The 138,469-nt window shown below is 46.2% G+C and overlaps 4 protein-coding genes across 8 annotated transcripts; 2 read left to right on the plus strand and 2 right to left on the minus strand.

The window, feature by feature from the left end:
• Nucleotides 1–22,220: 22,220 nt before the first annotated feature.
• On the plus strand, nucleotides 22,221–24,629 carry Dynll1 (dynein light chain LC8-type 1). Its single transcript, XM_057763905.1, has 3 exons — nucleotides 22,221–22,353; nucleotides 22,510–22,647; nucleotides 24,206–24,629. The coding sequence occupies exons 2-3, from the start codon at nucleotides 22,516–22,518 to the stop codon at nucleotides 24,341–24,343; spliced, it is 270 nt and encodes an 89-aa protein (XP_057619888.1). The 5' UTR covers nucleotides 22,221–22,353; nucleotides 22,510–22,515; the 3' UTR covers nucleotides 24,344–24,629.
• Nucleotides 24,630–26,336: 1,707 nt separating this feature from the next.
• On the minus strand, nucleotides 26,337–46,787 carry Coq5 (coenzyme Q5, methyltransferase). The gene is made up of 7 exons (XM_057763891.1): nucleotides 46,582–46,787; nucleotides 42,718–42,867; nucleotides 39,534–39,755; nucleotides 34,429–34,535; nucleotides 29,080–29,168; nucleotides 27,628–27,739; nucleotides 26,337–27,547 (listed from the first exon to the last, which is right to left on the minus strand). The coding sequence occupies exons 1-7, from the start codon at nucleotides 46,781–46,783 to the stop codon at nucleotides 27,446–27,448; spliced, it is 984 nt and encodes a 327-aa protein (XP_057619874.1). The 5' UTR covers nucleotides 46,784–46,787; the 3' UTR covers nucleotides 26,337–27,445.
• A 5,091-nt stretch (nucleotides 46,788–51,878) lies between these two features.
• Rnf10 (ring finger protein 10) lies at nucleotides 51,879–92,610 on the plus strand. Of its 4 annotated transcripts, none has more exons than XM_057763867.1 (17): nucleotides 51,879–52,168; nucleotides 70,205–70,401; nucleotides 74,282–74,481; nucleotides 76,857–76,947; nucleotides 78,974–79,158; nucleotides 79,243–79,379; nucleotides 80,821–80,981; nucleotides 81,440–81,565; nucleotides 81,797–82,055; nucleotides 82,261–82,394; nucleotides 84,325–84,442; nucleotides 84,621–84,722; nucleotides 85,798–85,953; nucleotides 88,025–88,125; nucleotides 91,688–91,745; nucleotides 91,830–91,991; nucleotides 92,310–92,610. In XM_057763867.1, the coding sequence occupies exons 1-17, from the start codon at nucleotides 52,012–52,014 to the stop codon at nucleotides 92,384–92,386; spliced, it is 2,421 nt and encodes an 806-aa protein (XP_057619850.1). In that variant the 5' UTR covers nucleotides 51,879–52,011; the 3' UTR covers nucleotides 92,387–92,610. The 4 variants fall into 4 exon arrangements, with proteins under 4 accessions (XP_057619850.1, XP_057619852.1, XP_057619851.1 ...); XM_057763869.1 differs by having other exon boundaries at nucleotides 92,313–92,610; XM_057763868.1 differs by having other exon boundaries at nucleotides 81,800–82,055.
• Nucleotides 92,611–93,324: 714 nt separating this feature from the next.
• On the minus strand, nucleotides 93,325–96,159 carry Pop5 (POP5 homolog, ribonuclease P/MRP subunit). Of its 2 annotated transcripts, XM_057763899.1 has the most exons (5): nucleotides 96,112–96,159; nucleotides 95,893–96,035; nucleotides 94,857–95,006; nucleotides 94,594–94,677; nucleotides 93,325–94,511 (listed from the first exon to the last, which is right to left on the minus strand). In XM_057763899.1, the coding sequence occupies exons 1-5, from the start codon at nucleotides 96,129–96,131 to the stop codon at nucleotides 94,399–94,401; spliced, it is 510 nt and encodes a 169-aa protein (XP_057619882.1). In that variant the 5' UTR covers nucleotides 96,132–96,159; the 3' UTR covers nucleotides 93,325–94,398. The 2 variants fall into 2 exon arrangements, with proteins under 2 accessions (XP_057619882.1, XP_057619883.1); XM_057763900.1 differs by lacking the exon at nucleotides 94,594–94,677.
• Nucleotides 96,160–138,469: the final 42,310 nt, after the last annotated feature.

The following is a 138,469-nucleotide window of genomic DNA, read 5'->3' on the forward strand; positions in this document are numbered from 1 at the left end:
GAAGGAATCTGTTAACCACTTATCTATGAAAAATACAGCACTGGAAACGTCATTTTAGATGTCATTCATCTCTAGCTTAGCAGTAGAGTGACTGCATACCACACCTGAGGCCCCAGGTTCATTCTCCAGCACTGCCAGGACAAATGACAAATAGAGTACAAAATACACTTGGTAAAACCATTTCTGTAGAATTGGAGATTATTACAATATTATTTCTTTTCATATACTGAATAAATAAAAATGGATGTAATTTTCCAGTTCTGTGTATATGCATTCATATAATTAATATATATATATACATATACATATATGTGTGTGTGTGTGTGTGTGTGTGTATCCAAAAAAAGTGTAGAAACTTTTCAAGAGAATGTAATGCCACTTGCCTACCTGTGTTCCTAACACTGGGGATGTGGGTAGCAGAAGGGTTATCCTCAGCACTTTAATGAGTTGGAGGCCAACCTAGGCTACATCAGAACCCTGACTCAAACAACAACAACATAGCCCTAATTAAACACTGAAATTTAAGAGTTAAAGAAAACCTTCCAAATGTCTGTGGCACTACCCCTGGTGTTTTCTTTTCCTATATTTGTACAGACATCTGTTAATGGCAATGATTTCTCTATTTTTATACTTCCCTGTGTTTATCAAACTGTAATTAGCCTGTACTAGGTTTTTTTTTTTTTTTTTTTGGTTTTTCGAGACAGGGTTTCTCTATGGTTTTGGAGCCTGTCCTGGAACTAGCTCTTGTAGACCAGGCTGGTCTCGAACTCACAGAGATCCACCTGCCTCTGCCTCCCGAGTGCTGGGATTAAAGGCGTGCGCCACCACCGCCCGGCCCTGTACTAGTTTTATAAGTGGAATAAAACCTAATAAATGGTTTCTCAAATAAAAGTGCATTTGTGTCTGGAATATGCTCTTGTCAGGCCCAGAAGGTAAGCAGGAAAGATTCTTGGCCAGATAGGATCTTGAATTTTTAAGGGCTTCCCCAGGGCACCATGGTAAAAAGCCCAAATGGCTTCTTATTTTCAGGGGTGTACTTAAATGTATTAATATGCTTCTTGCCCAGTGGTGATGGCACACGCCTTTAATCCCAGTACTCAGAGGGCAGAGGCAGGTGGATCTCTGTGAGTTCGAGGCCAGCCTAGTGTACAGAGTGAGTTCCAGGACAGCCAGGGATGCACAGAGAAACCTTGTCTCGAAAAAAAAAATGAATTAAAAAATAACGAAAAGCTCTGGGCTGGAGACTTGTGGGTGGGGAGCTCGCTGCCAAGTCTGACGACCTGAGATGGTGGAAGGAGAGAACCAGCTCCCACCAGCTGTCTCCTGACCTGCACATGTGCACCAAGGCAAGCACACATCCACATCCACGCATATAAACACACTAAAAGAAATTAAAAGTGGAAGAAGCAAACTGTCCTAAAGCTGTTTCCAGGAGGGAACCCTCGCCGTAGGCCTGAAGGACTGGAAGGAGTGAGCCAGGAAGTTCAGCAAGTCAGAGGAAAGAGCAGCTGGTCCATAGGCCAATGGGGTTCAGAATTGGGGATCTGCCAAGGGTATTGACGTTAAAAGGGTGTGTGCATGTGTGCACACATGGAGAGCAAGGTTGAAGTTGGGTGTCTTTTTCAGTCTGCATCTGTCTTGTGTTTTGAACCTGGAGCTCATTGATTTGACCACAGTCGCTAGCCAGTGAGCTCTAGGGATTGGTTTCTCTCCACCCTCGTCTCCCATTGCTGGGAACCAAACCCAGGTCCTCTGGAAGAGCAGCCAGTGCTCTTAACCACTGAGCCATCTCTCCAGCCCCAGAGGTTTTGTTTTGTTTTTTAATACTAGGGATTAGACCTAGGGCCTTGTACATGCGAGACAGGAGTTTGGCCATTGTAGTATACGCATGACTGTATTTTTATTACAAGTGTTTATTTGTGGTGAGTGGGGAACGTATATGAAGGGCACACATGTGGAGGTCAGAGGACAACTCCAGGCAGTTATTAGGTCCCAAAGATCAAACTCAGGTCATCAGGCTTGGCAGCCAGCACCTTTGCCCACTGTGAAACACTTTTCTGGACCCCTGGCCATCATTTAGTTTTTATTTGGAGACAGTGTCTCACTAAGTTGCTCAGGCTACCGTTGAACGTGGGATTCCTCCCAAGAAGCTGGAAGATGACCCTTGATACCACAACTGGATAAGAAATCTCAAGGACAAGAAATCATAGGACTTCAAAATGCCCAGGGATGAGGGCTGATGGAGGAAAAGTTCGGGTTGACACTCAGGTCAGGTTCCTGGCTTAGGGAAGTTGTTGGGCAGTGGTGTCATTGCAAGATAGAATTGATCTGCAGAAAAAGGAGCTGATCCGAGAGGCATGGGTGATGTTACTTCAGAAACATGGAGGACACAAGAATGGAAAGATAAAGAAGAGCAGAAGGGTTATAGGTAATGTGTGCCCTCTAGCTGAAAACAGGATGATACATACAGGACCCAATGGCACTTCAAACAGACTGTCCTTCATGCAGGGGATTTATGGAAGCATTGGGTATGGTGGCACAAGCCTGTAATTCCAGCACTTAGGATGCTAAGGCAAGAAGATCTCTAGTTTGAGGCCAACTTAGATACATAGCCAGTTCCAGGCCAGTGAGACCTGGTCTGGGGGAAAGAAAAAAAAAGGTGGGTGGGGAATGTAACTCCGTTGGTTGGTAAGGCACTTGCCTGGCATGCAGGAACCAGGTTCAGTCCCTATAACCGCATAATCTAGGTGTAGTAGCACACTCCTGCAGCCCCAGCATGTGGCAGGATCAGAGTTTTAAAGTTATGCTCAGTTAATTAGCTAGCTGGAGCCCAGCTCAGGATACATGAGATCCTGTCTCCAAGCAAACAAGCAAACAGAGCTGGGGAGGCCACTCAAATGAGTAAAGTGCTTGCTACAAAAGCCTGACTTTAGATCCCCAGGACCCATGTACAAGCCAGGTAGGAGATATGTCCCAGCGCAGAATCCCTGGGGCTTGCTGAGTTGCCAGTCTTAACCAATTGATGAGCTCTTGTCTCAAAAACTGATGGAGGATCTTGGGAGGTAGCTGAGATGGCACAGTGCTTATCAGCATACACAAGATCCTGAGTTTAAGCCCCAGCACCAGAGAAACCAGGTGTGGTGTCTCAAAAAATGTAATCGCTGGAGATGGGGACAGGATGATCATTCGCGATTATATGGGGAGCCCAAGACCAGGCTGGCCCCTGGGATACCCTGGAGCGAGAAGCACAGGTGCACGCACACACGCACACATACAACACACATTAGATACCAATAGGCTTGTCCTCAGACTGAGGCATTTCTTGGCCTTCAGAGACTGTTAGGAGTTGAATGTACTGAGTTGGGCATAACGGTGAGCGCCTGTGATCCCAGTACTTAGGAAGCTGAGGCAAGAGGAGCTTGAGTCTGAAGCCAGCCTGAGTACACGCGGAGATCCTACCTTAACGAGCAGAGGAGAGCCCTTCCCACAGCAAGCCATTTTCTTTCAGAAAGTAGGGCAGTGTCCAATTAAATAAAACAAAACAAAAAAGACGTGTCTTCAAACCTGTTCTTCTGGTTTTCTCCCTTTCCCTGTGACGTCAGTCCCCTCTGGCATCTCAGTGAAATGTCTCCTTCGATGTGAAGCTCAGTCATGAACTTCTCTCAGCAGGCAGAAGGGGGAGCGAGAAGGAGACAGCCAGTAGGAAAAATGAGTCATCTTGGAGAAATGGGTCTTGGCTGGCATGAAGGTTGTGGGCTGGGTCACTGGAATGTGCTATTGGCTATGGCAGCCTGGGGCTCGCTGTCTGTCATAGCCCAGTATATTTGTGAGAGGCGTCTGGGACCATAGCTCTGTTCTAGAGCACTTGCCCAGTGTACAGGAAACACCGGGGTTGATGAAGGAAGGAGAGAAGGACGGATTGAAGGGTTGATTTCTGGAGAACTACATACTAATGAGCCACGAGCCACGCAGAGGGGGTGCTGGGAAGAACCAGCAGCTAAATTAGGAGGTTTAGAATCGGGGAGCAGAGAGTTTGAGGAATGTAAGTGCCAAGTGTGGGAGGGTGAGAAGACAGAAGGGAAAGAAAATTCAAGAAGGTTTGCAGTCTGTTGTGAACATAATTCTCTGGTGTTTTCTAAAGAGACAGCAGAAAAAAAAATTAACATGGTTTCAATTATTATGGGATAATGAAGGACCTGCTGTTTCTTTAAATGTGGCCGAACAGGTGGGAAGAGGAGAGCCTGGTTTTCTATGAGGTTATTTAAAGCAAGGAGCGTACTGAATTTGTAGCAGCTGTTGCCTTGTTTTTGCTAGCTTGTTATAAGTAGATAGAATCCTCAATTATTTATTATTTATTTAATTTGAGACAGGGTCTCACTATGTAGCCTTGGCTGGCCTGGAATTTGTCATGTAGACCAAACTGGCTTGTAACTCACAGAAACCTGCTGGCCTCTGCCTCTGGAGTGCAAGGGCCACCACACCTGACTTTTATTTACTTTTTAGACAGAGACCCACTATGTAACTCTGGCTGACCTGGAACTCATTACATAGATCAGACATAGACAATATGTAACCGTGGCCTCACTTACAGAGAGATTCATCTGACTCCCAAGTACTGGGGTTTAAAGGCATGTGCCACCATGCCTGGTCTTTTATTTTAAATTGTATTTGTTATTTAAATAATAAACACACGTGGCAGTCAGAGGACAACTTTATGCAGTTGGTTCTCTCGTTCCGCCTTTATGTGGGTTCCGAGGATTGAACTCATGTCCCCATGTCTGTGCTTCTGTGCAGTGGGAACCTTTGGAGACCTCATCTGCTGAGCCAGTGCACTGGCTCGAGTATTTATTTCTGATGCAGGTTCTCTTGTAACCCGGTCTGGCCTCCAACACCATAGGCAGTTGAGGTTGAATTTGAACTCCTGATCCCTGGCTCCACAGCTCTCAAGTGCTGGGATTACAGGCAAGCCGCCACCGTGCCTGGTTTATGCCGTGCTGGAGCTTGCCCCCAGGGTTGAAGACCTTAGTTCATGTAACCACAGCTCCTGTGTGGCATCCTGGGGAGTTGCAGATGGGAGGATCCCTAGGACTTATCTGTCAGCCAGTTCAGCCTAATCAGTGAGCTCCAACAGGAGAGCCCCTGCTTCAAAAACTCAAGTGGAGAATGACTGAGGAAGGCATCTGAAGTCAACCATTAGCCTCCGCATGCATGCACGCTCACACACATGTGTGCACACACAAAGTGTGGCTACTGGTATTGAGAAACTGAGTTTTTATATTATGCCTAATTGTACTTAACTAATTTGAGGTTTTATTTTATAATTGTGTGTGTGTATGTGTTTTGTCTGCGTGTATGCTTGTGCCAGTGTCAAGGTCAGAGGGCATTCAGGTCCCCTGGAGTCACAGATGTTTGTGAGTTGCCACATGGATACTGGGAACGGAACCGGGTCCTCTGAAGAGCAACCGGTGTTCTTCATTGCGGTCATCTCCCCAGCATGTTTTCTTTTCTTTTCTTTTTTTTTTTTTTTTCTTTTTTCGAGACAGGGTTTCCCTGTGGTTTTGGAGCCTGTCCTGGAACTAGCTCTTTGTAGACCAGGCTGGTCTCGAACTCACAGAGATCCGCCTGCCTCTGTGGCGGCGCAAATGAATGTGGACAGATTATATAGATATATACAGCTTTAATAAGGAAATAGACTTATAGGACCACAGGTTCCCGCGGAGCACAGCGGAGCAAAAGAAAAGGGCTGTTGGGCTGTAGAGATGGCTCAGCGGTTAAGAGCATTGCCTGCTCTTCCAAAGGTCCTGAGTTCAATTCCCAGCAACCACATGGTGGCTCACAACCATCTGTAATGAGGTCTGGTGCCCTCTTCTGGACTTCAGGCATACACGCAGAAAGAATATTGTATACATAATAAATAAATATTAAAAAAAAAAAAAAAAAAAAGAAAAGGGCTGTTGGGCTCACGCCCGGCAGATTTATCTGTAAATATTAGCCCGAGGCGAACACGCCCCCAATGGGTGGGGCTATATCCCTACATCTCCCCCTTTTGTCTAAATAAGATAGAACTAAACCAAATATAACTATATACAATAATAAAAAATAATAAATATAACAAACAATATTGAGAACAAAACTTTTGTTAAACATTTTATCTCAAGGAGTTTAAATAACATAGAGAGTAACTACAATTATATAATCTTTAACTTTGTCAAAGATTTGAGAAGGGAATAAATATTACTTAACAATTGAGAGATATCCAAAATGTGTAACAATTGACAGAGACAAATGACTATCTGGGCAATCACCCAAAGTCTCGTTTGTAATGTTGAGTCAACCAACTTTGGCTAAGGCCTAACATAACTGGCATACCATTATTAAAGGCAAGGAACTTTTTTAGGACTATCTTACCCTGTCTTGGCAAGATAAGACAATCCTGTTTTATCCACTTAGGGATATTTTGTATCTTTGTCAGAAGTTGAGGTATGGGCTTTTTTTAACCCAAAGGCCAGTTTTGCCAAGAAGACAAGCTCCCAGTGGAGTGTCTTTGGTGTTTAACGTTTTCTTGGGAGTAGAGTGGTGTTGTCAGGAATAATTGTGTCTCTTTGGCACAGAAATTTTAGGTTAGATTAAAGGCCATTTTTACAGCTCTTTGAAGAGGCTGAAGATTATACTATTTATACTAAATATAATCTCTATGTAACTAAAAGACCTGATTAACTTAAAAATAAATATGACAAACATATAATTTTTAATACCTATTTAACTTTGAAGACTAAAAGAATAAACAACTGTGTAATATATGAAGACAATGATCTTTAACTGTAAACAATGTCATAGTATCAGAGGTAGAAATGTACAATGTAATATGGTAGATATATCAATATAATATAGACAAAGTTATAAGCATACTTACACAAAAATAGAGGTAAGAACACTCACATTTAATATTTAACATATCAATATACAAGAAACAGTACCAGTACAATTTTTTATAAACAGTAATTTACAAATACCAATCATCCCAAAAAACCAGTTCATGCCTCTGCCTCCCAAGTGCTGGGATTAAAGGCGTGCGCCACCACCGCCCGGCCTCCCAGCATGTTTACGTGTTTTTTGTTTAGTTTTTTGAGACAGAGCTCACTTTGTAGCTCCACCTGACTTGAAACTAGATCATTAACCTAGGCTGGCTTTGAATTTTCTGTAGAGCTGAGAATGACCTTGAACTTCTGACCCTTCTTCCTTTACCTCCCAAGTTCTAGGGATTCAGCCTGGGCCACCGTACCTGTTTTATTCTGTGCTGGGATCGAAGTTGGGACTTTGTGGAGGAATGTTCCACCTGTGTCCCCGGCTGCTCTGAAGACTGTTTTAAACGTACATTTTTGCTGCACAATGCTGGTGGTGGTGGTGGCAGCGGCTGCAGTGCACGCCTTTAATCCCAGCACTCAGGCAGAGGCAGGTGGATCTATAAGTTCAAAGCCAATCTGGTCTACAGAGTAAGTTCCAGAACAGCCAGGACTACACAAAGAAACCCTGTCTTGAAAAGAATAATAATAAAATAGTAACAGCCGGGCGATGGTGGCGCACGCCTTTAATCCCAGCACTCGGGAGGCAGAGGCAGGCGGATCTCTGTGAGTTCGAGACCAGCCTGGTCTACAAGAGCTAGTTCCAGGACAGGCTCCAAAGCCACAGAGAAACCCTGTCTCGAAAAACCAAAAAAAATAAAAAATAAAAAAAAAATAAAATAGTAACAAACAATAGTATAAAATTACATTCTTTAAAAATCAATTTATCGTGTGTGTTCATCTCTGGGCATGACATGGCTTGAATGGGGAGGTCAGAGGACAACTTGTGGGAATGGGGTCCCTCCCACTACTATGTGGGTGCCAGGGATCAAACTCACATGCTCAGGCTTGGTGGCAGGTTGCTTTACTAACTGGGATAACTTGCTGGCCCCTCTTTTAAGATTTTTTTTTTAAACTTTATTTAACTTTATTTCATGAGCATTGGTATAACGATGTCAGATTCTCTGAAACTGGAGCTACAGACAACTGCGAGCTGCCATGTGGGTGCTGGGAATTGAACCCGGGTCCTCTGGAGGAGCAGTCAGTGCTCTTAACCACTGAGCCATCTCTCCAGCCCAAGATATTTTTTTTTTTTAAGAAAAAAGTTAACCCAAAATCAAGCTTTTAGGATACACACATGCGTGTACCTGAACTTAACATGGACGAACACACACATACACACACACAGAGGTGGCAGGGGTCGGAGGGCAGGAACATATGAATAGTGGCTGAACTGGCTTGTGTGTAGCTGAGACTAACTGGCTAACTTGCCTCTTCCACAGGCACATGACATGTGTGCAGGGCTTCTGTGATTGTCTTCACTGGAATTAGGTAGCTAGGGACCTAGGTTTTTTTATTGTTATTCTGTCCTCTGTGGTTTCAGATTTCTCTTGCTATGGCAACATTACTCCTCGAAGGTGTGGCAAACGCAGGAGAAATTTCTCCGGTAGCATGCTGTGGCCCCAGCTCCAAGAGGCCAAGGTATGATTATGGCATCTGGGACATGAGTGGCTCTTCCACCCTTGCCCGTTCAACGCTCACGCGACATTTATTGAGCCCCAGCGTCACGCCTGGCCGGGTGCTGCATGCTGGGGATACAGCAGTGGCTAAGGCCCAATGTCTGTCCTCACCCCGTTCACAGACAACTAGAAAGTCAATTAGAGCAAATAGTCATGACAAGAAACGCAGTATATAGGTCTTCACCCTGGCTGCAGGGAAGTGACAGGGAAGAAAGGCTTCTTGGAGGGAGTGGCTTCTCCTGGAGGCCAGAACAACCAGATGGTGTTAGGCAGGAAATGAGGGCAGAGGGGAAGCTTTCCAGATAGAAAGAAAATGTTCGTGAAGAAAGCTGAGACACGGGGGATACCCTGATGCTCGAGGACGCTAAATGGTTCCTAAAGTGGAGGGGGGTAATCAGTCTTACTTAGAGACACATGTGTTTTATGGTGAACTCCCTAATGCAAATGAGAACCCAGCTGGGGTAGATTATATGTATAAGTCTTAAGTATTTCAGCTACTCAGTAGAAGTCAGCGTGAGTTGCCTTTACCATACAAATGTTTATTGTGTATCTCTGAATAGGGTGATTGTAAAGGGGACTTGAGGCCTAGGCTGGAGGTGTGGGGGTGGAAGAGGTCTGACTGGAGTCTGGTCTCAGAGTCTGCAAAGGGAGCAGTGAATAGCAAAAGGGGACTTGTTTAGAAGAAGCCAGAGGAGAGCAAAATCAAACTGACCAAAAGTCTAGGGCGGCGGGAGCTCAATGCTATTAATGATGCGTATTAAGAACTGTGATCCACCCCAAACTGGAAGAAATCTTAGCGTCCATCTAGAGAGGACCCTGAGGACCCTTGGTAAATGGGAATGTGTGGACCTCAGAAAGACCATGGCCATATATGCATATGTGAAAAGATGTCCAATATATTTATGGAAGTCTCTTTGCACTGCTAGATGCTAGGGACCCAGCAGAGGAGAGGGAGTGCCTGTTCCCTGGAGAGGACCCCATCGATCTCCACATGCTTACCTTAGCATTCTTAAGTGTCCTCCAGCAGCTTTTCCCCATTGCCTGCCCCTCCCTTCCAGCTTCTCTGAGTGACTGTGCTGGATGCATCTCTGCAGCAGCTGCTTTCCCACTCTGCACCTCTACCTCCCCAGTACTTGCGCGACCAAGCTCTCTTTGGTCTTTAGGTCCTGGACCTAGTGGCCAGACCTGTACGGCCACTCTGAAAGCTGTCCTCCAAGTCTGCATCTCTGAAGGTCTTGTTCCTTTATTATCCTGAGCGCTTCTGCCCGTGGATTTCTCTAACACAGTCATCTTACCCAGTTCTCTGTGGCATTTTGTTGATATTAAATGATATTAAACATATAAATTGGGAGTTGGGCACAGTGGTGAAGGGCAGTAAGCCCATCACTTTAGAGGCTATGACAGGACAATCATGAGTTCTAGGAAAAACCCTGTTTCTAAACACAAAACAAAAGCCAGAAATCTGGGTGTAGAGACATAAGCTTGTAATCCCAGCACTTTGGAGGCCAGAGGATCAGGATTTTGAAGCCAGCCTTGATTGTGTGACCTGGGCTAGGTGAGAACCTATGTTAAATTAGAGCAGGAGACATAGCTCAGCATAGAGGGTTTGCTCAGCACTCCAAAAGCCATGGGTTCAATACCCAACACAGCAGAAACTAATAAGCACTCTGAATTATAGGCTGCTAAGATGACTCAGTCAGTACCTCCCAGGATCTCCAGAACCAGGTTAAAAACAAACCAGAAGAGCTGAATGGTGATGGGTCGCACCTTTAATCCCAGCACTTGGGAGGCAGAGGCAGGCGGATCTCTGTGAGTTCGAAGTCAGCCTGGTCTACCAAGGCTACACAAAGAAACCCTGTCTTTAAAAACAAACAGAATCTCTGTGAGTTCGAGACCAGCCTGGTCTACAGAGCTAGTTCCAGGACAGGCTCCAAAACCACAGAGAAACCCTGTCTCGAAAAGCCAAAAAAATAAAAAAAAAACAAACAGAAAAGCCAGATGATAAGGCTAGAGAGATGACTCAGTGGTAAAGTACACCTGCTGCTTTCCCAGAGGATCTGAGCTCAATTTCTAGCACCCACATCAGGAGTTCTCAACTGCCTCCAAGGCCAGTGGATCCAATGCCTCTGGCCTCCATGATAGCCTGCACTCACAGCTACAAAACACATAGTTACAAATAAACTATAGACTTTAAAAAGCCAGGTGCTATAGCTTTTGCTGTAATCCCTGCCTGAGGAGAGAAGACAGATGAGACCCTGATGCTCACTGGCCAGCCCAGCCTGCTTGTGGAAGGTCCAAGCTACTGGGAAACTTTCTTCAAAAGGTTGGAGAGCCTGAGAACAGCACCCAAGATCGTCCTCTGACCTCCACACACTAGGTGCACACAGGTACCCACACACATGAACCCTGATGTGCACACATTCATGCACACACGCAAAACCTGAAATTTGAGACTGAAATTTTTTTAAAAGATTTATATATTTATTATGTACAGTGTTCTGCCTGAATGCGTACCTGCACCCCAGAAGAGGGCACCAGATCTCATTATAGATGGCTGTGAGCCACCATGTGGTTGCTGGGAATTGAACTCAGGACCCCTGGAAGAACAGTCAGTGCTTTTAACCGCTGAGCCATCTCTCCAGCCCCCAAGATTGAAATTTTTCTTTGCAACATTTGGCCCTGTGTACTTGGTACTATGTGCCATTTTGTTCTCAAAAGAAAAAATTTATAACAATTTAAGTTTTTAAAAAAAATGTTGTTTTATGTATATGAGTGTTTTGCCTGCATGTATGTCTGTGTTGTGTGTGTATATCTAGTGCCACAGAGGGCGTAATTCCCTGGAACTAGAGTTATGGATAGATCTGAGCCACTCTGTGGGTGCTGGGCACTGAACCCCAGTCCTGTGCAAGAGCAGTAAGAGCTGTTAACTGCGGAGCCATCTCTCCAGTCTTTTTATTTTATGTGTCTGAGTGTTTTGTCTGAAAATATGTCTCTGCACCATGTACAATTCCTGGTGCCTGGGGGGGGGGGCAGAAGAGGGCATCAGGTCCCTTGGAACTGGAGTTTCAGACAGCTGTGAGCTGCCACGTAGGTGCTGGGAATCGAACCCACATCCTCTGCAAGAATGTCCAGTACTTTCAACCACTGACCCAGCTCTCCAGCACCGACTTTCGTAATTTTTAATAAAAAAAAAAATATATTTCAGGAAAGAAAACTGGTTAAAACCCCAATAAATATTCCATATATAGAACAGTCATGACATTGAATCTGAGAATGACCCAGTTGGCTGCACTGATCACATTATTTTGCTTTATGGCCTGCCGGTGGAGGGGCTGTAACCTGGGAGGCTGATTTATATCGACCCAGCTAGAACGGGGTCACAGAGGTTCTGTTCAGAAGTCCTTGGCACCTGCTAAGGAAGAAATACTGCATCTTCGCCTCTTCAGCGGAGTAAGCAGTACAGTAAGAGTGGTTCAGTCTGGCCGGGTGACAAGTTTGAGGGGCCAGGAGTTCTACTCTTGCCCAAGAACCTCATGCACCCTTTGCTTGCCTTCGGAGAGAACTGGGACTCAACACACAGATGTTTAAAATGGAGGATGTAGCCAGGCGGTGGTGGCGCACGCCTTTAATCCCAGCACTCGGGAGGCAGAGGCAGGCGGATCTCTGTGAGTTCGAGTCCAGCCTGGTCTACAAAAGCTAGTTCCAGGACAGGAACCAAAAGCTACGGAGAAACCCTGTCTCGAAAATCCAAAAAATAAATAAAAATGGAGGATGTAGCTGGGCATGGTAGCATGAGTTTGTAGTCTCAGCATGTGGGAGGCTAAAGCAGAAGAACCTCAAGTGGGAGGAGATGCGAGCAAAGGCCAGCTTGCCCCACGCAGGGAACCGAAGCGAGAACACCACTACAGTCAGCTTGGAGACCGACTGCGTTTTCTTGGGGTTACTTAAAGCAGCACGGGTGAGGGTCGTTCACAGGAGCAGAAACGACGTACAGACAGCTGCATCACCAACATCCTCTGAGCAGGGGTGAGATCGCTCATCAAAGCCGGGGACCTGGTATGTGCGCAGCCTGCTAGCAGCTTGGCACGTTGGGCTACCTTCTTCCAGCTTGTTCTACACAGCTCAGCTCCTCCAAGAATACCTTTCAGCGGTCCTCACAGCTTCTGTACGCTCAGGAGGAAGGGACCCAGTGAGTCTTGTCAGTCTCAAGGACTTCCTGAAGCTTTGAGTTGTTTCTTGCCAAGTTTAAGGGGTTCCCTGTAGGATGGAGTATTCCACCTCCCATTAGGAATCCTGTCTTAAAGACCTAATTGCTAGCCGGGCGGTGGTGGTGCATGCCTTTAATCCCAGCACTTGGGAGGCAGAGGCAGGTGAATCTCTGTGAGTTCGAGACCAGTCTGGTCTACAAGAGCTAGTTCCAGGACAGGCTCCAAAAACCACAGAGAAACCCTGTCGCGAAAAACAAAAAAAACAAAACAAACAAACAAACAAAAAGACCTAATTGCTACCCAGTATTAGGGGAGCCTGGGCCTTAGCAAGACTGTTTAAAATTTTTTAAGTAAAAGCCAGGCGGTGGTGGCATACGCCTTTTATCCCAGCACTCCGGAGGCAGAGGCAGACCAGGTCTACAAGAGCTAATTCAAGGAAAGGCTCCAAAGCTGCAGAGAAACCTTGTCTCAAAAAACCAAAACTGGCCGGGCGGTGGTGGCGCACGCCTTTAATCCCAGCACTTGGGAGGCAGAGGCAGGCGGATCTCTGTGAGTTCGAGACCAGCCTGGTCTACAAGAGCTAGTTCCAGGACAGGCTCCAAAACCACAGAGAAACCCTGTCTCGAAAAACCAAAAAAAAAAAAACAAAACTAACTAACTAACTAGATAAATAAATAAATAATTAAATAAATAAATAGGAATATAATCAGGGAACTGAGAATGAGACAAGAGCCTCTGTAGCATACTGGCTGCCCTCTTGGGCTCTGGTGGCCCACTCTCTTCTGAATTGCTCATGTAGCCTTTTAGAATCATTGGTAGTTGAAGATGGAGACCACATATCTTATTCAGACTCCCAAGACCCCGAAGTGTCACTGATGTCCATCCCTCTGTCCTCATCTCTCCCACACCACACACACAATGGGAGTTACTGTTGTTTATTCAGCCATCCCTTCCTTTCACCTTCAGGCCTTTGGATATGCTGTTCCATCCAGAAGGTTCTTTTTTTTTTTTTAATATTTATTTATTTATTATGTATACAATATTCTGTCTGTGTCTATGCCTGCAGGCCAGAAGAGGGCACCAGACCTCATTACAGATGGTTGTGAGCCACCATGTGGTTGCTGGGAATTGAACTCAGGACCTTTGGAAGAGCAGGCAATGCTCTTAACCTCTGAGCCATCTCTCCAGCCCCCCAGAAGGTTCTTGTACTACCCCTCAGCCTGGTTCCCTGCTCTGATTGCTTCTCTAGAAAGACTTCTGTTGGGGGCTGCAGACCCCTGCCTGGCCCCTTGACTTTCTTTGCCTGCCTCAGACCCTTTGCCTGCTGGAGTGAGTGGAGTAAACAGCTTGTTTCCCTGTGCCTGCAGCTGCTCTGACGAGACCCTCATGTCATCCTGATGGCAGGGGAGTGGTTTCTGGTGGCTTCAGTTAAGGATCCCTATATAAGCTTCCCTGGAGCACAATAAAGTTGGCACTCTTGTATCAAGGATGACCCGTGTCCCCGTGTCTCGTCTGTGTGTCTTGCTCATGTACTGTCCTGTAGTGCAGGCGCTGCAGACTTCCTAGGACAGCTTTCCTTGCCTCCCACGGTAGAGCACACTGTTGGCCTCCACACTAGCCTGTCCTCTCCTTCATTGTCTCTGCCAGTGACAGCCACATGCACTGCACACCCGGGTTCGGTTGCTGCTCCCTCCCCAGGAAGGGACTGTTCGGTCTTGTCCTTTCACGCTCTGAATGCCTCAGTGGGAAGCATATACCTGGTAGGTGCTTAAGAGATGTTGAAAAGAATTAATAAAGCTGGGTGTGGTGTCCCATACATGTAATTGCAGCAGTTAGGAGGTGGAGGCAGGAAGATAAAGGGTTGGAGGCGTGGCTGAGGAGATGACTCCACTGTAAAGGTACTTGTTATCAGGTCTGATGACGAGTTTCATCCCCAGGTTCCACGTGGTGGAAAGAACCACATCACCCAAGCTGTCTAACCTCTAGATGTGCACTGTCCACACCCATACTGTGTGTCTGGACACACACACACACACACAAAGTGCACAAACACACACATGCACCCAATCATCACGCTTTTTTAAAAAAAAAAAAAAAAAAAAAGAGTTCATCTGGGTGTACTGAAACATGCCTTTAATCCTAGCACTCAGGAGGCAGAGGCAGGAGAATCTCTGTGAGTTTGAGGCCAGCCTTGTCCACACAGTTCCAGACCAGCCAGAGCTACCTAGTACAACTCTGTCTCAAAAAACCAAAAAAGCCGGGCGGTGGTGGCGCACGCCTTTAATCCCAGCACTTGGGAGGCAGAGGCAGGTGAATCTCTGTGAGTTCAAGACCAGCTTGGTCTACAAGAGCTAGCTCAGGACAGGCTCCAAAGCCACAGAGAAATCCTGTCTCGAAAAACAAAACAAAACAAAACAAAACAAAAAAAACAAAATAAGGAGCTGGAGAAATGGCCTGTGGTTAAGAGCACTGGCTGCTCTTCCAGAGGACCATGGGATTAATTCCCACCTCCACACCTGCCTGTAACTCCAGTCCCAGAGGATCTGACGCCCTTACACAGACACACATGCAGGCAAAACATCAATAAATAAAAATAATTTTAAAAAGACAAGATAAATAATAAAATTAAAGAGTTAAAGGCCAGTGTCAGCTATATAGAGGATTCACAGAGTTCAGGCCAATTTGAGTTATTTGGGATCATATTTCAAACAAACAAAAAACCAAAGCAAACAAAGCAAAAATAAAGCACGAAGGGATGAGACTAGACCCCGTCGTTCAACACTTGCCTGCCGTGCAGGAGGCCTTGAGTTCAGTGTGCAGCACCACCCAAAATTAAAGGGGTGGACGGACTAAGTGGCTGGGTAAACACTGGAGGCCCATCGACTAAATACGGTAGGCACTTAGGCAGGGGAAACAAATCACAACGTAATGGAGTTTGTTTTGGACAGGGGCCAAATGAAGTTCAGTTGTATCCTGCACTTGCTCCATCTACACAGACGCCTCCCTTAGAGGTGACCTCATCCAGACCCATGGCTTTAGATGTCTACAATAAGCTGGTGACTCCCCAGATTACAGCTCTGGTCTGGACCTCTCCCCAGAACTCACACATCCAGCTGCACACTGGTACTTCCTGTGGAGGTCTATGAAGCATCTCCAGCTATACACCATAAAACAGAACTTGCTTCCTCTGCCAGCCCTCCTCACCTCAGTTCCTTCTTATTGTTCAAGCCACGTAGCTGAAGCTATATTTATTTAGGGTCTCACCATGGAACCCATGCTAGTCTCAATCTCCTCGTGGGCACAAGCGATCCCGTGCTCTCCGCAGCAGCAGCTGGGACACAGGTGTGCCCCACATGCCCAGCTGGCGTCATCTCTGAGGGCCCTGTCTCCCTTATGCACACCCTACAGCTCATCAGCAAATCAGCTCCACCCTCAGGTACAGCCAGAATCTATCCTCCTCTCCTCCTCTCATCCCACCCGTCACTGCTGGCCTGGTCCAAGCCACCAAGGTGTCACTTAGCTCAGGCTGGCCCCCAAAGCTGTGACCCTGATCTCCTGCCTCCACTTCTTGAAAGCTAGAATTACAAACATAAGCATGCCCCTCACAGTGAGTTTTCACTTTTTCTACTTTGTTTTTATTCATTATATTCACTCGTTTGTTTACTTTTAAAGGGTTTTAAAATTATATATGTATGGTCAGGCAGTGGTGGTATACACCTTTAATCCCAGCACTCAGGAGGCAGAGGCAGGTGGATCTCTGAGCTTGAGGCCAGCCTGGTCTACAGAGCAAGTTCCAGGACAGGCTCCAAAGCTATACAGAAAAACCCTGTCTCAAAGAACCAACATATATACATATACATATATGTGTGTGTGTGTTCGTGTGTGTGTGTTTGGGTTGGGGGGTATGTCATGTACAGGTACCTACAGATGTCCCAGGAGGGTATCAGATCCCCTGGAGTTGGGAGATACAGGCAATTGTGAGCTGCCTGGTGTGCTGGGAATGACTCTCAGACTCTCTGCAAGAGGGACATGTGCTTTTAACCCCAAGCCATCTCTCCAGCACTGATTCTGTATATTTTTAGTTTTATCTTCTTCTGCTTTAATACAAGTTGGAGGAAAGAAATTTTCGCTTCCCAGGGCCTCACACATAAGCTCTGCCATGGTAATACGCTCTGGCCTTAGATTTCTTTCTCTTTTGTTGTCTTGAGGGTCTTCCTCTGTAGCCCAAGCTTATCTTGAATTTATGGTTACTCTTTCTGCCCCAGCTTGCCAGGTGCTGTGTTAAAGGCACAAGCCACTGTGTTCAGCAGTTCTCTTGATTTCTGCAGCACAGAGAAGAGTACGCCTGGTACCAAGTCCCTTTAGACACCTCCTAGGCATCCTGATTTAAGGTTTTAGGAACTACTCTAGAATCAGATTTTCTCCCAGTGAATCAGAATAGAGATGCCAGAATCAGAGTTCAAGTACCTATTCCTTTGTTTAGAATCCTAGAATAATTAGGTTGACTGAGGATCACTTTGCATATAATTAGAGAGTAATGCTGAGGTCACCTATTAAATCATCTGGGCCCCTAGGCTCCTACTGTAGACTACAGGTTCTTCCCATAGTCAGTGCTGGGGTGAATGTGATCTGTGGGCATTGTCTTAACTGAAGTGAAAAGACTCAGCCTATTCTGGACAACACAACACCATTCTCTACACAGGGGTTCTAAGCTGAAGTGGAGGGATTAAGTTGAACACAGCTACCCAAGCAAGCATGCACACTCCTCTCTGCTCTGGACTGTAGGTATGATGTGGCCACTCCACCTTCTGACTTGACTTCCCTGGAGCTGTGCAGCGAAGAAACCCTTTTCCTGATAACTAGTTACTTATCACAGCAACAGAAAGGAAACTAGAGCCGTCTGCCTGCTCTGTGACCTGTGCATGAGGACAGAGGGTGTGAGATCTGAGACAGTCTGGAACGTGCAGACTCAGTCCACGTCTGTGAAGCGAGTTTTATTTTGAGACAAGGTTCACATAACCCAGGCTGACTTTGAACTCCTGATCTTCCTGTCTCCACTGCTTCAGTGCTAACTAACATTCCAGTCATGCTGCCACCAAACCTGGCTTTAAGACCTTTCTTCCAGCCACACATAGTGGAGCATACCTTTAATCACAGTACCCAATACCCAGATGGCAGAGGCATGCAGGGCTTTGTGAGTTCAAGACCAACCTTGGCGTATATAGTTCAGAACAGCCAGAGGTGCACAGTGAGGCCCTGTCTCAAAGGGGGAAATCCATTTTTCCCTTTTTCTTTTTGTGTATGCTTGTATTCACATAGGTCAGAGGACAGTTTGCAGGAGCTGCTTTTTTTTTTTTTTTTTTTTTTTTTTGAGACAGGGTTGCTCTGTATAGCCCTGGAGCTCACTTTGTAAACCAGGCTAGCCTCCAACTCAGAGATTCATCTGCCTCTGCCTCTGCCTCCCAAGTGCTGTTCCCAAAGCAAGTACTTTCACCCTTGAGCCATCTTGCTGGTCCCTCTTAAATCCCCTGATCTTTTAAGGTGGAGGGGGGCATAAGACCTAGTGGTTTTAAAATTTCAGTCATATTTACTAAGCACGTTCTCTTTCCTGGAACAGAGGAAAACCTATGGCCTTGCTTATGCTAAGCAATGACTCTACCACTGAAGCTGCGTCCCTGACCCTAGGTAGTGACTTGATGCTGAAGATGGAACAGGGAACCAAAGAGGGAGGAACACAGAGGCATTAAGTAAGAAGGGCAATACATAAGCTAATAATCCCTCTGGAGGAATACACGAGGCAGTTATCATAAAGGGAATCTAAGTGTCACAGAACTTAATGGTATGACGGCGACAGAGGCAAACAGAGTTCAGGGGAAGGAGACACTTGAGCTGATATCCAACGAGACAGGGCTGGGGCGATGGCTCAACTGGTAGAGTGCTCATCTAGCATGCACAAGGCCCTGGCTTGAACTCCTTGTATCCCATAAAACTGGGTATGGTGAGTTCGAGGCCAGCCTGGTCTACAGAGCAAGTTCCAGGACAGGCTTCAAAGCTAGACAGAGAAATCCTGTCTTAAAAAACAAAACAAAACAAACAAAATAACAACAAAAACTGGGTATGATGGCACATGACTAAAATCCAAGCACTTGAGATGTGGAAACAGGAAGATCACAAATTCAAGGTCATCCTTAGCTATGTAGCTTTGCTAAATGGATAAATAAAGAGGGTCCCCTTGGGGCTGGAAAGATGGCTCAGCAGTGAAGAGCACTAGCTGTTTTCCTGAGAACCCAGGTTCAGCTCTCAGCACCCACACAGCAGTTTACAACTGTCTAATTTCAGACCCAGGGGATCCAATGCCCACTTCTGGCCTCAGTGGGCACGAGGCACAAATGTGATGTACAGATACACAAACACCCGTAAACATTTTAAAGAGAGAAAGAGAAAGGAGCAGGAGAGGGTCTCAAACACAGCAGCATGAGGGGTACTGAGCACCCACTCACTGCTGCTCTTATTCCCACCTCCTCTACTTTGTTTATTTATTGGGGGTGTATTGAGACAGGGTCCATCTAGCCCAAGCTGGCCCTGGAACCATCTATCCAAAATTGACCTTGAATTTTTGATCCTCCTGACCGACCCCATCTCCCAAGCGCCTGACTCCCTTCCCTTAGCCTGCTAGGAATCAATTATATGGCCTCTGGCCTAACTCATACTAGGCAAGTGCTGTAGCAATAACCCGTTCTCTGTTATTTATTTGCTTTGCAGTGGTCAAGACTGAAGATAAGGGCTCATGCATACTAGGCAAACACTGCCACTACCTACTCCCCCGCACCCCGTCCTCCTCCCCCCAGTCCTACCTACTTTGTCTGCTTTAGATACTCAGCTCTTTAGTGTAAACAAAATCAGCCATAGAGCCGGGCGGTGGTGGCGCACGCCTTTAATCCCAGCACTTGGGAGGCAGAGGCAGGCGGATCTCTGTGAGTTCGAGACCAGCCTGGTCTACAAGAGCTAGTTCCAGGACAGGCTCCAAAACCACAGAGAAACCCTGTCTCGAAAAACCCAAAAAAAAAAAAAAAAAAAAGAAATCAGCCATAGAACCGAGAAAAGCATGAATGTATCGGCAGAGCAGCTCAGGTTCCAGGGTTGTCAGTAATGCCACAGTGCAGTGGGAGGGCAAAGGCAGAAAGTACCCTGGCCAGTCTCATTTCACAAACCTGTCAAATATTCTGTCTCTACATTAGCTCCTCCAGTCCTGCCTTTAGAAACACACACGGAGCTGGAGTGACTCCATGGCCTGTTAGCTAAGATCAAGGAGGAGCTGGAAAAGCTTTTGACTGATACACAAACGTGTTAGGTAAGGAAGTCTCCATTACTCTCATCTTTTTGTCTTTGGAGCGGTGTGCCTCTGGACAGTTTAGTGTAAAAGGGTTCTAGGTTAGCCCTGTGTGGTGGTGAATGCCCTTAATCCCAGCACTCTGGAGACAGAGACAGTGGATCTGTGGTTTGAGGCTCAGAGCTACAGGACAGAAAGACGCTCTCTAAACGAAACGAAACAAAGGCTCTAGGTTAATGAGAGTGAGTGATGAGAAAAATGCAGGAACGGAAGCAGAAAACTTGAAATTCTACAACCCGAAAATTATTTAAGGAGTTTGAAAGATATGCTACAGGCATTTAAGGTTTGATGGTTCAACACTAGTAACCAGTAAGATTCATTTAGCACTATAAGCCATACATAACTGTGCGGAGATTCTACAAGCATTCGTCATCTAGTGCTCCCACGTATCTATCAAGAGGTTTCCCTTTATATTTAGTCCCCATGGCAAATAAAAAGAAAACAGGTATAAATAGTGCGGGGATGACTCCACTCCCTAACACCTTGCTTTTGACTACCTTTTTGTTTCATTCTGAGGCACTGGGTATCAAAATCAGGATATGGTGCATGTTAGGTAAGAGATCTGCCATCAGCCTATTAGAGAGACTTTCTTATCTATTTATTTATCAATTTACTTATTTAGTCATAAATGTACCTATGCCAGAGAAAATATCTTTGAGGATCACTTTCTTGTCTATTAAGATAGTTCTTTTCTCTTCTCTTCTCTTCTCTTCTCTTCTCTTCTCTTCTCTTCTCTTCTCTTCTCTTCTCTCTCTTCTCTTCTCTTCTCTTCTCTTCTCTTCTCTTCTCTTCTCTTTTCTTTTCTTTTCTTGGTGGTTTTTCGAGAGGAGATTTCTTTGTAGCTTTGGAGCCTATCCTGGAACGAGCTCTTGTAGACCAGGCTGGCCTCGAATTCGATCTGCCTGCCTCTGCCTCCCGAGTGCTGGGATTAATGGTGTGTGCCACCACCGCCCAGCTAGTTCTTCCCTTCTAGAAATAAATCTTAAATTAAGAAGTTTTCCCCAAAATGGACAACATATCTTGAGAAAAAGCCTCACCTGTACACACCCCACAGTCACCCACATTCCAACTCCTGAGATCTGCACTGGCTGGCACACAGACTGGACCTGCTGGGGATGATTCCCTTCCCGAAATGCTCCTACACAGGGACTACAGTATGAAATAAACATGTAGTGCTATGTTATAAAATTAGGAATTTACAGCCAGGCTATGGTGGCGCATGCCTTTAATCCCAGCACTCTGGAGGCAGAGGCCGGCAGATCTTTTTGAGTTCGAGGCCAGGCTGGTCTACAAGAGTTAGTTCCAGGGCAGCCAGGGCTACACAGAGAAACCCAGTATCGGAAAAAAAAAAAAATTAGGAATTTACGCTGGTGTGATAATGCATGGGGAGACCTAGACAGAACCGCTGCGAATTTCAGGCCAGCCTGAGCTACCTAGGGAAACCATGCTATGGTGGGGGTGGGGAGGACACGAACAGAAAAACAGGGTTCTGTGGGAGATCGTCGCACTTGCTCTCAAGCCGGCCTCCTCAGGCACGCACGCACGCACAAACTTAAAGAATGAGACAGCAGAGCCACGACCCTTAGTGCAACTAAATCGGTGGCTCGCCCGTGCTTGGGAGAATCTCTCGAGGTCAGAGGCCACTTGTGTGGCCGTAAAGTGTGCTGACCCCGGGTGGTGTGGAAGTTGAGAGCACCTGGGGTGGCGACTCCCCGTCTTCTAGAAACTGCGGTTCGAGAACTCGCCCTAGGCTACCCTCGGTGGGCAGGGCTGCCCTCGCACCCTTCCAGACAGCTGGGTGGTCCGAGCTGGCCTCTACCCGGGCTCCGCCTTCAGGGTGTGTGGGCCTGCCCGCGTGCGGCGCATCGCCTGGGCAACCGACGCTGTGCGCGGTGCATTGTGGTCTGCAACAAAATGCGGGGGAAAGATCCTGAAGGAACCATTGAATGCATGAGCCAATAGGAGGAGGCCGTTGGCTGCGCTCAGCCAATAGCGGCGTGTATCGGGGGCGGGGCCGCGGGCACCGGGCGGGGCTAGGGATTAGGCGGCGGCGGCTGGCGTGGGGCTCCTTAGATGCGCCACGGCTTCGGTAGCGACCGGTTCTTCCTTGCTGCCTGAGCGGCGCCAGCACCTTCCTCAGGAGCTCGCAGCAGCCGGCTGGCCCCTGCTCCACGGTGAGTGAGGGCTCGGGGTCCTCCGGCCCCGGGGCCCGCGGTGTGGGCCGTGGGAGCTACACCTTGGAAGCGGGTGGGGGCGTCGTCCTCAGCGGCCGGCCCGGAGGGCAGCGCGGCCTGCACCGACCCTTACCTCTCCCGCGCCTCGTTCCACAGGCAACCATGTGCGACCGGAAGGCGGTGATCAAAAATGCAGACATGTCGGAAGAGATGCAACAGGACTCGGTGGAGTGCGCTACTCAGGCGTTGGAGAAGTACAACATAGAAAAGGATATTGCGGCCCATATCAAGAAGGTGAGGACCTGGCACCGCACAGTTCCTTCTCCCCTGTTCCGCGTTCCCTGGGCGCTTGGCAGAGTTTTTCCTGTGGCACGCAGGGCGGCTCGGTATAGACAGTTCTAGAAAGGACGTAAATGGATTTTTGCGTTTCTCTTGGGAAGACCAGACCCTCAACGCCCGAAGTTGTTTTTTTTTTTTTTTTTTTTCTAAATCCCAGCTCCTTGGGGGAAAGCGCCACCTAGCAACGGTTTCCAAGACTAGGGAGCAGCGAGCAGTTCCCCCTACTTAGGATTCCTGCTCCGAGGATCCATCTGGGTGTTGGGGGGGGAGGGTCCGCTGCGTGGGTGTTTCCAGCCGGGCTAGGAGGAGATTTTGCCAGCCTTCCAGCCGGGAGTTAGTCGGCAGTTCAGGGAAAGTGGGTGGCAGTGGTGGTTGGGGGCATGAGTGGAGGCTTGGTAAATGGCAGTTTGTAGAAAGCTGGCAAGACTGCCAACTTCTCAAGCTGTGTTTGCTGGAAGGAAAGGAAACTGGAACCGAAGCCGTGGGAGGGTTCCAGTGGGAATGGGAAGATGAAAGGCTTCATATGGAACAGAAATGAATACCTTTTCTGACAGACGCATCTAGATTGTAAGAAAGGCATTCGGCTTAACAGACGAGGTTTTCATACTGCATGCAGAATGAGATATGAGGAGCCTTGAAGAATTTTACATCGTCTTTGGCCCTGGTTTGATCTAACTAGTGAAGAAATTAACGTTTCCAGTTCTAGTGCCCGATGGGATGGGGGAAGCGGGGAGCAGATGCTCTCTAACTTGCTAATCTTTAAGACCTGGTAATAGCTGCAGAGAGGAGAGCAATTTTAAAGGCTAGAGTCTGGCCTAGCTAGCTGCCAGATTATGTTGCTAGCATTTTTATTTTTCAGTCCAGCTCGATTTAGATAATCGAGGCTTTGTCCTTTGGTCTTTCTACAAGTGTCATTAAGGTCTTTCTGGTGGTCCTGGATTTCGGGTAGATGGTAGGATAGTTATCAGGAATAACCTGATACACTACAAGCGCTGATGTCATCTACCGCCATTGAATATGTGAAGTCATCTGCACTAGGCATGGTGGTACACGCCTTTAATCCCAGCAGAGGCAGGCAGATCTCTTTGACTTAGAGGCCAAATTGGTCCACATGTGGGGTTCCAGGACAGTCAGGGCTATGTACAAAGGACCCCCCCCCCCAGAAGTCAGGTGCAATCACTGACAGAAATGTCTTGGAAAATGACCCTTCTGCCTTTGATCTCAGATCCCATTCCATCTTACCTCAGACTGCAAGCATGTTTGCAGTCCTGTTCTCTGTAGGTGACTTAGAGTCGGGGAACATTCTTTACCCTAGGAATTTGCTAGGGTTGTGGGTATAGCTCAGTGGTAGGGTGCTTTCTTCCCTAGCATGCCCAAGGCCCTGGATTCAGTCCCAAGTGTGAAAACAATTGAAGATGCCAGCGTTTGCCCTTTCTGGTCCTACAGGCTTTGCTTTTTCTAGAAAGTGAATTCTCCAGGTACACCACTAAAATTCTGTTTTATTCTTTCTCAGGAATTTGACAAGAAGTACAACCCCACCTGGCACTGCATTGTGGGGCGGAACTTCGGTAGTTATGTGACACATGAAACCAAACACTTCATCTACTTCTACCTGGGTCAGGTGGCCATTCTTCTGTTCAAATCTGGTTAAAAGCATGGACTGTGCCAAACACCCAGTGATCCATCCAAAAACAAGGACTGCATCCTAAATTCCAAATACCAGAGACTGACTCTTTAGCTTTGCTAAGGGAACACCTCGTTTGAATCTGTTGTTTTGTGCGGAGCATCATCCTCTGTACGAGTTTGTGGTTATAAAATAATTAGTAAAACAGCTTACATTTGTATTTATTTTCTAGGCCATACTTCTGTACCCTTCCCCCTTTTTTTTCCCTCCCTTAGGCCATTCCTTTAAAAATAAATCTGTTTGAGATGTATGTGTGTGTGTTAGTTTGTTCAGGTAAGATAGGGTTGGAGCAGCTTACTGGGACTGCAGGGTTGAGGACTTGCTGTGTGGGATTAGACATTTTAGTGCTCTTGGAATGTAATGCTTGACTGGCCACACTGGTTTCTCCAGATTATTTGGGCTATTAGGACCCATCCCTGTCACCCCAGCACTCAGGAGGCTAAAGCAGCACTGTAGATTCCTGGTGCGCCTAGATCGGAGGGACAGTGCCGTGGGACTTAGCTCACTGGGCTGTGCTCGGAAATCAATTAGTAAAGGAATCAGTTTCACAGAACAACCTGATCAAAGCTTGGTCACCAAGAGCTCCCTGTTGACAGTTTCAGAGAAAGCATATGTGAGACTCCTTACAGGCTGAGAACCAACCCACACTCACTTTATGGACGTACAAGGGTCCCAGCAGGGCTGCCTGTTGACCATTTTCACAGAGTAGAATGCAGACTTGACCTGACCACGATCGTATGGGTAGCATCAGGTCAGGTACAGCTATAAACACTTTCTGCACCTGAAGTTGTTAGAGGCTGCGAGACTGCTTTACTGTTGATGTATGCCTGTGGAGGGCAGCTGGGCAGTAGGTTTACCGTGTGGCTGCCAAGACTCAGACTCAACAGCAAGTCTATCCCATAATCCATCTTGCAGGCCTGTTGGCTTTTTGTGACTATCTTATGAAGCCCAGACTGACTTCACTTGCTCTGTAGCTGAGGATAACCTTGAGCTAATCTTTAACCACTTGCCAAGCCCTGGGGTTGCAGATGTACACCATCTCTAGGTCGTTTTACCGTCTTGTGATAGTTGGCATGAAAAGATGTAGGAGCCTACAGTTAGGGTATTTCAGATTTGTATCTATTTGGACAGGTAGAAATGTTTCCATAAATTGAGTCCCTTTCCCTCTTTATGACCAGCTGTATATTATTTGAAACCCAACTGGAATTGACCATCAGTCTCCAACACTCCTTAGACTGGACATTGAGGGTTTTGATGTATTTGATCTGGCCCATGCTTTCTGTCAATAGACTGGTAGCTTTTTAACTTTTTCAGGTTCAGGTGCGAGAAAACATGTTGCTTATAGAAATAAAATTGGCTGGATGGTTTATGGATTATCAGTGCCTGCTCCTTCCTGTTAATGCAAAAGCCAGTAGTCTCCAGCTGGCTGAGAAAAATAATGTAGTTTAGCATGTCAGCTGCTCTTTCCTGCTGTTCTGAGACATCTGCAGTTGGCTGTCTGGGAGCCATTTGGAGACAGACAAGGTCTTATGTGATCTGTTAGTGACTCCTAGTGTGCTGTAGCCCTATTTATTTTGTTGTCTTGCTTTTGTTTTTAAGAGACAGGGTTTCTCTGTGTAGCCTGGCTGTCCTGGAACTCTGAAAACCAGGCCTTGAACTCACAGAGATCCAACTACCTCTGCCTCCCAAGTGCTGGGATTAAAGGAATGCACTACCACCGCCCAGCTTCTGCAGTTTCTTAACAAGACTTGATACTAAATGTCCTGTTCAAAATACACGTGAAGCCTCTTAGCATCACACTGGACTGTACAGTACATGCTCTGCCTAGACCCATAAGGAATACCGAAGGGGCAGCCTGTAGTAATGGTCTGTTGTTGTTTAAGCTTTCTGAGGTCAGTATGAGCTCGGTGCGCAGCCGCAGCTGGCCTGGAGCGTGCTGTGCAGACTCGGCCTCAGCCTGCAGCCGTCCTCCTGCCACCTGGGTGCTGAGGCTGCAGTTTGTGCCATCATTCAAGGCTCATAAGTACATGTATTCTTTAGATTTATATCTGTTTTACTGTTTATGTGTATCACTGTTTGCATGTATGTGTGTGCACAGTGCCCATAGAGGTCAAAAGAGGTATTGGGTCCCCTAGCATAAGCTACAGATGGTTGTGAACCACCACGTGGGTGCTGGGAACCAAACTTCAATTTGCAAGCATAGTGAGTGCACTTACCCACTGAGTCATCTCCCAACCCTGTTATAAATTATTTCCTTCCCCACTCTCTCTTCTTTCTTTTTACATGTATAAATGTATTCTGACAAGCCCTGTTTACTAAGACTGCTTTCCTGATAATGGACACGAGAATGGTGCCTGCTGACAAGACTGACAGAAGGGTGCTGACATGCACTACCTTTGTTTCACCTCCCCCAAGAAAAAGGGACAAATAGCACCCACAATGTAAACTTTACTGCTTTACAAAACCCTACTTTTGTTTGTTTGCTTCTGGTGATGAGAACCAAACCCAAGCCCTCAACAGGCTAAGCATGTGCTCTCCCACTGAACCGCACCTTCAGCCCCTGGTTAGTCTAAAATGTGCTCACCGATGAGCACCTCACCAGCCCAGGGTTCTAATATTGCCAGTGTTCTGACGTGGACCTGGGCTTTTGGCCCCAGATTCAACACTAGTCTGAAGGGCTGGTTCAAACCATCCTTGGGGTCCAGTGATTCATTATCCCTCTGGAAGGCGTCTGTGACAGACGAGCTATGAGGAAGTTTCAGCACTGTGTGAGTGCTGGTTTTACCTGACTCCACACTGCACAGCCAAGTGTTAGCAGGAGTTCAGCAAAACCAGACCAGACACTTCTGGGAGAAGGCCCTGGTGGCCCGGGCAGCTACTAATGAGAGCTGCAAAAACCAGCAGGGGTTTGTTTCTTCCTTTTTGAGACTGGTCAATGCAGAACATGAACCTAAGGTTTGATGGCCTTCAAGAGAAGAGCGATGCTCAGCTACTGTCTCATCGGGGAGATTATCTTCCAGCTCCAGACCTCCGCTCAAATGACCGGTTTGTGCTGCACACAGAAAGGAGCTAAAGTTTGAAGCCAGAATGAATGGCCACGATTCCTGTTGTCAGGTTTTCATAGGTCACCTTCTGAAAGCCTGCATCCTCAATCATCTCCTTGAACTCTTCCTGAAACACAAGAGAAGCACATTCAGGATGCTTGGGTTTCGATCTCAGGGTGTTGGCTGTAAATTACAAAAGCTCTGTACCTGATTTGGGAACTTCCGAATACTTTCCACAAGGTACTGATAGGACTTCCAGTCTCCTGCAATGACCTCCCCAATGACAGGGATCACCTGGAAACTGTACAGATCATAAAGCCTAAAAAAACAACGAAGGCAAAGATTAAGATTAGAGTGGATTCTGGGTGTATTCCCTGTACCAATAACATAAGAAAAGTGTGGGGCTAGGGGAGATAGCCCAGCGGTTAAGAATGTTCTCTGTAGCAGGCATGGTAGTGCACACACTTAATCTCAGCACTTGGGAGGCAGAGGCAGGTGGATCTCTTTGAGTTTAAAGCCAGACTGGTCTATATAGAGAGTTCCATGACAGACAGCCAGGGCTACATAGTGAGACCCTGTCTCAAAACAAACAAACAAATCTTTACAAAAATGTGCTTGGATCAATCCCTTAATATTAAGTGGGGAGCCAGGCGGTGGTGGCGCACGCCTTTAATCCCAGCACTCGGGAGGCAGAGGCAGGCGGATCTCTGTGAGTTCGAGACCAGCCTGGTCTACAAGAGCTAGTTCCAGGACAGGCTCCAAAGCCACAGAGAAGCCCTGTTGCGGGGGCGGGGGGAGAGTAAGTGGGACAGTGTAAGCCAGGAGTCACTGACTCAGATGTCTACAGGGGTCAAGCAAGTGACTGAAACAAGGCAAGTAGGCCAAGAGCAAGGCCAAGAGGCACACAGGGAGTGACGGCTGCTTAAAACTGGAGGAAAAGCAGTTAACTCTGCCTCTGATGCCTGCGTGGAGGAGTTCGCCCTACCAAGCAGTGACACATCTGATTTTTCCAGTGAAGCTGGAAATCCAGGTTTCATGTTAATTTCCTGATTTTACATTTTTAGCTGGCTGGTGGGTTTGAGATAGTCTTATTCATTCTGTAGACTAGTCTGGCCTGAACTCATTTTACAGACCCAAGCAAGGGTTGAACTTGAAGTGATCCTCCTGCCTCAGCTTCCTGAGTGCTAGAATTACAGGTATAAGCCACCACACCTAGGTTTAAATTTCTTAAAATACCATATGAGTCAAACAAAATGAACCGTGTGGGCTAGGATGGCCTCTGGGTGTTTGCTGAGGCTCTTCTGGCCCAAGCATTTTCACTAAGAACTCACTGACCTCTTCAAGAATCCCTGCTCCAGGCCGGGCGGTGGTGGCGCATGCCTTTAATCCCAGCACTTGGGAGGCAGAGTCAGGCGGATCTCTGTGAGTTCGAGACCAGCCTGGTCTACAAGAGCTAGTTCCAGGACAGGCTCCAAAACCACAGAGAAACCCTGTCTCGAAAAACCAAAAAAAAAAAAAAAAAAAAAAAGAATCCCTGCTCCTTGGGGCCTCTGAACTTACAAAGTCAGATGCCTGTCTGTAGCTTACTGGCTATTTTCTATTTTGGGGTGGGGAACTTTTTGCTAGTCAAGTTTATAAAGCTCTGTTATCAATGCTAACCTGGATATGAGGGGATCATTCACTTGGCTAAACTCCAGACAGAGAAACCGTCCTCCTGGCTTTAGGACCCGATGGGCTTCCTGGAGTGCCTGAGAGAAAGAGCGAGAAGAAAATCCTCAGCAGACCTCTCCACAATTCCAAGGGTGAGAGGCTGGTTTAGTTTCTATGTGCACTGAATGAAACATTCCCCATAAATCCCCTTTTACATCCTTAGGATTTATAATGCAGAAATTACCCCATGTTCAGGCACTTGCTGCCCTGTGACTAGAGAAAGTTGCTGATGCAGGCAGACAGGCACAGCTCCATGAAGATGAAGCTTAGAATCATGCATTAGAGCTACAGTGCGTGTGCATCTGTGCACCACTTGTGTGCCGGTGCTTGCAGAGGCCAGAAGAGGGCATCATATCCTCAGGAACTAAAGTTAGACACAGGTGTGAGCTGCCATGTGGATGCTGGAATGGAACCTGGGTCCTCTGGGAGAGCAGCCATTGAGCTATCTCTCCAGACACCAACATAACAATTTTAATTAAAGGAATATGACAGAAAATGACACATATGTGGATCATTCATTTTATATGGCACAGAATGCAGCACAAGCCTGGTGAACATCATGGGAAATCTGCACAAATACAACCTACTTAGCTATTGTCAAAGGAGGAACTAAGAGTTTTATTTGATAACATGGAGAAAAATCACCACATAAGCCCAACCAATGGCTCAGGCCTATAACCCCAGCTACTAGGGAGACCACACAAGGCCAGCCTAGGCTATAGGGTGACTCTAAGACCAGCTTAACTTAATGAGACTATTAATGAGTATCTATAAAAAGCTCTTAAGCAACACAGACACATACAAAATCACTGATTTATGTGTGCGTGTGTGTACTTGTGTGCACCTGTGTTTCTTTAGAATGCTGAAGACTGAACTCAGGGCCTTGCACATGCTAGACAAATTCTCTTCCACTTAACTGCAACCCCAGTACACACCTGGCCTTTTCCCTGGAACTTGCTCTATGGACCAGGCTGGTCTCGAAATCAGGGATCCGCCTGCCTCTGCCTCCTGAGTGCAGACTGAAAACGTGTGCCCCACAGTTAGCTCCTCCTGCTTGTGTAGCCAGCACTTTACTGGGTGAGCCATCTCCCCAGTCCTTCCTAAGCACTGGGGTTATAGGCATTGCCAGCACACCGACTTTGACAGACACACTTAAAAGGCACAAAACATCTGTACAAATATACACAAGGAATTGGAGACTGTGTGGGAGAAGAGGCACCAAATGCTGGGAGGTGAGTGTGAGGTTATCACTGACACAATCTTCAACTTTGATCTTATTCAAAAGTATTTCATTTTAATCTTACTTTTTTGTTTTTGTGAGATACAGTTGTTACTGGGTCTGGCTACAGGACAAGAACTCATCACATAAGACTCCTGTGGCCTTAAACTTGCAATGATGATCCTGCTTCTGCCTGCTGAGTGCCATATCACAGGTGTGAGCCACAACAACAGGCAAAACACGTTTCAGTCAGAGCATATAATAAACCTTTTACAGAGAAAGGGATGGCCATAAAAACCAAGCTACAGAGTGGGTGCTGGCTGCCTAGCACCACTACAAACTGCACAGAGCAGCAGAGAGAAGGGCTCGTTCTCGCTTACAATCTGATAGGTTCCAGGCTGGGACAGGGTAGACCTTTGCCTACAGACTATGGTGAAGAGACACAGTATGGTAAACTGCTTACCTTCACCTTGAAGTCAAGAAGCAACAAAGAAGTGATGTGGGAAGTCCTTCTGTATATGTTTTGTGTTTATTGGTTAATGAATAAAGAAGCTGGTTGGGCAAAGGCAGGGTAGTATAGAGCTAGGCAGGAAAACTAAGCTGGGAGAAAGTAGGCAGCATCAGAGAGAAGCCATGTAGCTGCAGGAGAAAGATTCCCTCCAGAGCCTGGCGGAACTTTGCCAGTAGGCTGCGACTAATGGGGAACCTTGTTAGCCAACCATCTTTAAGAGGTGGGTCTCAGTTAAGGCGTGGCTTCGCTGGGACCCAGGGTAAAAGGTGTGCACCTCTGTGTGCATGCTCCCTGCACCTTTTCCCACAGGACTGTGCTTGGATTTCTCATTTCCTATTTCGTTAGTTTCCCCCTTATAATAAATAAAATATAATTGTTTTATCCTTAGCTAGCCTGGTCATTTCTACACACGACCTCATGGTGATACATAGATTAATAAAGATGGGTTAATTTAAGATGTAAGAGCTAGCTATCAATACGCCTAAGTGATTGGGCAAGCAGTGTTTTAATTAATACAGTTCCTGTGTGATTATTTTGGGTCTGGGCAGCCTCCAACTACAAATAAGTTCAGTTTTTGTTTTATTTTTTGAGACAAACTCTCATACAAGAGGCAGTAATACCTGGCCTTGGTTGTTTTAAATAGGATCTATCAGGCCAGGAGACATGTGCCTTTTTTAATCCTAGTACGCTACAACCAGAAGCATATATAATGAGTCTAAGGCCAGCCAGGGTAACAACATGAGACCTTTTCTCCAAAACAGACAAAACAAGCCCACAAAAACCAAAACAATGACAACAAAGATAGGCTCTAGCTATACAGCCAAGATAGGCCTGCAACTCTAGCTCGGCCTCCCAGGTCCTGTGATTGCTGTATATGTTGACATGCTTGGCTTAGGAAACTGCATTCTAGCAAGTTATCAAATCCAGAGAGAGGGTGGCAAAGACCCTCTGGCCTGTAGCCAGGGAGAAATTAAATCTGAACGGAGTACAGTTTAGTGGACTGAACCCTTAGCTTGGAGGAATCTATGGACGTTCCAGTAGCTAGTATCCTAACTAATTGGAGGGCAATCATGTGGCCGTTTGCAGAGGCTTATGTGCCACGCCTGGTGTCACAAATAGTGCAGAATGTGGAAAAGAGAAAAATTTCCCTTCATAGTAGCAAAGTAATTATTTACAGGATTAATTTGTCTCTTCAGAGAGAGTTTTTTTTTTTTTTTTAATTTATTTAACTTCATGTGCATTAGTGTGAAGGTGTTAGATCCCCTGGAACTGGAGTTACATACAATTGTGAGCTGCCATGTGGGTGCTGGGAATTGAACCCAGGTCCTCTGGAAGAGCAGCCAGTGCTCTTGATCATTGAGCCATCTCTCCAGCTCCCTATGTTTACATTTCTTTTCTTTTCTCTTTTAAAGATGTATTTATTATGAGTACAGTGTTTTGAGCACCAGATCTCATTACAGATGGGTGTGAGCCACCATGTGGTTGCTGGGAATTGAACTCAAGACCTCTGGAAGAGAAGCCAGTGCTTTTAACCTCTGAGTCATCTCTCCAGCCCGAGAGAGGATTTTTTGTTTATTTTATTTTTGTTTTTAAGCTGGATGTAGTAGCTTATGTCTGTAGTTCTAGAATTTGGGAAACTGGGGCAGGACTGCTGCAAGTTCAAAGCCAGCCTGGACTACACTGTGAGTTCTAGGTCAGCCTGGCTATTGAGTGAGACCCTGCTTCAAAAGAACAAAATGAGGATTTGTTTTTTCAAGACATGATATTGTTACATGGGTCTTGCTGGCCTGGAATTCACAATGTAGAACAGGCCTCAAACTTAAAGCAATCCTCCTGCCTTTGCAGGAGTGTTGAGAATATAGCCATATGCTACCACACCTGCCTACAAAGTGCTTTTTTTTTTAAATTAAAAGATATAGCTGGGTGTGGTGATACATACCTTTAATCCCAACACTTGGGAGGCAGAGGAAGGTGAAGCTCTAAATTCAAGGGCAGCCTGGTCTACACATGAAGTCACAGACAGTAAGTTCTATGTCAGGACTACATATGGAAACCTTGTCTCAAAAACAAATCACACACACACACACACACACACACACACACACTCTATATCTATATATCTATACCTACACCTATATATCTAGCGTGTGTGTGCATGTGTATATGCGCACATGAGCACACACGTGGAGAACAACTTGCAGGAGCTGATTCTTCCACCGTGTATTTCCTGGACTGAACTCAACCCATTAGGTCTGGTAGCAAGTGCATTTACCTGGCACTTTTGATCTTGGTTTCCAAGTAATAAAATAGAGAAAGGGATAGAGGTGGCAGAGAGAGGGGGAAGTAAGGGAGAGAGAGAAAAATAAAAACAGGACAGGGAGAGAAGGGCAGGGAAGGAAGAAGACTTAGAGAAATGCTAGAGAGCTCAAGGCCCCTAACCGCCAGGAGGCATGACCACTCAACTGACCTACGGGGTTTCCACAAGGCCCCATCTAAAGGTCCACAGCACCTTTCAACAGCGTTACCCTCAGGTCTCTTGGAGAGTACTATTCAGACCAGAGCAATCCCTACAAAGAAAGTCTTGCCTAGAAATATAGGAGTCAGACAGTGGGGGCCCACAACACAGAAAAGAAGCCAGTTTCTTGCATATGGTCTTTAAATGTTTGACAGAATGTTCAGGAGGAAATGAAGAGTTGAATCCTATTGAGCTATGAGCACTCTCTTCCCGCTGTACTGGAACCATGATGTTCCCTTCTGCCTGTACAGCATCCAAGTGCCTCTTTCTGTGTCTGACCACGCCTCTAACCTGCAAACTCACACAGCTTCACAAAAGGAAACAGGAAATGCCACGGTCCAACCATGAAGAGAATGTAAGTGCCAACCCAAGCAACCAAGAACTGGTTCTAGCTTAACATTGTGGCAACTAAGAAACAAAAAAGCTCTGGGTGGGGCTGGAGAGATGGCTCAGTGGTTAAGAGCACTTACTACTCACACAGAGGACCCAGGTTACAGTTTGCAGTACCCATATCAGGTGGCTTCTAACGTCCTGTAACTCCAGCTCCAGAAGATCCAACATTCTCTGGTCTCCAAGAGCACTTGCATGACACAGTGCATAAAGACTCACATAGGTACATACATATATACATCAATAATATATATATACATACACACATATATATGTATGTGTGTGTGTGTGTATATATATATATATATATATATATATATTTTTTTTTTTTTTTTTAAGAGAAGAGCTATGGAGATAGCTCAGTGGGTAAGAGCACTTGCTGTAGAAGGAAGAGAACCTAAGTTTAAATCCTCAGCACCCGTGTAAAAGCCATGCTTCTCAGGGCCAGTATACCAGCATACACACACCATACACACACACACACACACACATACACACAAAGATGAGAAAGAGGAGGAAGAAACCTCTAAGTTTAAATGGTCACTCCTCTTAACTACTGGGCCCAGAAAAGAATCTTCCCTGTCTTCACCTGGGATAGGTCCACTCCAGGGGAACTGCTATCCTGAAAATCACATGCATCCCGAGGATGCATCTATTTCATACCCGGTCAATGTGTGTGACATTCCGGATCCCAAAAGCAATGGTGTAAACATCAAATTTGTCATCATCAAAGGGCAGTTCTTCAGCATCTCCCAGTACCCATGCAAGTCCTGGAAGACAAAACCAGTTCTGGGTATAAGTCTAGGTCTAGGTAGCTATTTCCCATCACGCCACAGAAGTAGTGAATCTGAGGAATCTGTAGGAAGCCAAATAAAAGTGTAAGTGCCCTAGGCATCAATGTGTGTGGCCTTGTGGTGGGGGTGGGGGTCCAGCGGCACAGAGCCCATGATGCAAAGTCTGGGTAATGCCAGAGTTGAAGTGAGAGAATTCAAGAACTGTTTGTTGTGGAATATTACTTTAACTATGTAAAGGTCTGTTACATTTGTTTATGCTGCATTTGTTTAACGATGTAAAGATGTGTTGCCTTGCCCGCCTAAGGCACCTAGCTGGTCTCATAAAAAGCTGAATGGCCAATAACCAGGCAGTAGAGCAATAAGCAGGGCTGGCAGGCAGAGAGAATAAGTAGGAGGGAGAAGAGAAGAGAGAATGAGAGAGGAAATGAAGGAGACACCAGCCAGCCAGACATGGAGTAGGACATACAGAATGAAAGGTAAAAAGCACCAAGTCAAAATGTAGATGAATAGAAACAGGTTAAACTAAGTTATAAGAGCTAGTGGGACAAACATAAGCGAAAGGCCGAGCATTCATAACTAATAATAAGTCTCCATGTCATGACTTGGGGGCTGGCGGTCTGAGAAAGTCTGCTACATTTGGTGTCGTGGAGACTAGATTCGGTGTCAGAAAACACCTGCCTTCTCCACTGTACCCCTGGCTGCCTTCACTGGTGTCCTCCAATTTTAAAAACCTAACTTATAGCAGGGCAGTGATGGCACACACCTTTAATCCCAGCACTGGGGGGCAGAAGCAGGCAGGTCTCTGTGAGTTCAAGGCCAGCATGGTCTACAGAGAAAGTTCCAGAACAGGCTCCAAAGCTACACAGAGAAACCCTGTCTCGAAAAAACAAACAAACACCCACTAATTTATGTGGGGACAGCTACCCAGCAGCATTTCTGTTTCAGCGCTAGAGATCAAACCCTGGGCATTCTGTGTGCTGGGCAAATGCTGCCCTTGCATTACATATCTAGCCCTACCCTAAAGCAATGTTTTTCTAACCAAGTGCTTCATAGTTAGCACTGTGGTAAAGAGTTATGGCCTTAAGGTTTTACTTACTACTTTTTTTTTTTTAAATAGTTTTCAAGACACGGTTTGTCTGGGTAGCCCTGGCTGTCCTGGAACTCGCTGTGTAGACCAGGTTGGCCTTGAACTCACAGAGAGTCACCTACCACTACCACCCAGCTCCAACTTTCTTTCAACTTTTTATTAACTAAATTGTCCAAGACTAACCATAAAACGAACTCACCAGGCTGACCTTGAATTTTTGATTCTCCTGCGTCAGCCTCCCAAATATCTGGGATTATAGGTCTGAGTGATTGGTCTGGTTCTAAATTCAAACGACAGTGGCTCCTCATCAGTATAGCTGTGTCCTGAAGGACAGTGATTTCGATTCCATTTACTAAGGACCAGCAAGGCGGCTCCCAGGAAAAGGTGCCGGTCCCAAGACTGACTCCTGAGTTTGAAACTACTTGGGGGAGCAGGGCAGTGGTGGCGCACGCCTTTAATTCCAGCACTTGGGAGGCAGAGGCAGGTGGATCTCTGTGAGTTCAAGGCCAGCCTGGTCTACAAGAGTTAGTTCCAGGACAGACTCCAAAGCTACAGAGAAACCCTGTCTCGAAATACTAAAAAACAAACAATCAAACAAACAAACAAAAAACTACATGGGGGAAGGGGAAGGAGAGAATCATTTTTTACAAATTATTCTTTGACCTCCACAAAAACACGCTTATGCACACACACACACACATAGGCACACAACGGAAATTAATGTAGAAACTCCAACACTGTCAAATGAACATTATGGGAGGCCACTGTTTTGGATTATGCTCTTGCACTAGGTCCAACAGACCAGACTGAAAATTACAGTGGATGTCTTGTGCTCAAGTTCCTACATCCATGTGGAAAATGACCTGTGAAACTTGAGGACTAGCACGGCCCCTCCGACTTTACTCCTACAAAAAGAAAGGAACCACTAGAAACACTCCGCTGATAACCACTCCTGCCCTTCTGGACTCATTTACAAAGACAGAGACTCTGAAGCCGCCAGTTGACTTTTGATTCTTCCCTTCTGTTTTCTCCAGTCTTTATCTTTTCATAAAACCAACCTCCTTGTTTGGTCATCGGAACATTTTGCTTCCCTCTGTGGAGCAGGCTGCATTTGAACTCAGACCCACCATCCACTTCCTCCCAGGAGAGTTTCCGCTTAAGTGACTACATCTGGAATAATGTCAGCAAAGGACAGATTCTAACCATTTAGCTCAAAGGATTTTTGTTGTTTGTTTTTGTGTGTATGTGTGCCTGAGTGTATGCAAGTGCACCACACATGTACAAGAGCCCACAGAAGTCAGAAGGGGGTGCTGGAGCCCTGGAACCTGAGTCTTGGGCAGTTGTAAGCTGCCATTTGGATATTGGGAACCCACTGCAAGAACAGTCTGCTCTCTCAGTCACCGAGCCATCTCTCCAGCCCCTAGCTTAAAGCCCGTAAGTGGCTTTACTTTTCATTGCTTAATCAGGCAGGTAGAGGTAGAACTGACTATCAGGGGCTCAGGACCAGCCCTAGCTGCTAGCCTGCATAATGTGACATTTTGTCTCCAACAACAGCGAATTCCTAAGCAGGTTCATGGCCACACTGTAGAGGAGATGGCTCCAGAAATGGAACATTACCTATCATTTCGCTGTTCTCCGTTCTCTATGGCTGAGCACCAGACAAAGGAAATGCATTTATCAGTAGGAGTAAGACGCTAGTGTCTTTGTCCAGAGACTGCCTTCTGGCTAACGTGGATAGCTAACAAAGGAGTCCTTCATCAAGAAAGCCAAGTGGGCTGTAGTTCGTCTAGGCAGCTTCTTCTTGATGTGTGAGGAGGAGGAAGAGAATAATTGGCCTAAAATAACCAGACATTCAAGTGGGAGGGAGACAGAGAAATGCTGACATTGCCCAGAGTGTTGACCTTCTTTGCGACATGCCCTTGTCTCTCTGGCTGCCTGCACTGCCTTGATGGCACGGAAGAGGGCAGTCTGGCAGTCCCGGAGAGCCAAGTCAAGAGGGCAAGCTTTGTTGTTTGAGATGGTTTCACTGCGTAGCCTGAACTGGTTGGGAACTGACTACGTAGAGCTCTCACAAAGGTCTACCTGCTTTTGCCTTCCAAACTCTGGAATAAAAAGTGTACTGCAGCCAGGCGGTGGTGGCGCACGAATTCAAGGCCAGCCTGGTCTACAGAGCTAGTTCCAGGACAGGCTCCAAAGCTACAGAGAAACCCTGTCTTGAAAAAAAAAAAGTATGTATTACAAGTCGTTGGTGGTGGCAGCACACCTTTAATCCCAGGGTTTAGGAGGCAGAGGCAGGCAGATCTGTGAGTTCAAGGCCAGCCTGGTCTACAAAGTGAGTTCCAGGATAGGCTCCAAAGGTACGAAGCTTGGTTGTCTAAGGCAAGTATTTTGAAATATTCAATGGTCAGATGTAAAATCAATGGCAGGATAGCATAGTCAGCATGTGCAAGAACCTGGGTTCAATCTCCAGTACTTAAAAAGGTTTTTAGAAAGAAAGAAAAAAGGAAGAAAAAGAAAATCGTGTGACTTAAGAAGCTCCTGTTATGAATTCAAGGCCAGCGTGGTCTAAAGAGTGAGTTTCAGGCTAGCCAAGGCTATACAGTTAAGACCCTATCTCAAAAAAAGCAACAACAAGCCGGGCGATGGTGGCGCATGCCTTTAATCCCAGTACTCGGGAGGCAGAGGCAGGCGGATCTCTGTGAGTTCGAGACCAGCCTGGTCTACAAGAGCTAGTTCCAGGACAGGCTCCAAAGCCACAGAGAAACCCTGTCTCGAAAAACCAAAAAAAAAAAAAAAAAAAAAAAAAAAAAGCAACAACAAAATCAACAACTTGAAGAAGATTTTTAGGGCGTGAAATGGTTCAGTGGGTAGAGGTGCTTGCTGCCAACCCTGACAACATAGCCCAGTTCCCAGGACCCACGTGGTGGAAGGCGAGAACCAACTCCCACAAGTTGTCTTCTGCCCTCCACACACATGCTAAGGCACCAGTATAATCTCCTCTAGTCCCCATAAATAAAAACATAATTTTAAAAAGTAACAACGGGGCCGGGCAGTGGTGGCGCACGCCTTTAATCCCAGCACTTGGGAGGCAGAGGCAGGCGGATCTCTGTGAGTTCGAGACCAGCCTGGTCTACAAGAGCTAGTTCCAGGACAGGCTCCAAAACCACAGAGAAACCCTGTCTCGAAAAACCAAAAAACAAACAAACAAAAAAAACAACAAAAAAAGTAACAATGGGGGCTGGAGAGATGACTGGGCTGGAGAGATGGCTCAGCGGTTAAGAGCTTTGCCTGTTCTTCCAAAGGTCCTGAGTTCAATTCCCAGCAACCACATGGTAGCTCACAACTATCTGTAATGAGGTCTGGTGCCCTCTTCTGGCCTGCAGGCATACACGCAAAACAGAATATCGTATACATAATAAATAAATATTTTTTTTTTTTAAAAAAGTAACAATAGCTGGAGAGATGGCTCAGCAGTTAAGAGCACCAGCTGTTCTTCCAGAGGGCCTGAGTTTGATTCCCAGCACCCAGCAGGTTTACAAGCATCTGTTACTCCAGTTCTAGATCTGATGCCCTCTTCTGCCCTCTGCAGGTACCAGGCACCCACATACTGCAGAGACATATGCAATCTAAACACTATACAGATTAAAAAAAAACTGTGACAACAAAAAAGAGGATCCTTAAGCTCTTTGGGCCACACAGCACCGCTCACCAAGCTTAGCCCGTTGCTCCAATTCTGGAACACACGTATAAGCTGAGTTCAGTTACCATCTTCAGTCCCTGCTGATTGGTTACACGGCCAGTGGCTGGACCATAAACACTTGAGAATTGATGTGCATCGCCTTATTTCCTAAGCCTGCAAAAAATGCTGCGTTGGCTGAGGGACTCACCGGCTGTGTGTCCTTGGTCCACGGCTTTCTGCTTTCCAACCTTTAGCATCTCCCTGTTGATGTCACAGACCGTGACAAGTGAACCACCTAAGGGGTCCTCTTCATTCTGGTACCTTTTGGCAATTTCTTCCCAGGATAAATTTTGCTGAGCCCGTAACTGTCTCCTCTGTTTCCTCTGATGCTGTGCCTGAACATAACGAAGGAACCGGAATGCAATGTCACCTGAGGGAAGCCAACAGAAGGAACGATAAGAATGAAACCGAGCAAAAAGTATCCCAAGCTCCAAAGAGCAGAGGCAGGAGGCATGTGATGGAGGAAGGACGCTTCTGCTCCTTTCAACAGAACCATTCCTCCCTCCACCCCAAAAGGATGCATCTGTGTTGTCTAGGCTGGCCTTCAACTCCTGATCCTCCTGCTATAGCATCCTGAGCTGGGACTATAGATGCATGCTACCATGCCTGAGTTACACTAAACCTTTCTCCTTCCTTCCTTCCCTCCTTTTTTTTTTTTTTTTTGTTAGTAGAATCTTTTTTATTCAGAAAAAAAAAAAAAAAAACAATTTTTTTTTCCAAACACACACAGGAGGGGGTATGGGTAAGGGGAGGTATCTGTCTGTCCAGACCCAGCCCCCGGCCCATGTGGTTTTGGCAGCAATAAGGGAAATGGGGTAATGACCCAAAAAATAATGGTATGTGTATGTATGGAAAGAAAGGGTGCAAAAGCTGAAGGGAGCGGTGGGGGAGGGGACAGATGAGGTCAGTACTGGGAACGCCGCAGGTGGGAAGCCATTTCATAACATTTTTTGTTGATCAAACCACCGTGGACACTTTCTTTGCCCATCAGCAGGACTAGCGTCTTGGCAGTCATGGTGACAGTGACATTGAAGGTGGGGGCTCCTCTGGTGCTCTTGGTACGAAGATCCATTTCTTCCCTCCTTTCTTATTTTCTCATTTGATACTGTTTCATGTAGCCCAATCTGGCCATGAGTTCACTAAGTAGTCCTGGTACTCATGCCTCCACTTCCTGGGTGCTGGGATTATATGTATACATCACAGAACTGGGGTTTAAAATCATTTTCACATTAAGGGCTGCAGGTGAGGCTCAGTGGGAACACTGCTTGCCTAGCATGCACAAATTAAGGAGCCCCACACCTAGCAGAGCATACACCAAATAACCAAACATGGCTGCGCTGCGCACTTGGGAAGTGGAGGAGAGAGGATCAGGTCAGCACGACTATGTAATGAGTTTAAATTTAGCCTGTGGTAATGAGACCTGTCTCAAAACAAAAACAAAAACAAAAACAAAAAAAAAAAAAAAAAAGAAGCCACTTACGACAGCACTGCCCAGTACTTGGGAGGCACGTGGACCTACATAGCAAGTTCCAGGCCAGACATGGCAACATAGTAAGACCCTCTCTAAAAAACAAAAAACTACAAAAGTAATGTAAGTAGTATAAAATGGCTCTCTGCATCTATAGGTTCCAATCTACAGATTCGACTATGGACCACTGGGCAGTGAGGTCTACCAAACCCACAGACTTTGTCATCATCCCCTAAACAATACAGTGAAACAGCAGCTCACCTGGCATCTGTAGCTGCCATGTGGCATTGCGCTCAACCAAGGGCTTGAAGCAGGAGCCTAAGCAAGCGCTCTTCCACCAAGCAACACCTCAACCCAGCACACATTCTGTCAGTGTTATTATTGCTGCTTTGTTTTAGACAGGAAGGGAGTTCACGTTGTCTATGTTGTCCTCAAGTTTGCTATGTGGCAGAGGGTGACAGTTTCTGTTCCTTCGGCCTCCACCTTCTGAAGGATAGGACTGTAAGTGTGTATGGCCAATCCTGGTTTCTGTGAATCCAGAGTTTCGTGCATGCTAAGCAAGCTCTCTACCAACCAAGCCACATCTCCAGCTCTTAATTGTTTGCTTTTCTTATTAGGTTTGTTTATTTGTTTGGTTTGTTCTTTTTTTTTTTTTTTTTTTTTTTTGGAGAAAGGGTCTCTCTGAGTAGCCCTATCTGTCCTGGAACTCAATCTGTAGACCAGGCTGGCCTTGTACTCAAGAGATCTGCCTGCCTTTGCCTCCCAAGTGCTGGGATTAAAGGTGTGTGCTACCACCTCACGGCATAATTTATTTTTAAGATTTTGTTTCTATTATGTGTATTTTTGCATGTGTGTGGGTTTGTGCACATAAGTGCAGTGCCTGTGGAGTCCAGAAGAGGGTGTTGGACCCCTGGAGCTAAAGTTACAGACAGTTGTGAGCCACTTGACATGGGTGCTGGGAACTGAACTAGAGCTCTCTGCAAGAGCCGTGTTTACTCTTAACCATTGAAATATTGCTCCAGCCCCTATCTGTTTGGTTTTTGAGATAAGGTCTTGATTTGTAGCCCAGGCTGGCCTCACATTCACTATGGAATTCAGGCTGGCTTGGATTCTCCTGCCTCAGCCTCCCAAATCTGAGATTAAAGGCAGAGATGTACATTTTTTTCCACAGATGCTCAGTGTGCAATAAGGAACAAAGGCCTACAGTATGCTTTGATGTCTGATGTGGGAGTGGATAAGGCAGGAGGGCAGCCTAAATAGCTTATGTCCTGAGCAGCTTATGTTGTCTGAGAAAAGGCCTTTCTCCAAACAGAAGGAAAGGAGATTAAAGGCCAAATGGAAGATAAACAGGCTGGAGCAAAGCTTTATGACACAAATTTTTCTACAGTACTTGTGAAGCCATGGTTTACTCCCAAGCATTGAGGAGGAAAAACAAAACAAAACAAAGAACAAGCTGGGCATGGTGCCCTGGGCCTGTGATCCCAGCACTGCGGAGGCAGAAGCAGGAGGATCACAGGCCGCAAGGAGTTTTAAGGCCAGCTTGGGTTGTTACAAAGGGAGTTTAAGCTCAGCCAGAGCTACACTGTCTCAAATATAAAAAAAACAAAAATCCAAAGAGATAAAGCAGTCATTCAGATAATGAAATGTCACAGAACACTTTTTAGTTGGTGAAATCTTTTCTTAGAAAAAGCGCCAGGCACGAAGCTGCCCTGGAGCAACATGCTTGTCCTCTATCAGAAGTCAGCCGCACAGTGATCCTTCAGTCACCACCGCTAGCCTAGCGGCAGGTGCGGTAGCCCACTTCACCAGCAGACAGGTCTAACAGGATACTCAGCCTTCCCAAGGACACCAAGCAAGGTATTACCTGTGCCTCCAGCCACATCAAGCAGTTGGGTCCCGGGCAATGGGTGCATTTTCCTGATGAGCAAATCCTTCCAAGCACGATGGATGCCGAGACTCATCATGTCATTCATCACGTCATACTTCTTGGCCACACTCTCAAACACCTGATAGACTGGCGTGAGACAGACACAGTTATCAACGGGATGCTTTCCCTTTTGAAAGTGCCTGTCTTTGCAAGGGGATGCTAAGCCACAATGCTTAACATTAAACCTAAGATGCACCTTAACATTATGTTTCCCTTCTCATGGTGCTGGGGATTGAACCCAGGGTCTTGCACATGCTAGGTAAGAAGCCCATCAGCGAGTGATTTCCACAGACCCCAACACCACCCTGCATCAAATGCTTAAAGGTTCACAAGAGAAACCAACCTATTTCCTAATGCCCAGCATCCCCATTCAAACTCAGTGAGTGTAAGCGTGAAATACAAGCTTCGGGCAGTTTTTATTCCATGACTCATTATGAAAATAAGAGGTATATGTCATAATCAGTAACCAGTTATGTCATCTACTTTATAGACTGCAGGCTGCTGTGTGTCATCATGGATCAGTTAATCAGCGTACACTCATTCATGTCAGACTACAATACTTCTACTGTGTCCTTGTCTCTTGGTGACAAACCCATTTGGTATACTTAAATAAATGAAAGAGGAAATTGAGCAACAAAGATGAGTGACCAGGGGAATAAGGGTAATGATTAGCGACCGTGACTAAAGCCCTGAATTTAATCTCCAGCACTGAAAAAAAAAAAAAGCAAGCAAACAACAATAGCAACAACAGAGAGTTCGTCACAGAAATGGCGGAGCAGAACGAGAATGCGTATACAAGGGGTGACTGTGGGGACACAGATACTGATGTGGCCCGAGAGCCTCTAGATCCACAGCAGAGGAACTTTGTAAGGATAAACTTTCTAATCTGGGTGAGGCATAAGGATTGTGGCAACCGGGTTCAAGATGACTCAGAAGTGGTAGAAAATAAAAATTAGAGGGTCAGCCGGCAATGGTGGCGCACGCCTTTAATCCCAGCACTCGGGAGGCAGAGGAAGGCGGATCTCTGTGAGTTCGAGGCCAGCCTGGTCTACAAAGGGAGTTCCAGGACAGGCTCCAAAGCTACAGAGAAACCCTGTCTCGAAAAACAAAAAAATAAAAATAAAAAAATTAGAGGGTCAGGAAGATGGTTCAGGGGGTGGAGCTCCTGCCATAGGGTCAGGGAGAGGGCTCAGCGGGTGAAGCACCTGCCACAGGGTCAGGGAGATGGCTCAGCGGGTGGAGCACCTGCCATAGGGTCAGGGAGAGGGCTCAGCGGGTGGAGCACCTGCCATAGGGTCAGGGAGATGGCTCAGCGGGTGGAGCACCTGCCTCCAAGCCTGAAGATGTGAGTTTGACCCACAAGACCCATGTGGCAAAGGAGAGAACTGACTCCTGAAATTTGTCCTCTGACCTCCCCGGAGCCCACAGACCCGCACACACACACACAAAATCAATACAGATGTAATAGATTTGTTTTAGAATTTCCATTAAAGGGGTTCTTAGAGGTATTTCATGATGGTGAGAACACAAGTCACCTCTTCATGCTCCAGCAGAAACTTTAGATAGGGGTTAAAGGCAATTTGCCAAGTCAAAGGACCCATGCTTAATCTCTACTGTAAGCACCATGACAAGGGGGCAAAGTGGTCAAATTGCTCCTGGTGCATTTTTAATTAGACTAAAACAATTTTATTCTCAGTGTTTGGAATTTTTCTTAGGATTTAAACATTTTAGGCTAATCTTTAAAATATGAGCTAAATCCCATTTGTGGGCTTTTAAATATATATATTTAAAATAAAATATATATGTGTGTGTGTGTATAATGATTTTTATCAAGACAGGGTTTCTCTATGTAATATCCCTGGCTGTCCTGAAATTCACTTTGTAGACCAGGATGGTCTCAAACTCCGAGATCCGCCTGCCTCCCGAATGCTAGGATTAAAGGTGTGCACTAGGACATCCGACCCTTAAAATACATTGGTTTTTATTTTATGTGTATGAGTATCTGCCTGCATGTATATGTCTATGTGCCACATGAGTGCCTGGTGTCCATGGAGGCCAGAAGAGGGTATCTAAGATCCCTTGGGACTAGATATAGACCAGTTGTTCTCAATCTTCCTAACACTCTGACCTCTTAATACAACTAACTCCTCTTGCTGTGGTAACCCCAAACATAAAAATTATCTCATTGCTATTTCATAACCATAATTTCGATACTGCTAAGAATCATAAGGTAAATATCTGTGTTTTCTGATGGCCTTAGGTGACACTTTTGAAAGGGCTGTTTCACCCCCAAAGGGGTCATAGCAACCTACAGGCTATGTTGTTATGGGCAGTTGTGAGCCATCATGTGAACGCTGGGAATTAAGTGGGTCTTCAAACGCTTTTACTGCTAAGCCATCTCTCTAGACCCTTGATTTATTTATTTATCTATCTCTAGCCCTTTTTCTGATTTATTTATTTTTGAAGAAGGGTCTTGATATGTAGCCCAGGATGCCTTGAACTTGTGATACTACCACAGCCTCCTGAATGTTGGAATTATAAGTATGGGCACTACATTCAATTTTATTTCTTTTCTTTTCTTTTTTTTTTTTTTTTGCGACAGGGTCTCTCACTATGTAGCTCTAGCTATCCTAGAACTCACAGAGATCCATTTGCCTCTAGCTCGCGCGCGTGTGTGTGTATGGTGTGTGTTTTGAGTATTCGAGACAGGGTTTATCTCTGAAGTTCTGAACCCTGTCCTGGAACTTGCTCTGTAGACCAGGTTGGCGTTGAACTCACAGAGATCCCCCTGCCTTTGCCTCCCGGACTGCTAGGGTTAAAGGCGTGCACCACCACAGCCCAATTTATGTATTTTTTTGAGGGGAGGGAACGGTGTCTTTCTTTAGTAAGAAACTAAGAATGGGGACTCTGTAGCCAGAAAACCAAATGGTGTTAAGATAGTGGTTCTCCCACTTCAGTAATCTTAAATTTGTCTCTGGAGAGACAGGCTCTCACTATCTGAGGCTAGCTTCAAATTCGAGGTATAGTGGATAATTACCTTGAACTTCTAACCCTCCTGTATCCACCTCCCTGGGATCCCGGGATCACAAGTTTACACCACCACACGCAATTTACGGGGCTCTAAGGATCGAACTGAGCCGCGAGAGGGAGAGGCAAGCACTCTACCAACTGAGCTCCGTTCCCCGCCTGACTACCAAATCTTAAATTCTCCAAGTTCTTGTTTAACTGTTTCCTAAGAAAGGGATTAACATTAGTCACCAGTGGGAAACTGAAGTGAGAAATGGGGGTGGGGGGGATGTCTACAAGGCGCCTGACATACAACCTCGAAACTGATGACAGTTAAGGATCATGCTGTGCTTAAAAGGGGGGCAAGTCGGGTTTGGTGGCACACGCCTTTAATCCCAGCACTCAAGAGGCAGGTGATCTCCACACGTCAAGCTTGACACCGAGGGACACAAGGGGGCGTGTGGCGTGGTGTAGCGCCTCAAATGCCTGTATTCCCAGTGTATCTCTGTGAGTTCGAGGCCAGCCTGGTCTACAAGCGGCAGTTCCAGGACAGGCTCCAAAGCTACAGAGAAACCCTGTCTGGAAAAACGAAAAAAAAAAAAAACAGAAGAAACACTCCCCAGTTACAGAAAATGAGACTCCAATAGTAGGGAGTTGAGTGTGGGAGGTGGGTACTGCTCGGAAGTCAGGACCAAAGCTCTAGGGCTAACAGGACGTTACATCTGCCTGCAGATGGGTGAAGGAAACCAAATCGGTGACAGACAGGTCCCTCCATCCGCCCTCTCGCCCGGTCACCTTTGCCCCCTTTCTCCTCCTCGGACACAGTCTCAAACCCGAAGTGCGTTTCTGCGGCTCGCTTCTCTTGGGACAAGGACCGCGCACTCGGCGTGGCTCCGAGCCAGAATCTATGAAACCCGGGGAGCCCGCAGTCTCCCGTTGCCCGCGACCACCCGCGGCAGCAGTAGCGCCATAGACCACAGCTTCTGGGAGCCGCCATCTTGATATCCTGGCGACTGCGAGCGGAGGGCACGTCGGGTTGCGTCACCAGCCGGGTGACGGCGACCGGCAGGAGTCAGTATTAGTAGAACGCACCCGAAAACGCCCGTTGTTAAGACGTCATGTTTGGTTTAGGATTTCAAAACTTGAACAAGTGTGCAACAGGTGTTCCCTAACAGAATTTAGAATTCACCAAGAATGAGGAGAGCTCGGAGTGAGGCCCTAGTTGTGTCTGCTGCCAACCAGTACCTCTGCATCCCGCGTGCTAGAGTGCTCCACTTGTTTCCTGGTGCAGAATCTGGCTGAAATGGAGGCATGTTGTTGTTAAAAGACCAAGATTACGTGATCAAAAATGTTTTGGCTTTAATTATATGTATTTGTATCTGTGTGTGTACACACACACACACACACATTACTGTGTGTCTCTGAGAGTATGTATATGTGAGTGTAGGTGCCTGTGGAGCCCAGAGGCATCTGATTTCTTGGTGCTGTATTTCTAGGCAGGTGAGCCTACTGATATGGGTGCTGGTGATTAAATTCCTGCGCTTTGCCTGAGTGATAGGCATCATAACAGGTGAGCCATCTCTCCACTGCCTATGTGTTTTGGTTTTGATTTTTTTTTTTTTTTTTTTCGAGACAGGGTTTCTCTGTGGTTTTGGAGCCTGTCCTGGAACTAGCTCTTGTAGACCAGGCTGGTCTCGAACTCACGAGGAGGAATTAAAGGCCTGCATCACTAGGCATGGCTTCCTTTTATTTTTATTTGTTAACGGAAAGGATAAGGCATTACAGACCATCTTGTACAAAAGCGAGCATAGAGGCTGCAAAGTTTTTCTTGAATTTCTGTTTCTGTTTTAATTCCCCTTTCAAATGTATATTTTCTGTAAATATTTCAACAAGGAGAAAGTGCCAAGAATCCTAAAACCTAATCTGAAATGAAAAGTCTCTTCTTGGTTTAATATAGCCCAACAGATGGACACCTACTGCATTGGGAGTCTCTGGCCCTCTCTTCCATTTTTATGAATGGCAGAAGGAAGAAACTATTCATCCACACACTTAGAATTCTCGTGTCTTTGCTATGTGCAATAAAATTTCATCACAGAATTTTAGTACTCCCAGCACATCTACTTACGTGTAAGAATGGATCTCAGGATTTGGGGCTGTTCCTTCTGGACACCACATTACACTTTCTAACTGAAGCTCTGTGTGTGTGTGTGTGAGAGAGAGAGAGAGAGACAGAGACAGAGACAGAGACAGAGACAGACAGAGACAGACAGAGAGAGACACAGAGAGAGAGAGTCTATAAAGTGTAAAGAAAGCAGAACCTGATGGAGAAGCTCTGTAATCACAGATACTTGACGGGGTGCTGAGGTAGAAGAATCCTAATTCAAGCTCAGTATTGACAATTCAGTGAGACCTTATCTCAAAGTAAAAGGCAGAAAAAGACTGAGGTCAAGTCCTTGTCCAGCATGTCCAAGGCCCTAAGTTCAGTACCGAGGATCCCTTGCCCTACAAACAAAAGAGCAAAGCCAAACAAAACTGGGAGATTATTTGCTTGTGAGGCCAAGGCAGGAATAGTAAGAGTGTGAGGTCAGGGGCTGGAGAGATGGCTCAGAGGTTAAGAGCACTGGCTGCTCTTCCAGAGGTCCTGAGTTCAAGTCCTAGCAACCACATGGTGGCTCACAACCATCTATAATGATATCTGGTGCCCTCAGAACTTAAAAAAAAAAAAAGGTTTATTTGATGTGTATGAATATTTGGCCTACATTTTTAAGTGATTTTTAAGTGTACTTCATGTATGTCTGGTGTCCTCAGAAGCCAGAAAGGGGCATCTGACATGTGAAACTAGGGATGGCTGCAAGCCACCCAGTAACCAAATCTCAGCTGCAAGAGCAGCAAATGCCCTTAAGCACTGAGCCATCTCTTTTATTTTTATTTATTTATTATATACAACATTCTGCCTCCATGTATGCCTACAGGCCAGAAGAGGGCACCAGATCTCATTACAGATGGCTGTGAGCCACCATGTGGTTGCTGGGAATTGAACTCAGGACCTCTGGAAGAGCAGTCAGTGCTCTTAACCTCTGAGCCATCTCTCTAGCCCAGGAGAACCTTTCTAAATGATGCTTGCAGGCCAATGAAATGGTTCAGAGCCTAAAGGTGCTTCCTGCCAAGGCTAACAATCGGAATTCCATCCTGGTAGGAGAGAACTGATTCCCACAAATTGCCCTCTTACTGTACATGTGAACCATGGCACATGCCCCCATATATTCACACACACACACACACACACACACACACACACACACACACACACACCATAAATAAATTCAGCAATCTTTAAAGATTGGCAAAGGTGGCATACACCTTTGCTTCCAAGTGGGTCTGTTTATAGAGAGAGTTTCAGGCCAGTTAGGACTACAAAGTGAGACCCTGTCTCAAACAAAACAAAACAAAACAAAAAAACCCAAAAGCCTAGGAGGCTGGTGAGACAGCTCAGCAATTAAGAGCATTAGCTACTCTTCTAGAGGACCTGGGTTTGATTCCCAGCGCCCACATGGTGCACTAGCTCAAGTGCCAGGAGACCCAATGCCTCTTCTGTCCTCTAGAGGTGCTAGGCACGTGCATGGTGTGCAGGCATACACTTAAAAATGAAATAAATGAAAATTGAAAAGTATGCTCCTCTTGGTCTGCATTCCACTTTAACTGTGATTTCTCCCACACTGTATAATAGCTCATGTACTATATGATAATAAGGAACCAGAGAGTTTCAAATTAGAGTTTGATTCCTGCTTTTTTTTTTTTTCTTTTGACACGGGATCTCACCATGTATCCCCGGCTGGCCTGAAACCTAGAGAGCTCTCTGCCTCAAGATGGATTTTTACTATTTATAAATCATGTGTATGTGTACCTGTGTGTGGGTCTGTGCACATGCGTGCAGGTGCCTCTACAGACTAGAAGGCATTGGATCCCCTGGAGCCGCAGTTCCAGGTGGCTGGGAGCTGCCTAACTCAACAGAGCTCAGGTCCTCTTGAAGAACAGCACAGTCTCTTGGCCACTGAGCCATCTCTCCCGCCATGCTTTACTATTCGCCCCATTCTCCCCATCTCACCCCGCCCCATGATACTCGGGATCAAACTCAAAGCTTTGCTCATGCAAGTACCCTCCCACTAAGCTACTCTCTCTCTCTCTCTCTCTCTCTCTCTCTCTCTCTCTCTCTCTCTCTCTCTCATATGCGCCTTAATCTCACTATATAGCACAGGCTACCCTTACATTCTATATTTTCTGTTTTGGTTTCTTGAGTGTTAAGACTACAGGCATGTACCAATCTAGTTGCTAAAATTCCACTAATCTTCTGAGGGAGTAGCTCAGAGGTTGAAAACTTGATTGTGTGTATGGGACTCTGAATTTGATCCATAACACCATTTAAAAAATTAAAAATGGAGTTCTGTGTGTCGTGTGTCCTCCACTTGGCAGCATTTTTTTTTTTTTTTTTTTTTTTATTTTCGAGTCAAGGTTTCTCTGTAGCTTTTGGTTCCTGTCCTGGAACTAGCTCTTGTAGACCAGGCTGGCCTCGAACTCACAGAGATCCGCCTGCCTCTGCCTCCCGAGTGCTGGGATTAAAGGCGTGCGCCACCACCGCCCGGCTTGGCAGCATTTTTTTTAAAAGATTATTTATTACATATCCAGTATTCTGCCTGAATGTGTACCTGCACTCCAGAAGAGGGCACCAGATTTCATTATAGATGGTTTTTTTTTTTTTAAATATTTATTATGTATACAATATTATGTCTGTGTGCATATCTTCAGGCCAGAAGAGGGCACCAGACCTCTTTACAGATGGTTGTGAGCCACCATGTGGTTGCCGGGAATTGAACTCGGGACCTTTGGAAGAGCAGGCAATGCTCTTAACCACTGAGCCATCTCTCCAGCCCCCAATATAGATGGTTGTGAGCCACCATGTGGTTGCTGGAAATTGAACTCAGGACCTCTAGAAGAAGAGTTAGTGCTCTTAGCCACTGAGCCATCTCTCCAGCCCACTTGGCAGCATTTTTAAGAAGTCCTCTGCATAGCTAGCATATCCTCACTTAACTATACCACGTCATTTCCTTCTTACTGAGTTTTACATATGATGCAGCTTTATGAATGTTTTCCCACATATGCACATGTGCATGGAGTTCTGAGCTGACGCTGAGTGCCTTCCTCCATTACTCTCCACATTCTTTACTGAACGAGGGTCTCTAGGTGGACTAATCTGGCTAGCCAGTCTGCTCTGGACATTTCCCCATCTCTGCCTCCTATGCGCTGGAATTGTAGGCGAGCCATCACATTCCACTTGGCTTTTTATAATTTTTTTGTGTATAGGTGTTTTACCTGTATGTATATCTGTGCACCATGTGTTTGTTTGGTACCAGACAAACACCCATACACCTTTTTTTTTTTTTTTTTAAAAAAAAAAAAAAGATTGTCCAGCCCTTGGCAGGCAGAGGCTGGAAAATTTGTGAATTTGAAGCCTGATCCACACAATGAGTACATAATGAGTACAGTTAGGGCTACCTGGTGAAACATTGTCTCAAAAACAGGAATGAGGGAGGAAGTGAGGGAAGAAAGGAAAAAAAGGGAAGAGAGAAAAATCAATAGTAATAACAAGTCTTACACCGGTCCCTCCCCTGGGGACCATTACTGGACCCGGATGTTGGCGAAAACTACACTTCCCGGAATGCACCACGCGCACACGGCGACTATATAAATAGTCCATCCGGGTTCTTGGAGATGCTGTTTGGCGACTCGTCGCCATTCCCGGAGCACCTCGGCCTCGGTCCAGAGGCGAGTGTCGGTCGCTGTGTCGGAGACTCCGGTCCCCGGCACCGAGACAGCCAGTCCTCTCTCCTGCCCCGCGGCGGGAGAGCGTGTCCGGCCGGCCGGCGGGGCTCGCGACCCTCCCGCACCTCCCCTTCCCCCGCTGCCTCCGCCCCGCCAGGCCCGGCCCGGACCTCCGAGCCCCGGCCTCCTCCTCCTCCTCCTCCACTCACCGCCGCCGCTGGGCCCAAAGCCCCACCTGTCGCTTCTCCTTCCATTTTGAGAAGCTGAGGAAGGAAACAAGGAAAAATGTCGCCATGAAGGCCGAGAACCGCTGCCGCCGCCGACCCCCGCCGGCCCTGAACGCCATGAGCCTGGGTCCCCGCCGCGCCCGCTCCGCTCCGACCGCCGTCGCCGCCGAGGCCCCCTTTGATGCCGCAGAGCTCCCCCAGCGCCGCCGCCACCGCCTCCGACATGGACAAGAACAGCGGCTCCAACAGCTCCTCCGCCTCCTCGGGCAGCAGCAAAGGGCAACAGCCGCCCCGCTCCGCCTCGGCGGGGCCGGCCGGCGAGTCTAAACCCAAGAGCGGTAAGAGCCAGCGGAGGTCGGGTCTGCGGGGTCACTTGGGGACAAACGACCCTCGCTTCCCACGTCTTGAGGTCCAGTATGTACGATTAAGCTGACCTGCACCGCGTGGTTAATTTAGGCCCTTGCATTCATATTCAAAACAGCTGGCTGAAGTAGGCGCTATTCTTAGCCCCTTTTGCAGACGAGGAATCTGAGATTTAGAAAGGGTTAAGGTCATCCAGGTAACAAGTGCCTCACAGCGGGTTTTAAGACCTAGGTGGTTTTTGTGACTCATCAGTCCACGCTACAAAACCACTGAGTTTGTGTTGGATTAACATTGGGTAGCATTCCAGATTAAATAAGAGAGGGTGAGGCCCGAGGGTTTTCAGACTTCCATCTGGCTCCAGAGCTGCTCCTTTAAGAGGACTCATCGTGGAATGGTAAAGCGTGCAGAGTCTGTATTCAGTCTTTTTAGGTTCAGTCCTTGAGTTTGCCTTACCTGCAAAAGAGTGCAAGAAGTAAATGAGCAAAGTACTTGGAGTACTCGACAACTGCTTGCACCAAAAACATACCAATTTGTGTGTGGGTATAGGTGTTTTGCTTTCACGGGGAAATATGTCATTAATATGTGCTTAATATTAACATAGCGTAATGATAAGTTAACGATCATGCACAAAGTACTGGGCTGAACTTTTGTCTGTTGTCGCTATTCTAATTGTTTATCCAGTGTAGCAAGGCGGAATTGTTCCCTTTTAGAGAATAAACTGAGACTGTAGGTTGTTGGGAATTGGCAGAAGCCTCAGTCCAGCCTTCTCCATCATGTTTCAGAACTATGTACAAATCCTTGTTCTCTTTTAGACTTTCAACATATTAGCTATAATAGCAGTGTGGGGTTTTGTTTGTTTTTGAGATTGTAATTTAATTCCAGTGTTTTCTCCTTCCCTTTCCTCCCTCCAAAGCTTCCCTTATAACCTGCCCCCTCTCCTTCAAATTCATGGCCTCTTTTTTCATTAATTGTTTTTGCTTGCATATATGTATTTTTGTGTGTGTATATATCAGTGAACATGCCAGATTAGATGGGGGATGCCTACAAGGCCTCAACCCCACACAAAGGACTACAGGCAACTTAGTAAAACTGGGAGAAGGAGAGGTGATCCCCAGGGAAAAGCACACTGGTTGTCAGTGCCCAGACAGTCAGCCCTGGGAAACCGGAAGTGCAAGTAACATTATATGGACTCAGAGTAGGTGTGTGTGACGGGACCTTTGGAGGTAACAGTCTGATTCAAAAGCTGTAAGGCTAATTTAACTATTCGTAGGCCAGAGATGTGGGTCAGTGGCAGAGCTACTTGTATACTTGCCTAGAGTATACAAGGGCCTGGGTTTGGTCCTTTCCACTCCCTTTAATTTAAATTATAAGGAAGAACATTAAAAAAACACACACACCAAATTTTTAAGGTTTACTGACTCTGAGAGTTTCTCTGCAGGGTGTGACAAACTCGTTTACCAGTTGAGGGCTTGCAGAACTTGCCTGCGGAGACCAGTTGTCACCATCCATGATATACTAGTGTTTTATTTTTTTTTAAATGTTAAATTCTTTTTTTAATATTTATTTATATATTTATTATGTATACAATATTCTGTCTGTGTGTATGTCTGCAGGCCAGAAGAGGGCCCCAGACCTCATTACAGATGGTTGTGAGTCACCATGTGGTTGCTGGGAATTGAACTCACAACCTTTAGAAGAGCAGGCAATGCTCTTAATCACTGAGCCATCTCTCCAGCCCTATACTAGTGTTTTAAATATCTAAGGAGGAATTAGTATAACTTCAGGCCAAGTCAGGAATTCTGTAAGCTAATTTTGGAGTCTTCCGCCAACATGTAGCTTTATCATGAATCTTTTTTCTTGGCTGTTGTTAGGATGTATCTCAAATTGATGGACTTAGCTTTTGCACCCTGCTTGGAGACGTAATGTTAAGCTTTGATTACCCAAGAATTCTCAACTAACTTTTTAGGGCCCTATTTAAGTCACTAAAATGCATTCATGCATGAGTCAGCTGCAATAAATACTTTGTTTGTTGTTTAGTGAACCACAGGCCAAAGCTTGTGATAGACCAAACAACAGGGCCAAAGAGGGCTCACTGCTGTGCAGGTGGAAGGAAGGAACCAACTCCACGTTCTCCCTCACGAGTCCTCAATGAACATACATGATTATGATATATTTTTAAAAATTAAAAAGCTAGAGAGCTGATGTGTGTGAGACATTTTACCGCATGCTTGACTTTGACATTAGTTCCTGTAGAGTAGAATGTTGAAATTACCCAGCAGTGTGCTACCCGGCGTTGTTGTAGCTGAACCAAAACAAGTAATTGTCAGTGGTAGCATTTCAGCAGAGCTGTGTGTGATGAGTGGTGGTGGTTCAGGACGTTCTGACTTTGTCCTATTTATTTATTTATTTATTTATTTATTTATTTATTTATTTTTGGTTTTTTCGAGACAGGGTTTCTCTGTGGCTTTGGAGCCTGTCCTGGAGCTAGCTCTTGTAGACCAGGCTGGTCTCGAACTCACTGAGATTCACCTGCCTCTGCCTCCCAAGTGCTGGGATTAAAGGCGTGCGCCACCACCGCCCAGCTGTCCTTTTTTTTTTTTAATTGGATTTTCAAGACAGGGTTTCTCTGTGTAACAGCTCTGACTGTCCTGGAACTCACTCTGTAGATCAGGCTGGCCCAAACTCAAGAGATCCACCTGCCTCTGCCTCTCAAGTGCTGGGATTAAAGGCATGTGCCACCGCTGCCGGTCTCTCTGTTATTTTTATTTTTTTTTTAATTTTAAAAAGCCTCACTAAGTAGGCTAGGCTTGCCTAGGAGACTCTAGTCGCTTGACTGCCTCCCAGGTGCTGATGTCATTCTGTTTTCTTGCAGTTAAATACTTTATATAAAACACACTTAAAACACAGTTAAGAGAGCAAAACCCTGTCTCGAAAAACCAAAAAAACAAAACAAAACACAGTTAAGATTTCAACTGAAGCCGGGCGGTGGTGACGCACGCCTTTAATCCCAGCACTCGGGAGGCAGAGGCAGGCGGATCTCTGTGAGTTCGAGACCAGCCTGGTCTACAAGAGCTAGTTCCAGGACAGGCTCCAAAACCACAGAGAAACCCTGTCTCGAAAAACCAAAAAAAAAAAAAAAAAAAAAAAAAAAGATTTTAACTGAATGTAGTTAGTGGCTCACACCTGTAATCCCAGTGCTCAGTTGCTGGAGAAGGACCACCTCCAAGTCCAGTTTGTACGGAACAGGGAGTCCCAGACTGCCTGGGCTACAGAGTGAGTCTCTGCTTCAAGTGTCAACAGTTTATTTATTTAACCCTGGGTGTCCTAGAACTCATTCAATAAACCAGGCTGGTCTTGAACTCAAGGATCTGCCAAAACTCTTGTTTCTTTGAAATAAGGTCTCCCTGTATAGCTTTAGCTGGTCTCAGACTCTGAGGGCTACCTGTCTGTGCCTCAGAAGTGCTGGAATTAAAGGTGTGTGCCACCACACCTGCTTGCTTATTTGTTTTAGTCTGGATGGTACTGTGCAGCTGAGGTTGGCCTCAGACCCTCCTCCTTCCTCAGCCTGGAATTGCTGGGTTTACCCTTAGCCTGCCCAACTGAATTGTTTTTATATAGTTTAACTTTAAATATTAGCCGGGCAGTGGTGGCGCACGCTTTTAATCTCAGCACTAGGGAGGCAGAGGCAGGCGGATCTCTGTGAGTTCGAGGCCAGCCTGGTCTACAAGAGCTAGTTCCAGGACAGTTCTAGTGAAACCCTGTCTCGAAAAACCAAAAAAAAAAAAAAAAAATTATACACACACACAGTATTTAGTTACGTACATTTTTGCTGGAGAGTCAGTATCCTCTTGTTTTAGTCTCCCTTTTTATTATGCCATGTATGAGAGGGACATTTATTTACTATCATTCACAGAGATCCACTTGGCTCTGCTCGGCTTTTTCTTTTCTAAAATATGGGTTCCAGTGGTCAAACTCAAGTCTCAGGTCCTCAAGCATATACAGTGGGTTCCTTTAATAACTAAGCTACCTCACTGGCATAATAAATTTTTTTTCCTACGTATATTTATTTGGGATAGGTGGTCAGGCTTGGTGTCAAGCACCTTGACCGGCTGGAATTAAGACTGGCCCTACTTTTGATTGCCAGACTGGAGAGACTACAAAAGACTTTTTTTGTTGTTGTTTTCTCAAGACACTGTTTCTCTGTGTAGCTTTGGAGTTCAGGGAACTTGCTCTGTAGACCAGGTTGGCCTCAAACTTACAGAGATCCTGTAAGTTTGTCTGTGTCTCCTGAGTGCTGGGATTAAAGATGTGTGCCACCATTGCCCAGTCGTACAGAAGACTTGGGTTTGGTCCTCAGCCCTACAATGTTCTGGCTTGCATAGTCGCAAACATACATGCGTACAGCCATGTATACAAGCAAAACACCCATATACACATAAAAAGTAAAATAAGGTGGTGATGCCTTAATCCCAGCACTTGGGAAGCAGAGGCAGGCAGATACCTGTGTTCTAGGACAGTCTTATCTCCAGAGTGAGTTCTGGGACAGGCTCCAAAGCTACAGAAAGAAAACAAAACAAACGAATTGCAAACTGTAAATGAAGCTGAGTGCAGTGGGCACAGTGTATAACCCAACACCATGAAGCACCATGAGTTCAATGGCCACACTAGGCTAATAAACAAGCTTCAGGGCAGCCTGGTTACATGATAAGACCCTTTACCAAGCCAAATGAGAAACACTGCGTCTGAGAGCACTGCCGATGAAGCCAGTGTTGAGAACTGATGCAGTGACTTTGAGAAGTGCGCTGACCAGAGGCTAGTTTTAGGAGTATTCCAGAGGCTGACTCATTGTTGAAAGGACCTCTTGAATTTCAGAGTCCCGACTTGGAATAGAAGCCTGAAATGAAAGATACGGTTTCACTTTCTTTTGCCAGTGCATATCACACACACACACAAAACTTACTTGGTTTCTAGAGACAGTGTCATGTCTCTAAAACCAAATCCCATTCTGCCTTGAACTCCCTGATCCTCCTGTCTCCACCTTCCAAGTACTGGAACCTAGGGCATTACCACCACTAGCTTAGTTTTTCAATATTCAGTTCCTTTTTTGTCTCTCTTTTGTCCCATATAAAAGAACCCCTTGATATCTATAAACTGTGTAAGTTATAAGTAGTCATTTGCTTTCTTTCTCTTTCTTTATTCTTTCTTGCTCGCTCGCTCTCTTTCCTTTTTTTTTTTGGTTTTTCGAGACAGGGTTTCTCTGTGGTTTTGGAGCCTATCCTGGAACTAGCTCTTGAAGACCAGGCTGGTCTCGAACTCACAGAGATCCGCCTGCCTCTGCCTCCCGAGTGCTGGGATTAAAGGCGTGCGCCACCACCGCCCGGCTTAATGTGTAGTCCAGGCTGGCCTCGAACTCCAGATCCACCTGCCTTTGCCTCCTTCAGCAAATCCTACCGGTCTGTGCCACCAGAACCGGCTTTTTTTTTTTTTTTTTTTTTTGAGACAGGTTTCTCTGTGTAACTTTGGAGCCTGTCCTAGAACTAGCTCTTGTAGACCAGGCTGGCTTTGAACTGACAGAGATCCTGCCTCTGCCTCACAAGTGCTGGGATTAAAAGTGTGAGCTGCCACTGCTTTCTAATTACATGAATATACTTGATATGTTTTCCTGTGCTCCTGTGGCTAGCTTACATGGCCTTTTCACTAGTATACTAATTGACTACCAGGATCCTGCTCCTTGGTCTTTCTGTTCACAGCCTTGGCCTTGGCTAATTGCTTCAGCTTTATTCCAGTAGGACAGACTGTTGTTAGAACAGTTTACTTACCAGCGACTGTCCCAACAATACAGCCCAGAGGAGAGAGGAAGTTTCGGGAGCAGGGGATGCCATATAGTAGGAAGAAAAAGTTTAGAAGGAGAGAGGTCAGGGATTCAGGCAAACAGTAGGCCCTGTCCTGAAAGCCTGCTCTTGTTCCTTCCCCATAAGTGGAGGGTGCAGCCATGGAGGTTAAGGGAAGGTCGGGTGTTCTGAAGAAGTTATTTTGAGGTTGGTAGTGTGAAATCCTGTCCTGACTGACATTCTTCTGTTATCTGGGATCAGAAGCTGGGTCAGTGGGTAATCTGACTTGACTGTCTCTGCCCTCCTCAAAGCCCCCTCAGAACTGGGCTTGAAGGTGTGAGGACACCCAGCCTGTTGTGTGGTACTGGCATCTGACTCCAGTACTCTTAACCTCTTGAGCCATGTCCAGCCTCCAGTGGGTGCTGTTGATGAGAATGATTGTGTCTGTTATTAGTATAGTAGACTTTTCTGATCATATGTGCCACTACTATAGAAGATAATATTTTAGATGTTTTTTCTCAATTCTTAAGATTCTCAGAGGAAGTAGGGTATAGTATGAGCTGTTTATATCCATACAGAAATGAAGAGTTGCAAATGTTGCAGTGATAACAGGTAATTGCAGTGATAGCAGGTAGCTCGCTGGCACATGCTGTGGCCCAGATACTGATACGGCTCTCTTCCTTCATTTAGAATATTTCATTCCAGCAGGATCTGGTTTGTTGTCAGTTGAGTGTGTAACTAAGGCCAGCTCCTCTGAAGATGCTTGTCAACTGCTTGGATGGTGGATAAACAACTTATTTGCAATTACAGCATGAACCAGCAGCAGAAACTTTCTGGCTGTTTTTCTGACCTTGGCAGTGCCGCGTGTTAGAACTGGACCTGGAAATGTTGATGATTTTCCCCACCTGTGAGAAACTGACCCTGGTTTGGTGAGGGGGCAGGAGAGATGGAGAGTGGTCTGCTGTCCTTGGCAGGGACTTTCCCATTTGGAAAATAAGGAACAGTTAAGTGGTGGAGGAAGGTCATTGGCCCGCAGCTCACACTACAGTTAAGGCATTGGATTAAAGTTTTAGGTCTGTCTCTTGTTTATTGATTCTTAGATCTTAGGTTCTGGATTTGCACCATCTAATTAATGGTTTTGTCAGTTCAGGACTATGTCTTGATAGTATTTCTTGGTAGTTCTCAGTTCTGGCTGTATGTCAGACTCTCTTGAAGACCTTTACATGAGTAAAGATGTGCGGCCTTTTTCTTCCAGTTTCTTCAGTACCTTTTACCCCCACCCCCTCCAAGTGTTGCAGTTTAATCCTAGCTAGCCTCAAATGCACACAGAAATTCTGCAACCTCTAGAAGACCAGGGTTCAAGGTGAGCTACCTTACCTAACCTTGTCTGATTCTCTTAAGTCTATTTTGGGTCCCCTGGGTCCTAGGCATTCTTTTCATTTATTTTTATTTTATTTATTTTTAATTATTTTAGTTTTTTGAGACAGGGTCTCTCTGATAGCCCAGGATGACCTGGAACTTACTGGTACACCAGGCTGGCCTTGAACTTGAACTCACAGAGATCTGCCTGCCTCTCCCAGGATTAGTCTTGTGCCTCTACACCTGACTCCTTATTTTAAGGGTGGGTAGGTGTGTGTGTGTGTGTGCGCGCGCGCATGCACGCTCACAAGAAGGCCAGAAGAGGACATTGTATTACCTGAAGCTAGAGTTAGAGATGGTTGTGAGTTACCCAGTGTTGCTAGGGACAGAACTTGGGTCCTCTGGAACAAGAGCATGAGGGACTCTTAACTACATCTTTAGCCCTCTTATATATTTATTTTTGGCACTGGGTACAGAACCTAGAATCTAGTGCATGTTGGGCAAGGACTTGACCATTGAGTTTCATCTTCAGCCTCTTTCATTTTATTTTATTTTATTTTGAGAATTAACTGAGATGGGCTAAAACTGAGTTTGCAGCCAAGCAAGCAGGCCTTGGACTTTGGAACTCCCAAGTAGCTGAGGTCACAGGCCTGTGCTGCCAGGCCTATCTTGCTTGGCCTCCCCCTCCTACCTCTTTTTTTTTAATTTCTTAGTCTTGGTCTTGTTTCATTGTTTAGGCTTCTTTGTCGTCTTTCTGTCTTCTTGCCCTTAGTCCCCTAAGAACTGTAATGCCCGGCAGCCTTCATAAACTCTAAAAGTGACCCTAATGTACAGCTGGAATTGGGAACCACCATTCTGAGGTTTAAAACTTGACCAGAAAGCAAAATAACAGAAATGGGAAAAATAAAAATAAAAATGGAAGAGACAAAAAAAAAGTTTCTTCTAGGAACTTGACTTGTTTTCCAGAATCTAAAGTGGATCCTCTTGTTTGTTCAGAGAGAGGAGGGCAGTTCCTCCCTGAGTTGTTCACCAACATGTCCTGGAAGCTGTCTACAAAACATCTCAAAAATAGCACTGTGCGTTTGTTTTATCTTCGAGTCCCAGGCAGGACAGTACCATCAATCCTCGGCTACCTGTCGCCTGGGTTTAGAGATAAGAGCAGTTTTTAACTTGAGATGTCTCCCTTCAGGCTTTGAGGTGTTTGGAAGACAAGAGAAGGGAGTTGATTTTAGGGTCTGAAATCCTGAATTCTTATGTGGTCAGTTAGTTGTTGTAATCTGATTTAGAAATAAGCAGTTCACTGTCCATCACTGAGTGTTTTTTAAGTATTAGGAAACCGTTTCCCTGAGGGTGTGGTAATAAATGAAGAAACAAACAGTTTTACCAAGTGCCAGTTTATCTTAAGTCTTCTCAGTGTAGCATTTGGCTTCATTCTTGAAGATACTGTGAGGTATCTTTGTTTGTTTGCTTTTAGAGACAGGGTTTCTCTGTGTAACCATCCTGGCTGCCCTGGACCTTGTTTGTATACCAGTCTGACCTCGAACTCACAGAGTTCTGCCTCTGTCTCCCATGTGCTGGGATTAAAGGTGAGCGCCACCACTGCTCAGCCCAGGTATCTTTCTTTTTTTTTTTAATATTTATTTATTTATTATGTATACAATATTCTGTCTGCATGTATGCCTGCAGGCCAGAAGAGGGCACCAGATCTCATTCGTTACAGATGGTTGTGAGCCACCATGTGGTTGCTGGGAATTGAACTCAGGACCTTTGGAAGAGCAGGCAGTGCTCTTAACCACTGAGCCATCTCTCCAGCCCTCCAGGTATCTTTCTTAAATAGGATCCCCACCCCCTATTTTATGTACCAGAGACCAAACCTAGGGCCTTGTATGTTCTGTCAGCATCAGATAAGGAGGTTTAGAGAATATGTTTTCCTTCCTTCCTTCCTTCCTTCCTTCCTTCCTTCCTTCCTTCCTTCCTTCCTTCCTTCCTTCCTTCCTTCCTTCCTTCCTTCCTTCCTTTTCTTCTGAATCTGGAAAGAGGACTCTGTAGTTAAGAGCATTGAATACTCTTCCAGAGGACTCAAATTCATTTCCCAGAACCTACATGACAACTCATATCTATTAGTAACTCTCAGTTTCTGGATCTATCACCCTCCTCTGGCCTCCCTGGGCACTAGGCATACACGTGCTACACAGACATACTTGTTTTTGAGGTAGTCTCATCCTGTAGTCTAGACTGGTTTTATTTCAGTCCTCTGCCTCTCGGGTGCCGGGGTTACAGCTGTGCACAACAGGTGGTGGCTTAGCTCTGATTTCTACTTGCTACCTACCACTGCTGCTGTTCTTGATAATAACTGTTGTTGACTGTCATACGCTTACTAGACAAGTGCTGGATTACTGAGCCAGGCTCCAGCCCCAATTCCAACTTGTAAATCCTGGTTACTATCTGTAATTAAGGCGTGGCTGTGGCGTGGCAGTTTTCTGTGGTGGCCTGCTTCACTCTTACGGCTGCCGTCTCCTGGACTTGTGTTCTTGATCCGTTGACTGCAGCTGTCATTCTTCCCATAAAGGGTGAGTGCTTTCAAAATTAGGATTTATGGACTGGCAAGATGGCTAGTAGGTAAAGGCGCTTACCACCAAGCCTGACAACCTAAGTTTGATAAATCCTTGGGACTGTATGATAGAAGGAGAGAACCAACTTTGGCAGGTTGTCCTTTGACCTCCACGTCCACATTGGTACACACACTAGAAATATAGTTAAATTAGAATTCATATTTTTTTCTTAGATTTATTTAGCCTGCTGTACAATAAACTTGTGATCTTATGTAGAAAGTTTCTTTTAAGTTAAAAAATTACTTAGGTTGTAGCTGGGTATGGTTGATTGTACCTGTTGTTTCAGAGGGTTTCCTTGGGTTTGAGGCCAGCCTGAGTTATAGTATAGTGAGTTCTAGGCTAGCTTGAACTATAGAGTGAGATCCTGTTTTAAAAAAACAAAACAAAGCTGGGCGATGGTGGTGCACGCCTTTAATCCCAGCACTTGGGAGGCAGAGGCGGGCGGATCTCTGTGAGTTCGAGACCAGCCTGGTCTACAGAGCTAGTTCCAGGACAGGCTCCAAAGCCACAGAGAAACCCTGTCTCGAAAAACCAAAAAACAAAACAAAACAAAAAAGTGCCCCCTCTTTTAAAACAGTAATACTTTTGTATTGGAGTCAGAATCTTTGAGGGTGAGTCTTGAGTGCAGGAATCTCCTAAAAGATTGTATGTCAGATTGCTTGTATGTTCTAAAATTCCAGTGATAACAAAGATTAGTATGGGTCCTAAACATGCAAATGTATTTATTTATTTATTATTTTAAAAACTACTCTAAGCAGACAAACTACTGCTGTTTGTAAGAAAGAAAAACCTTACATATTTTCTTCACAAGTATGTTTCTTTTATAGAATTTAATTTTTTTTCCAGGTATGTTTGTGTGTGTTTTGAGGCAAGGTGTCATACTCTAGCCCAGGCTGTCCTTCAACTTCTGATTCTCCACTTCTCAAGTGCTGGAATCACAGGCCAGTGCGGCACCACAATCCCGTGTTTGTTTTTTTTTGGGGGGTGGGGGGACAGGGTTTCTCTGTGTAGCCCTGACTGTCCTGGAACTCAATATGTAGACCAGGCTGGCCTTGAATTTATAGAGATCCACCTGCCTCTGCCTACCGCTGCTGGGATTAAAAGCTTACTCTACCACTGCCTGGCAAACCCAGAATTTTTTTTTTTTTTTTAACATTTACTTCTTTATTATGTATACAGTGTTTTGTCTGCATTTACATCTGCAAGTCAGAATAGGGCACCAGATCTCTTTACAGATGGCTGTGAGCCCTCATGTGGTTGCTGGGAATTGAACTCAGGACCTTTGGAAAACAGCTAGTGCTCTTAACCACTGAGCCATCTCTCCAGTTCCCCAGAGATTTTTTTTTTAAAGATTTATTTATTATATAGTGTGCTGCCTGCATGTTACCCACACACCAGAAGAGGGCACCAGATCTCATTACAGATGGCTGTGAGCCACCATGTATTTGCTGGGGATTGAATTTAGGACCTCTGGAAGAACAACAGCCCGTGCTCTTAACCTCTGAGCCATCTCTCCAGCCCCAAACCCAGAATATTTTTAAGGTTTATTAGTTTCATATATGTGCTCAAGTTTTTTGAGATTATATATTTTATGTATATGAGTGTTTTGCCTGTGTGTTTGTGCACCAGATGTGTACCTGGTGCCTATGGAGATCAGAAGAACTTTACCCTGGAACTGGTTTTAGAGGTGGTTGTGATATACTTGTGGTTGCTAGGAACCAAACCTGAGTCCTCTGCAAGAGCAAGAAGTGCTTTTAACTTCTGAGCCATCTCTCCAGCCCCACATTTGAGTGTTCTGCCTGTACATATATGAATCCTTTGTGTGCCAGGTGCCTTCAGAGGCCAGAAGAGAGCATTGGATCCCTTGGAACTAAGAGTTATAGTTTACGGTTGTGAGCCATATGAGTGCTGAGAAACTAATTTGGGTCCTCTGGAAGATCAGCCAATGTTCTTTATTACTAAGCCATCTTTCCAGTCCCTAAACTCAAGGTTTTGCACATGTCAGTTTGCCCTCAACCAACTGAGCTATGCCCCCAGCTCGCTCACTCTCTCTCTCTCTCACACACACACACACACACACACTTTGGAAAATTTTTTGTTTATTTGAACCTGTTTTTCTGAGACAGGTTTCTCTGTGTAGTCCTGGCTTCCTGGAATTCATTCTGAAAACCAGGCTGGCCTTGGACTCAGAGATCTGCCTGCCTCTGCCTCCAAGTCCTGGGATTAAAGGCATGTGCCAGCCACCACCACCCAGATCAATTATATATATTTTAAAAACGATTTATTAATTTTTTTATTTTCTGTGTACGAGTGTTTGTTGTTTCTCCTGCATGTATGTCTTTGATCCACATTTATGCATGGTGCTCAAGGGGGCCAGAGGAGGGTGCCAGACACTCTTGAACTGTAGTTACAGATGATTCTGATCCCATGTGGGTGCTGGGAATTGAAACTGCGATCCTAGCCGGGCAGTGGTAACGCACGCTTTTAATTCTAGCACTTGAGAGGCAGAGGCAGGTTAATCTCTTTTGAGTTCGAGGCCAGCCACAGCTAGTTCTGGCACAGCCAGGGCTACAGAGAGACCCTGTCTTGAAAAACAAACAGTAAATGGAGGTTTTTTCTGACCTGCCCAGTCCTGAAGCCCTTTCAAAATAATCACTCAGAGGATTAATATTATTTACAAACTGTTTGACCTATTAACCCAGGCTTATTATTAACTAGCTCATACAACTAAATTAACCCTTTCTATAAGTCTGTATCTTTCCATGAGCCTCATGTCTTGTCACCTCACATCTTGCTTTTCCCGCAGCTGCTGGCATCTCTCTGACCCTACACTTCTCCCTGTATCTCTGACTAGATTTCCTGCCTGGCTCTATTCTCCCTGGCTGTTGGCCAAATCAGCTTCTTTTTTAACTAGTGGTAATAAAACAAATTCACAGCATACAGAAAGACATTCTACAGCAACAAACAAAAAAGAAACTGGGTTCTCTAAGAGTAGCAAGCACTTTAGCCCCTGAGTTCTCTCTCCAACCCCAAGTTAATATGTTTTAATATAAACAAAATGAAGTTATATATGGAGGGGAGGAGTCCAAGTCCTCGGTTTCTGTGGAATCCCTTAGAGTCTGAGCATCCCCAGCATTAGCTGAACCAAAGGCTGTGCACCTACAGTCTTACCTACTCAGGAGGCCTAAGCCTGGAACTCAGAGTGAGTCTGTGCATAACTGTCCCTTTTTTTTTTTTTTTTTTTTTTTTTTTTTTTTTTTTTTTTGGTTTTTTCGAGACAGGGTTTCTCTGTGGTTTTGGAGCCTGTCCTGGAACTAGCTCTTGTAGACCAGGCTGGTCTCGAACTCACAGAGATCCGCCTGCCTCTGCCTCCCGAGTGCTGGGATTAAAGGCGTGTGGCACTACTGGCTGGCCCGCATAACTGTCTTAAAGAAAAACAAAGTTCACACTTTGAGTCAGGGTCTTACTGTGTAGCAATGTAGCCCTTGTTGGCATGGAACTGGCTATTAGATGAGGTTGGCCTCCAGCTCGGAGTCCTGCCTGCCTCTGCATCTTCCTCCAGAGTGCCAGGACTGTGCAACCATGTGTAGCTAAGTTTTTCCTTTTTCTGTTTAAAGTCAGTAAACTATGTTTCCATATTGCAGTAGGATGACAATGTGATTTGGGGACTTTTCTGTTTTTGTGAGGTAGTTTTGTATGTATGTGCTATGTGTGTTATGATCTTACAGTTTGATTTTGATCTATTTAGTTGTATATGGTTCTTTTTCTTATCTTCCATTCATCCATTCATTCATTTTTCTGACAAGGTCTTACTGACTATCCTCACAGAGATCCACATGCCTCTGACTTCCACACACTGGGATTCAAGTTGTGCGATCATACCTAGCCATGGGTGGGGGATAGGTAGATGGGCTTGTACACATGCCACGGTGTGCATGTGTAGATCAGAAGACAGCTTATAGGAGTTGGTTCTCTGCTTCCACCATGTGGGTGATGGGAGTTGAACTTGGTCCCTCAGACTTGGTGGTGGTCGGTTTTAACATGCTGATCTATTTCACCTGTTCAGTGTTTATGGTTCTTAAAATTTCTTTTGCCTTTTTTTTTTTTTTTTTTTTTGTGGGTGTGCACATATGGAGACCAGAGGTTAGTGTTGAGAGTCCTTGTTGTTTCTGTCTTATTTTTTTGAGAGTGTATCTCTCACTGAACTTAGAGGTGGCCTTTTTGGCTAAACTGGATATCCATCAAGGCCGTGGACTCCAGCTACCTCTGCCTCTCCTCCAGGTAGAGCTGTGCACTGGTGCATCTAGCTCTGTATGTGGACACTGGGGTCCTCACGCAGAGCCTCTTGTCCCATCCCCCTTTTTTGGTAAATGGGCATGTGTAGTATACTGACCCAGGTTTTTTGTTTAATTCCATTAGTAATTTGTGGATATTGGCAACAAAGTTCCTGAGGTTTATCCTCTTAGTTAGGGAAAACAAAAAACAGGGCAGCTAGGCTGAGTGTTGCATGCATGTCTATAATTCTAGCAAGAGGCAGGAGAATTGGGGGTCCCAGGTTATTCTTGCCTGTGGAGTGAGTTTGAGGCCAGCCTGGAGCTATGTGAGACCTGTCTCCAAAACAAACCAAGCAGGCTCTTTTCCTGAAATATAGATTGTCAACAGATGGACTGAAAAAAGTATTGTTACTAATTAGAGAAATTCAAGTTTAAAATTAGAAACCAAAATCCAAATAAAATAAAATTAGAAATCATTTACCCTTGCTTTTGAACAAAGTTTATTAAAGTTGCTATTGTCCTAACAGGAATGTGGTGAGCTTGACATTCTCTCATCCACTTATTTATTTATTTATTTATTTATTTATTTATTTATTTATTTATTTGGTTTTTTTGAGATAGGGTTTCTCTGCGGCTTTGGAGCCTGACCTGGAACTAGCTCTTGTAGATCACGCTGGCCTTGAACTCACAGAGATCCGCCTGTCTCTGTGCCTCCCGAGTGCTGGGATTAAAGGCGTGTGCCACCACCGCCTGGCCGACATTCTCTTTTATGATGCTGTTAGGGTATAAATCAATTCTTAATTTCTACAATGCAACTTCAGGGTATGTAAAGGGCTTTTTTTGTTTGTTTTTTGTTTTTTTTGTTTTTCGAGACAGGGTTTCTCTGTAGCTTTGGTGCCCGTCCCGGAACTAGCTCTTATAGACCAGGCTGGCCTCGAACTCACAGAGATCCGCCTGCCTCTGCCTCCCGGGTGCTGGGATTAAAGGCGTGCGCCACCACCGCCTGGCTTGTAAAGGGCTTTTATGATTGTACTTCATAAGCTAATTTCACTTTGAATATTTGATATGACCATATAGACCTCTTTATAAAAAACTCCCGTACTGTTATTAAACTAGCAGAAAGTTAGACACTGCCAAATGTATTGGTTATATTATACCGTTAGTTCATGACAAGCAACTGTGTAGCCAGCCATTCACTGTGATTTTTGAATAGTAGGTGACTTTCAAAAAAATTTAAGTGTGTGAGGTGTGTTTGCCTGCATTTATATGTGTGTGTCATATTGGTGCCTGGTGCCCACAGAAGTCAGAAAAGGGCATCAGATCACTTGGAACTGAAGTTATAAACAGTTGTGAGCCACCGTGTGAGTTCAGGAACTGAACTTGGGTCCTCTGTAAGAGCAACAAGTGCTTTTAACATTGACCTATCTCTCCAGGCCCAACTTTCTTTTGAGACATAGTCTCGTATAGCTCAGACTGGCGTTTTTTTTTTTTTTTAATATTTGTTTGTTTATTTATTTATTTATTATGTATACAATGTTCTGTCTGTGTGTATGCCTGCAGGCCCGAAGAGGGCACCAGATCTCATTACAGATGGTTGTGAGCCACCATATGGTTGCTGGGAATTGAACTCAGTACCTTTGGAAGAGCAGGCAATACTCTTAACCGCTGAGCCATCTCTCCAGCCCCTCAGACTGGCTTTGAACATCAGTTTTCTGCCTCTGCTTCCTAAGTGCTAGGGTTATAAGGGGCGCCACAGCTCTTGGCTGTTTATTTTGTTCTTTGCTTTTACATGTATGTGATATATACAAGTGTATAAGCTTGTTTGTATGTAGGTGCACAGGTGTGAAGTTGATGTCAAATGTCGTCCTTGATCGCTCTCATTTATAAATTTTATTGTTTATAGATTGAGGCAGGGCCTGGAACTTGCTAATTTCTAGTTAGTCTAGCCAGCCATTTTCTCCTGGGATTATAGGCGTTGTCATTACTTGCCTAGCTTTTCCATGGATTCTGGGGATCGGAGCTCCTTCTGAGCTTTCAGTGAAGCACTCTTACCTACTGAATCACCTCCTCAGCCCCTTTACAGTTTTTGATTCTTGGTCTAGGGAGATGACTCACTGATGACTGTACTACTTTTTCTCCGGAGCCTGCACAGTGGTAGGAGAACCCATTCCCACAGTTGTCCTTCTCAGTCTACATGTATGCTGTGGCATGTGCATAGAGACACGTAGACACATGCAGAATAAATAGCATGTAATAAAGTTTAATCCAGAATTTCATTGTATAACTATATAACCAAAATTTGCCTGGAATTCACCATCTAGCACAGACTGACCTTGAGTTTTTGGATGATCTTCCTGCCTCAGCCTCCCAAATGGGTAGATCAATAGGTATGAGCCACCATGACTGACTGAAGACTGGAGATATATGAAAGTGCTCATAAAGTAACAAAAGAATATTTTGTATGCGACGTGTGGCAAGTATATAAAAAGAAGCCAGGCATGGTGAGGGCTGCCTGCAGGCTCAGTGCTCAGGGGCTGAGGCAGGAGGAAAAGTTGAGTTCTAGGACAGTCTGGGCTGTAGAGTAAAGCCCTAGCTCACAGAGCAAAAAGGGGAGAAAGGAAATTTGAGCATTTAATGAAGTAGTAGTTCATGGGTACTCTCAAATGTTTTATATTTTTATAATTCGGTGTATATTCTTCTGAATATGTTAATGAATATGTAATTCTTTTATGTGATTGAAGAAAAAAGCCGGAAACATTTTTTGAGAGGAAGTAATTAGAGCTGATCTGATGTTCTCCTAGAGCTCAGCTTTTGGCCTGTCAATTTGTTTTGTGACAAACTGTCTCTTGCCTTGGCTGTCCTGTAATTTACTGTAGACCTTGTTGGCCTCAAGATCTCCCTACCTCTACCTACTGAGTGGTAGTAGTAAAAGCATATGACACCATGCCTGGCCTTGTTTTGACTGTGTCCTTTGCTTTACAGAAGCTTTTCAGTTTCAGGAGGTCCCATTTATTAATTGTTTCTCTCAGTGTCTGTGCTGCTGGGGTTATATTTAGGAAGTGGTTCCCTGTGCCAATGCATTCAAGTGTACTTCCCACCTTCTCTTCTATAAGGTTCAGTGTGGCTGGCTTTATGTTTAGGTCTTTGATCCATTTGGACTTGAGTTTTGTTCATGGTGATAGATATGGGTCTATTTTCATTTTTCTACATGTTGATATCCAGTTATGCCAGCACCACTTGTTAAATATGCTTTTTTTTCCATTTGATATTTTTTGCTTCTTTATCAAAGATCAGGTGTTTGAAGATGTGTGGATTAATATCCGGGTCTTCTATTCTGTTCCATTGTTCCTGTTCCTCCTGTCTGTTCTCATGCCAACACCAGGCTGTTTTCAGGGCCTGGCCTTTTTTTTTTTTTTTTTTTTGGTTTTTCGAGACAGGGTTTCTCTGTGGTTTTTGGAGCCTGTCCTGGAACTAGCTCTGTAGACCAGGCTGGTCTCGAACTCACAGAGATCCGCTTGCCTCTGCCTCCCAAGTGCTGGGATTAAAGGCGTGTGCCACCACCGCCCGGCTTTTGCCTTGTTTTATATGCTTATTGGATATATCTGCTAAAGCCTAGGTCATCCTTCTGTAGAGTTTGTACAGAATTCTACACTATAGTAAACTCAAGGGGCAGTGTCTGCCTTCTTCCTGTCAGGCCTCCAGAACAGATCCATTCCTCTAGCACAGAATGACTGTCCCGAAACCAAACAAAGCCCTGCCTTACTGTGGTTGGTTTTTCTTAAGGCACCAAGGCTCTGGTCTAAGCTTAGCATTTTTTAGAGGTTGTGGAAGACACATTTTCCTTATTTATTAATAAATATAACTTTTCTAGAAGGTAAATCAGCCGTTCAGGTGGAAAAATATAAAAACTTATTACTGTTTCCTTTTGCTTTCAGATGGAAAGAACTCAAGTGGATCCAAGCGTTACAGTCGCAAGCGTGAACCTTCCTACCCCAAAAATGAAAATTTTAGCAACCAGTCCCGTCGCTCCAATTCACAGAAAAGCAAAACTTTTAACAAGATGCCTCCTCAGAGAGGTGGTGGCAGCAGCAAACCCTTTAGCTCTTCTTCTAATGGTGGAAGACGAGATGAGGTATGGAACCCAAGAATGGCCCTACAGAGCTTTGTTTTGGTTGGTTTTTCCTTCCACAGAAGGAAAGAATTGGGGAGGGGGGGGAGCAGGTATTCAAGCTGTCCTTAGAAGCTGAAGGTTAGCCAGACCTGGAACCTTGCCTCTTTTCCTCCCCTAGGGGCTATGAAAACCTCCTGGGGGGAGAGACTTCACAGTCACATTGGAGAAAGGAAAGCAGATGTGTATTGTCCTTTATTATCGCTGTTGCGTTTTATGTGCCCTTTGGACTACTTAAGAAATGATTCACTAGCCTGGCGGTGGTGGCGCTTGCCTTTAATCCCAGCACTCGAGAGGCAGAGGCAGGCGGATCTCTGTGAGTTCGAGACCAGCCTGGTCTACAAGAGCTAGTTCCAGGACAGGCTCCAAAACCACAGAGAAACCCTGTCTCGAAAAACCAAAAAAAAAAAAAAAAGAAATGATTCACTGTAGTGATATTTGCTTTACAGAGTAAATGCTGATGTCCTTAGTCCCAGACACCTGTCTTTAGGAGTTCCTTAGATTGTTGAGAGTAAAGATTCTTGATATGGAGGGTGTTCTAGCTGCTGGATTTAGGAAGCAGCATAAGTATTAATGGAGAAGACACTGCTCAGTGTCCTGTTGTTCGACTGTCTGTGCTGTGTAGCCATTACAGAACAAGACAGATTTAGTAGATGTACTTGTAAAAGGATTACTTACTTATTGGAATTGTGCCAGCAACAACTGAGGGGTTTGAAGTGCAGCATTAGACAAAGTATTCTCTTTGTCCTCTAGGGGCTAATTTTCTAGTCTGACATGTCAGTCACAAGTATGCTATATATCTGATGGATTAAACAGTGTAGATGGGAGAGAAGGGGAAAGAATTAAAAAAAAATTTAAGTGCTGGAGGAATTCTTGTTCTGTGTGGTGCTTTATTTTTTATTTTTTTTTTATAGTGTCTTTTTGAGAAGTATCACTGTATGGCCTAGTCTGCTGTAGATCACAGGCCTGTGCCATCAGTCAAGCTGCAGAGGTAGATTCTGAGAGAGAGCTGAATGAAGCAAGGGAACACTGCTAGAATTTAAAACTGCAGAACCATGCAGGGAGCACCACAGGGTGTTGTGAGGAGCACTAAAGAGTGTTGTAGGAAGCAGTAAAGAGTTGTAGGGAGTACTACGGGGTGTTGTAGGGAGCTCTACAGCGTGTTGTAGGGAGCATTACAGGGTGTTGTAAGTTGCTCAGACTCAAGCACTGATTTCTGAACAGGAAGAAGCCAAATAAGGGGTACAAAGAACTGAGAGCCATTGAGAAATGCTTGTCACTTTGCTCAAGTACTGCTGTTGAGTAAGACTAGACTAGAAAATGTGAAGGTTGGTCAGTAGGTCATTAGCCTTGGGTCATTTGGGTGGAATGATGACAAAAATGTGCTTGGCCTAGAGTCGTGGGACAGAGGGAGGATGGGAAGAAGAAATGGCAGCATAGCCAGTAATTTTCTATCTGTGCTATAAAGGGAAGTAGAGCGGTGAGGTGGTGGTTTAAGTGTGAGAGGAGCTGGAGAAAATGGCATAGCAGGAAGAGCGCTCTGCTGCTGCAGAAGGCTGTCTTTGTCAGCTCACAGTCCCTGTAACTCCAGATCCAGGGGATTGTTGTTGGCCTCTGGCAACTGTACTCTGATTCACACACCCATATATAGACACAAAACATATACACATAATTTTAAAAAATATTAATGGGATCTTGTTTTTTTTGTCTTGTTTTGAGATAGGGCCTCATTGTGTAGTCCTGGAACTCTGTGTAGACCAGACTGGCTTGAACTCACATAGATTCAACTACCTAGAATTCATTTGTTTTGAGGCAGGGTCTCACTGGATAGCTGTCTGATTGGTCTGGAACTTATATGTAGACTAGGCTTAGACTCTCAGAGATCTGCCTACCTCTGTCTTCTGAGTACTTGGGATTATGGGCATGTAAGCCACCACAACTGGCTTAGTAAAACCTTTTTACATTTTTTTTTTTTTTTTTAAAGTATGAGTGCAGGAGAGATTTTCTAGTGAGGGATAGGGAAGTGACAGCATATCTTCTAACAGGGAGGCTGATGAGAGCAAAACTCACTCAGGGAAAATGGTTGAGGGCTTCACAGTGCCCTTGACTTAGTCATGTAGGAAGAAGCAACAGGGTTGGCATAAATGAGAGTCTTGCTGATTCAGCCACAGTAATGAGAGGGCGTGGCAGCAGGCTGTGGTGTTCTTAACTCATGGTGCATATTTTCTCAGTGTAAGGTGATCTGAGAGTGGGTTTGGGAGCTTGAGGGGTGAAGGGGTTTTTTTGGGGGGGGGGGAGACTAGGATGAACGGGCTGAAGTGTAATTGCAGTGTGGCTGCTAGCAATGTAAGGGGCTACTCTATTGAGACTTCCTTGTGTGACTGTATTCTTCATGTTTCTGTACTGGAGCTGCTGGGGTTGAGGGGTAGGGAGGTATTGTTGTTTAAATTCTGCAGATAGAAGAAGGAATCCTAGGAACTAAGACAGATAAGGAAAGGGAATTTGGGAGATTGGATCATTGCTTTAGTGACCTGAGGGTAGAGGTAAAAAATTGGAATTAAGCAAGTGTGGAAGCACATACATGTACCTCTGATTTTACTCTGTCTAGAGACAAAAATGGGAGTGGGGTGGAGGACTGAGGTCTCTAGAGCTCCAAGCAAGTCAGGACTACATAGTGAGACTTGTCTCAAACATAGACAACCCCAAACAAAATTGTGAGCACAGTGAGTTTCTGGTTCCAGTGATGCTCAGGTATGACAGTGAAGAGATACGTTTGTCAACAGCATGGTCTGAACTGTAGAGTGGTGCTGTCTAGTGGAAAGCAAGCGGCAGCGTTTGGGAAACAGGAGCATAGATCCAAGGCTCTACAGCAAGACTACCTCAGATGCAGTGCTCCTGCATGCCCCCTCCCCAAAGCCATGTATTTGTTTATTATTGTGTGTGTGAGTGCTCTGCCTGCATGTATGTCTGTGCAGTAGTCTTTGTGCCAGATACTGGAAAAGGCCAAAAGAAGGTGTCAGATCCTCTGGAACTAGAGTTAGAATCTGTTGTAAGATGCTATATGGTGGCTAGAAATTGAATCTCTGCATCAGAAACAAGTACTATTTTTTGAAATGGTCTCATTCTATAGGTTGGCTAGCCTAGAGATTTGTAGACCAGGAACTGGCTTGAACAGTAATGATATTAAAAGCATGTATCACCACACCTGAAGAATTATTATTATTATTATTATTTTTTTTTCTTCAGCAGATCTACTGATCAAATCCAGGGCCTTGTGCATGCTAGTCAGTGTTTTACCACTGAACTATGTCCCAGCTTCAGCAGCATGATTTTCTAGTTGTCACATTAGAAAGGTGGAAAGACAAGCTATACCAGGCTTTTTCTTTTTTTATTATTTTTTTATTTTTTTAATATTTATTTATTATGTATACAACATTCTGTCTGTCTGTATGTCTGCAGGCAAGAAGAGGGCACCAGACGTCATTGCAGATGGTTGTGAGCCACCATGTGGTTGCTGGGAATTGAACTCAGGACCTTTGGAAGAGCAGGCAATGCTCTTAACCACTGAGCCATCTCACCAGCCCCCACCAGGCTTTTTCTTTTGGGACCACCAGTCAGGTCCCAAATCATACTAAAGGCATTTTCCTCTTTTCACTTCCATACATATCTTAGGCAAGCATTTAAACATACTAAAGGCATTTTCCTCTTTTCACTTCCATACATATCTTAGGCAAGCATTTAAACCAGTGTTCTACTGTTTTCAGCCATGTGGAAGCAGGATTGTGTTCATTTCTGCTATCAGTTGGTAAATTCTTTCAATCTAAAATATTGTCATTCTTTCTAGGTAGCAGAGGCTCAACGGGCAGAGTTTAGCCCTGCCCAATTCTCTGGCCCTAAGAAGATCAACCTGAACCACTTGTTGAATTTCACCTTTGAACCCCGTGGCCAGGCAGGTCACTTTGAAGGCAGTGGACATGGCAGCTGGGGAAAAAGAAACAAGTGGGGACATAAGCCTTTTAACAAGGAACTTTTTTTACAGGCCAAGTGAGTATTTCTACTCCTAAAATGAAATTGAACCTACTTAGATGGGTTGAACTCTGTGAAGGAAACTTCCTCTAAACTATTATGGGGGAAAAATAGAAAAGAAATTGATGTTGTCTTTTTTTTTCCTGTCATGTTTCTGAGTGAATGTTCTCAGCACTTAGAGAACATAGTGCTTGGTGTTACTTCCGGGGCTAGGAATGGTGTGTGGTCTGAGCCTTGCTGTGCATTGGACTGGGAAGAAATCATGGGTCCAGGGAGGGTGGGGGACCAAAGAAGAAGAGGTTTTTTTTTTGGTTTTTTTTCGAGACAGGGTTTCTCTGTGGTTTTGGAGCCTGTCCTGGAACTAGCTCTGTAGACCAGGCTGGTCTCGAACTCTCAGAGATCCGCCTGCCTCTGCCTCCCGAGTGCTGGGATTAAAGGCGTGCGCCACCATCGCCCGGCAGAAGAACAGTTTTGACTAAAGTGTTTGTGTGCTTAGCGTAGTAGAGGAAGAACTGAGGTGCAAGCAGAGATCTTCCACGGCGAGCTCTCCTGGACAGGCCAGTGCGGTTGAGCACTGTTTGTTTCCTCAGCTCTAATTGGACAGACCCTATGCTTTGCAGGGGACACTTGACTTTGAGTGCTGTGGTTCTTTCCCTTATGCAGTTCATACAGTGTTTCTTAGGCTGTGGATTCTAGCTGGGGCCACCTTTGTGAGTGGGAAACATGCCTTGGCTTTTTCTCTCAAGGCTTTAACTCTAGTTACCAAGCACTTTTGATCAAATGGTTGCACAAAGTTAGCACTCTGGGGGCTGGAGAGGTGGCTCCAAGGTTAAGAGTACTAGCTTCTGTTCTAGAGGACCCAGACTCCTGTTTTGTTGTTTTATTTTTTGACACAGGGGTTTTCTGTATAACCCTGATTGGCCTTAAACTTGCCTCTGCCTCCCGAGTGCTGGGATTAAAGGCATTCGCTGTCGTCACCTGGTGAGGACCCAGGTTTTTTTCCCAGCACACACATAGCAGCTCACAGCCATCTGTAACTTGTTCCAGGGCGCCTGATGCCCTCTTTTAGTCCTGAGGGCACTACATTCAGCTGGTGCACAGGCTGGCAAAACACCCATACACACAAATTTATGTTGTTGGACTCTAGCGTCCAAACACCAAGGAGGAGTCGCCCCCAGAGACCATCTCATACACCACAGCCGATGCAAAAGCATGAGGATTTTATTAATTCTGTCATGACAGGGTCCCCCAGCATTCGGAAAGCCGAGGGACCCCGAATAGCTGGTACAGCCTACTTTTAAAGGGCCCACAGAAGCAAGGGGGGTTGTTTTTTGACTATTTTGATTGGCTTATTCGAAAGGGCTATTACCAATAATTGACTGGAGAGCTGTTGCCAGATCAGATGAGGTAAGAGGTCATTTTGACCCCGTTTCCCAGGGGACCGAACCAAAACATACGTATATGGGTAATTGTTCAGGAACTGAGTACGTGTGAGTGTAGCTGTTAGGTCCTTGGTTCCCAGGGAAGGAGGGGAAGCACTATGGCACGGAGGCTGAGAGGATTCAGAATTGTCTTAAAGTCTTACAATGTTAACCTTTATTTTTATTTAATAAACATAAGCAAACAAAAAAATATGCACCCTGTTTTTCAGAGATTTTATTTTAAACTGTGTGTGCACATGAATGATGGTGTTCAAAGTGGGACAGGCTTTCAGTTCCCCCAGAACTGGAGTTTTAGACAGCTTTGAGCCTCCTGACATGAGTGCTAGGAACCGAACTCAGGTTCTCTACAAGAGCAGTATTTTCTCTTAAAGTGGCATCTCTCCAGCATGTCTGTGTGTTTCTCGTGCACATGTGGAGGCCAACTGTTACCTTCTAGGAAGTTCTAGGAAGGCTCATTGCTAGGAACTGATAAAGATGGAGTAGGCAGGAAAGCTGCCCCTAACCCTCCTTTCCGCTTTTGTGAGTCATTAGAAGATTGGCTCTTGGGTATAAACTGAAGCATCATTGTGTACTTAAATGCAGACTGCTCTCAAATGATGGAGAATAGCTTTCTACTGCCTGAGGTGAGCTGTATTCATAGGGTCCAAGGGTTGAGGGAGGAAGTCTCAGTCTGAGCTAATTTTAGTTCAAGGGAGAACAGCAGGGAACTTGGCTGGACTTGGAAGCAGAAGAAATAGTTGATGGATTTGGGCATGTGCCCATGAGTCTAGACTCTTCATGGAGCCAAGGCTCGGAGCTGTGGCTAATGTCTGGGGTCATGCTGCCACAGCCTGGCCCCCTCCACTGCTCTTCACCAGCATCATGATAGCCTCTGAGAGGTGACGAGTTTGTGCCGAGGCCCTGGTGATTCTGACAGTCTTCATACCCTATGTCTTTCCTGTTCTTTTTTAGCTGCCAGTTTGTGGTGTCTGAAGACCAGGACTACACAGCTCATTTTGCTGACCCTGACACCTTAGTCAACTGGGACTTTGTGGAACAAGTGGTGAGTGGAGCGGAATCAGCGGGAGAGCTGAAGAAAAGCTGTTAGCAAGCAGTGTTAACTTAGGACACCTTCTTTTTCTTTTCTTTTTTTTGAGGCAGGTTTTTTCTCTGTGTAGCCCTAAGCCCTAGCTGTACTGGAACTTACTCTAGCCCAGGCTGGCCTCAAACTCAGAGATCCGCCTGCCTCTGCCTCCCAAGTGCTGGGATTAAAGGCGTGCACCACCACCGCCTAGCTTGGATATCATTTTTTGACTAGCCTTATGGCACATATTTTACTGAGGTCAGTTTCTTGTTCCTCTTGGAGTTACCAAGTGGACTTGGGATATGGAAAGCTCTGCTCCAAGGGTATGTAAGCATTCCTTTCTGTCACTCACTCGCCGAGGAGGTTGTAACCAGGACTCTGTTAGAGGAGCTCTCGTTACCTTCCTACCCAGGCTGAGCTCAACTGCATAGACTTTTCTTTACTGGCAGCCCCTTGTTGTAAGTAGTATCAAATTATCAAGTGGTTGCATTTTCTGCAAAGCCGTGCTGCATTTTTTTTTCTGGTTAGGTTATGAACTTGTGTCTCCTTGCTGATCCTAACGGTATATGATCTAGTTACTTTAAAATAATAAGTGCTATTACTTTTTATGTATGTTATTCTGACAAATTTGAACTCCTGTTACTTTAAAAATTTATACAATCATCTAAGAATTACATAGAATGCCTTAGAAGAAAAACATTTTATATACATTGGTTAAAAAGCAAACACACGTAAAGTGAAGGTCTTCACTACTCTATTGGAAGTTGATCAGTAAATTAAATGTGAACTTTTATGCCTCTACTAAATACATATTTTAAAAATTGTAGCCGGGGTAGAGAGGTGGCTCAGCTGTTGAACCAAAGGACCAGGATTCAATTCCCAACACCCATATGGCAGCTTACAACTGTCTGTAACTCCAGTTCTGGGGGATCTGACTTCTTTACACAGACATACATGCAGGCAAAACACTAGTCACTACTCATAAATAAAAATAAATAAATTATTGTAGCCGGGTAGTGGTGTTGCACACCTTTGATCCCAGCACCAGAAATAGGGACAGGCAGATCTCTGTGAGTTCGAGGCCAGCCTGGTCTACAAAAGGAGTTCTAGGACAGGCTACATAGCTACTGGAAACCCTGTCTTGAAGAACTAAAAAAGTAAATGGAATGCTGTAATTTATGTCATTTCCCCTGTAATGTAGACCCTCCAAGTGTCTGGTTAACTGTCCTATTTGATTAACCCATGATTGTGGCTTTTTTAATTTGCTTAAAGTGTGTAGTGCATCCTTACACTTGTACTATTAAACAGGTTTTATTTATTCTTTTTTTGTTTTTTGAGACAGAGTTTCTCTGTAGCTTTGGAGCCTGTCCTGGAACTAGCTCTTGTAGACCAGGCTGGCCTCGAACTCACAGAGATTCATCTGCCTCTGCCTACCCAGTGCTGGGATTATAGGTGTGTGCCACCACTGCCCAGAGCCTATGTATTTGTAAGTACACTGTGTGCAGGCCTGGTACCTGTATAGGCCAGAAAGGGGTGTTAGATCTCCTGGAACTGGAGTTGTAGAGGGTCATGAGCTATATGTGAGTGCTGGGAACTGAATCTGGGTCCTCTGCAAGAGCAATGTCTTTTTATTGCCGTGATGAGACATGAATTATAGAAGAAACTGTTTAATTGAGCACTTGCTTACAGTTTCCGAGTATACGACCATGACTATCCTGGAGGGGAACGCAGCAGCAGGCATACATAGTACTAGAGCAGTAGCTGAGAATTTACATGTTAAAACAACACCCAGCAAGCGGAGGCAGAGCTAACTGGGAATGACATGGAAGCCATTCTCATTCAGACCACACAGTGAAGCAGCAAGTGCTCTGATTGCTGAGCTGGCTCTCCAGCTGACTCTTCTGTTAGACAGTCTGGTAAAGAAGTGGTGAGATACAAGAGACTTTCTCAGCCTCTCCAGAGTCAGTTCTGAAAGCAGTGATGTTCTGCTGTCATTGTGTTTCAGCGCATCTGTAGCCATGAAGTGCCATCTTGCCCAATATGCCTCTATCCACCTACTGCAGCCAAGATAACCCGCTGTGGACACATTTTCTGCTGGGCATGCATCCTGCACTATCTTTCACTCAGTGAGAAAGCCTGGAGTAAATGTCCCATCTGCTACAGTTCTGTGCATAAGAAGGATCTCAAGAGGTAAGACTGAGAGTCATTAGACCCTAGCCTGCTGCTGCCTCCTCACTCTGCTTCATCTTACTCTGCTAAATGTCTTTGTCTCAGTGTTGTTGCCACAGAGTCACGCCAGTACGCTGTGGGTGATACCATTACAATGCAGCTGATGAAGAGAGAGAAAGGAGTGTTGGTGGCCTTGCCTAAATCCAAGTGGATGAATGTAGACCAGCCTATTCATCTAGGAGGTGAGCATGAGTCATTTAGAGGGTGCATACCTTTTATCCCAGCACTGGGGAGGCAGAGGCAGATGAATCTCTATGAGTTCGAGGCAGGAGGATCTCTGAGTTCAAGGCCATTCTGGCCTACAGGGTGAGTTTTAGGACAGACAGGGCTAGACAGAGAAATCCTGTCTCAAAAACAACAACAGCAACAATAAAAATCCATCCTTTGGCTAAACCAGTTTTAGTCATATAATGAGAACCTATCCCTAAACAGGGGATGTAGCACAGGGGCAGCCTAGCATGCACAATCTAAAGGTTCAACTCCCAGCGCTGACAGAACAGAAATACATGGAAAGAGCGAGCCAGAGTTATGCACACTTGTAATCCTAGCACTTAGGAGGCTGAGACTGAAGGACCAGAAGTTCAAGGTCACCCTTGACTATAGCAAGTTGGAGCCATCTTGAGCTTCATGTCTCAAAAAACCAAAGTATTGGGGAAGTAAGGAAGTAAGTCATCCATGAGTCTTTTTCCTAAAGGTACCCTCCAAATGTTACGCTTCTTCAACTCACTCATTCTTTTGAGATTGGGGTTAGCTATACTAGTTTGACAACTGTTATGTTGTATATTATATGGCTCTAGGATTTTTCTTTTTCTTTTTTAAAGATTTATTATGTATACAACATTCTGCCTCCATGTATGCCTACACGCCAGAAGAGGGCACCAGATCTCACTACAGATGGCTGTGAGCCACCATGTGGTTGCTGGGAATTGAACTCAGGACCCCTTGAAGAGCAGCCAGTGCTCTTAACCACTGAGCCATCTCTCCAGCCCTGGATTTTGCTTTTTCAAGACAGAATCTCATTATGTAGCTCCAGCTGTCCTGGAAGTGACTATATAAAACAGGCTGGCCTCAGACACACAGAGATCGTGTTTTATTTTTAAAATAATTTAAATGCTTTTAACTGCTGAGCTGTCTCCAGACCTTACACAGTAGATGGACGATACAGTGCTTTTCACATCACTAGTGCCTCATTCTTAGAAAACATCTTTCTAAGCATTTCCTTATGGTTAGGCTTAATATTCTAATTAGTAGATATTAGACTGATTTTTTTAAAAATTATTTATTCTCAAGTATATTGGTGTTTTTCCTGCATTTATGTCTGTGTGAGGGTGTCAGATCTTGGAGTTACATACAGTTGTGAGCTGCCATGTGGGTATTGGGAATTGAACCCGGGTCCTCTGGAAGAGCAGCCAGTGCTCTTAACCGCTGAGCCATCTCCCCAGCCCTTTTTTTCTGGTTTCTTAAACTTCTTGAATTAACTTAGTTTAAGATTATTGTTAATGTTTTCAGGAAGTTATACTTAGTCTCATTTTTTCCTAGGTAAGAAAAAGTATGTGAGAGACAGTTTTATTCAGTCACAGCACCTGAGAGCTCTGTTTTTGTGATCCATTGCCTTTCTTGCAGATGAACAGCACAGCCAGTACTCCAAGTTGCTGCTGGCCTCTAAGGAACAGGTGCTGCACCGAGTAGTTCTGGAAGAGAAAGTAGCGCTGGAGCAGCAGCTTGCAGAGGAGAAGCACACTCCTGAGTCCTGCTTTATCGAGGCTGCTATCCAGGAGGTTAAGGTAAGTCATTGGGAACAGAAAACGAAGTTCCCGCAGATCCAGGAGACTGAAAACATTATTTAAGTGGAAAGAGGAAGGAAGGATTGACTTTGAGAGCTTTCAGACTCTTTTAGAGCTAAAAGTAACTGCTCAGAATTTTTTTCTGACTCATTGTCACAATGGGTTTCTTTTTGAGCTGTATTCTCAGTTAATAAGCAAGTTAGTTTTGTCCTTGTCTAGGAAAATACTTAGAGGTATGAAGGTGTTTTGGGAGACATTGTGGAGAGTGTATTATGGTTTGTCTGCCAGGCCTTGGCAACACTTGTTAAGATTTGGAGTAAGTTGAATTAGCCAAAGAAAGAAATCGGTATCTACTGTATGCTCTAAAACAGGGATTCTTCAACTTGAGCCGTGAGAATCACTCACTTGCTTGACCTTCAAAATGAGTATGTTTCTGGTCTTTTCTCTGGTGGTCTTAGATTCGGGAAGAGGCTCTGTCTGGAGTAGCTGGAGGCAGAGGGGAGGTCCCTGGAGTTGTGGCTGCTCTGGAACAACTGGTGCTGATGGCTCCCCTGGCGAAGGAGTCTGTTTTCCAACCCAGGAAGGTCAGTAACTGAGTGACTATCGTTCTTAAGACTGCTGTGGGCTGTGGGGCTGGTGTAGGAAGAGATGGTGACTGTTGGCTGTGTCCTTGTGACCAAGTCTGTCAACTTTTTCCAAGGATGGGGATGGCCATGAAAGCTCAGATGAGCATCCAGGGATCTTAGGCCTATCTTTGCCACATCATTTCATGGAACAGGGCATAGTACTTTCTGTTGACCTATGGTTTGTTCCAGCAGGGTGTGCTAGAGTATCTGTCTGCTTTCGATGAAGAAACTGCAGAAGTTTGTTCTCTGGATTCCCCTCGTCCTCTTGCTCTCCCTTTGGTAGAAGAAGAGGAAGCCGTGTCTGAGCCAGAAGCCTGTGAGGAGTCAGAGGTAGCAGATGACAATCTTGGGGAGGGGACCATTTGTACTGAGTCAAGCCAGGAGGAACCCATCACTATGCCAGGCTTCACCCAGCTGAGCAGCTCTCCTTGTTACTACTTCTACCAAGGTGAGGGCCCCAGGAGGAGGGCTGGGTTTCCTTAAGAGGTATTTGAAAGGGATGACCTGGTACTCTGAACAGGGGGAGGCGTCTTTACCAGATCCTGGGGGTTGACTGACTGCTTTCCAGCAGCAAGTAGGAGAGGCAGGCCTAGCTGGGAGAGGTCCCTGCTGAAGGCTGGCCTGGGCTTGTGTGACAGAGCTCTTGTCTTTAGCGGAGGATGGACAACACATGTTCCTGCACCCTGTCAATGTGCGCTGCCTCGTGCGGGAGTATGGCAGCCTGGAGCAGAGCCCAGAGAAGATCTCAGCGACAGTGGTAGAGATTGCTGGGTATTCCATGTCTGAGGTAAGGCTTTCTGTAGAGGGGAATAGCAGGATGTGACATTAGTCTAATCTTTTTGGGGTAGGCCTAGCTAGAGTAAGACTATAGAGACCTTTGGGGCCCTTAATAAGTTTGTTGTGGTTTATTTGTTTATTCATTTATTTATTTTTGAGGCAGGGTTTCTCTTTTATATCCCTAGCTGTCCTGAAACTTGCTATTTAGAACAGACTGGCCTTATGCCTCTGCTTACCAAATGCTGGGATTAAAGGTGTGTGCCACCACACTTGACCATTTTTAATTTTTTTGAGAGGGTGTCTCATGCAGCCTAGGCTCTATAGCTAAGGATATCTGAACTTGTGTCCTTCCTACCTCTATCACAGAAATGCTATGGTTTGTTTTAATTGTTTTTTGTTTAAGCTTATTGTAGTCCTGGGTAACAACTCAGTGTGTGTGTGCTGGCACATTCTGTCACTGAGCTACAGCTCTATCCTGCGATCTGATTTACACTCTTTGTTAGTGATGGTGCAGTGAATTGTGTTAAATGTTAGATGCTGCTTTAAGATCGTGCCAGGTCTCAGTGTCAGAAGGATTGCCCTGCTTCTCAGGATCATTTTCTGAGATTGGGGTATTGGTATCTTCTTTTTCATTCCATATGCATTTGTTCTTGTCCCACCCACCCACCCCCTTTAAATTGATTTTTTTTTTTTTTTTCCGAGACAGGGTTTCTCTGTAGCTTTGGAGCCTCTCCTGGAACAAGCTCTTGTAGACCAGGCTGGTCTCAAACTCACAGAGATCTGCCTGCTTCTGCCTCCTGAGTGCTGGGATTAAAGGTGTGAGCCACCACTGCCCGGCTTAAATTGATTTTTATTTATTTTTTGAGGCAAGATCTTGTTATGTAGCTCTCTGACTATGCTAGAACTTGCTGTGTAGACCAGGCTGGCCAAGTGTGCACCACCACACCCTCGCCTTTTCTCTATTTTTACCGTTGAGAGAAATGTTCAAAACCCCAAAGTCCTTCAGTGTTTTATGCTTGGTCACACAGACAGGAGTGTGTTTTTAGTTTTGAAAGGTACCTTTGAATTATAGTTTGGTTTACATACGTGAATTTTTTGTCATTCAGTAAATATGCCTGTGTTGATTATAGAATTGTAGATGTAAAATAAAAGATCCTTGGGTGACGGGCGGTGGTGATGTTGCAGAGGCAGGTGGATCTTTGTGAGTTCAAGGCCAGCCTGGTCTACAAGAGCTTGTTCCAGCACAGGCTCCAAAGCTACAGAGAAACCCTGTCTCAAAAAAACAAAAACAAACAAAAAACCCAAACTTTGCATGAAATAAATCCAGAAAAAGAATAGAAACTTAAGTGAACTGACTTTGGTTTTGTGTTCCACTCAGTAGGTCTTGCTTTACATTGATTCTATCCGTGGTTCCCAATTCCAGGCTTCTTTTTTGTTTCATTGTCATTGAGTACATACACTTTGCTTTTCCCTGTTTGCTCTCTGATAGTGGACCCTAGACAGTTAGAAACAATGGCCAGCTTTAGGTCAGTTTGTTACCGGGCTCAATTTACTCACAGCTCAATCCAAGGAACCCTGAGTCTGATGAATTGATGAATTTTTTTTTTCCTGCTTGGTGGGGGTATGAGTGCTCTGTAGGCCAGAAAAGGGCATCAAATCCCATTACAGATGGTTGTGAGCCACTGTTGGGTGCTGGAAATTGAACTCAGGACCTCTGGAAGAGCAACCAGTGCTCTTAACCACTCAGTCATCTCTCCATCATCCCCACCCCCCATGGATGTTCCACCTGTAGGTTGCCCATAGTATCTGCCTTTCAAAAGAGCAGTAACAGTGACATTCTTCTTCTGAGTCACAGTGCTGAGTGTGTATACTGTTGTGATGTTGGGTTGGGATCCTTTGCTCTTAAGAACTGTTGAGCATTGGATCTGTTTTCAATGTAGGATGTTCGACAGCGCCATAGGTATCTCTCTCACTTGCCACTCACCTGTGAGTTCAGCATCTGTGAACTGGCTCTGCAGCCTCCTGTGGTCTCTAAGGAAACTCTCGAGATGTTCTCAGGTGAGAAAGAACTGTTTTGCTTCTCTTTGTACTGGGAACCTAGTATGGGAGGAAGGGCTTAAGCTATATCCTGAAACAAGATGCGTTCGTCTAGGCCAGATGACCCACTGGCTACTAGTCATCTAGGAAGAGTTAATGATGGGTGATCTGGCTTTCTTACAATTTGTCTAACCCACAGATGACATTGAGAAAAGAAAGCGTCAGCGCCAAAAGAAGGCTCGAGAGGAGCGACGCCGAGAGCGCAGAATTGAAATGGAGGAGAACAAGAGACAGGGCAGGTGTAAGTTCAAGAGCTCTTGTGTTTGCTTAGCTTTGCTGTGTGAATCTATGCGGCTCCTTGCAGAAGCCAGGCTGCTTGCTTATGCTCTGCCATTTGTTCCATGGTAGGGAATTGGAGTGCTGTTCAAAGTGCTGGGGCAGCTGCCTGCTGTTCAGACCCATGGAAAACATGTGCAGGGTTTGGGTGTGAGAGCTCTGTTGATCAAGATACAATCTTCTGATTTAACTATAGAATAAGTCACTAAATCCAGGGGATTAATGTGACTCGAGGGCCTCATTATCCACTAGAAAACAAGCACTAGAGCAAGGTCTGGTGACTTAGACTGAAAACTTTAGATGCAGAGATAAAGTAAAAAGAAAATGCTGGGCGTGGTGGTGAATGCCTTTAATCCCAGCACTCAGGAGGTAGAGGCAGGTGGGTGTCTGTGAGTTTGAGGCCAGCCTGGTCTACAGAGCCAGTTCCAGGACAGGTAGGACTGTTACACAGAGAAGACCTGTCTCAGAGAAAAGTGGGGGCAGACAAGCTGAGGACTGGGGAAAGGACTAAGCTCTCCTGGTTCCATGTAGTATGGCAAATAAAAGTTGTCTTGGTAGAGTGATGTGAGTATATGCTTGGGCTTTTAGAACCTTGTAGCAAGTATACACCCTAAATTTTAAGAAAACAAATGCCTCAAAAAAAAGTTTTATTGTCTTTTTTCTCTTCTTTCTTATTTCATTTAAAGTTTTTTTGTTGTGTTTTGTTTTTGAGACAACAGCTCACTATTTAGCCTGAACCTACTTACTGTGTAGACCTGACTGACCTTGAGCTGTCTCTTGAGGGCTGAAGCTGTCTAGGCTTGCACCATAGCTTTGAGGGAGTGGGGGTACGGCTCTGGTTTATATAGCCTAGGATGGCCTTAAATTTGCTCTTACTGTTCCAGCCTCCTTTATGCTGGATTACACATAGCATGGATTATTGTCTGAAAGCAAAGACATAGATTCATAATTGTTTGCATCCTCTAGGCCCTCCAGATTGCCCCTCTCTAGAAAAATTCCAAACAGTTATGTAATGGACTTATTTAACCTTTGCTTTGCAGATCCTGAAGTCCACATTCCCCTAGAGAACCTTCAGCAGTTTCCTGCCTTCAATTCCTATTCCTGCTCCTCTGATTCTGCTTTGGGTCCCACCAGCACAGAGGGCCATGGGGCCCTCTCCCTTTCTCCTCTTAGCAGAAGTCCAGGTTCTCATGCAGGTAAAGAGTTGATATTTAGTGAATTCTGCTACTGACTAGAGCTTTAATTTGATTTAATTTTTAAATATGTGTGTGTGGTTACTGGAAGCCAAACCCAGGTCCTCTGCAAGAACAGGTGCTCTTAACCACTGAGCCAACTCTCCATGCCCTAGACCTGGTGTCTGAATTTACAACTCTAACCAACTTGGTATAATATGACATTTAAGTGAAAAAGTTGATAGTCCTGAGTTACACTGATTGTTATTTTATCGCCCTTGCCTGTTGGTTATGCTGGCTTAGACCTTGTTGGCTTCTCAACCTCAGAGCAGTTTATTTCCTCGGACCCATCTGCTCTGGGTTTTGTTTTTGTTTTATTTTCCTCTTCTAGTTTTCACGTTTGAGCATGTTTATTACTGTCTGTTATAATATTGATTGTAATTAGGGGAAAGATAAGATTACTAAATGGACAGTAGGAAATGGTTCATTTAAAATTTGTTTATGGGCTGTATGTGGGCCACCTGCTGTGGTACACTGGGCCTTTCCACATCAGTCATCAGTGTCCTACAGACTTACCTATAGGCCATTCTTAGGAAGCTATTGCTTCAATGGAGTTAAGAGTCCTACTTCCTAGGTGACCTTTGTGTGTAAAGTTGACATAAAAACTAGCCAGCATAGATCCCGAGACTAATAATGTACAGGAACTTTAGTGGTAGGAACTGGGGCTAGACCTTGGTTCTTGAGGACAGTCTAACTATGATGCTTTTCCAGTTAACTGGAAGGAAATTGCTACATGAAAGAATGCTGTGACTCACCAGTTACACTAACGGAGGGGTAGAGGGTGTTTTCATCTGACAGGTTTTGTTTTGTTTTGCAATTCTGGGCTTCTAAGGCATCAGGAAGAGTAGTTTGGTCCTCAGAGTGAAACTGCCAACTAATGTTGGGTTAGTGTGGAAGCCTGCTACTAGGAGAGACATGTGCCCTTGCCTAGCAGTCCCTGGACCAGTGGAGACTGATGTGTGAGAACGGACAGAATACTACTTAGGACTCTTGAGAGGAAGACTAACTTGGTGTGTCTTAAATCCTGAGTATTTCCATGTCACGGTGGCCGGCCATGAAGGAGGATCTGGATGCATAAAACCAGTCAATAGCAAACAACTAATCTTTGAGAGCCAGCCTTTTGTTTTTATATTTTGAGACAGGCTTGCTATGTAGCCCAGACTGACTTTGAACTCACGATGCACCTGCCTCAATTTACCAAGCGCTAGGATTACAGTCAGGAGCAACCCTAGCTTGAGAGCCAGCCTGTGTGGACAGTGTAAACACTTTCCAGGGAAGGGCTGCATCCCAGTGTTGCAGTGACTTGAAGAAATCCCTTCTCTGTTCATGGTGTAGGTTGATGTACAGTGTTTTTGTTGTGTAAGAACATGTCAGAATTAAAACACTTGAATTGGGTTGGAGAGATGGCTCGGCGCGGTTAAGAGCACTGGCTGCTCTTCCAGGGGTCCTGAATTCAATTCCTAGCAACCACATGGTGGCTCACGACCATCTGTAATGAGATCTGGTGCCCTCTTCTGGCCTGCAGGCATATGTGCAGACAATATCTTTTTTTTTTTTTTTTTTTTTGATTTTTCGAGACAGGGTTTCTCTGTAGCTTTTTGGTTCCTGTCCTGGAACTAGCTCTTCTAGACCAGGCTGGCCTCGAACTCACCAAGATCCGTCTGCCTCTGCCTCCCAAGTGCTGGGATTAAAGGCGTGCGCCACCACCGCCTGGCGACAATATCTTATACATAATAAATATTTAAAAAAAAAAACCACTTGAATCAAGGATTACCTTTTGTTATACAGCCCTGACTTAGTCTTTCCTTCTCTCCCTCTTTCCCTCCCTCTCTGAGGTAAGGTTGTGCTCTCAAGCCAGGCTGATCTGGAACTCACTACATTGCCAGAGCTGACATCAAACACCCTCCTGCCTTAGCCTTCAGGGTTGTGGGGTTACAGGCATGTGTTGCTATGCCTGGCTTTCATGGCTATTGTTAAGAGGATGCTCATTCTTTGGAACATAACTCATGTAATGAGGTCTTTGATTCCCTTTCAGACTTTCTGCTGACCCCTTTGTCACCCACTACCAGTCAGGGCAGTCCCTCCTTCTGCGTTGGGAGTCTGGAAGAAGACTCTCCCTTCCTTTCCTTTGCCCAGGTAAATCTTTTGCCCACATGAGCTCTGCTGCTTGTCTGGGAACTTCATCCAGGGATCTTTGCCCCTCAGCCTAGTACAGCTGGGCAGAGAGCCTCCTGCTGGGTAAGAGCTTCCTGCGTAGTGGAACTTTAAGCAGCAAGAAGTAGCTGAGGGCAGATGCATGGAGAGGGCAGCCAACCACCAGTTGGATTGCTCGTCAGATGCACTATGGTGGGGGACTTTCTCAAGAACAGAGTTCTTACTAGTTATTGAGAATCCAAGTTTTAATTAAGATTATTAAATTGTTAGAAAGTGGACAGTGTCCTAGGTGAGGGGCGGCATCAGTTAATCTCAGCTGGTTCTAGGACCTTGGGTGTGAGTAGTATTTATATAATGTACACTGAAGTCTCTACATCTTGAGAGGGAAAGGTCGTCCTGGTTACCCTGTAACTAGCCACCGCCACATCCCTTGGTGGTCAGGTAGGAAGACAACAAGCAAACACATTGTCGATCTGAGACAGGTGGGCGGACAGCTTCACAGGAAGCCAGACCTTAGAATCTTTAATAATAATGCTTTAGTCTAGATCATTAGTTCTTAACCTGGAGTTCGCAGATCAGATATTTACAGTACAATTCACAACAGTAGCAAAATTACAGTTATGAAGTAGCAGCAAAAATATTGTTATGGTTGGAGGTCACCACACCATGAGGAACTGTGTTAGAGTTGAAGCATTAGGAAGGTTGGGACCCAATCGTCTAGCTGCTTCTCAGTTTACAATGAGGTCACATCTGGTAAACTCCTGAGTTGAAAGTAAATAAAAGATAGATTTGATGGTAAATGCTTCGTGCCATTAGCTGCTGCACTAGATTAAGGAGGATGGTTATGAGTACACCTTCGAAAGGAAAAAGATGAAGACTGTCTACTTGATAATAATGGTCGTACTTGATAATAATGGTCGTCTGTGCTAAAGCGTAGACCAGAATTAAACGGCGTGGTAAGCCAGACTGAGGTGTTGAATTTGTATTTTCGTATCATGGCCTTTTTGGTACTGGGATTATAGGCATTTGCTTTATTTTATATGCTTCCTTTAGCTGGGATCTCATTCAAACTAGCTCTGTAGAGCAAGAGTGACCTTGAACTTTGAATCCCCCTGCCTCAGAGGGGTTATTAGTGACCCAGCTAAGTTGTTGGAAACTGTTTTACTGATACTACTTCTTTCTTCTCAGTTTTACTTTTTTGGTTTTTCGAGACAGGGTTTCTCTGTGGCTTTGGAGCCTGTCCTGGAACTAGCTCTTGTAGACCAGGCTGGTCTCGAACTCACAGAGATCCACCTGCCTCTGCCTCCCAAGTGCTGGGATTAAAGGCGTGCGCCACCACCGCCCGGCCTTCAGTTTTACTTTTGAAAAGCTGAAAGAATAATATCACAAACATTATATTTTACCTGGAGTCACAAATTGTGTTTTTTCTTCTTTTCCCCCTTCTCTCCCCCTGTGGTTGTGGGTTTTTTGTTTTGTTTGGGAAAGGTCTCGCATAGGAGTGCAGGCTGTTCTGTAACTCGCAGCATAGCTCAGTCTGAGTGATCCTGAGCCAGGATGCTTTCTCTTTTCTGTGTAGAGTGCTGCAGATACCACAGTGGCATTTCATTCCATACCCAGAAGAGGCATATTGAGGACAGTAGTATTTTCTCTGAACAACCAATGTCACATCCAGTAAATGCAGTGGTTACCATGTCTAATACTCCAGGATATTGCTCTCTCCCCACTTGTTCCAGTGTCCTTCCTCATTCTCAGTTCAGGATGCTCTCAGAGATTCCTTACATCTAGTTTTTAAGTGTCTTCAGCCTCTTTTGGGCCATTATAGTCTTGTTCCCCTTGAATGAGTGGTTTTGAAACATCCAGACCAGTTTGTAGTTTTGCCATCTAACTCAGGCTGGCTTTGAACTTCAGATTCTCAAGCCTCAGCCTCCTGAGTGCTGGCATTGCAGGTGTGCACCACCACTCCTGGCCTTATAGTTTAGATTTGTCTGTTTACTCATGACTAGTTTAAGATTAAACACATAAATATTTCTTGGAGAATAAATATTGGTGATGCATTCAAAGTGTCTTTTAAAAATGAGTCCAGCCCTGGGTTTGAACCCCAGCACCATTTTTTAAAAAGGTAGAATCAGATGTCATAATATTCAGATTTAAAAATCATGAACTCTAGGAAGATCACCACAGTAAAAGATAAAGGTTACTTAAGAGCATGCCTGAAATCCCAGCACTTAGGAGGTAGACAGGAGGATCAAGAATTCAAGACCAGCCTTGGGGTATAGAAGACCCTCAACAACAAGAAACATTACCCAGGGAAACTAGCACTTGCTAGCACCACAACTTATCCTGAATATTCGTGTCACGCTTTGGGACACAAGCTTTAACTTAAGGCAGGCCCGCTTGAACCCTATGCTGGGTGTGGGTAGAGTGGAGTAGAGAGATCCTCTGTGGTTTCCTCAGTGCAGAAGCCCATGCCTATAATCCCAGTACAAGTTCCAGCTCAGCCCAGGCTATTAAAACAGGAACAAACACTGGTAGGATACATACAGTGACCACAGTTAGAGCTGGCCTTACCATGTAAACGAAGACAGTTCCTTAAGGGCAGAGGGACTGTTGTGACTTACTATACTTAAGTAAGATGCGGTCTGTGGCCACATCTAAACAGTGATAATTGAGATATTTGGAAAGTAACAAGGGGTAAAAAGTACTGTTGGGCTTTTACAGAGTAGGAGGCTCAGTTATCCATATATATGCTTCGTTAAGTTGGATGGTGGGCTGGGTGTGGTAGCAAATGCCTTTAATCCCAACAGAGTCAGGCAGATTTCTGTCAATTTAAGGATAGCCTGGTTTACACGGTAAGTTCCAGAACAGGACAGCCAGGGCTATGTAGGGAGACCTGCCCGCACCCACCTCCAAAAAATAAAAATAAATTGAAAAAGTATACTGTATATGCTACTTACCCTAAATTTTGTTTTTTAAAGATTTATCCATTTATTATATATACAGTGTTCTGCCTGCACAGAAGAGGGCACTAGATCTTACTATCAATGGTTGTGAGCCACCATGTGGTTGCTGGGAATTGAACTCAACCTCTGGAAGAGCAGCCAGTGCTCTTAACCTCTGAGCCATCTCTCCAGCCCCCTAAATTTTGTTTTTTTGAGTTGGCATCTCTAGGCTCCATACTAGCCTTAAACTCATATAGTCCTGACTGGTTTTGAATCGTAGGTAGTTTTCCTGCCTCAGCCACCCAAATATGGGGTTATAGGTATAAACCACAATGCCAGCTCAGGTATATTTGAAGTGCGTTGAGAACGACAGGAAAGAACATCAGAAATAGTATTCCTGATTTAAACTGTAAGCACCGCTTGTGCTATCCTTGGTATTCTTCACCTGTTTCCTAAGGAGTAAAGTCCCTTGGGGTACACCACTGTCCCTTCAGTCGTGGCAGAGAAGACATGACACTTTAGAGAGGAGCTGAGAGTCTGGGGGCTGATGCTGGGGAAGGTATTGGTCAGACGTTCACGTTCTCCCTTTTGTCCCCACTTGGCAGATGCTGAGGGTCGGGAAAGCAAAAGCAGATGTGTGGCCCAAAACCGCTCCAAAGAAAGGTGAGAGCTGGGCAGGAAAGGGCAAGTTAGGACCAACTCCTTTCAACAAGAAAGAGCTCTAGAATTTTAACATTTGTTTTTTAGATGAGAATAATAGCTTGGTTCCTCCTGCCCCTGTGGACAGCGATGGGGAGAGTGATAACTCTGACCGTGTTCCTGTGCCCAGTTTCCAGAATTCCTTCAGCCAAGCTATTGAAGCAGCCTTCATGAAGTTGGACACACCAGCTACTTCAGACCCTCTCTCTGGTAAGGGCGGAAACTCACTCAGCACTGGGCTCAGGCTTAGCCACATATGCTGCTGTTCCTGCCGGTATTGAGGCTTTGGGTCTTGTGTGTTCTATAAGAGCAACAAGTGCTCCTAACCACTGGACCATCCCTCCAGCCCCTAGGCTGTAGACACTTGAGTTGGTTGAGGGTGGTTGCAGACATTAACCTCAGTGCTCACCTGACACCCGTGTCATTAGGCAGGGATGGGGTGACAGTGAGATTCCAAAGCCTGCTCACTCAGCTGTGAGAGAAGCAGGCTGGGGTGGCGGTGTGGGCTAAGACTGCTGTTTCTTTCAGAAGACAGAGGAGGAAAGAAACGGAAGAAGCAGAAACAGAAGCTCCTATTCAGCACCTCGGTTGTCCACACCAAGTGACACTACTCACCCAGGCACCTTCTCCATCTGGTTTCTTTTTTGTGCTTTTGTTTTGCTGCTGTAATTTTTAAGTATTTGAGTTTGAACAGATTGATTAGCTTGGGGCGGGAGGGGGGTTCCACAATGTGAGGGGAACCAAGAAAATTTTAAATACAGTGTATTTTCCAGCTTCCAGTCTTTACACCAAAATAAAGTATTGACACTCACAAGAGACATCTTCCTGACCTTAGTTCATCTGTAGGTTGTCTTTTTGATTCAGATGTTAATTTTCTCAACCAAAGTCTGTGTGGTCTTGTTTGGGCTTCCTGGCTTGCCAGCACAATTCTGTGGTCGGTTAAAATAGTTGAATCTCTCCTATATGTTAAATTCTCCTTGTCAAAGATCCAGAGGCCTAGGATTAAGCAGGATTAGGATATCTATATCTGGTTTAACACCTATGCTTAGGGAACTGCTGTGAGCTCAAGGCTGGGTGGCTACAGGAGAAATAAAAAGCAAAAGAATTAGAGGTTTTTCTTGTAGGAAGTGGCTACTCTGACCAGATCTCAGCTGGCAGCTAGGCCCAGGGTAACTTAGCCTTTGCACTTAGATATATGAGTTTTGCCTGGTGATTCTTTAAGAGAAGCTTCAAGAAACCTCTGGACCCTGTCACACCCCCTAATAGCTTTCAAAAAAAAAAAAAAAAATTTGCCTTCGGGCATGTCTGTGTGTTGGATCCTCCTGAAACTGGAGTTACCTCACATGTGTTTGTGAGAATGAGTGTGTGGGAATTGAACCCAGATCCTCAGGAAGAATGATCAGTACTCTTAGCTTCTGCCCCCAAGCTTCTTTTAAGTGACAGTTGTTTAGTGGAGGCATAAAGGATATCTTAGGGTTCCTATGGCTGTGAAGAGACACCATGACCACAGCAGCTTTTATAAAGAAAACATTTAATTGGGGCTGGTTTACAGTTTCAGGTTTCATCCATTATTATCTTCATGGTGAGAAGCATGGCAGGGCAGTGCTTCAACAGATACGGTGCTGTGAATTTTATATTTTGATCCACAGGCGGAGGAAGCAACTGTGAGCCATACTAGGTATAGGTTGAGGCACAGGAACCTCAAAGCCTGCTGCTGCAGTGACACAGTTCCTCCAACAAGGCCACAACTCCTAATAGTGCCGCTCCCTATGGCCACGCTTGCAAACAGGAGTTTACAGGGGCCGTACCTATTCAAAGCACCATACAGGGTGAGTCCATAATCGTCACGGAAAGCATGGCAGTAGACAGGCACACATGGTGCTGGAGAAGGAGGCAGAGAGCTAACTGGGAATAGTAGGCTTCCCAAACAGTCCCGCTATCTGGGAACCGTCCTCATTCAAGCCAGCAATCCTCCCAAGTGCTATCCCGCCTCACGGGGCCAGCTGAAAGCTTCAGTTCTTATCAAGCCGCCTGATTAGTGGTCAGGTGGGTATCCTGGTGTCCGCAGTCCCAAAATATACTGAGCCGACCCTAGATTATGTCATTGTAGTTGGTGGTTAGTCACCAGTATTTCTGCTTCACACGAGTCTTCCTCACCCCCAACACTTCTCTTTAACCGTGGCTGTTCTGGAACTCACTCTGTAGACAAGGCTGGCCTAAAACATCTGCTTACCTCAGCCAGCCTGGTGTTGGGATTAAAGGCGTGTACCACCATGCCTGAATTCTTACATTAAGGGACTAGGAATATTTAAAATTCATCTAATACCACACAGGAGCACATTCAAGGCCAGTGTGATAGAAAACAGAGACCTGGTCAAGCATGAATTATATAAATACTTTATGTAGTTTAGGAATGTTGTTTTGGAAGCCAAGAATATTTATTCCACCCACTCAGCTCAGTGGTTACATAGGAAACGTCTGTACAGAGCCTCTAGGACCATGGATGGTAAAGGCAGCCATGACGGGTCACCTGTGCTCTGGCTCATAGTTTGGAGAACTATGGGGTGCTGCTGCCAACTCCAACTTCCTGATTCCACAAGCGGGCCTAGAAACAGGGTCATTCTATTGCTTCTGTGGTGTCCTCACCAGCAATGTCTGAGAGCTCTTCGGACGGCTCTTTCTCCAGTAGACAGCTTATCGAGAAAGACTTCTTAATGGTTTCCCGTTCCCCTAGAGGAGAGAAAGATGTCCTTGGGCATCACCTTACCCGCTGAGCCTCAGTCATTGCTTGCCCTGGCCGACTGTTGCTTACCTTCATCAGTGCAATTCTGCAGCAACGGCAACAGCTGTCTCCGGTTGTACCTTATTAGGAATTTCTGACAGGTTCTAATTGTACCTGGCACATGAAGAGCTTTTGTGGACAACAGTTTGTGAAACAGTCGCTGTCTTTCGGGGGCAGGGGCGGATGGAAGGCCATCTTGTGGGACAGCAGGAGATTTGGCAACTGTCCCCACTGAGCTCTGAACTGATTACTTAAGAAAACAGCCACTGTACACAAACTACCACCACTCTTACCTCCCACGTGCAGTGTGTTGAGAAAACACGAGTACCGGTGTCCTTTGCTCTCCAAATGCGTGATGAAAGGGAGAGCTGACCACAAAAGCCGGTAGAACTCCTTTCGGCATCGAAGTAGCACTACTCCAGTGTAGGCATTGACGTAGCGAACTACGGTAGGAAGAGAAGGGAACAATCGGAAAACTCCCCATTCACAGAATTAAAAACAAAAACGGGCCGGGCGATGGTGGCGCACGCCTTTAATCCCAGCACTCGGGAGGCAGAGGCAGGCGGATCTCTGTGAGTTCGAGACCAGCCTGGTCTACAGAGCTAGTTCCAGGACAGGCTCCAAAGCCACAGAGAAACCCTGTCTCGAAAAACCAAAAAAAAAAAAAAAACAAAAAAAAAAAAAAAACGGGAAACCCTAGTATGTGCCAGGAACTGTTTTAGACAAAAGTCAATGGGAGTATGCATCACTGAGTAATATTTTTTAAATTTTGGGATGTTTTGCCTGCATGTATGTATATGCACCACGTATGAGCTGTCATCTTCTGGGACCAGAGTTAGTCACCATGTGGTGCTGGGAATGGAATCCTGGTCCACTGAAAACCTTGAAAGGTTTTGTTTTTCCTTCGATACGGCCCCATTATGTCATCCTGGCTGGACTACAACCACTCTCTGCCTCCCGAGTGCTACGACAAATTCATGGCCACAGTGCGCAGCTTGAAAGGGAATTTTAGGACAGACCTTCCAATGTCAAGCAGTCACTGACCACTCAGGTCAATGAATGGAGTGAGAGAGAAACTCCACCGTATTTAATCTGCAGAATTCAAGTACCGTAAAGGGCTGAAATGTGGCATTCGGAGAAAAAAGGCTTTTCCTTAGAATTCCTGCACACTCGTCCGTCAGAGGCGCTTTAAACTTTTAAAAAGGGATAAATCTGACATTTTAAAACGTGCTGACGTGACCTGTCAAATCATAGCTCTTACAAGGATTCTACATCTTCAGTTAGCCTAGTAACTTCAACTCCCTCGCCCCGGCTGCAGGGCCCCTGTACCTGCAAAGCCCACCGAGCAGGCAGCAGCGCCGAAGGTCCCGTGCACCCGGGCGATGGTGTCGCGGACGAGGCCGCCGAGCACGCGGTCGTCCAGGCTCAGGCGGCAGCGCGCGTCCTCTGACACTAGCTCGCACAGGAGGTACCTGCGGCGGACGGCAGCGGTGAGCGCGGCCGTGGCACGCGACCCCGCCGCGAGGGCTCGGGGAGGGCGCTTCTTACCTGTGCTTGTACCTCACCATGGCGTCCGCGCCGGATCCGGGAGGAAGGCGGGACTGGGCCCGACAGGCCGAGTGCCCTGTCAATCTCCACGCCCCGCCTCCCTCGGAGAGTGTAAGAGCGCATGCGTCCGCCTCGGGCGGGAGCTGGGGATTTCTCACTGAATGTCTGGATTAGTTTGTATTCCCCAACGTTGAACGGTGAATTTTGAGGCCAGTCCTGCACTTAAAGCCCAAGACTAGCCGGGCAGTGGTGGCGCACACCTTTAATCTCAGCGCTCGGGAGGCAGCGGCAGGTGGATCTCCGTGAGTTCGAGCCCAACCTGGTCTACAAAGTGAGTTCCAGAACAGGCTCCAAAGCTACAGAGAAACCCTGTCTTGAAAAACAAAACAAAAAACAAACAAACAAACAAAAAACCACTGAGACTATCGCGGGTATTGGGGCCTTTAAAGAAGTCAGAGCAGAGGTTTTTCAACCAAATACGCTAATGTTTTTAGGGGTCCTCGACAGTTGTGTGGAGGTTTTTATCAGTTGGTTTGTCAATCTCCTGCCCTCCTTCCTTCTTTTATTTCTTTGTCCCATATTGCCCAAGATAACCCCAGACTGACTGCAGCCAAGGAAGACCCCAAATTTCTGATTTCCCTGTCTCTTCCTGCCAATAGCTAGGATTACCAACGCGTACCACCACACCCAGGCCCTTTGTTTTCTATTAATAGGGATTGTGTCTCGAAAATCAGAATCAAAAAAAAAAAAAAAAGAATAGGGATTGTGTCTCGAAAATAAAAAAAAAAAAAGAATAGGGATCGTGAGCTCACAACAGCCAAGACTACACAGAGAAACAAAAGGAGGGGGATGGGTATTAATTCATTTGAATATCTTTGTGTGTGTGTGTGTGTGTGTGTGTGTGTGTGTGTGTGTCTTTAACTTCAGTTTGGCTTGGAGTTCAAAGCACTTGTGCCTCAGCCTCCCAAGGGCTGGGGTTACCCGGGTGCACCACCATGCTTGCTTGGTTCACTTCACTATCTTGTATGTAAAGTGCATGTTCTTTCTGTTGTTATTTTTGTTTTTTGAGACAGAGTTTCTCGGTGTAACAGCCTTAACTGACCTGGAACGCACTCTGTAGACCAGCCTAACCTCGGACTCACAGAGATCGTCTGCCTTTATGAGCCCTGAGGTTAAAGGCAAAGCACGTATTCTTCGGGTGCGACTGACTGAAGACTTGTGTGACATAGATAACTCTACACTCGGTCAGGTCCTAGACCCGCAAAGTCCTTGGCGAGGAGGAGCCACTGCCCCCACTCCCACTTCTCCAGGGATAGGTGCTGCTGGACCTGGGCCTTGAAGGATATGTTTTACAGCATGCCTGTTCCATGCAACATGGCTGTAAGTCGGCTTCTTGATTATATTTTCATCCCATCTGTTCTGCTACAAACTGGTTCCTCATTTGCCCAGTGCTGCAGTGTTTAAATGCGCCGCTAAGTCGGCCGGTATTCTTTGGTGGACCACACTCTCTTGTTGTCACGCGGTTCTTGGTGCCTGACTTTGTAGCGAGGTCATTTTTGCATTAGTTTTATTTATTTGTTGTATAACTGTGTAGGTGTGTACTTGCCGCGGCTGGAGTTTTAAGAGTCGGTTTTCTCCTACCATGTGCATCCCAGGCATCAAACCCAGGGGTCAGACTTGCAGCTAAAGCCCTCAGCCCTCTCTGACCTTGGTTATTTGTATATCTGTCCGGGCCTCGTCTGACCGGATGTGGTAACGTAAAGCAAGACATCGTTCACAGCTATTTGCAAGATCCGTGATAAATTCGCAATTTTCCACAGGTTTAGGGAACCAAAGAACTCTCTCTTTCGCACACTGCAATAACCAACTATCCAGAACCACCGAGATCAGCGTCCTCCTTGGCCAGTAGGGAGTGCCAGAGACCCACAGTGTGCCCGAGTTCAACCGAGCCTGGGAACAACAGCCTCACTACTCTTCCGCCTCCCTAAAAATAGCTTCCCTGACACTTCCTGGTGTCGATCTCAATCCCAACCCTGCGCCCATTTTATAGGTGCGGTTCGGGCACAGATCAGTGTCTCCTACCTAATACTGAACAGGCCCAGAATTCAACCTTGGAATCATTCGTCTCCAAAGTCCCAGCTCTGGGGCGCTCCAGTCCACTCCTGTGCTCACTGCCCATTTAGTGTAACAGAACCTTAGGCCTGGGTTCGAATCCCCGGTCTTGGTACAACGGCCAGCAGGTGCTGTCAGGGAGGACACCAAGTCCCTAGAGCTCAGCTTCCCTTCTAGTCCCGATTATTAGGAATTATTAGGATGGAGGCGTAGGTAGGATTTACTGGCACGGGCCGGCACAGTGAGTTCCTAGGGAACTAGTAAATAGTGATGAATGACTGACACCAGGAGAAAACACCTCGGTCCCGGTCAGCCGGGACGGTGCGGGCCAGACGCCCTCGGTGGGCCGCCGGCGGCGCAGCCTCTCCCGGTAGTCATTAGCCCCCCCTCCCCTCGCCTCGGATCAGCCAGCCGATAATTACACGTCTCCTAATGAGGCCGGCGGCTGTTTGCAATCACCCGGGTCTCCGCCGCGCGGGGGCGGGAGTCGTGGGCCAGCGTCAGGCCGAGAAAGGGGCTGAGACTTAGAGGCGGCCGCACGCAGGCATGACTCACGCAGGGATGGAGCCTAATCCCCGCTGAGCCCAAACCTGTGCGCGGAGCCCATTCATCACCCACCGCCTGCATCCGTGGGGTGCTGGCGCTTACTATTATTACAGCTGTCCTGGAGAGACCGGTCCCAAAACCAGGTCAGATGGTCAGATGCGCGTGGACCGGATCGGATCAGGGTGAGTGGAGCTTGGGTTCCCTCCTGTTCGGGTCTGACGGTTCCCACTCCCAAGTTGGCCCCCCCCCCTTTTTTTTTGATCAACGACAGGACGGAAGGTTAGCTCCAGCAATGCATTTTAAAAGCCTGTTTTGAAACCACTCACATAACCCATAAATGAGACTGGAAGTCCGGAGAATTCCCTAGGGAAGGGGTTGGGGTAGTTGCTAAAATGATGGTTAGGGGTCAGTTGAGATGGTTTATAGTGGAATGGACTCCCGAAATTGTCCTCTGACCTCCAAATGGGTACACGTGTCTCCCCTAAATAAATTTAAAAATCGCAGTTAGATGGAGGCGACAAGGCAGCTACAAAGGTGTGTGTGTGTGGTGGGGGGGACGTTTGCACGCACGCATCCCTAGCCTTTGCTCCTTTTCCTCTTTGAGACAGGGTGTCAGTGTGTGACCCTGGCTGGCCAGGAGTGCGCTGTGTAGATCACATCAGTCTCACATTCCCAGAGGTCCGCCTGGCTCAGCCTCCTGGGTGCTAGGAGTGTATGCTCTACTATACTCAGCTTTAGGTGCTTTTGTTTTGAGGTGCTGGGGAATGCATTGTGGGTGCTAGGCAAGTCTGCACTGCCAAGATACATCCCTAGCCCCAGTGTTACTCTTGGGTGCTTTCAGTATCGAGGGAGTCCCTTTTGGAGTCTAGATGCAATATGGAGGATGGTGATCCAGGAGACTTGAACCTGCTTGGCAGTTTCTACAGTGCCACTACTTCCTGCCTCTAAGCCTATCAACCATTTTTTTTTTGTTATTTTTAATTTTTTTTCTTTTCTTTTTTAAATTTTAATTTTTTATTTTCTTTTTATTTACTTTTGTTCTTTTTTTTATTCTTTTCAACCAATTTTCTGTAAAACAAAACAAAACAAACAAAAAGACAGCGGTATGGAGACATTTTAGATAGTCCCATTTGCTTGGCCAGGGGCCTGAGGAACCAGTTCTCGCTGCCCTGTGGACATTGTTCCAGTCCCTGGCTTTGGGGACTACAAGTCACTCCCCAGATTAATGTAAGGTCCCAAGTGCAGAACTCTCATTTAGTTCTTTTCCCACCAGGAATTTATAGCACAGAGTTTCTTTCTTTTTTTAAGTGTTTGCGTGTTTTGCCTGCGTATCTGAGTACCGCATGCATGCAGTATTTTGGGAAGCCATAAGAGGGCATCAGCTCTCCTGGAACTGGAGTTACAGATGGTTGTGAGCCACCATGTGGGTGCTGGGAACAGAACCGGGTCCTCTGGAAGAGCAGCCAGTGCTCGTAAGTTCTGAGTAGTCCCTCCAGCCCCACACAGTGATTATTATAACTCCTTATTTGACCTGGCAAAAGGCACCTCAGTGTCTGTTGGGAAGAGTCGATGTGTGTATGTGGGACTGGGCAGCCGTGGGCCAGGGATGGGCTAAATACTTTGCACAGGCTGAGTCACCTAACCATCGCAGCCACCTCGTAAGGTGTGCACTTGGTGTTACCACGCCTAGTTTACCTAGTAAGGCTGGGCGCAGGGAGAACAGTGACCTGTCTGTCTGCTCACAGGCAGGCTCAGGAGCAGCGCTTGATCCAGATAGTCTGGTGGAAGGTGTACTTGGTTTTTGTTTTAGGGGAATGGTTGAAAAGGTCTCCTTGAATAGCCCTGGATGGCCTGGAACTCGGGGGTAGGCTGGCCTCAACCTGCCTGCTTCTGCCTCCCCAGTCCTGGGATTAAAGCCCTGGACGGACATATCCAACTCTAGATAGCATGTTTAACTACAATCCATACAGCTTTTCTGTCTTTATCTGTATGGGAAATTTCCAGAAGGTGACACAGGAAGCTGCTCATGGTGACTGCCTCTGGAGAGAGGAATTAGAAGTGTTAAGTAGGAAGAGAGATTCACTTTTTATCCTGTGATTTGTTTTTTTTTTTTTTTTGGTTTTTCGAGACAGGGTTTCTCTGTGGTTTTGGAGCCTGTCCTGGAACTAGCTCTTGTAGACCAGGCTGGTCTCGAACTCACAGAGATCCGCCTGCCTCTGCCTCCCGAGTGCTGGGATTCTGTGATTTGTTTTTAAAGTCTACTGTAGCCCAGGCTGTCCTTGACTTGCTGTGCAGCCCAGGCTGTCCTTGACTTGCTGTGCAGCCGAAGGTGGTGTTGATCTTCCTGCCTTCGCTTGAGGCTTGAGTGAAGGAATCACGGGTGTGTGACATCACATACACATCATGCAGGACTGGAGATTGAACTCTGCTCAGTGAGCTACATCTCTATCCACGCCCCCCCCCAACTCCCTCTTAGTTTGAAACAGGGTCTCACTCTGTAGCTCAGGCTGACCTTCATATGTGTTTTAATACAGTGACTCATTGCATAGTCCTGGCTGGTTTGGAACTCCTCAAACTCCTCGCTAGGATTGCAGATAGGAGCCATGACCTTCAGCTCCATGACCTTCTGTATTATTTTATCTTGATGCTGGGCACTGTGTGGTCATTGCCTCCCTTTGTTAAAGTCCTAACCTCGCCAGGATGTGTGGCGGGTAGGGGGACTTTGGAGGTGACTGGAAATGATTAGGTTATGAGGTTGGAGTCTCATGAATGGAAATAGTGTCCCCATGAAGCTCGTTCACCCTTCCTGCCATGCAGGGCACACCCCAAGAAGACAGCTGCGTACAAACCAGGAAGTGGGTCCTAATCAGACACCAAGTAGGACTTGCCAGAATTGTGAACAAAAAGCGCTCATTGTTTTTTTCTTTTTTTTTTTTCTTTTTTTTTTTTTTTGGTTTTCGAGACAGGGTTTCTCTGTGGCTTTGGAGCCTGTCCTGGAACTAGCTCTGTAGACCAGGCTGGTCTCGAACTCACAGAGATCCTGCCTCTGCCTCCCGAGTGCTGGGATTAAAGGCGTGCGCCACCATCGCCCGGCTGTTTTTTTTCTATTGATTAAATTTTTTATTGATTTTTATTGAGCGCTCCATTTTTCTCTGCTCCCCTCCCTGAATCTCCCCTCCTGAAATGCTCATTGTTTAAACCACAAGGTAGTACTTTGCCACGACATTCTGAACAAATGGCTAGACACATGTATGGGTCAGTTTCCTGAGTTAAAGAAGTTCCTGGACCCAGTCCCCCAAAGTACATTATCACTAATATTCACCTCAGCTGAGGAAACAGAGCTGAGCCCGCTGAGGTGACTTGACTGGTTTGGCAAAGGGAATGCTGGGATTACAGATGAGCCAAGACACCCTGCTACTCCCTTGTTTTCCCTGAATCTGGTTTTTTTTTTTTTCTTTATGATGATTACACAGTTTCTGTCGTCCCTGAGAAGGCGCCTGGCTCACCATCCCATCTTTTCTGAGTGTAAGCTCAGAGCAGCCCTCGGAGACCTGCAGGTCCAGCCGACTCCCATTCTTGCTCCAAAGGGTAGGGCCAGTCACACTGCTCCAGACTACAGCAGAACCTCCTTGGAATCTGTCCTCTCTGTTTACCCCAGCATGATGGCTGTGTTCAGAGCTGGTGCATCGCCTCAGCTGGAGAAAGTGGCAGAGTCACAGAAGCCTGGGGTGGCCAACATCCAGGGCATGTCTGTGACGGACAGCCTCCGGGTTCGGGATGTTCCCAGCACCTTCCCACCGCTCACGCTTGGAGGGAGAAGGGCCTCAAAATAGCTGTTGCTTCCCCAGCCCGGCGCTAGGCCAGAGACAGGAATAGACATCTGGGGGTGGCTGCCTCAGCCTCCCTCAGGGCCTTTGGGGGCTGGGAATAGGCAGAGGCCAGACCCCTCCCCTAGCATGGCATGTCAGTGTCTCCATGTGGTAACCTGCCTGTGACAGGCCAAGCGTCAGCGGAAAGCGTCAGCGGTGTTCCTCCGTCTCAACTGGTCAGTCTCTAGCTCTGGCCAGACAGCGGCCATAGCCTGGTGGGTTCCAAGTGCCCTTTACCACTGCCTCCTGCAGTCCTCTTGTAGCAGACATCCAGGGTCACATGATTGAGGTCACATGGTCAGGCAGAGGCCAGAGTAATGGTGAGGTAGCCTCCTGGCTCTAGAGAGGTGGAATACGGAGAACTCAGCCTGCCTGGTCCTGCATGCTCTTGGGCCTCAATTTCCCGACCTGTAAAGTGAGTAGAATAAACTGGATGTGGTGATGGATGGCTATAATCCCAGCACATGGGAGGCTGAGGCAGGAGAACTGTGTAGTTCAGGGCCAGCCTGGAAGACTCTATCCCTTCCATACCAAATAATATTAAAATATTGAGCACAAGAAACACCTGCCTGCTAGAGCGGTTGTGATGGCCAGATGAGTTGACATGTCAATGCCATTATGATTGGTGTTTTCTTATCACACTTTTCAATCTTAAGGCATTGGGTGAGCATCTGTTATGTGCTGGGTACCACTATGAAGTCTATATTAATGTAGCTCACACAGCCGGGCGGTGGTGGCGCACGCCTTTAATCCCAGCACTTGGGAGGCAGAGGCAGGCGGATCTCTGTGAGTTCGAGACCAGCCTGGTCTACAAGAGCTAGTTCCAGGACAGGCTCCAAAACCACAGAGAAACCCTGTCTCGAAAAACAAAAAAAAAACAAAAAAACAAACAAACAAAAAAAAATGTAGCTCACACAGAAGCCTCTTCTGAACCAGCCACTATGCTAGATGTGTTTCGAGACAGAGGCAGGATGTGAAAGCCTTTCTGTCCAGCGCTCTTTGTGGGGACAAGCGGCTCCGTTGTTAGTGCTGTTAGTTCGTGCTAGGTGTCAGGTGCACAGAGAAGGGCTTGCACTCGCTACCGCTCTGCCCTGCTTTCTCAGACCTCTGCCCAGGTCTGTGTGCTTTGCAGTCTCTTGGGACGGAAAGCCCCAGTCTCGTGTCTCTCACAGCGTCCTGGATGAGGTAGCCCCAGCCAGAAGCTCCAGTCTCTGCCTCCCTCGCGTGCCTCCCTGACTGTCCCTGCCCCATCTGTGGCGGAAGAGACTGGCTGCTGAGAAGTCTGGAGACTGGATCAGCCTGCGACATCAGAGCGGGCTTCCTGGAGCTGGCTGTGTCTCAGCTGAGGAAAGGCGGTAGGAGAGGCATAGGTAGCAGAACAGCATCTGCTAGGCAGGGAAAGGACCGAGTTCCAGAAACCGAATAATATGGTGGAAGCGGGAAAGGGCGTCTAGACCACAAAGATGGCCTTCAGGAGCTTGCTGCCCACACTAAGGCGCTTGCTTCCTGTTTGCAGTTGCAGGGAAGGACAAGAGCTCAGGACGCTGTGTTAGGAATGGGCACCTGGTAGGAAAGCTCAGCAGCCTGCCGGGAGAAGAGAGACAGACCAGGGAAGTAAGGATAGAAACAGGGGCTCTGAAAAGTGTTTGGAGGTCACACTGGTGGGGGCCAGTGAGATGGCTCAGTGGGCAAAGGTTCTTGCTGCCAAGTGTGAAGACTTGAGTTCAATCCCTGGGAGCCACATGGTGGAAGGAGAGGACCAACTCTTGGAACTGAGCTCCACATATGCACTGTGGTCCATACACCCATATACATACATGCATGCACACCCATATACACAACCACACCCCCACAGACACCCATATACATACATCCATGTATACACCCCACACCCACATACACACACCCCACACCCATATACACATATGCATGCACACACACCCCACATACACACACCCATATACACACATGAATGCACACCCATATACACAACCACACCCCCACAGACACCCATATACATACATACATGTACACACACCCCCACATACACACACCCCACACCCATATACACATATGCATGTACACCCCCCCCCCACATACACACACCCCACACCCATATACACACATGCATGCACACACACCCATATACACAACCATACCCCCACAGACACCCATATACATACATACATGTACACACCCCACACCAACATACACACACCCCACACCCATATACACATATGCATGCACACACACCCATATACACAACCACACCCCCACAGACACCCATATGCATACATACATGTACACCCCCCACATACCCACACCCATATACACATATGCATGCACACCCCCCCACATACACACACCCCACACCCATATACACACATGCATGCACACCCATATACACAACCACACCCCCACAGACACCCATATACATACATACATGTACACACACACATCCCACATACATACACCCCACACCCATATACACACAGGCATGCACACACACCCATATACACAACCACACACTCCCACACAGACACCCATATACACACATGCATGCATACATCCACCCCCCCACATACACACACCCCACACCCATATACACACATGCATGCACACACACCCATATACACAACCACACCCCCACAGACACCCATATACATACATACATGTACACACACACCCCACATACACACACCCCACACCCATATACACAACCACACCCCCCCCACAGACACCCATATACACACATGCATGCATACACCCCCCCCACATACACACACCCCACATCCATATACACACAGGCATGCACACCCATCCATATACACAACCACACCCCCCACAGACACCTACCCCCACACACGCACACACATACATACACATACACAAGTAATTTATTGTGTTGTTTTTCTCTAGACAGGATCTCACAATGTAGTTCTGGCTGACTGAGAACTCACTCTATAGATCAAGCTGGCCTTGAACTCCCAGAGACTTGCCTGCCTCTGCCTCCCGAGTGCTGCGATCAAAGGTGTGCCACCATGCCCAGCTCACAAGTGATTTTTGGAAAACTAGCACTGACGACATATTGCAGCACCAAAGGTCACCCAGAAACTTTGTGACTTAAAACAGCAGCTTCTCTAGCATGATCTGCATAGTGGTCTCATGGGATGCTGGTCTAGCTGGAATGGCTCCCTTCGCAGTCAGAGTCATCCTGTGAGCTGGACCCCTGGTTGGGACAGTTCAGCCTCAGTACACCTCCATGGGACCTCTCCAATCCAGAAGCAATGGTGTCTGCGCTGTGGCACATGCTGGCAAGCCTGGCACTTGGGAGGTGGAGGCTGGAGGATCAAGAGTTCAAAGCCAACCTGTGCTACATAGCAAGACCCTGCCTCAAACCAAAAACAAAGCAGGAGTTGAGGATGTCTCGGTGGTTAAGCACTTGTCCTGCAAACATGAAGACCTGAGTTTATATCCACAGCACCTCCATAGGAAGCTGGGCTGAAGACCTGAGTTCAAATCCACAGCAACCCCATAGGAAGATGGTCATGGCTTGCATTCCTGCAACACCAGCATTTGGGATAGAAACAGGCAGATCTCAAGAGTCAGACACAGTAGTCAAAACAGAGAACTTCCAGTTCAGGGAAAGAGTATCCAGACATCCTAGTCTGGCCTCTGCATGTGTACGTGGACACACACTCACATGTATTACAACATGCACCCCTACACACACACACACACACACACACCAGAACTACCATGTCTTTTCTGGTCTCAGAAGACCACTTCTGTGTAGCCTAATCACCAACAACAGTCCCCAGAGCAGCCTGACTCAAGGCAGGGGGCATAAACTCTCTCTGTTATGATTGTTCTGTGTATGCATCGGTCACAGTGTCCACTAAATGACATTTGGCACATTTGCAATGGTTTGGGGAATTAAGCAACCACCTCCTGGTTTCAAAACAATTTTTTTTTCAATCTATACACATGAAGCAATCACTCTGTTCAGGCCCTGGCAACCACTAATCCAGCTTCTGTCTCCATGGCTTTACCTATTTTTGAGTATTTCATATAAAAGAAATCCTATGTGACCTTCGGTGTCTGGCACCTCTTGCTTAGCTTAGTATCTTCAGGGTTCACAAGGTTCAACCAAAGCTATAAGACATATCATTATTACCTTTTGTTTGTTTGGTTTTGGAGACAGGGTTTCTCTATGTAACAGTCCTGACTGGTCTGGAATTCACTCTGTAGACCAGGCTGGTCTGAAACTCACTGAGATCCACCTGCCTCTGCCTCCCGAGTGCTAGGATTAAAGGCGTGCGCCACCACTGCCTGGTGAAAGGAATACATATTCATAGCATACAGAAGGATTATCCCATAGCAGGGGGCAGGAGGGCTGAATAATGCTTCATTGTATGTCTGTAGACTGCAGTATCTTTTTTTCATTTTCTTTTTTTTCAAAATTATTTATTTATTTATTTATTTATTTATTTATTTATTTATTTATTATGTATACAACATTCTGCCTTGATGTATGCCCGCACACCAGAGGAGGGCGCCAGATCACAATACAGATGGTTGTGAGCCACCATGTGGTTGCTGGGAATTGAACTCAGAACCTCTGGAAGAGCAGCCAGTGCTCTTAACCTCTGAGCCATCTCTCCAGCCCCTTTCTTTCTTTTTTTAATTAAATAATTTATTTTTTGAAAAAGGATCTCTCTATTATATAGCCCTGACTGCCTGGAATTTGCTATGTAGATTAGGCTAGTCTCAAACTCCCAGAGATCAGCCTGGTGGAGTAGTGCACGCCTTTGATCCCAGCACCTAGGGAGACAGAGACAGGTGGATCTCTGTGACTCAGGGCCAGTCTGGTCTACAGAGTGAGTTCCGGGACAGCCAGAGCTACATAGTGAGACCCTGTCTCGGAAAAACAACAAAATTCCCAGAGATGCACTTGCCTATGCCTCCTGGGTGTTGAGGTTGAAGGTGTGCACCACCACTGCAGTTTAAACCCTAGGATGTCTTCACCTGTAAACAACAGGCTGTGTGGACAGCCCTGTCAACAGCGGTGAACAAAGGCCTGAGCTCCTGATTCGGTTCTTTTAGGGATGGAGTTATTGTTGTATAGTAATTCTGTGTTTAACTTTCTGAGCAACGCCGGACTGCTTCACAGCGGCTGCACCATTTTACACACCCACTGGCAATGTTTGAACATAGTGGACTCAGTTCACTTATTAAGATCTGAACACCCAGCTTGATACAGTGAGGAGGTAGATCTTAGAGTAAGCTGCTCTCCAGACTTCTTGAGTGGGATAAGTACCCTGAAGGCCTCAGTGGCTGAAGTCTGAGTCCCATATTGTCACCAAAGGTCACATAGAAGCCCAGGGTTTGGGCCACAACCCGAGGCCTTGGTGGTGTCGGCCAGAACCATCCCAAGTTGAGTATCGTCTGGACCCAGGCCGCTAACAAGGGCCATGTCTGAGTCCGTGGTCCAGCTGCAGCTGGAGTCTGTGTTGAGGTCTGTGGCCTGTGTTACCTCAGGAGGCCTTAGGAACTATGCAAGATGAAATCAGAGGGCCCTGCTGAGCCGGCCCACTGTTCACTGGCCCTGGGAAAGCCGGCCTTGCCTCTCACTGCACACTACGGCAAGAGAGCTGGCCACCACCCCTCACCACAAGTGAGGGTGAACTGACCCTGAAGACATCCACAGAGGGAGCTGACTCCACCCCCTTGCCTGGAGCAGGTGGCCCCAGTGGCCCAAGTGACCGCCCAGGCCCACAGCCAGGCCTTGGGTTGGCCCAACCTAGCATCTAGGACCTGCTGGGGTTCGTGAAGGGACTGGTCCTGTGGAACGCTACCTGCAGGGTCTCCATGACTAGGGGCAGCAACAGAATATCAGAGAAGAGTTCCCGTGAGGATTCAGTGAGGATGGTGTACCAGAAACCAGAGGCCTTGGCCAGACCAGTGACTCATTGCGATGAACATTTACTAGTAAAGCTGATAGGACAGAAGGGTGTACTGTGTCACACACTGAGGCCTCCAATGTCACCAGGATGAATGAAGAGGTGTTGGAGAAGCAGGAAAGGAGAAGCAAGAGGGGGTTTTGTTGTTTTGTTTTGCTGTTCTTGTTTTTGTTTGCTTGCTTACTTTGTTTTGTTTTCTTTTGTACGGGGCATTGCAGGGGTGAGGGGATGATACAGGGCTATCGGGAAGTGAGCAGAGTTGATATGAAACTCCCAAAGAATCAATAAAGGAGTCAAAGAAGAAAAGAAAAAGAGAGGAAAAGAAAAGACCTCAGTGGAGCCAGGCGTGGTGGCGCACGCCTTTAATCCCAGCACTCGGAAGGCAGACGCAGGCGGATCTCTGTGAGTTGAAGTCTACCCTGGTCTGCATAGTGAGTTCCAGGACAACCAGAGCTACCTAGTGATACCGTGCTTCAAACAAACAAAAAGCCCTCAGTGGCGCTGGAGAGATGCTCAGTGCTTAAGATCGCTTGCTGCTGTTGCAAAGGACTCAGGTTCAGTTCCCACATGGCATCTTACAGTCATCTGTAACTCCACTTCTAGAGAATCTGACACCTTCCTCTGACGCGAGTGATGCACAGACTTGCACACATGCAAACATGAAATGAAATTTACAAAATGAGAGACTTCGGGGCTGGTGAGGTGACTGGGGGGGTGAAGGTGCTTGCTATGCAAACCTGGCATCCTCATCACCCCAGAACCTATGCAAAGATCGAAGGAGAGAACTAATTCCCCAAAATTGCCCTCTACAGACATGCTGTGGCGCGCACACACACACACACACACACACACACACACCATTAATAATAGCTTAGTGTCCCTGTGTTGGCAAGTCTTTTCTCAACTTGACTCAAACTGTAGTCATTCGGCAAGAGGGACCTCAATTGAGAAAATGTCCCCTTCAGATTGACCTTTAGACGTTTTCTTAATTAGTGATTGATGGGGAAGGGCCAGCCCACTGCAGGTGGGGCCATCCCTGAGCAGGTGGTCCTGGGAGGTATATAAAAGCAGGCTGAGCAAGTCACGGGAAGCAAGCAAGCCAATGAGCATCACCCCTTCATAGCCTCTGTGTCAGCTCCGCCTCCAGGTTCCTGTGTTCAGTTCCTGCCTGACCTCCCTGTATCATGGACTCTAGAGTGTAAGATGAAACAAACCCTTTCCCCTCAGAGTGGTCATGGTGCTGTATCACCGTGGTGGAAACTCTGACTAAAACATGGCACCTGAGCGCTCTCCCGCTGTCTCCCTACCATGTGAGGACAGTGGTCTGTCTCAGGAGCCCGCCCTTGCCAGAAATGGGCTGAGGGGACACTTTCACCTCAGACTTCCAAGCTTCTAGACCACTCCACCCAGCCCACGGTTATTACAGCCGTTCTAGCTGGTCAGGGTGACAACGGTCCCTGTCTTTCCCCTCCCTGCTCTTTCCCCTTCCTGCCAATGCTTATCTATCACCCTCTCTCCACTTTTAGGAACCTTGAGATTAACTAATGAGCAGTAATATTGAATTGTTGTTCTTGATTTATTTTTATTTTATGTTCATTGGTGTTTGGCCTGCATGCATGTCTGTGAGAGTGTCAGAATCCCTGGAGCTGGAGTTACAGACAGGTGTGAGCTGCCACGTGGGTACTGGGAATTGAACCTGGATCCTCCAGAAGAACAGCCAGTGTTCTTAACCACTGAGCCATCTCTCCAGCCCCGAACTATTTTTGTAAACATTTTATTTGTGTGTGCATCTGTACCTGTGTTTTGGGGAGGGAGGACTTGCATCATGTGGAGGTCAGAGGAGCCAGTTGTCTCCACCACAGTCCAGAGGATCCAACTGCATCCTCAGGCTTAGTCACAGGGCTTTGAACCACTGAGCCATCTCGCCAGATCTCTTTTAATTAAAAAAAAGAAAAGATCATTTACATGTATCTGTGGGGGTTCTAGGGGTTCCCCTTGATGCCAGAAGAGTGTATCCTAACCCCTGAGCCATTTTTCCAGTCCCATCTTTAATTTTTAAGAGTTAAGGCCGAGTGTGGTGGCACAGACCCTTAATCCCAGCACTTGGGAAGCAGAGGCAGGCGGATCTCCTCAGCCTTCCAAGGGCTGGCATCAGAGGGGTGGGCTGCTATGCCAAGACAGACATACACATTTCCACAACTACTTATTATTATTATTATTATTATTATTATTATTTTGCGGGTCTCACTTTGTAGGGCTGGCTGGCTGGCTGGCTTAGCTGGTCTGGAATTTACTATACAGACCAGATTGGCTTCAGACTCACAGAGATCCACCTTCGTCTGCCCCCTGAGTGCTGGGAGCCATCCTTTCTGAGCTGAAGCCGTGGCGGCTAGGACAGCCTGGGGAAAGATAAACAGAAGAACTCAGTCCCAGACACAGTGCTGAGTGGGAGGCCTCAAGAGCACTGTGGATCAAATAAATGATAAGTGCTGTGTGGAAAGGTCCCAGGTCTACTCAACAAATATTTATGGAACATTCTATACTAATGCTGGCTAACATTATGTGGTATTAATCAAGGGCCAGGGGCTTTGCATGCTGGAAAAAAATTGAGCCTATATATATATATATATATATATATATATATACACATACATACACTATCTATATCTATTTCCCTCTCTCTATATATATATGCATATACAGTAAGACACACAGCTCATCACATCTTACATACCAGTTAAGCTCTAGAACATTCTCAGCCCCCAGACTGTGCCTTCTCACATATGTTCTGTTTAGTTTTCCTGACACTAACAGAAGGGAAGCCATGTTGCAGACAACCGCAGGGTCAGCCTAAAGCACGAGGGAGTCCTTGTCCCTGCCAGTCCTCCTGACAACCGGGAAGGCCAGTCGGTCTTGAGACGCTTCAGCTCTTCACTGAGCTATGACTGAACTCTGGCTAAGAGTCCTCTGTGTTTCTGTGTCCAGGTGAGGGGGTGCAGAGCCACTTCCCACCTTGCCAGACAGCAAGGCTATCTTCTGGGAGCACTGTGGGCAGAGGCTGGACAGCGGGCATGCGGCCGACAAAGACTGTTTAACAGTACAGGGCAGAGAATCAGCTTGTCCTGGGCTTAATTGGCCTGACTGTGGAGAAAAGGGCCCTTGCTGTGTCAAAAGCTCTTAGGCCACACTTTTGTGCTTTCCTCAGAACAGCAAGGAAGTTCCAGAATGCCCTAGAGGCGGGAGGAGGTGCCACATGGCCCCCATGTGTCGGTGCCAGCCCCTTCCAACCTGTCTGTCTTCACTACAGCTAAAGCTAGTCTCCTTGTGGTTCAGCCTGGGGCCTTTGCGCCCAGTTTTCTTGCCATCTGGAACCCTCTGCCTCCTGGACTTCCCTGTCTTATTGCATCTCAGCTCAGATGGCAGCCTCTTCACAGGACTTCTCTCTGGACAAATTGCTCTACTTAATGCTGCCCCTACCAGCCAGCACACGGAGCCAGATGGCCTGGGTAGAAAGGTCAGCTCTACTGCTTAATGGCTGTGTGACATTAGGAAAATGACTTCACCTCTCTCTGCCACCATTCCCCCAGGTATAAAATAAGGGTGGCCATATTACCTCAAATCACATAGGACCCATAAGGAGTTACATTATTTAACTTCTGTTAGTAATGACTGGTCCCCAGGATATGCTTTATAAATATTTGACCTTTTTTTTTTTTTTTGAGCAGTGTTGTGACATATGACTGTATCCCCCCCAACACTTAGGAGATGGAAACAGAATGGGAGTTAAAGGTCATTCTCAACAAGATAATAGTTTGAAATTAGCCTGGTCTACATGAGACCCTGTCTTAACAACGTGAGATTTTGCTCACAGAGCAATTTTCCCATCCTGAAATTATTCTGCTGTGGAGTTGTTATTACTTGATTCTGTTTCCTCCGAAAGAAAGAGAGTCCTTTGAGGACAAGACATTGGTGTGCTCTGTGAAGTGGCGTCCCTGCCGTCTCTGCCGTCATCTCTACCATCACGGCACGGAGGTGAAAGACAGGCTGTGACCGTCTGCTTGCAGCCTCTCCACTCCCTGGCCTTTGCTGCTCCCTCTACTTGGAGCTCTTCCCCAGGAAAAGGGGAGGAAGAAGGAGATCTGCCTGCTGGTGTTGGGTTCCATGTTTATCCCTCTTCCACTCTCTACCCCCAAGATCCATACAGTCAGGGAACAAAAGCAGACGTCCCACGGTTGGGCTCTCCCGCTACTGCCCCTTGTTCAGCAGCCAGGGAAACAGCGTGGAAAAAGAATTCCCTCACGGGCGATTCCTTTTTGTAAAAACGGGGGGAAACCCCCAAGCAGACTAGCAAGCACACGTGGCCAGGCTGACCTCTGTCTTTCATAGTTACTGCATGTGGTGACTGTGTCTCATGCCGGGGCTGGCGCTCAGCGTCATGATCTGACTTCCCTGGCCACTTGGCACAAAGGTGAAGAGAGAGCTCAGAACAGATGAGCCCACGTTCAGCCGGCTACCTGTGGGAGAAAAAAATCCTCCCACTGAGGCTCGGAGAAATGAAAGGCTTTGACCAAGGCCCTGTAGTGAGTCCATAGCAAAGTGTCCTCACTGAGCCCTGAATGTCTCACTTGAGACCTGAGGCCATTTCCAGTGTCCTTATTGAATCTGCCATCTGCAGGGCCTGGAGAGTGGCTGTGGGGGAGGGGCCAGGGCAGCTAGGCTGTATCAAAATCTAAATTTCTTTCTTTCTTCTTCTTTTTTTTTTTTTTTTTTGGAACCTGTCCTGGCACTAGCTCTTGTAGACCAGGCTGGCCTCGAACTCACAGAGATCCTCCAGCCTCTGCCTCCCGAGTGCTGGGATTAAAGGCTTGCGCCACCACCGCCTGGCTCCTAAATTTCTTTTAAACATGTATTTATTATTTTTCTTTATGTATACTTCTATGTGCCTACCTGAGTTTATGTGCACCATATGTGTGCAGGTGCCACAGAGGCCAGCAGAGGGTGTTGTGTCTTACAGAGCTGGTACTCTGGAGTTGTGAGCTCTTAAGGTGGGTGCTGGAAACTAAACATGGGTCCTTTACACGGACAGCAAGTGCTCTTCACCACTGAGCCACCTCCCCAGCCTCCTCTCGTTCTACTTGGGGGTTGCTGCTCACCACAGCATGCAAGTAGCAGGGCAGAGGACAACTTTCGGTTCTCTGCTCTCCTCCCACTACAGGTTATGAGATCAAACTCAGGTTATACAGCAAGCACCACCATCTGTCAAGCATCTAACTGAACTGGAAACCTAAGCCTTATATTTCTTTTTTTTAAAAAAAGATTTATTAATTATATATAGAGAGGGCACCAGATCTTACTACAGATGGCTGTGAGCCACCATGTGGTTGCTGAGAATTGAACTCAGGACCTCTAGAAGAATAGCCAGTGCTCTTAACCTCTGAGCCATCTCTCCAGCCCCAAGACTTACATTTCTAAGTCATCTCTGCAGGCCTTGTCCGTTCCCCTGATAGAGGAGAGAAAAAGGTAACTCCTTTTGCCCCGGAGCTTCTAGCCAATTCACAATTAAAAAAACAAAACACAACAAAAAACAAACAAACAAAAAAAACCACTACTTCTTGTTCTCAACTACCCTGTGGGACAAGTATGCATTGTATCCCATTTTCCAGATGAGAAAACAGAGGCTCGGAGTGAGGAACCCGCAGCGAGAGGAGCACACCTTTAGTCTCTGAGTTTAGATCTCTGAGTTCGAGGCCAGCACCGGTCTACAGAGTGAGCTCCAGGACAGCCAGGGCTACACAGAGAAACCTTGTCTCAGAAAACCAAAGGGTGTGGGGGGGGGGGGGGCGAGGGAGAAGTTTCACATCTCAGCAGCCTGGCTTCTGAGCCCATACGCTTAACCATATGCTACAGCCAGGGCTACACAGTAAGAATGCACGCCAGCCACGGGGCCCTTCTGATGGAAACCTAGGAAGATCTCCCGGCTAGCTTGGCACAGTGACCACAACCCCTCGCGGGGGCAAATGCATCTTTCACTAATTGTCCTCGGCTTCCGTTCCGATGCTCCGGGCAGTCTCGGCTGGATTTCCTGATTATTCCCACCTTGATTCATCCCAGCCTCTCCTGCAGAAGCGGTGAGTTATTTTGGGGACTTGATGGCTCCCTCTGGCTGCCCATAACCCCCCTGCCCAGTTGCAAACACCTCTCCCTTACAGTGCACGCTTCATTAAGCAGTTCTGCGGCTTTCCTGCCCCCTGCAGCTGTCGTCAGCTCCCAGTCTGAGCACCTGCCCTCCTGCCCGCTCCCTTCCCCACCCAGCTTCCCTTAGTGAGACTGAAGATGTCAACTTTACCCTGATCCCAGGCCCCAGCTTTGCCCCAGAGTAATGACCTGCCCTCCGATTTAAGAATTATTCCCCAATAGAGCAAAACCTCCCTGCATCATTTGGTGAACCAATACTTTTGGCTGGCATCCACATTCCCTGTTCCAGCAAGAGCTCAGTCTTCAATGTCACTCAGCACCCCCCTTCGGGGGGGGGGGGAGTTGTTAAAAATTACAAGGATGAATTTTAGGTTATGAATATCTTACCACAATTTATAAAAGTGCACCCTCTTGGATGCCTCCCCCCATCCCCTGCCGCCACCGCTACTGTCTTATGTCACAATGCGTGGGGCTGACGTCATAGGGACCGGCGTGGGTTCTGCAGTAGCTGTCTGTCTGTTTCCCTCTGCTCCTGGCTCGCCCATCTTCCAGCTCTGAGCTCTGCCAGGGCCGCCTGCAGGCCTCGCTTGCTTTTCAAAAATAACTCGAGTCTCTCACGGAGGCCGGGGCTGCTTCCTGGGTGTCCCGGGGCTGCGCTGATTCCCGCAGCACAGAACTTCACCAGCTTTGACTCTGGCCCGGCTGATGAACATCAGCGTCTGCTGGAGTAGGCCTTGTATTACTGTGGCCACTGTTAACCGTCCATGAGGAAGGACAGGAAGGACAGGCGAATGTCCTCGGTCCCAACAGGTCATGCTTTCACGCTGGTGCCCCGACCGGCAGAGCACAGGAACTTGCCCTTGGTTCCAGTTAGCTGTTTTCTCCTTGTTTCTCTTGAATATCTGCTTCCCGGTCTAAAGTAGAGGATTTTTTTTCCCCCATTTTATCTTCTTCCACTTCTCTCCAGGGTCTCTTTTTTCCTCTCACCTCTGAGACAAGGTCTCACTGTTTAACACTGGCTAACCCAGAATTTGTTATGTAGACTAGGCTGACCTCAAACTCACAGATTGCCCTGCCTCTGCCTCTTGAGTGTTGTACCCTCAGGATCTTATGTAGCCCAGGCTGGCCTCAAACTTGTTACATAGCTGGGGACAATATCATTGAATTCTCCTCTCTCTCTCTCTCTCTCTCTCTCTCTCTCTCTCTCCCTCCCTCTCTCTTTCTTTTGTTTTTCAAGACAGGGTTTCTCTGTGTAGCAGCTCTGACTGTCCTGGAACTCGCTTTGTAGACCAGGCTGGCCTTGAACTCACCGAGATCTCTGCCTGCCTCTGCCTTGCCTCCCAAATGCTGGGATTAAAGGCATGTGCCACCACGTCTGGCCTTCTCTCTTCTCTCAAAGCTGTGTGGCCAGCTCCTATTTATTCTGAGACAAAGTCTCACTAGTTACTGTGGCTAGCCTGGAACTCACAGCGATCCCCTTCCTCTGTGAGTTGGTCTGCACATGACACAGGGCTCATGTGAAGGGCTGAGGACAATCTTCAGGAGTGAGTTCTCTCCTCCCACCACACGAGTGTCCCGGGTTTTAAACTCTAAGTCATCAGGCTTGGTGCCAAGCTCCTTTCCCCACTGAGCCATCCTGACAGTCTCAGCGTGCATGTCTGTAGGCGATGTGCATGTGAAGCCGAAGGCAATGCATCCTTCTGGAGTTATAGTTGGTTGTGAGTCAGCTGACATGGGTGCTGAACTCAGGTCCCATAGAAGAGCCGTGCATGTTCTTAGCAGTTGAGTTGAGCCAACCCTCCAGCTCCTATTTATTTTAAAACAAGGTCTCACTATGAAGCCCTGGCTGCCCTGGCACTCTCAGAGAGCCACCTGCTTCTACCACCTGCTTCCACCGATGCTGAGTGCAGGTGTGTGCCACCAAACCTGGAGAAAGTGGTTTTAGACAGGCAAACAGGCAACAGACAGAAATCACGTGGTAAGTGCTCTGTGATTTAGCTAATGTCATTACTGCTGCAGAACAAACTACCCCCAGTGCAATGGCTTCTAGCGGCAGCAGCGGCAGCTACTTATTTATGAGACACGGTCTTGCTTTGCTGCCCTGGCTAACCTTGAACTCCTCAGCACAATGGGTCCTCCTACTTCAGCCTCCCGAGCAGTTAGGACTAACTTTGGTACAGTGCCCGGCTGGAGCAAGAACATGGATTACCTCGCATGATTTCTGCTTTTCATTTGGCCAGCCTTTGTTTATTTGCTTTTGTTTATCTGTGTAGCCCCGGCTGTCCTGGAACTCGCTCTGTAGACCAGGCTGGCCTCAAACTCAGAGCTCTACCAGCCCCTGCCTCCCAAGAGCTGGGACTAAAGGCATGTGACACCACCGCCCAGCTGACAGTCTGTGTTCTAAAAGCTTGACTGGGTGACACTGGCTGCCCTGGAGGCTGGTGGCTTTCCCCAGGCTGTGCATGTGTCCTTAGGACCTGGAGCTGGCTTCTACAGAAAAACCCACCCAAGAGCAAGATTTTGGTGTGTCTAGCAGCTTATCTAAAAACCTACAGACCGTCATTTCCACAAGGTCCTACGAGTTATGTAGGCAAGCCCTGCTCAGTGAGGAGGGCATGATACTGGGGTTGGAGGCCAGGAAGCAGGACCCATCCATGACCTACCTTGAAAAACTGAGGACCCAGATACAACTGGCGTCCAGGAAGATTGCTTGATCGCTGGAGCAACACAGCAAGACCCCATCTCAAAAGCAGGGGATAGGCATGGTGATACACATTTTAAATCTCAGTATTCAGGAGGTAGAAGCAGGCAGATCTCTGTGAGTTTGAGATCTGCCTCATCTACACAGCAAGTTCCAGGCCAGCCAAGGCTACATAGTAAAGTCTTCTAAACAAACAACAGACAAGGCAGACGTGGCAATGTGCTCTTGTAATCCCAGTACTCAGTAGGTATCGGCAGGAGGGACCAGGGGTTCAAGACCATCCTCATCAATGTCCAATGAAGACAGTGTTTCACAAGCTGCTGTGGTGCACACCTTTGATCTCAGCGCTTGAGAGGCAGAGGTAGCAGACCCCTGAGTTCAAGGACAGCCTGGTCTACAGAGCGAGTTTTGGGCAAGTTTTACAGACACAACCACTGGCTGATCTGATCTGGGCAATTCTTCAGTTGAGTTTCCTGCTCCTAGGTTGGGTCAAGAACACAATAAAAAACTAGCCAGAGGGACTAGTGGAGTGGCTCAGGGGTCAGAGCTTTTGTCAATCATACAGAGGACCCGGGTTCAGTTGCCAGCACCCAGATTGTAGCTCATAACCACCTGTAACTTCAGTTCCAAGGGATCTGATACCCTCTGCCGACCTTTCTGGGCTCCTGTATGCACATGGTGCACATATATACACGCTCACACACTCAGGTGCACACATATATACATCAAATTATTTTTTCAAAAAGAATAAAGCTCTGAAATTCACAGGTCAGCCGTTGTATAAATACACATCCCATTCTCTCAGAATCAAGGGACCGTAGACAGGTGTATGTTTACTGTTAGAGGCTCTGCCAGTCTTCCCACAGAGCTGCTCTTTACACCCTGTATTCTCACCAGTACTGTGTGTTTAGAAGTTTTGTTCATCTGAGAAATTCATTCTAGCGTGAGAAGGGCTGTCTTATTTTGGTTTTAACTTGCACTTCCCTGCCAGCTAAAGGTTTTGAGATCTTTTCTTGTTCTCTTGTTTGTTCAGTCATTTTGTCTACTTAAAAAAAAAAAAAAACATGATTAGAGACAGGAAGTAGAGACAGGTCGACAAGAACGGGAGAATTCTGGGAAGAGGAAAGCCCATTCCTCTGCAGTCCTGACCCAGCCTCAGAAGAAGCAAGATATAACTGCCTCGACTAATAAGATGAGAAGCTATGGATTCTTCCTAGGCTGAGACAGTTTGATCAATGAGATGTGTCTGTTCCTGGTGGTACCAATAGCTTCAAGGGGATGATGGGAATCGAAGGGGCTCCTTATGGAGCTTGTGTTAAATGTTTCAAGACTATCCATTTGGGCAAGAGACTGCTCTTTCCTGGACCACTTGACAATATGCTGCATGAACTGAACATGCAGAACCCACAGGAAAATGACTGCTGAACTTCCCAAAACAAGGCAAGACAGTCCTTCCGGGTTCTTGCTTCATGAAAGTGTTTGCCAGATATTCTGCCGGACACAAAAGAAAGCGTCTGGTGAATTTTGCCAAAATAGGTAGGACAGTCCTTCAAATTTCCTGCTTCATGGAAGAGTCTGCCAGGCATTCTGTGGGACACAGAAGAAAATGACTGATAAACTGCCAAGATAGGTTGGATAGCTTTGAATTTCCTGCATCACTGAGAAACCTGCCAGATAGTCTAGGCCTTTAGGCTGAAGATAGATGCTCCAATGTTATAGAAAAACTTTGGGTGACTGTCCAGGTAGTCAGATATCTCTGTCATTTCTAGAGTATTTGAAATTGCTTACAATGTGCTTCCTGTTTATTTAGGTATTACCCTTCTGGGGTCTTTGATAAAGTCGAAAACTAGATAGTTATAATTATAGTTTTCCTTAGTTATGATAAAAGATAAATTAGATATGAAACTTTAGGCTGAAAAAGACAGATACAATAGATGATAGAATATTTTCTTTAATTTTGTCAAATACAAATAGACTAACTATGTATGCTGTGAATATGTTTTATTACTATTGGTTAATAAAGAAGCTGATTTGGCTAATAGGCAGAATAGAGCCAGGTGGGCAATCCAAGCAAAGATACATGGAAAAAAGAAGGCAGAATAAAGAGAGATGTCAGAGCCACCTGAGAAGCAAGATGTGAGGTAAGAAGCTACAAGCCTCATGGCAAAACATAAACTAATAGAAGTGGGTTAATTGAAGTTGTAAGAGCTAGTTAATAATAAGCCTGAGCTAATAGGCCAAATGGTTTGTAATTTTAAAAAAATGATTAATGGGGATGGAGAGATGGTTCAGTGGATAAGAGCACTGGCTGCTTTTTCAGAGGACCCAGATTCGGTTCCCAACACCCACATGGTGGCACACAGCCATCTGTGACTCTAGTCTAGGGGATGTGGCACCCTCTTCTGGCTTCCTATGATACCAGGCATGCATACATACATGCCGACAACCACTCATATACACAATAAAATAAAAATATTATTACTGTGTGTGTGCACATGCCACAGTTCAGGGGGATTGGGAGGGGAGTGAACAATTTTGTGAGTCAGTCCTCTCCTCTACTTTTACATGGTTCAAGGAGTTGAACTCAGGGTGCCACGCTTGTGTGGCCAGCACCTTACTCTTGGAGCCATCTTGCAGACTTTGCCTTCTGTGAGTTTGTTTTCCTTGTCTCAGGTACTAACAGAGAGTTTCTCTGTTTAGTCCTAACTGTACTGGAACTCACTGAGATCCACCTGCCTCTGCCTCCCAAGGGCTGGGATAAAGGCTCAAGTAAAAAGGGATCTTAACTCCCACAGATTCTTTGTCATATATGTGTATTCATATATGTCTCTATATATAATGAATACTTCCTACTAATCTTTTTCTTTTTTAACTTATTTTTTATTTTTAAATTGTATATGTGTGTGCATATCTGTATTTGTGTTTGTTCACATGAATGCAGGTGCCTGTAGAGCCCAGAGATGTTGGGTACCCTGGGGCTGGAGGCACCTGGTACGGATGCTGGAACCTGAACTCAGGTCCTCTGCATGAGAGCAGCTTGTGCCCCTAACTGCTGAACTGTCTCTCAGGCCCTAATTTTTTTGACCCCTGAGACAGGGTCTTACTATATGGTAGGATTGGCTCTGAGTTCCTGATTCTTCTGCTGCAGTCCGCAGTGCTGGAATTACAGGCATGTATCATTACACATGGTAAAAACATACCATTTTTGAGGCTCATCCACATTCTGACATATATAAGCATTTGATTTCTTCTCATAACTGAACACTCTTCAACTGTATGGATATACCATAGTTAGTTAGCCTTTCTAATTTGTAGCATCTTGTGATTTTAATTTGTACTTCATCACCTAGACATCTGAGCATCTTTGCATGTGATTATTGGCTATTTGCATATCTTTTGTGGAGTTTGCTTTTATTAAGCTTGAACTGATTCTTTGACAGCTTCATAAGACATATATAATGTGTCTTAATGACATCCACTCCCTGCTCCTTCAGACCTCACAACACATCCCCCCCTCCCAGTTTTAAGGCTCAGGCCAACTTATTTGCATCCCCCTTCTGTTTTGTACTAGTGATGGAGGCCGGCCTTGCAAAATTAACATGTCACTGCGCTGTCCCCCAACCCCCACATACAGCTGTAGACACTATTGTGAGTGGGTTCCTATGCGCCAAGTGCATGTTTGGTTCTGGTGGAGAAAGAGAACAGGCCGGCGTACCCATAAAAACAAGTTCAGTTTTGTCCAATTCCAGATTTCCTGCTCACCTTAAGGTCCTGGGAGGCCCTTGCTCATCGTCTCCGGAATTCCCGTGAGAGTTGGTCAGGACGTGGATGCTTGCTGGCAGACAGATGTGGCTTCACATGAGCAGACCTGGAGGAAGAACCCGCGTCTTCCATCCTTAGAACAGCCCCGGTTGGCCATCTCAAGTGTCATAAGCATGTTGCCACCAATTGTCACTCTTTAATATCCAAACAGGAAGGGGGTGGGGGAGAGTTTGGACTTGAACCCAGGTTCACCTTCTGCTTACTGCGCTCAGAGCCTGGCTCCAGATTAGGGCTCAGGTCTTCTACCCCATCTGCTCTCTGCCTCTTCTCTCTTCCTCGAGGACGTCTGTATGGGGTAGAGGGTCAGGATGGCCGAAAAGGTAGCCAAGCCTGGACTTGGGACCGCTAACACCACAGGAAGGACGCTCTCCTTGCCTGCAGGGGACGGACCCTGAGTGCCACTTTGCCTCCCAGCTCCTGCCCCTCCTCCTCCCTCAGCCCCTGTAGTTGGGGCTGAGCCGGAATCCGTGGGGAAAGGAGCGGGATTTCGGCTAAATATACACCAGGCTGTTCTAGAATCCAAATAGAACAAAGGAGCAGGGTGTTAAGTTGATTTTTATAAATAAAGAGAGAGGGAGTGAGAGAATATTTTTTCGAGATGTTTAATAAAATCGCCTTGTGAAGAGGCAGGAAAATCACTGGGCTGCGGTGGGAGGCTTCGGAGGAGGACGGGAGGGAGGGAGAGAGTGGGGGATGCGGCTTCCTTGCTGCCGGGATCCATCCCTTTCCTGCCACCAGGGAGGGACAGTGGCGAGGAGAGGCGCAAAGAGGTAAGGGGAGCGCAGGAGGGTCCACGGCAAGAGGAGGAAAGAAGTGAGGATTACCGGCCCTAACAGTTACTGTGTGCTGAGCGGCAAATGCCAAGTCCTGCGCCAGCTCTCTGCCTGGTCCCTGCGCCAATGATGTGAAGTTCTTGGCCACCGGAGCTGTGCGATCTGCCCCAGCTATCCTCTGACTTCACCTCCCCCGTTTCTCCCTTGCTCTCTGCCCCCAGTTCTACACACCAAACTCATGCTGCGCCCGAGGCTTGCACCTACCTCACAGCCGGCTCTTATCACCCATTACTTAAAATGAAGGGCACTTTTTGTCTGTTTTTTTTTTTTTTTTTTTTTTTTTTTTTTTTTTGAAACAGGGTCTATCTATGTAGCTCTGGCTGTCCTAGAACTCACCGTGTAGACCAGGCTGTCCTCAGACTCACAGGGATCCACCCCCTTCTGCCTCTGCATGCTGGGATTGAAAGTGTGCACCCCCACACCCTGGCTCAAATGTCGCTGACTGCCTTATTAAAAAAGAAGCCCCCTTCTCCTGCAGTGTGAATAGCAGCCCCTTGTCCATTGTTTTTGTTTGTTTGTTTGTGTGTGTGCGCACATCATATGCACACTAAATTTTTTTTAATTAATTTATTTATTAAAGATTTCTGCCTCCTCCCCACCACCGCCTCCCATTTCCCTCCCCCTCCCCCAATTAAGTCCCCCTCCCTCGTCAGCCCGAAGAGCAATCAGGGTTCCCTGCCCTGTGGGAAGTCCAAGGACCACCCACCTCCATCCAGGTCTATTAAGGTGAGCATCCAAACTGCCTAGGCTCCCACATAGCCCTTCCGAAATCATGCGTTTGCTTGTTATGTCTCGGTGTGTCCCCTCACCCAAGTAGCAGTTCCCAAAGACAGAGGCTGTGACCACCTACTGCATGGTGCCTGGTCCTGTGGCAGGCAATAGAGACTATTTAAAATGGACTAGCACAAAGCTCAGAGAGAGGAAGGTACTTGCCCAAGGTCACACAGCTAGAAAATGACAGAGCCAGGTGAGAAACCAGATTTGTCTGATACCCCAAATGTATACCTTTCTACTCGGTCAGGCCTCTAACATGGTGGAGGGACTTTAAGGGGATTCATTAGGAATGTGCAGATTAGAAAGGGCAATATGAGCAGACAGAACCCTGGAAGAGCAAAGGGTATTGGGACCAGTGGAGCCAAATTCTTACCAAAACATTTCTCCTTAAATAATGTGGATAGCCCAGGCTTGGTGGCGCATGCCTTTAATCCCAGCACTCAGGAGGCAGAGGCAGGTGAAACTCTATGAGTTAGAGGCCAGCCTGGTCTACAGAGGGAGTTCAAAGATAACCAGGGCTGCATAGAGAGACCCTATCTCAAAAAATAGGGAGAAAAAACAATCCCTGTGTGAGACTGATGACTCACTTGCTGCCAAGCCGAAAGCCTTGCACTAAACCCCTGTGACCCACACAGTCCTCAAGTGTCCTCTGGCTTCCACAGACACCTCAGGGCACGCATACATCACTCTCATAAATAATCAACATAACTGAGAAAGAAAAAGTGGCAATGCACCAGATACAGAGAAATAGGGGCTGGAGAGAGGACTCAGCTAGCAAGAGCTTGCATTACTCCGGCTGGAGTCTGGTTCCGGGCACCCACATCAGGCCACTCAGAACTGCCTGTAATTCCAGCTCCTGGGCCTCTGTCGCCCTCTTCTGGCCTCCAAGGGTACCTACATTCACATTCACATACACACATAACTAAATAAAAATAAATTAAAAATATAAAGAAATGATAAACTTTTTAAAAAAAACTTGAGATGTTTCATCGTGTACCTCAAACTCTCCGATCTTCCAGCTTCTGCCTTTTAAGCACTGGAAATATAGGCTTGAGCCAATGTGCCTGAATTAGTCATCTTTATGGGAAGCCTGGGGGTGTAGCTCCCTTGGTAGCGTGCTTGCCTAGCGTTAGTGAAGCCCTGGCTTCTATCCCCATTACCACATAAACCAGACAAGATTGCTCACACTCCTTATCCAGTTCTCTGAAAGTTGGAGGCAGGAGGATCAGAGGTTCCAGGTTCCTCATCTGTATCATGAATTCAAGGTCAGCCTGGGCTCCAGGAGACCCTGTCTTTAAAACAACAGAACCCTATCCTTGGGGGCATAGTGGAGTAGCAGGGAGCCTCTCACCTTGCAGGCTGATGCTGCGGCCAGGGGAGGCCGAAGACACCCACTCCTTTTGTACTGTAGTCCTCCGCTTCCGCACACAGCGTCTGCTTGTGTCTTTGAGCCTCCGGCAATATGACTGTGTCTTTCTGTTGACTACAGATTTCACCATCTGGGGTACAGTGTGGCCTCGGACAAATCATGTAGTTCTCTCCCAGACTCGGTTTCCGTATATGGTGGACTGTGAGACTCAGTCTAGAAGACTGGAAATATTTGAGATCAGGATTTTGTGCTTCAGGGTCAAGGCAGGTGTGAGAGGACCAATGGACACTTTTATTTTTTTAATTTTTTGAGACAGGGTTTCTCTGTAACTTTGGAGCATACCCTGGAACTCACTCTGTAGACTATACTGGCCTCGAACTCACAACGATCTGCTTGCCTCTGTCTCCTGAGTGCTGGGATTAAAGATGTGCGCCACCACCACATGGCTGCTGTCTTCTTGTCATTTACGTCTTGTCATTTACGTCATTTACGTCTGAGCATTACAATTGAGCACCAGGGCCGTTACTCCATTAGTTGGGCAGCTACTGCCTGCCACAGTTGGGCTGCACGTTGGATTCTGACATCATACACTTTCTCAGAGCAGGTGAGGTCGTCATCATTTTCCAAATGAGGCTCCTATGAGTGAGGCAAAGGTCACAGGGTTGCAGAACTTCCAGAGCCAAGCTAGGACGGCTCAGTGATTTAAGGCACATACCACTGAGCCTGAGGATCTGTGTTCGATCCGTGAACCTACATGGGTGGCGGAGACTCCCGAAAACTATCCTCTGACCTCTACACGTGTTTTGTGACATGAGAATGCACCCCCCACCCCCCCACACACACCCTAATTTTAAAAAAAGTCTGGGCAGTGGTGGCTCACACCTTTAATCCAGCACGCGGAGGCAGAGGCAGGTGGATCTCTGCGAGGTCAATGCCTGCCTGGTCCAGAGTGAGTTCCAGGGCAGCCAGGGGAAAATACTGTCTCAAACAAAACAAAGCAAAACAAAACACAAGCACAAACAAAAAGAAGTCAAAATTTGGGCCTGAAATCCAGGCAGGACCAGCTATAGATACTGAGTTGAAATATTATACAACCCTGTGTGTCCCAGATCTAAGAGACAGTCATCTTCCTGATGCTCCAGAAAGGACCAGGGAGAAGGAAGAAGTGTGTGTGTGTGTGGGGGGGGGGTCATGGTTAGAAACGGAGGCCCTGCCTTGGTTAAGCAGTAAGAGGGGATGTCCCAGGCGGGGTATCTGACAGTGGGAGCATTGCTGCAGCTGGGGGGGGGGGGTGCTCTGGCTCTGCAGCACTGACTCACACAGCGTCTCAGTTCCCTTCCCTGCTACAGGGGAGGCTATTTATAACCTGCAGGTTCCCAAGCCTCCGGGTACAGAGCCCTGCAGCTACCTGGGGTCATTCTCCAGGGCTGCAGGGAGGTGTGGGCAAGGTCAAAGCTAAGAATGCATCCTCTCTGCTCTGGCTCCATAGGCAGCACAGAAAACACACTCAACTGACCAGGGTCACTCTGGGGATGTCCAGCTTACCTAGGCAGGTGGCTTCTAAGTGGCATGAATGGATGGATGGATGGATGGATGGATGGATGGATGGATGGATGATGTGTGGGTGGGTGGATGTGTGGGTGGGTGGGTGGATGGGTGGTGGGTGGGTGGATGGATGGGTGGAGTGGGTGGGTGGATGTGTGGGTGGGTGGGTGGTGGGTGGACAGAAATAGCATCTGCCTTTTACTTGGTTAGATAATTCTCTAGCTTAGCTTTCCCTGTGGGTTTCCTATCTTCTTTGAAGCCAAAGACTTGTTTTCTGTTTTAGGCAAGGTCTCACTGAGTAGACCAGGCTGGTCTCAAACTTACAGACATCCTCCTGCCTCTACCTCCCAATATGGGGACTAAAGGTGTATTCTACCATGTCCAGTCACGGAGCCAAAGTCTTTATGGTGCCTACAAAGTGCCTACGTTCCCTCCCTTGTCCGCCGACTGTACCCTCCTCACCCTCTGCTCCAGCATCCTCCATTTTCCTCCTAGGAACACATCATGGCCTCAAGCTTTGCTCTATTTCCTTGTTCAAAGACATTCTCCCTTCAGAGACATTTCCCTCCCAGTCCTCTTTCAGGTTTTCGGCCTTCTGTGGTCCTTCTACATCACATCCCACCATGCATTGCGTGTCCCATTCCCTCAGCCTCTCACCTTCCTCCAGCATCCAAATCAAGAGGGGGGGACGCAGTTCCCCCAGTGGCCAGAAGAGGGCATCAGATCCCCAGGCTGGAGTAACAGATGGTTGTGAGCTGCCATGTTGGTGCTGGGGATGGAATGGCAATAGGGACCTCTGGAAGAGCAGCCAGTGCTCTTAACCACAGAGCTATCCCTTCAGCCCCCAATTTATCTTCTTTAAAAATGTTTGTTTGTTTGTATGTATGTATGTATGTATGTGTATGTGGTGTAAGTACATGTTTGTGCATGTGTGTGTATCTGAGTATGCTTGTATGTATGTATGTGTATGTGGCGTATGTGTGTACACGTTTGTGCGTGCGTGTATCACGGAGGCCAACATCTGGTGTCTTTCTTGACAGCACTACCTTATTTTTTATTTATTTTTGAGACATAGTTCCTCACTGTACTTGGAGCTCACTGTTCGGCTAGGTTGTGTGGCAGACGAGCTCTAGGAATCCTCCTGCCGTTATCCGCACAGATATAAACACAAATACATAAACGTGGAGCCTCCACTGTAAAAAACAACACCTCCATAAGATCAGGCTGTAGGCAAAACTATGGGGCATTTTCTTAATTAGTGATTGATGGGGGAAGGCCCAGCTCATTGCCTCCCTGGGCTGGTGGTCCTGGGTCCTATCAAACAGCAGTCTGGCTGGGCAGTGGTGGTGCACACCTTTAAGCCCTGCACTAGGGAGGCAGAGGCAGGTGGATCTCTAAGTTTGAGATCAGCCTGGTCTACAGGGTGAGTTCCAGGACAGCCAGGGTCACACAGAGCTAAGCAAACCCCAAGGCCTAACACTGTGCTTGGCATTTATTTAGACAACACTACATTTTTGTTGGGAAAAGTTAATTTTCGAGGGCTGGAAAGATATTTATCTTTCCAGTGATTAAGAGGACTGGCTGCTCTTTTAGAGGACCTGGATTCAATTCCCATCACCAGAGGGCAGCTAGCAGCCACCTTAACTCCTGCCCAAGAGGATCTGACACCCTCTTTGGGCTTCCATAGGCACCAGACATGTATGTGGTACACAGATATACATGCAGGCAAACAACCATACACATAAAGTAAAAAATTTTTCAGTGTTTTTTTTGGGGGGTTGTTTTTGTTTTGTTTTTCAAGACAGGGTTTCTTTGTGTAGCCCTGGCTGTCCTGGAAATAGCTCTATAGACCAGGGTAGCCTCAAACTCACAGAGATCCTCTTGCCTCTGCCTCCTGAATGCTAGGATCAAAAGTGTTTGAGACAACTGCATAGCAAAATAAAAAAAATTAAAGTTGATTTTTATAAGTAATGGGAGGCAGTTAAAGTTTTATTTCTTTTCTTTCTGATTTTTTTTTTTTTGTTGTTGTTTTTTTGAGACAAGATTTCTCTGAAGCTTTGGTGCCTGTCCTGGAACTAGCTCTCATAGACCATGGTGGCCTCAAACTCTCAGAGATCTGCCTGCCTTGCCTCCCAAGTGCTGGGATTAAAGGCGTGCGCCACCACCACCTTGCCGTTTATTTCTTTTTTTTTTTTAATTGATATTTATTGAGCTCTACATTTTTCTCTGCTTCCCTCCCTGTGTCTCCCCTCCCCCTTCAATCCTCCCCCAAGGTCCCCATAGTCCCAATTTACTTAGGAGATCTTGTCTTTTTATACTTTTTTTTTTTTTTTTTTTTTTTTTTGGTTTTTTCGGGGCAGGGTTTCTCTGTAGCTTTGGAGCCTGTCCTGGAACTAGCTCTTCTAGACCAGGCTGGCCTCGAACTCCCAGAGATCCACCTGCCTCTGCCTCCTGAGTGCTGGGATTAAAGGCGTGTGCCACCACCGCCTGGCCTTTTTATACTTTCTACTTCCCATGTAGATTAGATCTATGCAAGTCTCTCTTAGTGTCTGTATTGTTGTCTAAATTCTCTGGGATTGTGGTTTGCAGGCTGGCTTTCTTTGCTAACGTTTTCTAGCTCCATGCATTTTCCTGAAAACTTTAAGATGTCATTATTTTTTTCTGCTGTGTAGTACTCCATTGTGTAAATGTATCACATTTTTCTAATTCATTCTTCGGTCGAGGGGCATTTAGGTTGTTTCCAGGTTCTGGCTATGACAAACAAAGCTGCTATGAACATAGTTGAGCACATGTCCTTGTGGCACGATTGGGCATCCTTTGGATATATACCCAAAAGTGGTATTGCTGGGTCTTGAGGAAGGTTGTTTCCTAATTTCCTGAGAAATCGCCACACTGACAACCAAAGGGGCTGAACCAGCTTGCATTCCTACCAGCAGTGCAGAAGTGTTCCCTTTTCCCCACAACCTCTCCAGCATAAGTTGTCATCAGTGTTTTTGATCTTGGCCATTCTTATAGGTGTAAGATGGAATCTCAGAGTTGTTTTGATTTGCATTTCTCTGATGACTAAGGATGTTGAACATTTTCTTGTCTTTCAGCCTCTGTTGAGAGTTCTCTGTTTAGGTCTATACTCCATTTTTTTTATTGGATTATGTGATCTTTTGGTGTTCAATTTCTTGAGTTCTTTGTATATTTTGGAGATCAGACCTCTGTCTGATGTGGGGTTAGTGAAGATCTTTTCCCATTCTGTAGGCTGTCATTTTGTCTTGTTGACCGTGTCCTTTGCTTTACAGAAGCTTTTCAGTTTCAGTTTCTCTCAGTGTCTATGCTGCTGGGGCTATATTTAGGAAGTGGTTCCTTGTGCCGATGTGTTCAAGTGTACTTCCCACTTTCTCTTCTATAAGGTTCAGTGTGGCTGGCTTTATGTTGAGGTCTTTGATACATTTAGACTTGAGTTTTGTGCATGGTGATAGATATGGGTCTATTTTTATTTTTCTACATGTTGAAATCCAGTTATGCCAGCACCATTTGTTAAATATGCTTTCTTTTTTCCATTTGATACTTTTTGCTTCTTTATCAAATATCAGATGTTCATAGATGTGTGGATTGATATCCAGGTCTTCTATTCAGTTTCATTGGTCCTCCTGTCTGTTCTTATACCAATACCAGGCTGTTTTCAGTACTGTAGCTCTGTAGTAGAGTTTGAAGTCAGGAATTCTCATGCTTCCAGCAGTTCTTTTATTGTACAGGATTGTTTTGGCTATCCTGGGTTTTTTGCTTTTGCAAATGAAGTTGAGTACTATTCTTTCGAGGCCTTTGAAGAATTTTGTTGATATTTTGATGGGCATTGTGTTGGATCTGTAGATTGCTTTCGGTAGGATTGCCATTTTTATTATTTTTTCAATATTTATTTAAATATTTATTTATTCATTATGTATACAATATTCTGTCTGTGAGTATGCCTGCAGGCCAGAAGAGGGCACCAGACCCCATTTCAGATGGTTGTGATCCACCATGTGGTTGCTGGGAATTGAACTCAGGACCTTTGGAAGAGCAGGCAATGCTCTTAACCATCTCTCCAGCCCCCAGGATTGCCATTTTTACTATTTTAATTCTGCCTAACCAAGCACATGGGAGGTCTTTCCACTTTCTGATGTCTTCTTCAATTTCTTTCTTCAAAGATTTAAAGTTCTTGTCATACAAGTCTTCCACTTGTTTGGTTAGAGTTACTCCGAGATATTTTATGCTATTTGTGCCTATTGTGAAGTGTGTTGTTTCTCTGATTTCTTCCCCAGCCCTTTTATCATCTGTGTACAGGAGGGCTACTGATTTTTTGGAGTTAATCTTATATCCTGCTACATTACTGAAAGTGTTTATGAGTTGTAGAAGTTCCTTGGTAGAATTTTTGGGATCACTTATGTAAACTATCATATCATAGCAACAGTGAGAGTTTGACTTCTTCTTTTCCAATTTCTGGCCGCTTATTTCTTTTCTTGTTTTAAAAGGCAGGTGTGCATGTTTGTGTGTGTACAGGTGTGTATGTGCTTGTGGAAGAGAGCGCTCCTATTCCCTGGGTGTCCCTCCTCAGGGGCCATCCACCTTGGTGTCACTGAGTGACCTGGAACCCACTGACGTAGCTAGCCTGACTGGCCAGTAGCCTGACTCTACCTCCCAGTCCTAGGATTTCAAGGGTGCACAGGGCCCAAGAGTTTTTTGTTTGGGTTTGATTTTTTTTGTTTTTGTTTTTGCTTTTACAGGGAAGCCGAGGAATCATCTCAGGTCCTTGGGCTTTTGTGGCCAACACTTACCAGTGAAGCCATCACCCCAGACTAGAACATTACTTTTGAAGTTATAAAGATGGGCCTCAGATTGCATAGACATTTGAAAAGCAGAGAAATTTGAGCTGATATTACAACACTGTGACCTCAGTTGTCCCCTCTGTAAAATGAGCTCACCAATCCCTACTATTCAAAAGTGTTAGTAGTGTATTCGGTGAGACTGGAATAGTGTAGGACCATGCCATCCGGTGGGCAATGTTCAACACGGCACACTCACCTTCACCAAGGTCTCACTACCTGCTGCCCCTGAGCTGGCCCAGTTCGACTGTGCGGCTGTGACATCCTGGAGCAGGTGAAACAATCTCACTGCACATGTGTCCTGCACGTGCAGAGCCACCTTTTTTTCATCGTCATGTGACCTGTAGGTGCTCCACAAACCTGCAGGTGCAAGGCCTGAGGGGCTTCCCACAGTCCCTGGGGCCTCAGCAGGAAGTTCCTTCCTGGAGCCACTGTGTGTGTGTCTGTGTGTGTGTGTGCTCGTGTGTGAGTATATGTATGTGTGTATGTATGTATATGTGAGTGTGTGTATGTGTATGTATGTGTATGTGTGTGTGAGTGTGTGTGAGTATGTATGTGTGTGTATGTATGTATGTGTGTGTGAGTGTATATGTGAGTGTGGGTGTGGGTGTGTATGTGTGTGTGAGTGTGTGTGAGTATGTATATGTGTGTGTGTGAGTGTGTGTGCATGTATGTGTGTGAGTGTGTGTGAGTATGTATGTATGTGTGGGTGTGCGTGTATGTGTGGATGTGGATGAGTGTGCATGGGTGTGTTTGGTGTGTGTGTGAATGTGTGAAGGCAAAAAAAATACAGTGAGGGAAAGAGTTTGTAGATCTTCCAGGAAAGCTTTGTTGACCTTCTCATGTTTTATTTTTATTTTATCTGTTTATTTAATTTTTTTGGAGACAGGGTCTCAAATAACCCAGGCTAGCCTTTAACTCACAACGTAGCCAAGGATGACCTTGAACTTCTGATCATCCTGCCTTCCCCTTCTTAATGCTGGGATTATACGTGTACACCATCATACCTGATTTAGACTATACCTGTGTTTGAGAGGCACTACAGGGTGCCCTTGAGGGACCAGAGGAAGCCGGACCAAGGAGGGTAAGGGTGGCAAGTGGCCACCATCAGGCAGGGCACCCAGCCTTTCTCTGGTGTTTGGCAATAAGGACACATTCTCCGGGACAAGTAAACTGCGCGGAGAAGGCACGGATGGATCCAAGTTTGAATGTGGAGGAGACTGTGTAGCAGGGCAGGGAACGCTCAGGCCTTCAAGGCAGACACGGCAAGGAGAGCTGAGAGTAAGGATGCTTGAGGAGCCAGGCTGTGTAAAGAAATCTGGACTTGATCCCAAGAGCAGTGGGAAGCCACTGAAGCTGTGGATGTGAATTTGATAATCCCGCGCTGAATAATCTTTTCACACTGTTTTCTGCTTTGAAAAACGTGGATTTTGATTTCTATACTTGCCATACTGTTTGACTTCTCTCTCTCTCTCTCTCTCTCTCTCTCTCTCTCTCTCTCTCCTGTGTGTGTGTATGTTTCAGATGTAGAAAATAAGAAAGCACCGGAATCATGTTTATTTTCAGGGTTAAATGTGCCTAACAGAGGCAAACTGCCTCGCGTTTTCTGTGTGGTCTATAAACGGCAATTCCCTTATCTTTCCTCTAAATTCCATTCCATAATTTCTGCTATTTCAGGAACATGGAAGGCGAGCAAGCCTCCCTGCAGACTGAAGATAGATAAATTTCACTGGAAGGACACTGAGTCCATGTGCCTCGCAATCTGATTGGTTCAGAACATCAAAAGGTGCTTATTTTACTAACTTATTATGCAAATAGCAAGCTTCCTCGTGATCATGAAACATACCGTTTGATTTATGGAAATGAAATTTGCATCTAACTTTTTAAAATATCATTTTTAAATTATATGTGTGTGTTGGTGGGGTGTGTGCACATGAGTTCAGGTGCCAGAGGAGGCCAGAGGTGTCAGGTCCCCTGGAGCTGGAGTTGTAGGTCATTGTGAGCATTCATCATAGGTGCTGGGAACTGAACTTGGACCTTCTCAAAGCTTTCCTAACTCCTGAGCCATCTCCCCGGCCCCAACTTGGTTTCTTTTTTCTTTTTTTTTTTTAAAAAATATTTATTTAGGTCTGGAGAGATGGCTCAGTGGTTAAGAGCATTGCCTGTTCTTCCAAAGGTCCTGAGTTCAAATCCCAGCAACCACATGGTGGCTCACAACCATCTATAATGAGGTCTGGTGACCTCTTCTGACCTGCAGACAGAATGTTGTATACAAAATAAATAAATAAATAAATATTCAAAGCCACAAAGAAACCCTGTTTAAAAAAAAAATTATTTATTATGGATACAATTCTGTTTGCATATGCCTGCAGGCTAGAAGAGGACACCAGACCTCATTACAGATGGTTGTGAGCCACCATGTGGTTTCTGGAAATCGAACTCGGGTCCTTTGGAAGAGCAAGCAATGCTCTTTTTTTTTTTTTTTTTTTTTGGTTTTTCGAGACAGGGTTTCTCTGTGGTTTTGGAGCCTGTCCTGGAACTAGCTCTTGTAGACCAGGCTGGTCTCGAACTCACAGAGATCAGCCTGCCTCTGCCTCCCAAGTGCTGGGATTAAAGGCGTGCGCCACCACCACCCGGCCGCAATGCTCTTAACCACCAAACCATCTCTCCAGCCCCAGCCCCAACTTGTTTTTGTTTTGAAAGACAGGGTCTCGGTATGTGACCCAGCCAGACCTCAAACTTTCACCCTTTCTGATTCAGATTCCTGAGTTGGGGGTGCTCCTGTTAGCACCACATCCTGTCGCGTTCGTCTTTTTGAAGTTTGTTTTTTACATTTCTTTGCGTGTGTGGGTTGTGGTGTTGTGCACGCCTGTGGAGGCCAAAGAACAGGTTGAGGGAGCTGGTTCTCTCCTTCCGCCACGTGCTGAACTCAGGTCGTCAGGCCTGGTGGCAAATGCCCTTCCCCACGGAGCCACCTCACCAGCTCAAACTCACCTCTGAGAAAGTACATTGATTTTCTACAAAGAAGACCTGAACCCACCTAGTTCATGTCTGTTGTTTCTCACACACGTACACACACCCAACTCACTGGCCACATGGACTCTCGAATATTGGTGGATTGATTTAAATACTGAAACGTATTTTCCATTAGATCTTCACTCAGGGGCATCAGGCTCTGGAGTTGGAGTTTTTTCTTTGGAGCTGTTAACATGAATTCTGATGGCACGAAAAAACTTGTTCTCTGAATTATATTTAGCTCATACAAACTCCACTGCACAATTATGTTGTAAAGAGGAATTAGATTTTCTTTTTATGTTGTTATTATAGCTTTGGGAAAAGGTAAATGCATGAACTAACTACACAAAGCCATAGCATGGGCCGGGCGGTGGTGGCGCACGCCTTTAATCCCAGCACTTGGGAGGCAGAGGCAGGCGAATCTCTGTGAGTTCGAGACCAGCCTGGTCTACAAGAGCTAGTTCCAGGACAGGCTCCAAAACCACAGAGAAACCCTGTCTCGAAAAACCAAAAAAAAAAAAAAACAACAACAACAACAAAAAAAAACCAAAGCCATAGCATGCTGTATTATTAATGTTGCTTCCCCCACCCCTTTAACATGGCGTAGAGCCTGGGACAGGTTGATGTGGTGCGGTATGTGTAGAGAGGGTCTACCTAAGAAACAGATGGCAGTGGTGGCGCATGCCTCCAATCCCAGCACTCGGGAGGCAGAGGCAGGCGGATCTCTGTGAGTTCTAGGCGAGCCCGGTCTACAGAACTAGTTTCAGGACAGGCTCCAAAGCCACAGAGAAACCTTGTCTCCAAAAACCAAAAAGAAAAAAAAAAGAGAGAGAGAGAGAGAAACAGATGGCATCCTCAAATTGGATGATTAGGGAGGGTTTAATAGGTTTGGGCCGAGTACAAGGGAACCACAGGATGGGTACAGTGCCCAAGCTAGACATAGCCTTCCCCACTCTTAGATGTGCTGTTTAGAAAGAAGTTACAGAGCCCAGAAAGAGAGGGTTCTGGGGCCCAGGCTCCTTTGAGGAAAGGTGACCTTTTATGGTAAGACACCACCAACCTGAGGCACTGTGCCAGGAGGAGAGATGAGGGGTATTTGTTGTTGTTTTGTTTGTTTGCTTTTTGTTTTGTTTTGTTTCTTGAGACAGAGTTTCTCTGTCTCATGTCTGTGTAGCCCTGGCTGTCCTGGAACTAGCTCTTGTAGACCAGGCTGGCCTCAAACTCACAGAGATCCGCCTGCCTCTGCCTCCTGAGTGCTGGGACTAAAGGTGTGCGCCACCACCGCCCAGCAGCTGTGGGGATTTAATCTCCACTCTGTCCATGCTCAGTCCCCTCCTGCTGTTCCAAGAGCTGGAGGGTGAGGGAGCAGAGCCCCAGGGCAGAAAGCGGAGTGGAGAGGAACCAGGAAGGTGGATCTGGAGGGCTGGAGGAGCGCAGAGAAAAGATCCCAGGCTGCAGGTTTAATTTCCATGTTGGATAAAGATAATGGAGGGGCGGGCACTACCGTGGCTCCATGGGTAATGTGGTTGCTGCCACGCCTGATGATGACCAGAGACTGTTGGTGCCTGGCCCATGATGGAAGTATAGAACTGACTTTAACAAGTTGTACATACACACACACACACACACACAGAGAGAGAGAGAGAGAGAGAGAGAGAGAGAGAAAGAGAGAGAGAGAGAGTTAAAAATAAAACAAATCTTTAAAAAAGGAAGGCTTCTGCTGTGTAGTATACTCCATTGTGTAAATGTACCACCTTTTCCTTATCCATTCTTTTCGAGAGGCATTTAGGTTGTTTCCAGGTTCTGGATATGACAAACAAAGCTGCTATGAACATAGTTGAGCACATGTCCTTGTGGCATGATTGAGCATCCTTTGGCTATGTACCCAAAAGTGGTATTCCAGGATCTTGAAGAAAGTTGTTTCCTAATTTTCTGAGAAATCGCCACACTGACAACCAAAGGAGCTGTACCAGCTTGCACTCCCACCAGCGATGCAGGAGTGTATTACACAGCAGAAAAAAATTATGACATCTTGAAATTTACAAGCAAATGGATGGAGCTAGAAAACATCATTTTAAGTGAGGTAACCCAGACCTAGAAAGACATGGAAAGTAGAAAAAGACAAGATCCCCTGAGTAAATTGGGAGCGTGGGGACCTTGGGAGAGAGTTGAAGGGGGAGGAGAAGGTGGGGAGCAGAGAAAATTGTATAGCTCTGTAAAGTCAATACACACACACACACACACACGCACATATATATATATATATTTTTTTTTAACGAAAAAAAAGGAAGGCTTCTTTATTCTCTGGAAGTACTTGTTCAGCGTTCTAAATAGTAATATGACCTCATTGATCCCAAGATTAGATGTTACTTCCGTGAAAGCAAGAGAGAGCAGGTGAAGTGGGCAGGTTCCACAGTTGTGAGAGCCAATGGCAATTACATTCCTTCCTATGGCTGTGCCCTTTAGGTAGCAGGGGAACAGTCATTTTTCAAGCAGAGAAACCAGAAAAGGATTTGCTGGCACAGCTCTGGAAATGGCCTTGTTTTTATGAATGGAATGAATTATGGTCTTGAATTTTTTTATACATTTATTTATTCCGTGGGGGAGGGTATGCATTTGCCACTGCATGCACATGTGAGGTCAGAGGACAATTTACTGAAGTCGTTTTTTTTTTTTTTTCTTCTTTCTACCATGTGGATCCAACTCCGGTCATCAGGCTCCAGCACAAGCGCCTTTACCCTCTGAGCCGACTGTTCCTGTCCTGATCCCCTATTTTCTGAGTACCTGGAATCCCCTCTTACGTGAGGTCCTCTAGGAAGAGGAGAGGACTGGTCTCCTCTAGTGACATGACTTTGACAAACAAATCAATTTGTTCCATTTGTTTCCTTTTTTGAAAACAAGTAATCCTCCAGCGTTACATAATCGAATCTTCATGGCTCGCTGGGTTGTTCTGTCCTCCTGAGGAATCGGCAGATGGTGCCAATGCAGAGACCCGCTCACACGCCTCGCCGGCCTCTTGAGAGTAGCTCAGTGTCTGTCTCTCTGCCGTGGGGTCCCTCGCTGGCATTTGCTTCTCGGGATCAGTTTGCGCTTCTCATTCCTTAGGCACCGCTGGCTTCTTGCCTTCAGCAACCATTCCAAGATTAATTGAAAACGCTGAAAGCCCATGTAAAAGAGAATGGGCAGCAAAAAATATGTTGGATTCCGCCCCACCCCCCAACCAACACCAAAGCTCTCCTCTATTTCAGCTAAAGACTTCATTCAGCCTGGTCCCTGTGTCTTTCTGGATTGTTAAATTACAAGGAGGGTAAGAACGGGGCAGCCTGAGCTCAGAGGGTAGAGAGATCTGCCCAGGGACATCTCGAAAGTGTCTCACAAAGCAAGACATATCCTTGTAGAAATGATTGTTCCCTAGACAGGGCAGTTACTTGGGGTCCACCCTTATACCAGTGATGTCACCCTTGCTCAGGAAAAATTCTCACATGCTCTGTAGGTGAGAAGCTCGCAGCTAGGCCCTCAGATGGAACCACGGTGTGTTTAGATGTTCTTGCTGAAGCACTGCGGTCCCTGCCAGCTCTCAACCAAAGGCGCCCGGCTTTGCGCCTGTTTAAACACGGAATGCTTCCCTGCCCAGCGGTAAACACACCTTGAGATTTTAGGTGCCTCAGCTAACACTTCAGTCTGTCGAGAAGCCCCAGTTCTAGGAAATTTCAAGCCGACCTGCTTTTCCATGAAGCACTGTGGGCTTCATTTCCAACCATGCAGAACCAAGTAGGTCGGTCGGCTTGGTGCAGGGCCAGGCGCTGCTCCAAGCGCCACAGATGTAACCGCCCGTTCACAAGCACTGTTGGCTGACTCTGGTTTTGGATGGAACCTACAGGCGACTGAAATATAAAAAACTCTCCTGCCTGTGGCAAAAATCATGACTGGTCCTTGAAGGTCATCTGGACTTGCAGGTTACTCAGGGTCCTGGTTGTATAGACATAGGAAATGACCTGTCTGAGGGAGGAAAGCAGCTATGCAGGATTCTCTTCTGAATTTGATCTTCCTCTACAGAATCTAAGTACAGGAGGATCAAATTCAGAAGAGAACCCTGCATAGCTGTTTCTTTTCTTTAGACAGGCTCTCAGGTATTCCAGGCTGGCCTGGAACTTGTCATATTGTCCAGGATGACCTTGAACCCCTGGTTCTGCTGCCTCTACTTAAGGATGTTGAGATGCACACATAGACCACTATACCTGGACTATAAATTCTGGGGCTTTGTGCAGGCAATCACTCTACCTGTGAGCTACATCTCAACCCCTACCACTAACTACAATTTTACAGGGTCTCTCATGTAGCTCTGGCTGGCTTTGAACTTCAAGGATAACCTCAGGCTGCCTTCACCTCCCAGATACTGGCATCACAGGTGTGCGCTAACACCCCATGCTCATTTTGATTCTTTTCATTTATTATTCTAGCACTAAGTGAGAGTTGATGAGCTCGCTCAGAGGGTAAACAAACCAGTTGCCAAGCTAAGCAATCCAAGTCAGATTCCCAAGGTGCATGTGGTGGAGAGAACCGACCCTCAGAAGTTGGCCTCTGACCGCTATATGCATTGCCATGACACACGCGCATGTGTACACATATACACTAAACAAATAAATGTAATAAATTTAGAAATAAATATTAGGGCTAGTGAGATGGCTCAGCGGCTGAGAATATTGGCTGCTCTTCCAGAAGACCCAGCTCAATTCCCAGCATCTACATGGAACTCCAGTT

Source organism: Chionomys nivalis, chromosome 3 (assembly GCF_950005125.1).
Source record: "Chionomys nivalis chromosome 3, mChiNiv1.1, whole genome shotgun sequence".
Lineage (NCBI taxonomy): Eukaryota > Metazoa > Chordata > Mammalia > Rodentia > Cricetidae > Chionomys > Chionomys nivalis.

Bases quoted from the DNA above. Each gene is read 5' to 3' on its own strand.
- Pop5 (XM_057763899.1), bottom strand. From the start codon at position 96,131: ATGGTGAGGTACAAGCACAG. The intron at 96,036-96,111 runs GTAAGAAGCGCC...CGTCCGCCGCAG, and splicing joins ATGGTGAGGTACAAGCACAG to GTACCTCCTGTGCGAGCTAG. The intron at 94,678-94,856 runs GTAAGAGTGGTG...TTCATGTGCCAG, and splicing joins CAACACACTGCACGTGGGAG to GTACAATTAGAACCTGTCAG.
- Coq5 (XM_057763891.1), bottom strand. From the start codon at position 46,783: ATGGCGGCTCCCAGAAGCTGTGGTCTATGGCGCTACTGCTGCCGCGGG. The intron at 34,536-39,533 runs GTGAGTCCCTCA...TTTGTCTTCCAG, and splicing joins GGACCAAGGACACACAGCCG to GACTTGCATGGGTACTGGGA. The intron at 27,740-29,079 runs GTTAGCATTGAT...TTGTTTTTTTAG, and splicing joins AATGATCCCCTCATATCCAG to GCTTTATGATCTGTACAGTT.
- Rnf10 (XM_057763867.1), top strand. From the start codon at position 52,012: ATGCCGCAGAGCTCCCCCAGCGCCGCCGCCACCGCCTCCGACATGGAC. The intron at 79,380-80,820 runs GTGAGCATGAGT...CCTTTCTTGCAG, and splicing joins CCAGCCTATTCATCTAGGAG to ATGAACAGCACAGCCAGTAC. The intron at 81,566-81,796 runs GTCAGTAACTGA...GGTTTGTTCCAG, and splicing joins CTGTTTTCCAACCCAGGAAG to CAGGGTGTGCTAGAGTATCT.
- Dynll1 (XM_057763905.1), top strand. From the start codon at position 22,516: ATGTGCGACCGGAAGGCGGTGATCAAAAATGCAGACATGTCGGAAGAG. The intron at 22,648-24,205 runs GTGAGGACCTGG...ATTCTTTCTCAG, and splicing joins TTGCGGCCCATATCAAGAAG to GAATTTGACAAGAAGTACAA.